Source organism: Zingiber officinale, chromosome 11B (assembly GCF_018446385.1).
Source record: "Zingiber officinale cultivar Zhangliang chromosome 11B, Zo_v1.1, whole genome shotgun sequence".
In the NCBI taxonomy this organism is placed as follows: Eukaryota; Viridiplantae; Streptophyta; class Magnoliopsida; order Zingiberales; family Zingiberaceae; genus Zingiber; species Zingiber officinale.
Window position 1 is genome coordinate 8,341,735 of NC_056007.1, and position 144,179 is coordinate 8,485,913.

At 38.9% G+C, this 144,179-nt stretch overlaps 7 protein-coding genes and 2 non-coding genes across 14 annotated transcripts in view; 4 read left to right on the top strand and 5 right to left on the bottom strand.

Moving 5' to 3' along the window:
• The first annotated feature begins 13,478 nt into the window (after positions 1–13,478).
• Positions 13,479–22,937, top strand: LOC122033756. Its single transcript, XM_042592920.1, has 8 exons — positions 13,479–14,094; positions 18,664–19,926; positions 20,014–20,186; positions 20,350–20,559; positions 20,636–20,789; positions 20,879–21,445; positions 21,787–21,859; positions 21,965–22,937. The coding sequence occupies exons 1-8, from the start codon at positions 13,569–13,571 to the stop codon at positions 22,935–22,937; spliced, it is 3,939 nt and encodes a 1,312-aa protein (XP_042448854.1). The 5' UTR covers positions 13,479–13,568.
• An 821-nt stretch (positions 22,938–23,758) lies between these two features.
• On the bottom strand, positions 23,759–25,666 carry LOC122033757 (malate synthase, glyoxysomal-like). The gene is made up of 4 exons (XM_042592921.1): positions 25,313–25,666; positions 24,891–25,228; positions 24,486–24,816; positions 23,759–24,412 (listed from the first exon to the last, which is right to left on the bottom strand). The coding sequence occupies exons 1-4, from the start codon at positions 25,664–25,666 to the stop codon at positions 23,759–23,761; spliced, it is 1,677 nt and encodes a 558-aa protein (XP_042448855.1).
• A 4,907-nt stretch (positions 25,667–30,573) lies between these two features.
• LOC122033758 lies at positions 30,574–43,988 on the bottom strand. The gene is made up of 7 exons (XM_042592922.1): positions 43,929–43,988; positions 43,749–43,823; positions 43,235–43,408; positions 42,279–42,793; positions 31,234–31,399; positions 31,012–31,134; positions 30,574–30,915 (listed from the first exon to the last, which is right to left on the bottom strand). The coding sequence occupies exons 1-7, from the start codon at positions 43,986–43,988 to the stop codon at positions 30,574–30,576; spliced, it is 1,455 nt and encodes a 484-aa protein (XP_042448856.1).
• A 20,252-nt stretch (positions 43,989–64,240) lies between these two features.
• LOC122035016 (ethylene-responsive transcription factor ERF096-like) lies at positions 64,241–64,855 on the top strand. The gene has a single exon (XM_042594377.1). It carries the CDS (start codon positions 64,396–64,398, stop codon positions 64,747–64,749), a length of 354 nt encoding a protein of 117 aa, XP_042450311.1. The 5' UTR covers positions 64,241–64,395; the 3' UTR covers positions 64,750–64,855.
• Positions 64,856–117,928: 53,073 nt separating this feature from the next.
• On the top strand, positions 117,929–118,570 carry LOC122034976 (ethylene-responsive transcription factor ERF096-like). The gene has a single exon (XM_042594331.1). The coding sequence runs from the start codon at positions 118,022–118,024 to the stop codon at positions 118,370–118,372; it is 351 nt and encodes a 116-aa protein (XP_042450265.1). The 5' UTR covers positions 117,929–118,021; the 3' UTR covers positions 118,373–118,570.
• An 11,671-nt stretch (positions 118,571–130,241) lies between these two features.
• TRNAL-CAA lies at positions 130,242–130,325 on the bottom strand. Its single transcript has one exon. It is a non-coding gene; the product is annotated as a tRNA-Leu (tRNA).
• A 6,148-nt stretch (positions 130,326–136,473) lies between these two features.
• TRNAL-CAA lies at positions 136,474–136,557 on the bottom strand. The gene has a single exon. It is a non-coding gene; the product is annotated as a tRNA-Leu (tRNA).
• A 2,800-nt stretch (positions 136,558–139,357) lies between these two features.
• LOC122034515 (ATG8-interacting protein 1-like) lies at positions 139,358–143,189 on the top strand. 3 transcript variants are annotated; one of them, XR_006126717.1, is made up of 4 exons: positions 139,359–139,607; positions 140,428–141,201; positions 142,695–142,881; positions 142,961–143,189. XR_006126717.1 is itself a non-coding variant. In XM_042593799.1 (3 exons), the coding sequence occupies exons 2-3, from the start codon at positions 140,458–140,460 to the stop codon at positions 142,800–142,802; spliced, it is 852 nt and encodes a 283-aa protein (XP_042449733.1). In that variant the 5' UTR covers positions 139,358–139,607; positions 140,447–140,457; the 3' UTR covers positions 142,803–143,189. The 3 variants fall into 3 exon arrangements, 2 of the variants coding, with proteins under 2 accessions (XP_042449733.1, XP_042449732.1); XM_042593799.1 differs by having other exon boundaries at positions 139,358–139,607; positions 140,447–141,201; positions 142,695–143,189; XM_042593798.1 differs by having other exon boundaries at positions 142,695–143,189.
• Positions 143,190–143,667: 478 nt separating this feature from the next.
• Positions 143,668–144,179, bottom strand: part of LOC122034516 (25.3 kDa vesicle transport protein-like) — an 8,157-nt gene continuing 7,645 nt past the window's right edge. For 3 of the 4 annotated variants that reach the window (XM_042593803.1, XM_042593801.1, XM_042593800.1), the window contains 2 exons: positions 144,155–144,179; positions 143,668–144,049 (listed from right to left, as the gene is read on the bottom strand). The exon at positions 144,155–144,179 is cut by the window's right edge and continues 43 nt beyond it. In XM_042593803.1, coding sequence (XP_042449737.1) covers positions 143,942–144,049; positions 144,155–144,179 — 133 coding nt within the window. In that variant the 3' untranslated portion in view covers positions 143,668–143,941. The other variant, XM_042593802.1, reaches the window with a different exon arrangement.

A 144,179-nucleotide genomic window follows, 5' to 3' on the forward strand; every position in this document is an offset into this window, starting at 1 on the left:
TTATCCTCGTGTTTGCATATCCTTTACTCAACATTCATATGTTCCATTGTACCTAGACCATTCTGGGATATTTCACTAGGATGTCCTGATTAATATGGTTGGTGTGTATAGTTTTTCTTTGATCTGGTTACACTCCTTGAGAAACTTAAGAGGATGTGTTCTTTCTCTTCTTATAACCAGCACTTGATGGCACTTGATGTCAACTGGTGGTAACAAGCACCTTACACTTCTTATTTGGCAGCAAAAGGTGAAACCGTCACCTTGGCAACCCCAACAGGGTGACCCTCCACTATTTGGAAAAGAGGTAAATCACGGCACATGCAAGGAGGGGTTGAGGTAATCAGTGGGGTATTTCACACCCATTAGGAATTGACCTCAAGCCTGTTGGCAACAACACCCTTGCATGAACCAATTGCTTCAACCCGTGGGGGCACCTTACTCTTCTTCTTGATTAGAGAGTAAGTTGCAAGGACTGGAACGAGATTAAAGAAAACATTATGAATGTAACAATGATTTAATTGATTTGAATTTACTAGTGATATAACCTTTTACGTAGCTCAATGAAAGATCAGCTAAGCTAACCCCAATAATTAGGACAAATAAGGCTTGATGATGATGATAACATTGAAGGTTACTTATCATTCTGGTGTCATGCTGGCATGCTCAGTACACATAGTTGACATGTATGAAGTTAAACAGCCAATCCTGCTCTGTCTCTCTTGTTTCTTTGATCATGATCATGTTAAATTATGATTAGGTATTTTTGAAGCAACTTCACTTGGGAGATTTAGAAGAGGTCCTCAAGATTCTCAGCCAGGATCAGAGGGAGAACTCCAAGAAAATATTCAGATGTCTCCACTTCCAAGCTGATGATGTATGCTAATCCTTATTTAATCTGTTATGGGCATTTGTTTTTTTTTTAAAAAAAACATCTATATAGTTAACTCATTCATGTTTTGCCTTGTAAATGATAAGTCTATTTGTTGTAGGATATTTAACATCCTTTATCGTATATCACATATTAATGACAAGACAAGCAATTTCTCAATTTCTGGGTAAAAAATTGCTATTGCTATCCTTAAATAGCAATGTTAAAAACAAATTGGAAAAATGAGTGCTCCTCCACCATTAATGATTTTTCTTGTGTGGTGGAATTTTTTTCAGTAGGAGGATGTAGACACACTTGTGCTTGGGCCTTACACTTTCTCAATGTAATATGCCCAACTGAATAGCTAATCTGTCTTGTTTGCTAGTTAAGTGAGAAGTTCTTTTCCTGATTTCTTTCTTCCCATTTGGAGAAATATCAGAATAGTTCTAGGATGAATTGATATTATGTCTAAGAATACAAGGTACTGTTTGATGTGCCCTTGACACCAATTTGGATAACTATTGGGATAATCGTTGAAAAACCACAATGATGAATGTTGTGTGTTTTGGTCAAAATGGATGTCTCAAAGAAATAAGGTAAATCAGAATGAGTTGTCTTAAACATTCAAATTAATGGCATCATCTATTATGGTCTTGCTGTGATGTATATGGTTGCCTAACGTTGAAAAACCATTTCCCTGTTTCATTAATCTGGTGTTATGGTTAAGAAGTATTTCTTTTCAGTTTAATCTTGTACATTACATCTTAACTGCATTATTCCCTGAAACTCCTGTTTTTACTTACTAGAGGATTGAATGGACCCAAAAGGAAGCTCTAACTTGCTGTTTTGGGTGCTGAACTAAGGAGGCAGCTGCCTTCTTGCCGCATTCCTTGCTGCTGTGGTTGGTAGCAGAAATCACAGAAAATAGGGGGCTTAGTGCAGGATATTCAGGATACCAAGATGGCATCAGAGGTAGTACAATAAATAGTATATCTCTTCATCAGAGGTAGCTTTGTTCTTCTATGCTTCCTTCACTGGATTTGTTGTGTAGTCATATTTCTTTGTTCAACCATTATCATGCCTAGTAAGTTGTTGTATGATGCTGTCGGTTCTTATCAATCTGTACACTTGAATTAGAAGGAGCAAATTATCTATGTTATATTCTAAGCAGCATATACTAAGTGTCATATATGAAAGTTTTAGATTCTATGTTATATTCGTTATCTTCCACAGCAGCCTTTAAAAACTCAGTATTATATTTTATTTGATGCATGTACACATTTGTTTTAGTTATTTGACATATGGTGGATTTATGTGTTTTTACAGTTTACAAATCTCAAGTACTCCAGAGTTGAAATTGATGAAGTGCGGTTCGAGTGGGCTGAATGCATGCTAGATTACATTTGAAGTGCGGTTCTACCTTGATGTGTTAAAAGAATGTTCTAGCTTGATTTTGATATCTATTAGCTAGCTTTTGATGTAAAAAGAATGTTTCACTACAACAAAAACTGCAAACGACAACGGATATTATCCGTTGTCGTAGGGTCAAAAAACCGTTGTAACTGAGGGTGTTGTAGAATGTATTGCCCTACGACAACGGTTTTGAATCCGTTGTCTTTGTAGACATTTGACAACAGTTTTTATCCGTTGTTGTTTATATGCCCAAAATTTGGTTACGAAAGATACGACAACGTTTTAAAACCGTTGTGGTAGCTAATTTCAACAACAGAAATAAACCGTTGTGGTAGACATTTTTTACAACAGATATAAACTGTTGTGGTAGATAATATTTGACACGTTTTGTTTTTTTTTTTACAATAGTTTTAATATATTTTACAACGGATAAAACCGTTGTCTTTTATCACTTTTTACAAAAAATATTCGTTGTGGTTTACCTAGTTTTTACAACATTTTTAACTGTTGTCTTTAATGTTCATTAATACCAAACAACCAATCTTATTTTATTATAAACAAACCACCAATACAAAACTAAATATTTACTAAATTAAATCCAAAATAAACATCCATATATAATTCATCTTGTAGCCACACATATACAAGATGAGTAGTATCAAACCATGCATAAATCACATGTTTTCTAGTACTGTTCTCCATATGACTTTTACACATTAGCAAGGCAATTTACAACCTAACAAAGCTCACTCCTTGCATCAAAAGTCTCAAGCTACACGAATTGACAGAGTTATGTACCTGCAACAAAAAAATTAAACAAAACTTATCAATTCCAAATTTAGATTTATTCATATAAATCTACATAAAAAACAAGCAATATAACCAACTTATGATCTAAGAAATAAAACTTATGCAATACAAGCAATTCCAGGATTTCGCATAGCTCTAATATAAAACAATTCCATGACAACGAGCAATTAATACCAGAATTTCAGAATTCTGATTTAGATTTATTCATATAAATATATATAAAATACAAGCAATATAATCAACTTATAGTCTCAGAATTTAACTTATGCAATACAAACTTATGCAATACAAGCAATTCCAGGATTTCACATAGCTCTAATATAAAGCAATTCAATGACAACGATCAATACCAAAATTCCAGAATTCTGATTTAGATGTATTCATATAAATCTACATAAAATACAAGCAATATAACCAACTTATAGTCTCAGAATTTAACTTATGAAATACAAACTTATGCAATACAAGCAATTCCATGATTTCGCATAGGTCTAATATAAAACAATTCCAGGACAACACTCATTTCCAGAATTCCAGAATTAGATTTATTCATATAAATCTACATAAAATACAAGCAATGTAACCAACTTATAGTCTCAGAATGTAACTTATGCAATACAAACTAATGCAATACAAACTAATACAATACAAACTAATAAAATACAAGCAATTTAACCAACTTAGAGTTATCTTGGTAACTTCCATTGGAAAACTTATGCACATAGATTTAAATTCGCAGAATAAGTTTACTCTGCCTGTGCCTGTCTATTAGATCAATGAATGTCATTGACCTTGCCATTGAGTTTCTAAATAATCAGTCAAAAATATTCTTAAAAGATACTCGTGGCAATAAGAAATTAACTAAACCTGTGAAAAATGCATCTAAACATTGATTTAGGATGCAGACTTGTTGAGTTATAGGCAAGATTGACAAAATGACAAGAAGTTGTCTAGGCAAATGTTGAAAACAGACAAGGAAATTAAAATCAATTAAGTTCACTATCAACATTCAAAATATATATATGCGAACTTTAATACAAATTCTCTGTGTTGTAGAGAAAAAATAGCAATCTATGGAAGGTTCAAGGAAACAAACAATTAAAGAACCCGACTATTATAATTACACAAGGAAACAAGTAATGTTGTCTGTTAGAAGTATTGTTATAACAATTATATCTTCAATTAAGAAACAAAGCAAATGGAAGAGAGACAACTAACTGAGCAAATGGAGGTATTGATTTCCTATGCTCTGGATGTCGATACAACAACCTACAAAGAAAGAAAAACAAGCATCATCAAGAACAATATATCGAAAAAAATCCTTAAAATATTCTATGAGAACAGTTTCTATGCATCTTTATGAAGGTCTTAACCAAAAGACAGTTTGATCAGATTAGTATCACTGAATTATTGAATCTGCAATCTGAGTTATCGATGCTCACCCGCTATTTCAAGCAACAGAATGCGTAGATCTTCATGCCGAATAGAGCACGAATGGTACTGCAAGGCATGTAAACAAAATCAGCTACTAATGCATTGTGTACAGTAAGAAGAGGCATTCACCCTTTGTTGCAGTCCCGATAACTTGCATAGTGAGGTTAGTATCTAAATTAACTTTCTACCTACTCCTGCCTTGATGATTCTTCTAGGTGATACAACTAAAGGAATGGAGCATATCAATTCCTAGAAAATTTTGCCTGCAAGTGATAAATGGACGAAGATGTGCTTGCATAGTGAGGCGTGAATGACTTGGTTTATCACCTGCAAGTGAAAATTTATTAGTGTGTTGCAACTATAGACATCACAAGCTAGGACGCTTCATCCTAAGTTAAGAATTTTGCATACCAGGCACAGTTTCAGAGAGGAGTGAATGGCTTGGTTTATCTCCTGCAAGTTTAGAGAGGAGTGAATGGCTTGGTTTATCTTGTGCATTATGTACTCCTGCCAATTCATCTCCTGCAAGTGAAACTTTTTTAGAGAGGCACGAATGGCTTGGTTTATCTTGTCCATTATGTACTTCTGATGGTTCATCTCCTACAAGTGAAACTTTTTTGGAGAGGGGTGAATGACATGATTTATCTTTTACATTATATACTCCTTGTGGTTTATCACCTGCAAGCGAAATATTTATTAGAGTGTGTTGTAGCTACAGACATCACAAACTAGGACGTTTCATCCTAAGTTGAGAATTTTGCATAATAAGCACATTTTTAGGTGATGGTCTATGTTGAATAATGCTGCCAATAGCAACATCCATCTCTTGAAAAAGGCTCACCATCCTTTCTACGTGAAAAGCATGCCTAGTGTCTGCAAATATTTAGAAGAAAGGCTAACACATGAAATGATTTATAATTTCAGAGCTGTGTAAAAGTTGTTAATTGTAACAAATTTATACCTTCGTATCGAAAAGGGTTTTGACAAGAAAGGCAAACAGAACGTTCACAGGTTAAAGGAGTGATAATACAGTCGCTGAATACGCTCAGAGCAATGACTTTGTATTTAGTATTATCTATCATTAGATTTGGAATAACACAAATGAACACAAATACCTGCAAACTATGTGATTACAAGGTAATAATTTTGGTGTTCTAAGCAAACCATTGCTGCAAGAAAATAAACGATAATAAGACATATTATTTCATTCTAAATAAACTCTCAAATGAAAAGAAAATTATTCTTATCACTGAAGCTAGAGAATTGAAGCCTTAGAATGACTGAATAACACTACCATATGAAGCATTTCAGCTCCTTCTCTAATTTGATGAGATAATTGAGAAATGGACTCCACAATTGGGATATCTCTTCCGCATCAATTATCTTTGTAACACTATTAAAAGAAGGAAAACATTAAAAAGACAAATTCACATGAGTTCTTCCATTTTACATCTACGTAGCCTCCATTGTAGAGTTGAAAGTAAACACAATAGACTTACCTCCTTAATCACGTGGCTTGTAGCTTACAAAAAGGTTGGTCTTTGGGTGCGTTGGCTGAAAACGTAGAGATATTATGACGAAGGGGGAGAAGATGAACAAAATAACAGTATAAGGTAGGAGTCTCTCCTGCTATGATTTCTTTTTTCTAATAAAAGAAGTAGCACTGAGGAAGAAATGCATAGACGTAAATATAAGAACAGAATTTAAGGCTTTGCTGCTGCCTCAAATTCTGATAAATGGACGGAGAGTGGAAAAAAAAGACACATCTTCACCAACAAGATGGAAGTAGGAAATAAAAATTTGTTATCAACAATGAATTTCGAATGTACTTTTGCCACAGTGGTATTATGCTCAAGGAGTCATCAACAAAATATGTAGTTCAACATAGTAAAAATTTAAATGCGATTGTAAAAAAAAAAAATAAATTATAGGATTAGACAAGGAAATTAAACTAGCAAATGAAACAAACACAGGTACAAAATTTAGGACATCCCAACATATATCATATATTCCTTGGACAGTAGAAAAATACTAGGTAAAACGGTAAAGATGTATACATGGAGACTGTGAGATAGGAGGAAAAACAAGATTAAGTCATGACATATAGATGAAAACCATAAGGAGAGTACAAACAAGAAATTTGTAGAGCAACTCATAAGATACAAAAGGTCATCATCTAACAATTCACAAAGAGATAACTTCCACATTGTCAGTCCTTGCATAATTCGAAAACAACTAAATAAGCTACTCACACAACCCAACCATTATTAATTTTGGACCACAAAGAGAGACAATAAATAAAGGAAATGTTAGCTAATTCTGCTCATGGTAGAAATGCAAGAATGAAGTATTGAGCAAAGGAGATAGCTAGCTGTGAACAAACAAATTATTGACAGTAAGGAATCAAAATCAATAAGTCATGGAGTCACAAACAAAGTGTTCAACCATCTTTTGGAGTCTAGTAATTTATACCTAGTAATGAATATAGTCTAGTACGCAATCCGCCCATTTGGATCGCACTTTGTCAATTTCTTCGTTGGAGTAAATTGTTTTCTTGAACTGTTAACAAACCCAGATTAATTTAGTAAAAAAAATCAGTAATGAAGAAGCAATTATTTGATAAAATTGAGAATATGTCAAATATTACCATTGAGCTAAGTGAATCCTTCTCGCCGGTAGCATTTCCTTCAATAATTTCTCTCATAAATTTCATCACATAAAACCCATGTTGTTTAGCATCAGGTTGTCGAGGACCCTATGTTAACAAAAATTATCAACGAATAATGCACAGTTAAATATTTTTAAATTAATCACAAGTAAACATATGTGTGTATATATAATATATAAACCTTTACGACTTCCCACATAAACTTCTTTTTCCTTTTAATTTTCTTTGCTTGTTCATTTCCTCTGTGCATACAAATGTCCTCCTAAACTTCTAGAAGCCCAGTTACCATATAAGATAGCAGGAAATGTGCAGTGGTAACATTTCACAATCTAAGTGCCTTGTGGGTCGATGTAGGTCACTGACACTAATAAACTTCATATAGCATGCATGATTTATTATTAGCGCTTAAATTTTCTGTTATTTGATCATATAACAGCGCTCATTTAGTGGGTCCACACTCCACAGGTCAATTAGTACAAAATTGTATATAACAAATATAATGTGTATATACATCAGCTAGTCAGCATCCTTAGAAATGGAGAATAGTTGCAAATAAATAAGAAATAAACAACATGCCAACAACCAAAAGCCAAAGTATTGAGGAACGTTAATACACCCATTAAGTATAGTAGCCATGAAGATTTTTTCATGTTTTAATCAGCATGCCTAATGGAGTAACTGCTTGACTGTATTGATAAGAAAGGAAACAACAGTGCAGCATCAACACTAACAATAAATCACTATCGCCTTCTTGGTAAGAAGGGAATAACAACCTTGTAAAGAGACATGACAACAAAAGGGTTCATTTAATAACTAGTCCGGTATCGCCTGCTTGATAAGTTAATCACTTTGAACATAGGAAAGAGACATGATGACAAAAGGGGTTATTGATTCATTGATTAACTATTTCTCTATCGTTTGCTTGATAACTTCTACTCCCAATGGTTTTCCATATCAACAATATTTGATAGACCAATGAACTAGCAGTAGACCTTGAAAAAATAGTTGGTGCAACATCGAGCAATCACAACGTAAAACCAGCGGAATCAGTATTTAAAAAAAAAAGTTTGAACTGACAGGATTCACGAGAGCCCGACGCTAAGAAGAATTACATGCATCCTTATGGGACCAAATCCACTCAGTTACTTGCCCGATGATTAATGCAATAACCATCCAGCAAACAACGATTCTTCAGAATCCACTCAGTCATTTGCCCCATCATCAATGCCAAATTAAAAGTTTCCTTTCACACGAAAACCTATCAATAGAATCGCCACACACGACCAATCCACTAGATCTCCAAAATACTGCTCACAAAAAAATTCCAGCCGCTAATACGAATTAAGCCAGCGGACCAGTATCCAAACCACAAAAATAGGAAGCAAAAACCGCGACGATTACCCTAGGGGGAGTCCGCCAATCTGTCGCTTTCCCTGTTCCCCTCGCTCTCCTCCATGCTAGTTCTATTCTCTGCCATTTTTGGCCGCGGAAGTAGACGGTGAGGAGGCGAGGAACGAATCTGATGCTTCGCTGTAAGAAGAGACGGATTTAAGGACCTGCAAGTTGCAATGATCGTTACTGTGCAAGTTTGCAAGAATCGTGACAATGGCTCAAAAGTAGGTTTCGTTACCGTGCAAATCAAAAAGCTAAAAAGAAAGAAAAGAGAATGTTGCGCTAGCAAATACAAGCATAGTGGAATCAAAAGTAGATTTCATTTTTTGAGACAAAATTTATGAACGAAGATAAGACCTAGGTTATGAATCTACCTTGAGTATGACTCTAGCACAAATCCAAAGAAGACAAGACCTAGGTTATGAATCGACGGAGTAGGAGTGCCACCTTTGGCGAAGAAATACACCTTGTCCGATCAAAAGGTTCCACGAGCGAAAAAAACAGCAATGGAAGGTCAAAGGGCTTCGTCGAACTCAGAAACCCGCTCACCAGGAAACGAGAGGAGCGCACTGTTGTGGAGGATGATCTAGGGGAGGCGTGAAGAGATTGTATGAGGAGAGGGAAAGAAAAATGCCTTAGGTTTGGGAGCGTGAAGGAAAAACACAGCGCTGAAAAGAAAACAGCGAGGGAAAGGAAAACAACGAGGGGGAAAATGACCAAATTCAATTACAACGGTTTTTTCAAAACTGTTGTCGTAGCCGCTAAAAACGCGGATAAAGACAACGGTTTATAAAACCGTTGTAAAAAGTGTTGTCGTTTTAAAAAAAATTACTCAATGACAACAGTTTTGCCAAAACCGTTGTCTTTTATATTTAATGGGGAGTTCAAAGACAACGGTTTTGGCAAAAACCGTTGTCTTTGAACAAATACGCAACACTTTCTCTTAAAACCGTTGTCGTAGGGGTGTTGTCGTTTGCAGTTTTTGTTGTAGTGTTTGGGTATTTTATGGATATTGTTGTAAGAAGATTATTTATATAATTTGTGAATATTTGTGTATTTTATGAATATTATTGAATGAAGAATATTTGTATAATTTGTGAATATTTGTGTATTTTTTTTTGTTATTGTCGGTTTTTCATTGTTTCGGAAATCAAATTTGTGCTGTTAAAAAATATACATATTACATCGGTTTTCCACCGCTGCAAAACCGATGTTATTAACTAATATTACATCGGTCATTTATCGCTGTCAAAACTGGTGTTATTACCATACAATATTACATCGGTTTTACACCATTGATGAAACGGTGTCGTTAAGTGATACTACACCGGTTAATAACCGATTCGAAGATCGGTGTCGTTAAATGATACTACATCGGTTTTAACCCGATGTCTAAAATGGCAGACTTTTAACATCGGCTTCATAGACATCGGTCGAAAATGAAATAGACACCGGTGGAAAACCGATGTCTATGAAGGTTTTTGTTGTAGTGTAAATACTAGTTATACCTCTTCCTTGTATGTTAAAAACCTCGAGATCTTCTGCCGTATCCCTCGCCTCCTCTTGGACGTCGTGTGGGAGACGATCCTCCAAGACGAACACCACCCGGAAAGCTTCTCCTCCTTCTCTAGAATTCGGCCACCACCACCACAAAGGAGCAAAAGAGAGCAAAGGGAAGAGAGGGAGAGGGGTCGGCCACTTGATGATCTCCAACAATACAATATCAATTGTTATGTTATTCAAGGCCTCCCCTTCCCCCCTTTTTATATTAGTTTCCCAACAGAAAATTATGGAAAGAGTTTTATAAAAAATTAGACTCATTCCTATTTCTCTTTTTTTTTTCTTTTTCTTTCCTTTTAATTAATCAATCCTAGATTGATTTATTAATTAAACAACTATTTGTTGATGTTTAATTATTTGACTGGCCCCTTGCTTGGGCACCAAGTAAGGTGGCCGGCCACTTATTAAAAGGGAAAGAAAGAAAATTTTTTTATAAAATTTTAAAAGAAGAAAACTTCTAATAAAATTTTACAAACTCTTTTTTTTTTCTAATGTGGATATTAAAAGGAAAGTTTTAAAATTTAAAACCAAGTTTTAAAATTTAAAACATCTCTAATAATATTTCTTTTTAAAAGAAAGTTTTATAAATTTTACAACTATCTTTTAAAACCTTGTGGCCTAATTTAAATTAGGAAAATTTTATAAATTTTTAAAATCTCTCTTTTTACAAATTGTAAATATATGAGGAAATTTAAAAATTCAAAAACAACCTTCCTAATTTAAATATTACGGCCGGCCCCCTTGCCCAAGGCAAGGGCCGGCCATTTCTAGAGAATATGTGGCCGACCATTGCTTGGTCACCAAGTAATGAACCGGCCCCTTCTTGGACACCAAGATAGGCTTTTCTTTGGATAGACTTGATGCTTTATTGAGGCTACAACAGGGACCTAGAGGAGAAATTGGTTTTGACCTTCCGATGAGCTTGAGTATCCCGTGCTCGCCCCGAACACACAACTCAAGTTCATCGATAATAACTCATTCCACTAGAGAGTTATTACCGCACTACCGCACCAATGCCAAATTACATTATAGGCTCCTTCTTATCATGAGTGTGTTAGTCTCCCTGTGTTTAAGATTACGAATGTCCACTAATTAAGTGAGTTACTGACAACTCATTTAATTAATATCTAGCTCCAAGAGTAGTACCACTCAACTTTATTGTCATGTTGGACTAGGTCCACCTGCAGGGTTTAACATGACAATCCTTATGGGCTCCTCTTGGGGACATTCTCAACCTAGATAACTAGGACACAGATTCCTTCTATAATCAACAACACATACTATAAGTAATATCATTTCCCAACTTATCGGACATATTGATTTATCGAGCTAAACCTCACCCTTTGATAAGTCAAAGAAATAAATATTAAATATACATGCTTGTTATTATATTAGGATTAAGAGCACACACTTCCACAATAACTAAGGTCTAGTTCTTTTACTAAGTCAGTACAAAAAGAACTTACCTAAATGATCCTACTCAATACACTTAAAGTGTATCAGTGTAATTTATTAGTCAAGATAAACTAATACTTAATTACACTACGTCTATTCTGATGGTTTGTTCCTTTCCATCTTAGTTATGAGTAACTGTTTATAATTTATAGAGAACCGACAACATGATCTTCTAAGTGTGACTCCACACTCCATGTTATCTACTATATAAATTAATTGAACAATTACATTTAACAAATAAATGTAAGCATTTGACCAATGTGATTCTTTATTTCAAAATAAATATGTACAAAAGCTAAACTTTTAAGTATACACTCCAACACTGCTAACCCAATAACCGCAAGCCCTGACAACAGTTCGACCCTACAGAAGCTAGTTCAACAAGAGCCAATCTGACAGAAACCAATCCGAGAAGAGCTGACCAAATGCACATTTGATCTACTGAAAGTGTTCGATTATGAATACATCGAGGAGTCAGCTCATCCCCTAATTTCAAATCAGATTAATTTATTTTTATGTTGAAAGATGAATAGAATAATAGAGATAGATTATCCCCAGAGAAGAAGTTCAAAGAAAAATAAATTTGATTTGATGGTAAAAATATTAAAATTTTTGATATATTATATATACCATATCAAAATACACCAAATTATATAAAAAAAATATAGTATACTAAAAATTTTAATATGGTATTAGTTTTGATATTAATAGTATGCAATTTAATAGTTCAGTATATAATATCAATTTCAAAATTTGAATGTAAATGATATAAATTTATATCATACTGGAAATATCATTTTTTTTATATATGGAAGTTTTGGTAAAATACACCGTATGAGATTTTGATGATTATATATTATACTGAACAAGCTCTAAATTCATTCGATCATAATCATAGTGCAAATTGCAAAAGGGAATGGAATTTATTCCACTTGATTTTGAATAAATAAAAAACTAAATCAAAAAATAATTTATTGATAAATCAAAAATCTATTATTTTTTATGTCTGAATAGATAAATAAATAATATCTTTTTAACATAATTAAAATTATGCACACAAACACATCGAGCTATTCTAAACCTAATAATATATGTAATTTCATGGGCTCGAGTCCACTTTGGTTCGAATCATGCCTCGCTAACTCAACGCGAAATTAGGTCACACGCACTTTGCAAGTTGAATCTGATTCGACATGTTAAACTAATATTAATTTTAAATATTTTTAATAATTTAATAAAATATTAATTAGTTTTCCTAAAAATAATAGAAATTAAAAGAAATTAGGATCAATTGCATAAGAGTAAAATTATCTCTATACATTCTTAAAAGGGATAATCACTGGAGTATTTATTTTAGTATAATAATTTTTAATATAAAATAAATCATACACTCAATAAGATATTTTTATTTTTATTAAAAATTAATTTCATGAACTATTATAATAATTATTCATACATGTATCCAGTCAATCGATGCATTAAAAAATAATAATAATAATTAATCTAAAACAAAACTAATTCAATTTTAAAAGGGATAATCATAGGAGTATTTATCTTAATATAATAATATTTATTTTAATATAATAATTTTTCATATAAGATAGATCAAATTCAATAAGATATTTTTATTTTTATTAAAAATTAATTCAAAAAATTATTATAGTAATTATTCATACATGTAACCAGCCAACCGATGCACGTAGATAATAATAATAATAATAATAATAATAATTAATCTAAAACAAAGACTAATTCAATTTTTGTGTTTACTTGGTGCTTAAATTTTCCTTCCGTTCACTTTCACCTGGTTTACTGTTTTCCCCCCCTTTTCCTTTTTTATTATATTATTTATTTATCTCTCCTGTTTTCCTCGAAATAAACACGATCCATTAATAGTAATATGCTGCTCCATTCTCGTGAAAACACGATCCGTCGCTCTGATCGGCTCCCTTTCCTTCAGCGGCGATCATGCGCTCCATCGGTGCCCCTTCCGGCAACCATCGACACATGCCGCCCCTCCCTACCCATTCGCCGTCACTGCCGCCGCCGCCGCCACCGGTACCTCCACCGCTTCCGAACTCCTCGAGCTCCTCTACCCTCTCGGCGTGGGCTCCCCCTTTCACCTTTGACCATGTCTTCCCCGCCCCTCCGCCGCCCGCACATCACCCTTCTGTCCCTCCACAGGCTCTCCTCGTCTCAGATCGCCCCTCCTCCTCCCGGTTGCCTTCGCACAACTCCGCAGCAGTCTCGCTCCGATCACAGCCCAGAACCGGCGCCCTCGGCGTCGGTGACCCCTACTACGCCCACTACTATCCTAGCTCGCAGCTGCGGGCTCTCGATGATTCTTTCGGACCCTCTTCGGCCTTCTCTGAACTTGGACCTGGCCCGTGGAACAAGCCGTTCGATGAGGAGGTAGGGCATGCGAAGCTCTCTGATACGGCACCGACATGGAGGGAATCACCTTTTAGCTACACGGCGCCATCTTTCCAGGAAGGTATTTTGGACTTCTCCTTTCTTAGTTTTTCAACGATTTACGATTCTATAGGTATTCGCTCTTTGAACTTGGATCCGAAAGGTGCAGTTTATCCCGTCTATGAATTTGATGGGCTTCGTTACCTTTATAAGGTTCGAGATAAATCTCCATGATACTCGCCACCATGGATGCTCTTACTGTTCTTCACTGAAAACGTTTTCCGTGGTGAGAGTGTCATCTGCGATCGCCTGTGGAGCTAACTGACCATGAATGGATAAACAATATGGCTAAATCAGGCATTTTTCTTTTACTGTTTCACATATGAGCTACAAATCCCATATTGAAACCATATTTTCCACTTAAATAGTTTGCTGATACGAAGATTGCCCCAAAACAGAAATTAACATATCTTATTTTACTTGCTTTTCAATCTAGGGTAGCGAACTTCCTACGACAATGTTCATCTGATGATGGTAGTATCCAACATTTGTCAAATATAAATGGAAATGTTCACACATCTCTAAGTTTCCTTGCTAATTCTGTTCAACTAGAAATGAATATGTAATTCTAGAATTAGATTTTTTTTCTTCCTCATGTGATCATTAAATGTTCTTGATATGCTTGGAAACTATTAGAAATACAAAAAAATAAGACCTTATGAAAATGTGGAGTTGCCTAGAAGGTGCTAGTAAAATTCAACTATTGTTTTTGTCTGGAATGGAGCTATTAGTGGGAGAATGGTAGAGGGAGAAAACTTTGTTTTGAATGATAGAGTGAGTTTTTGACGGCCCTTTTTTTTTGTAGAGTGATGTTCCCATCAGATAAAACAAAAAGATGGGAAATATACTTCCCCAACTCTTGTTAGTTGAAAGTATTGACTTCTTGAGGTGTTAAATTTTCCTCTAGTCACTAAAGGCATGCAATCATTATATAGGTAGAAGAATATTCTATTCTTAATTATGACTTCCAAAAAATAAGGAAAGTAGGAAATCATCCAAAAAATTCAAGACGCGTGGTCACTAAGTATTACTGCCTTATACTTAAGAAATTTTGGTCAAAGAATGATAAATTTCACTCTTACTACCATGAAACAAACTAAATCCAGAGAAGGCGTGTGATTTGATCTACGCTTCTCTGGATTTAGTTTGCTAAACTTATCTCATGCCCCAACTATGGTGCGTAACAAAATGATGCTTACCTACTCAATAAGACGAGCATATACACAAGGTAATCACTGCATAATCATGTTTTTTTACATGTAGGATTTTTATACAAGTCAAAAAGTCACAATGTTAGAATGGCACTCTCTAAACAACAATTGATGAGTTTGGAACACGTATATGATAGTATCAACACTGAGAAATTTTTAGGAGGGTTGTCCATGAGGTATAAAAGTCTCAACTTTAGATTGGCAATCAACAGAGGTGTTGTTTTCAGTCAACAAATCCATCCCTAGAATAATATCGAATTACAACACCTCCCGAACTAATAAATCCACATTGACAAAATGTCTGCCAAATTCAGAAATCAGAAGACAACCCCTGAAGCCTTTTGTCTACCCTGATTATTGCCCAATGATGGCAACACTGCCAGGCTGTAATGAATTAAAGATACTCAGGGATCCGCTGTTAGACAAGTTTCAAATAAAACTTTATCTTTGAGAAGTAAAGTGAGATCTTTTGGCAAAATAGACAAAATGAGGCATTGATATGCATTTCCTTTGTAATTATCCTTAATTATTATATGTATCCACTGGAAAATTTTCCAGTTTGGAATTAACTTATCGTGAATATGATTTAATATTGTAGACTATGTAATATGTTTACTTTAGAGGTTTAGATTACCACTGTAGGATTTTGGTTTGCTTTGGTCATATGTTATCTTGTCTAATGAATTGAGTATAGTATACACCAAATTATTTTAGTACTGCTCTACCTTTTTGTATTTGCAAGCAGATATGTATATTTGGTTTGTATATATATAGTCCGGATGACTGTTGCTTTACCAACTATGCTCTGTTAATCAGACCTTTTGATTTCCCCCTACTCGTGTTGTGACTTTAGTAATAGAATGTTGGATCTTGATGTGTTGAACCTTGATCCATACTTATGTCCGGCACTTGTACCAAGATCAAATAAAATTGTTGCCAATTCCATCTGATAGTCCATCACATTTTCTGGGATACTAATTAGTAGTCTCAGCCTGAATATTTTTTTGCAAGCTGTTGAATCTGTTGCTGAGGAGGATGAAGTTGTGGAAAATATATATGAACATGTGGGTCATGACCATATACATCTTAATATGATCTGCTTCCTAGTAATTATATTAAAATCATGAAGCTTTTGCTTGACAACGCGGTCTTCTTTCACACCTCAGACACCAGTATCTTCAAATCCCAAGCCTTCTGTTAAAATCTACTAAATTATTTTCCACAGAGTATGTCACGAACTGAAAATCCTCTTGCTGAATCACTCTCTAACTTCACCTACTTGTTGTCAAAGACAAGTCACATAGGTTGCTGTCCATGAGCAAAAAATGCAGCAATGCCGGATGAATTGGAGGACTTTTCTCTTCTCAATTCTGATATTCCTGATACTGCACTTATTGGATTTGATAGGTCACAGCAGATACAATTTTTTTAACCAATAAGGCTCAAAGTAGTAAGGAGTGCAATCATTTGTTAGGAAAGGAAAAGGTTCAGGTCCTAATTCAGAAATTAGCATTTCTAAACCTAAATCATCTGCTGTATCAATGGTGAAAACGATGGAGAGTATTATGGAAGTATATTCGAGCAACGCAAACTCACTTGATTTGTTTAAAGATATACATGAGAGAGATCATCTGCTCACATACTGCTGATTATCCACTTGTTACAAATCGTGAAAAACTAAGGCAAAGTCAAGAATATGAAAACTGTGATGATTTTGGCTCAGAAGATGTTGATTTTCGGTAACTTTCAACAAGTAGATTATGGTGCAACTCCAATTTCCCCCAAGTTAAAGCATTCTGCAGGGAATGTAGGAGTGTCATCAGGAGGAAACCCTGGATCATGAAACTCTAATGTCCACTTATCCACTGAAATCCAATGCACTACTTGATATAGAACTCCCAAAGTAGAGGAAATTTCTAAATAACATATTAGCTCAACAATAGATATGGTCGTCATAGAAACTAGGAATAGATTGGATTTTATCAACTTCTGAAGATAGCATATATGTTTCCCTCATTCAGAAAATATTACTGGTCAATAGGTATCTCAGAACTTGTTACTCCATGATAGCATTGTTACCACAAACTGTTGAGCCCAAGGTAGGTTTGTCCTTATGTTCACTTGAAACATTGACTTGACTTCTACATAGGAGAGCTAACGTCGATACCAATTCTTTCCATTCACATTGATATCCTTAAGATACAACCAACAACTGATAACTTCATAATGTTTTTCCAAGTAAACCAACAATTCAACCAAGTCTATTTAAATTGAAGGAACACCACAATTATGTGAATTAACTCTAGACAACAATAAATTGCACATGCAGGAGTGACCAATGCTATAGATTACCAACCCACAAGAAATAAAATATCAAACATTGATACATAATATAACCTAGCAGCTGAAGGACTAGAAACCATTCATACTCAGCCACAAGCAGATAATCCTCTAATCAAGTCTATCAAAAATGAGTTAGGAAGGAAAAAAAATCATTAGAATCATAATAACACAATTTGGAAATCATAACCACCTAGTCTTGACTTCCTCAATTCTATTGCTCATAGATACACATTGACTATATTTTAAGATGATTTCACTATCCATGCAAAATCAAAAATCCAAAAACAACCACGAAAATACAATAAGACAACCCCACGAGCTCAAATCGCCACCCTAACTCTGGTAGCTATGAATATTGCCATGACCCATAGGATGTCGTTCCTATATAGGGGATAGCCAGCAATCATGAAGAAACAAACACAAAGCTAAAGAGAAAAAAACAAGGATGCTAGGTCAGGACTCAAGTATAAATTTTAGGAAAAACAATATGTATATTCTTTGATAAGTTCTGCAAGTGATGAAAAAGAAAAATAAGTGTGACACAATTGATATGTATTTGTTATGGAAGCAACAGAACAGTGTAATAGTTTTTAAGTCTAACTGTTTGACAAAATATCAAATATGTCAAGTTGAATTGATTTAGGTTACAACAACAGCTTAAGCTAGAAGTAACAAGAATAATACAATCCCAAGTTTTTGAACAATTCATGCTAAAAAATATCTGCTTTGCTATTTTCTTCAGGCTTAGGCTCATGTTTTGTACTGAAACCTTTTCAATATTCAGTTTCTGGATGGTACAGGTTCAAATATCAGCGTCTTTTGAAATGCTGATATCTTGTTCCTGTTGGGTGCCATGCCATGACTCAAAAAAAACAAAAACAAAATGTATTCTTTTGGGTTTCAAACAATTGGTGGGGTGACCATAAATGTGTGGACTCAAGATTTGCATTGGCCGTAAATGTTTGATTTCAATATTTCTGAAGTTCAAAATGTTGTGTATCACTTGATCATTGCTTTTTGTTTTTGTCTTCTTGCAGAACTTGTAGCTGATGGCAATGTCTATTCTGACAAGGATTCTTATGGTGTTTGGAATGGAAAATTTGCTGATTCAACGACAGGGAAAAAAAAATACTTTGGATCTCAACATTCTGAATGGCTACAGGATAACCACCCAGAGAACTATGAACAAGACATGGGGTCATCTTATTCCATTTTCAATGCTCCAATCTCAACACCAAGTGCTTTACTCAATGGAATACATCGTTCTGCAACAATTGGCTCAACATCTAGGATAGGATCACATGATATTTCTGTTTCAAACTCTACATACAACCGTTACATGGCACAACTTGATTCATGTTCAGCAGATCCACTGATTTTCCATCCATCTGCAACATCTTCAACTTCAATTGAAGTCCACGGTCTGTCAAACTTAAAAACTAGTACAAACATCAACTCTACTTTGTCACCTGCGAAGGTTCATCATGCAGGTTCCTATAAGATCAAAGGGCCATCTGTTGTAGTTTCTAGCTCGAAGGAAGTTAATCTCAATCAAAACTTGTCAAGCAAAGGGGGATATGATGCAAAGATATGCATTGATCACAGCACAAATTCTTTCATGCCACCTGTAGTTTCAGGAGAATACCCTCCTTCCAGTAATAATCAAGCTACAGAAAGCCTGTTAAATCTTTCTTCCATGTTGAGTTCTGAATCGAGGCTAGGAAATATCGTGATTGCTGATGCTTCATCTAGGAGCAGATCCTTGGAACCAGATAACTCCATCAAGAGTTCTTCAGAAGCAGTCGATCAACATAATCTTGCTGTTGACTCACCATGTTGGAAAGGAGCTCCATCATCACGGCAGTCACCATTTAGTGTTAATGAGATGCTAGCTGCTGAGATCAAGGATTCAAACAAGAACGATCCATGTGTTTATCAAAAAACAATTCTGGAAGGCATCGGAAACTCAAAACAGTCTGCAGAACAAGTTGGAAATTTGAATTTTGGTGAAATTGAGAAAAGTTATTTATCTGAAAGGCCAGACCCAGAAGACTCAGCAGTTGCTTCTTCAAGCATACAACAGAAAACTGAGGGTGCATATAAAAAACTGTCTAATTATATAAAACATCATGAAAATGAGATTTTATCTGACACTGCTTGCGGGCAACAAATAAATGCGACAATTGAAGCTGAGAAAAGAGATGAGGCACAGAATATTTCTGATGCAAAATCAGTTGAAACAGAAAGTAATACTGGACATGAATTCCCACAAGCGAAGGGGATTGTTGATAACATCAAAGGTCTTATTTGTTTAGTAGGTTGTTTCTCGCTTTCTTTATTTGGTTTTCTTAAGAATTGACAAATAGTTTTTTTCCATTCCCTTTCAGATTCATGCTCTGCAAGACAGAAAAGCATCAAGGATCTTGTTAAGTCAATACATAGTTATTCAGTAGAACTATTGTCTACCAACTTTAATGACAGAGAAGAATTGGAAGCTCATGATTGCAGACTTCTCTACTCAGCGATTAGCAATATTAAGCTCCTCCTCAAAGACAAAAAGGTGCATGGTCTTCATTGATCCATTGCCAATAGAAAGGAATAAAAAAAAAGTGCATTTCTAGTTATTTTTCTATAACTAAACACAGGCAACCTTTCTGTGCCAAAATGTTTAATTTATGACAGACACACTGCACTAAATGCCATATAAGTTGATTATTTTGCAGGATCTAGTTGGTTTTAATCATTGTTCATGTCTAGAGCCTGCTGGTTCTTGCAATATTTCTGAAAATACTAGACTAAAGGAGAAGAACCATAATTGCAACATGAAGGGAAAGACAATCTCTGTTGGATGCAATTGTTTGAATGACGAGTTTAACAATTTTGTCATCAAATGCAGTGATGCAGATCTTAAGAAAGTCAATAGCAACACTCAGGTAATATTTATTAGCATTGGAAATACTTTTCTATTTGTCGATCCATTGATTTTGTGCATTCTTTTAAAATCTGCAGATTTTTGAGAATGCATTGTCCGAAACTTTTTGCGAGAGGGAAGAAAATGAAGGGACATTGTTTTACAAAAATCTCTGGATACAAGCAGAAGTTATGACATGTCGACTGAAACAAAAACTTCTACTTGCTCAAATGAAGATGGAATCAGAAAACTGTAAGCGCACTATTCTCAAATTGCCTTTTGACTAGCTATTGATGCCATCTTTACTGCGATTACTATGTCCACTATTTGGATTTTTGCAGCAAAGCCTCCACGATCTGACATATCTTCAAGCCTGCCTTCTCAAACTAACCACGAGGAGCATAATTTGCCCTCGAAACTCAAAGATATGGAAAGCATAAGGAAACGAGAAAGTCTTCCTGGTGGATCGGCAAACTGCCAGTTGAAGCAGGCTGATGATATGGAATCATCTGCCATGGCTCGGTTCAAAATTCTGAAGGATCGGATGCGGAACATCAGCTCTACTTCCAGAAGAATGGAGGAGGATTGCATTCTCGACCTCCAGGAATTTGCAATGCACTCAGGTGCCAATACAAACATTGGCGACTCTCCGGACACTGAAAATGATTCTGATATGTATGATCTTCCCATTAATCTAACTGATCTCGGTTTTATGGAGCCGGTTGCAGAAGCACCTATCAGTTGGTCATTCTTCCGGGCCATACCTCATACTCAGCCTCTTTCCGCAACAACTGACGAAGCAGATGGCACTTCAAATGGAAATGCCAGGCAAATGGCTCCTGGCCCCTTGTATGGTTCACTGATCCAGTCCTACATGACATCCAAGGAAGGGAGTTGGCCAAGTACCAGTATGCAAGAGAATACTCCCTTAGGGTGGGAGCATGTTCCTCACGAAGAAGACTCGATACGGTAGCCATGGCGCAAAGCTGAGGGGCCCTGCTGCTTTTTTGGAGGCCTGCACCTCATGTACATAGTAACAGAGTATTCGGAGAATTGTGGTTTGAAACCTGAGAAAACTCCATATTCGACAATCTGAACACCTTTCATGTTATTTAACACCATTTTCCATGTGTTTTGTTTGCTCCATAGTTCTTTCAAAAGGTAAATGCTCATTTATTAAGGGGTTTTAGCTGTCTTTAAACATGTTTATTTACTTATTAAGTTTATTCTATGGAACTAATATTATTAGGACACGTTTGGTTCGGAATTATCCTTGATAATCTTGGTTATCCATCCAAGGTTATCAAGGATAATCTTGTTTGGTTTGATGATTCCTAAGTCATGATGCATGACTGGCACATCAACAATTTGGGCATATAATCCGGAATCACACAACCTCAGAAAAGTGAGGCTTTCCTTGATTCCAGGGTTAACAAAAATTTTAAGACAAAATTATCCGATGTTGAGGTGTACGAGTTCGTGTTTGCCTTGCCGTCATCGTCGTTGGAGGCCATCGAGAGCGCTTCGATCGAGAGCATCGGACCGGTGGCTGGCGCGTGTGTGGAGGCGCTTGGGGCGTCGCCCTCGGAGTTGAAACGGGCGACGGCGACGGGGATACAGCTCTTGACGAAGCACCGGTCGGACTTCCGTGCGCTGATCGGGGCATCGAGGTTCATTCCGGTGTTGGTGCCTCTGCTGAAGAGCATCGACCCTGCGATGCAGGAGAGCGCGGTGACGGCGCTTCTGAATCTCTTGCTGGAGGAGGAGAACAAGAAGCCCATCATTATCGCGGGGGCTAAGCAGAATGCTGCCTGCGCACTGCTTAACCTATCGATGATCGAGGAGAACCGAGGGACAATCGGTGCCTGCGGGGCGATTCTGTCGCTGGTGTCTCTGCTCGTGAGCGGTTCGAGCCGGGAAAAAAAGGATTCCCTAACCACGCTGTACAAGCTGTGCTTAGTCCGGCTGAACAAGGAAAGGGCTATCAGCGCCGGGGCGGTGCCTCCACTGGTGGGGTTGGTGGGGGAACGCAGTGGTGGCACAGCCGAGAAGGCGCTGGTGGTGCTAGGAAGCCTGGCTACGGTGCCGGAGGGTAAGGATGCAGTGGCGGAAGCGGGAGGGATCCCTGTGCTGGTCGAGGCAATGGAAACCGGACCAACAGCTGGGGGAGAGTTCACCGTGCACGAGCTGCTGCAGCTCGCCGCCGAAAGTCCCCATATCCAAAGGCTTCTCTTGGGCGAAGGCGCAATCCCACCATTGGTTGAGCTTTCGCAGGCGGGCTCATCGCGAGCTAAGCGCAAGGTCTGCCCATGGCTTACTTTTTGTTCTTCTTTTCTCAATTTTCTACTAACCACACAATCATCGGCTTGTTTCTTCATGCAATTCCTTCGTTGGCAGTGATGTTGCTGGGCTATTTACGGGAGCTGCGACACTAGAACAACTCCTCTGCGCCTACTATGGCAGGCTAAAGAATAAATATCAATCGGTAACGTTAATCCCTGTAAAAGCATTAATACCTTTTACATAAAAAATTATATATTTAATTAGAACTATCTAAAAATAAAAAAAACATAAAATAATAAACAAAAAAATCCAATTTTATTTATATATAAATATATATCACTATTAATAATATAATATTATCATTATTAAATCAAGGGTAATATGGTAAAATATCACGTTAGGTTATATACTAAAACCTCCAAACAAATAAGATTTTACTGGATTATTTAAATTGAACCAAACAACCAATAGTTATGTTTCATTCCCTATAATCTTGGTTATGTGGTTACTTGATAATCATATAACTAAGGTTATTGTCACTAGATAATGTTGTCGCCGTGTGTGATATTAGGGCCACGATATTACATATAATAGATTCAATATAATTTAATTATTTTTCAGGAGCTTTTATTATCAAGAGATTTGTGTCCTAGGATGTCTTTGCCACTGACACAGGATTATCAAAACTAGGAGTGTAAATGAATTGAGTGTTTTTCCAAGTGTTTTTAATTCCGTTCGAAAAATATTTGATTTGCTTTTGAAATTATTGAATTCGAACCTAATTTTTTCTAATTAATTTGAATTCATACTATTTTATTTGATTGCTTAGAATTCAAATTGAACTTCAATTATTTTTTACATAATATTGAACTTAAATAGTCCAATTATTTAGATTTTCATATTATTATTATTATTAGGTTTGTTTGCACCATAAGAGGCTAAAACCTAGAAGGTGCCTTGGGGTGATGAACGACGATGTTGTTATAAGCATTCAGTGTGAGGAAGTCAGTCAGCTCCGGCGAGGTGCACTGCCTTGTGAAGATCTTGCAGGCCTCTTCAAATTTTCCGCGCTCGAACTTCTCCTCGCCGACCTCACGTCGGATCCTCCCCATCTCTTCCTCCACCACCCTCCCGAACAGCTCCACCGTCGCCCTCACCTCCGCCGCCTCGCCGTCCAGCACAGCGCCGTACCTCAGCCACTGCCAGTTTTGCACCCTGCAGATCTCCGCCGTCGCCGCGTCCTCCATGAGGTTGTAGAGCGGCACCGCCCCCGCGCCGGCGAGCCACGCGGCCAAGTACTGCACGCCGACGCGGGTGTTCAGCCGAAGCCCTTCGACTGTCCGGACGCCTCGTGGCCGCTGCAGGAGGTCCTCCTCCGTGATGCCGCCGGCGTCCTCTCGCGTCACGGCTATCTGGTTAGGCTTGTCGCCCATGCCGCCGGCGAAGACTTCCATGATCACCGGGATCAGTCCCGGGTGCGCCGCCCACGTGCCGTCGTGCCCCGCTCGCACCTCGCGCAGCTTGTCCTTCCGCACCGATTCCATTGCCGCCTCGTTGGCCGCCGGGTTGCTCCTGATCGGAATCTGAGCAGCCTTCCGGCGAAAACAGAGCAATGAACGTTCAACCAGAGCCCTAGCGAAAACAGAGCATGCAGTAGAACCATACCATTCCTCCCATGGCGTGGACGCCACGGCGGTGGCAGGTCCGGATGAGGAGGTCGGAGTAGCTCCTCATGAAGTGTTGATTCATTCCGACGTGCACCCGGTCGGGGAGGAGGCGGTCCGGGTGGCGGCGGAAGGTCTTGACGTAGCTGAAGATGTAGTCCCACCTCCCGCAGTTGAGCCCGGCGGAGTGATCCCGAAGCTCGTACAGAATCTCGTCCATCTGAAACACCGCCGGCAGCGTTTCGATGAGCACCGTCGCCCTGATGCTCCCTCTCTCGATTCCCGCCGACAACTCCGCCCGGTCGAATACTCTGTTCCACACACTCGCCTCTCTGCAGCAAGCTCACGATTACCTCGCAAGAAAAAATCACCGGCGATGTTCAAGAGGTTAATAAGACTCGATCACCTTGAGTGCTCCATCTTAGGCAGATAGAAGAAGGGGCCGGCGCCGGCGCCGGCGCCGGCGCATCGCGAGCCCTGAAATACGGCGTGGTTGTGGAAGAAGTAGAGTCCGAAGTCGACGAGGCAGGCTGTCGCTGGCTCGCCGTCGATGAGAATGTGGGCCTCCGGCAGATGCCACCCCCGGGGCCGTACGAAGAGCTTGGCGACCTCGTCGTTGAGCTTGTAGACTCTGTTCCGAGCAGGGTCGTGGAATGTGATTGTCCTGTCGACTGCATCTCGCAGGTTGATCTGACCTCTCATCAGATTCTCCCATGTGGGCGACAAAGCATCCTCGAAGTCGGCCTGAAAATTACAGTCGGAAAATTTGAATTTTCATTAAAAAAAAATGAAATTTAACAAAAAAAAGATGTTCTTGGGAGAATCGACCATGAAGACTTTGGCGCCGGAATTGAGTGCGTTAATTATGGTCTTCCGGTCCGCCGGGCCGGTGATCTCGACGGTCCGGTCGGCGATGGCAGGGGGAACCGGCGCGCAGACCCAGTCACCTTCTCTGATGCACCTTGTGGCCGGGTCGAACCCGGGCAGCTCGCCGGAGTTGTACCTCCGCTGCGCCTCGCGGCGGCGCTCCATGGCGTAGCGGATGTGGGAGCGGAACTCCCGGTGCAGCTCCGCCACGAAACGCAGGGCGTCCTCGCTGAGAATGCCGGCGAACTCGGTGTCGTACCTTCCTCTGATATCGACCCCCTCAGGTGCGTCGTAGAATCTCCGATTGGCAGCCATTAATGATTGAAGAGTTGAAGTTGCTTAGCTACTCCTTGAGAGTGTGCATATATAGAAAGAGGATCATGAAGTTTTTTTTTTTTTTTTTTTGAAAAGATGATGCAAGTTAGTTGGGGATGAGGAATGGGTCGATTGTTTTGTAGTTAGAGATAAGGAATTTGTTTGAGCCCTAGCATGGGTCGAGAGGAGTTCGGTTAGATGGACTAAATGAAGTCGTAAAATCGGATGCGTTCGTCCTCAGTGTTCCTGTCATTCTGCCTCAGAATCAACACGGATAGATGGACTAAATGAAGCGAAAGGTGATCAATGATGAGATGTTTGGCGATAAACTTGAGTAGGGATTTAGTAGATGGCTTGGTTAACGAGTTGAAGTGGCAGTACCAAATGAGTTTTGAGTGTCTCTTCTAATGGCCTTCTATCAAACCCTAGTGACTAAGAGGTTGGGGGCATGTTGAGAACAATCAACATCTCTAGTTTTAAGGAAAGTTATCTTGCTAGTTGAGCAAACCACATAAGTCGAAGAGAAGAAGGAAAAGAACCACGCAGTCCTCCTTGGATCAATAATGCTACCTTCTCACTTCGTCAGCTTCCCTTTATGTTTTATTTTTGCAGACTTGTTCTTACTTAAGGCTCTAGGTAATCTTTTTGAATTCATTTGACAATAAAAAAAAATTTTAATTTAGGGATAAAATTTTGGTACTAAAAATATTCGTCCCAAATCTACAAAAATAGAATTCATCGCTAATTGACAATAAATTGACAATGAAATAAAATTGTCACAACGTGGCAACAAATAATATTTTGTTATAGATTTGTTGCTAATCAGCGTTGAAATTTGAAATTCGTTACAATATTTGCAAACTTTGCGATGAAAACAGAGTTCATCACAAAAGCTTGCAACATGATGTAGCCAATGCTGCTACGAAACCCTAGATTCGTCGTAAATTGGCTACGATCCATCGATTCGTCGCAGATTGACACAAAAATAAAAAATAAAAATAAAAATAAATGTGTATGAAATCCAGTATATGGATTTAGAAATCTCGGAATGACACAATATATTGGAAGAAATTCATGTTTGAGGTCATTAATGTCATCAGAAGATTGATATGAATATATTAGTTTCACATAATTATGAGATTTATAGGTCCATCTACCGGATTTAGGACATTTATTTTTATTTTTCAAAAAATACCAATCTGCGATGAATTCCAGGATTCATCACAAATTTATAAAAAATTAAAAACAAAAATAAATGTATCCGAAATCCGACATATGGACTTGAGAATTCGGAATGATATGAAACTAATTTATCTATATTTGTATCGATCTCCTGATGATATAAATGACCTTAAATATCAATTCCACCAAATATATTGAGATTCTTAATTTTTTAAACATGAATGAGTATCAAATATCTAATTCTTATTTTAAAAATCACTCATCTTAAATTTTGGACACATTTAAGATCTATACGAACATAGAGAAATTGGTTTCATATCATTCTGAGTTCTCTAGGTCTATATACTAAAATTTGGACACATTTATTTTTATTTTTAATTTTTTACAAATTCGTGATGAATCCTTGGATTCGTTACAGATTGGTAGTTTTTGAAAAATAAAAATAAATGTGTCCTAAATCCAATAGATTGACTTACAGATTTTGGAATGACATGAAACTAATTTCTATGTGTTTGTACTCCTGATGACATTAATGACCACAAACATGAATTTTATCTAATATATTTAGATCAATGATTGTTCAATATCAAAATAACATTAAGATTTTCAAACAATACTTTTTCACTAAGTCATTGGATTTATAAAGTCCATCTAATTGATTTAACTATAAAAAAATACATTAGGTAAAATTGATATTTGAGATAATTTATATCATCAGGAGATAAATACGAACACATATAAACTTATTTCATGTCATTTTGAGATCTCTAGATCCATCTACTGGATTTCGTACACATTTATTTGTATTTTAAAAAAAAATTATGAATCTCAATATATTAGGTAAAATTGATATTTGAGGCTATTTATATTATTAGGAGATCAATACGAACACATAATTACTTGTTCATGTCATTTTGAGATATCTAGGTCTATCTACCAGATTTCATACATATTTATTTATATTTTTAAAAAATTATAAATTTTACGACGAATCCTTGGATTTGTCACCAATTGGCGACAAATCTAGAGATTTGTCATAGATTGGTAATTTTGTAAAAATACAAATAAATGCATATGGAATATGGGAGATAGACCTACAGATCTCAGAATGGCATGAACCCAGTTCTTATGTGTTCATATCAATCTCTTGATGACATAAATGACCTCATATATGAATTTCACCTAATATATTGAGATAAATAATTTTTTAATATTAAAATAACTTTAAATTTTCAAACAATAACTTTTTTCACTAAGTCATTGATTTATAAAGTCCATATAATTGATTTAACTATGAAAAAAATATATTAGGTGGAATTGATATTTAAGGTTATTTATATCATTAGGAGATCAATACAAATACATAGAAATTAGTTTCATGTCATTCTAAGATCTCTAGGCCCATCTACCGAATTTTGTATGGATTTATTTGTATTTTTAAAAAAATTACCAATCTCCATAGGTTCGTCATAAAATTGTAATTTTAAAAAATAAAAATAAATGCATATGAAATTTGGTAAATTGACTAAGAGATCTAAGAATGACATAAACCTATTTTTATGTGTTTGTATCAATCTCATGATGATATAAATGACCTTAAATATCAATTCCACCCAGTATATTGAGATCCATAATTTTTTTTTAAAAAAAAAAAATTAGATTTTTTAGACTCATGCATGTTAAAAAAAATTATGAATCTCAATAGATTGGATGAAATTGATATTTGAGGTGATTTATATCATCATAAGATTGATACGAACACATAAGTACTTGTTCATATCATTCCGAGCTCTCTAGGTATATTTGTCATATTTAGGATGCGTTTTTTTTTAAAATAAAATTTATGACGAATCAAGGGAATTGGCGAAAAATCCCGGGATTCATCGCCAATTGGTGACAAATCCTAGGATTCATTGCAAATTGGTGATGAATCTTGAGATTCATCACAAATTTGTATTTTTAAAAATACAAATAAATGCATATGAAATCTTTGGAGATAGACCTAGAGACCTGGGAATGATATGAAATCAGTTCCTATATGTTCGTATCGATCTACTAATGACATAAATGACCTCAAAGATGAATTTCACCTAATATATTGAGATCAATAATTGTTCAACATCAAAATGACCTTAACATTTTTAAACAATAACTTTTTTACTAAGTCATTGGATTTATAAAGTCCATCTTATTGATTTAACTATGAAAAAAAAATATACTAGGTGGAATTAATATTTGAGGTCATTTATATCATCAAGAGATCGATATGAACAAATAGAAACTGATTTTATATCATTCCTAGATCTCTAGGTTCATCTACTGAATTTCATACACATTTATTTGTATTTTTTTTAAAAATACCAATCTGTAATGAATCCAGGGGATTCGTCGCTAATTGTCGACAAATCCAAAGATTTGTCGCAAAATTGTAATTTTTAAAAAATAAAAATAAATATGTATGAAATTTGGTAGATATACCTAGAGATCTTGGAATGACATGAAGTCAGTTTTTATGTATTTGTATCGATCTCTTGATGACATAAATGATCTCAAATATCAATTCTACCCAATATATTGAGATCAATGATTTTTGGAACAAGAATTAGATTTTTGGATCTTAATTTATAACTTAAATTCTATTAGTTATGTACCTGCTCTAACTTTATATTCTTGTGTTCCTAAAATATTGTTATTGTAAATTTATTTTAATTTTTTGTGATGAGCTAGAGGTAGCACAGAGAAGTTCAGGTGCTAGTGATAATATTGAGGAATCTGAGGCATATGTTGGTAATAATTTAGATTTATGATTGGAGGTGAGTGGGGGCCAGAAGGGAGAGGAAGGATATTGGGAATGGGTTATTTGTGTAGAACCCATAAAGTTGCTCATATATCTTCTTCTTCCTCACCAGTAGTAAGGACACATATACATAACTTAGCTGAAGAGGTTACCCATTTGAAGGACATAATATTGGAAAGGGATCAAGAAATGAGAGAAATGCATTGACAATAGGACTTCATTATACAACATCTTCAGTTAGGTTCTGCTCTAAGTCAGATTCCTCTCGGTTCTAGTGATTATGGTGACGATGATGGTGATAGTGGTGATAGTTCTTCGTGATTTTCTTTTTATGAACATTTGTTATTTGATTGAGTTTTTTTATATTTTATAATACTATTAATTTGCTTCAAACAGGGTTGGTAAGAAGAAATATAAAGTAAGTCTTTACATATTAAGTTTTATGTTAGGATTTTTTTTTGCATGTCATGTTATAGTTGCTTCTATTTTTTTATTTTATCTTGATACTTACCATGTTATATCATGTTTTGCATATTTTTGACTTGCCTACTACTAATCCATGCAAAGTTAGCTATATAGGTTTCAATACTTTTATTATGTCATAGAATATTTGATACATGTATTTTTTATTACATGACCTATATTTTTTTTTGTTACGTTTAGTTACAAGTTTCATGTATGTATATGTTTCATACAATTAAGGATGAATGACATCTTTTTGCATCTAAGGTCAGAACCTTGATTACAACTAGGGGCGGATCCAGAGATAAATTTTAACGAGGTCTAACAAAATATTTTTTTTTAAACATAATAAATATATTTAATAACAAAAAGTTCAATTTGACATCATAAAAAGATAAAATACTAAATTAATAAATTACAATTAGACTATTATTTATTGAAGTATTGGTTAACACTTGGTGACATATTAGGTGGTCGTTGGATAAGAAAGAGGAGGCAACTGCATCCTGCGGCTTTTCATATTTTGAAAACGCTGCAATATTTGCTCATTTTCAATTGTTGAAAAGATATCTTTCTCGATGTATACGACTAGACTGTCATTCATCCACTCGTCTCCCATTCTGTTATGTAAATCAGTCTTTATCATCTTCATTGCAGAAAATACTCTTTCAACAGAAGCGGTCGCAACTGGTAAAACTAATGTCATCTCAATCAGACGATAAACCAATGGATAAGCTTGATTTTTTAGAGTTTCAACAATTTTCTGAGCAAAACTTCCCAAATCTTCAATTCCAGAAAAATTTGGATCCTGTCATATATTATGAATGAAATTCTGAAGTTGTTGTTCAATAACTATACAATCATTTGTTGAGAAGTCCTCAGGATATAAATCACAAAGCCGAACGAGTTTCTGAACATTGAATTCAGAAAAAGAATTCCTTGGATGAAGACATGCTAAACAACTAAGCAATTCTGTGCTAACTTCTGAAAAACGAGTATTCATCTCTTGTATAACTAAATCAACAACCTGACATTGTAATTTGCAAGAATAATAATTAATAAGTAAAAAAAATCTTATTGATGAATATAATTATAATAAATTTTCTTTTTCTTTTATAAATAATACCTGATAGAAAATCTCCACACGATAATAATATAAATTGGTGATGACTTGCTTTCGACGTCTACTACGACCACCAATCAAACAATTGTCTTTCATCTCCGGCACTGGGATATCATTCAACTCACAAAATGTGTTGACTTTATCTATAATTATATGCCATCCTTCTTCCCTAAATATTTGAAATTGACCTTTCACGCTTTCAATCAAACTTATGGCTTGGACAATATTTTGATCCTTTTGTTGTAACACAAGTGACAACTCATGTGTCATTCCCAATATCATCTTCATCAAGTGCAACATGAAAACAAACTTATAATTCTCCATTTTCTGAATCAAACTTTTGGCAACTCCTCTACTATCAAAAGAACTAGAATCATCACAAATATTCTCCAACACTTGTATCACTGAAGGCCACATAGATAATAGACGACCCAATGTCAAGTAGTGTGATCCCCAACGAGTGTCTCCTGGCCTTACTAAATTAATTTCTTGATTTTTGCCACTGCCCGTACTAATGTCTCCACCCTCCAACATTGCAACAATCCTATCATGTTCAATTTGCCTAAGTTGATCTCTCCTTTACATGATGCTCACGTTGTATTGACAATCATAGTGACATAGTGTAACAACCCAATTTCCCTTATTTCGTGTTCCAAATGTCCATAAAAATATTTGGAAATACTTTTAAAATATTCTAGAGATTTTTAGGAATTTTTAGAGTATTTTTACGTAATTTTTGGAGGTCGTTTGATATTTTTACAAAACGAAAGGAAGTTGACAAAAAATTTGTCAAAACCGAAGCTCGAACCCACGACCTCGGGTTGGACTGACCCAACCGGACACGGCTCAACCAGCTGAGCTATATGGACTTTGTTAACTAAGTATGGGGAGAAATAAATTAAAGCATAGTTGGAATCGGATTAAAACTAGGTTATAAAGGGTTAAGTGTTTTTCCCGTGACCTAAACCAAAACTTTCCTCTCCTTTTCTCTCCCGACGGCGTGATTCTTCTCTCTCGGGCGAAAAGGGGGCGACGGCGCTAGGGATCGTTTCCGACGTCCGACGAGGACTTCTTTCCGGGAGTTGTTCGCGGATTCGTGGTCTCCTCGTCAAGGAGAACACGCGGATAGGAAGGGATCGCCGAAACCTTCACCTCATCCGAACCCTAGATCTCTTTCTCCGGTTGTAAGTCCAAGAACCCATTGTAAGTGCTTCTCACCTGCGGTAGGAGTAGCTCTCAGGTTTTATTTTGTGTTTTGTTGTAAGATGAACAACAGTAGCCTTTTATCATAGTATGTGGTTTCGGATTTTGACCTTGATCTAGCAAATTGGTTTAGGTTTTTGGTTTAAATCTGTTGATGTTTTTAGTGCACGGGCAGAAGTTTTTTTTTGGGGTTTTCCTTGATTACCACAGCATGCTAATTGGATGGATTACCTTACATTTCAAGCATGATTAAGTAGTTAGATTTTTCCTTCAAGTTACAGTATGATTAAGGGTCTGTTAAGATTCAAAATGGGGTAGTTTTTACAACTTGTTGTGGGGAAAACTGTTACTGCCGTGAGCTGATTAAAAGTTGTTCATTATGACCATGTATTCTTCTTTTAGTGGCTGTGGAATTCTGTTGAATTCGGTTTGAACATATCCTGTTACATTTCAGTGATATAGTTGTTTGTTTTTAAAATTATTGTGGAGTTTTTGTTTGAATATGTACTGGTTAATATTTTTATATCAGTGCCATATAGTTTAGAATCTCTTGTATGCTGAATAAATGAGAGAAGTACAAGTAAAGCAATACTAAGTCACAATCTGATCCTAAATTTCAGAATTTAGAATCAAAGCACACTAAGTGCTTAAATGAATGCCAAGGCATTTTATTAGAAGAAGTATTTAAAGAAGGATATAAAGAAAAATATTTTACTTTTAAAGGGCATGTACCGGACACAAAGTCCAAGGGATGGGCTCCAAGTTGCCACTAGACATAAGGTCTAGAAGTGTCTTAATGGTTTTGGGATTAGCTACCTCAATTTTCATTAAGAAAGGCGCGCAAAGTGGTACAATGCCGGGCCCAAGTAAAGTTGAATATTATTTTAAAGTATAAAAGTATTAATTTGGAAACAAACAGAACAAGCTCTTTTATCTCAGTTGCAAATTCTAGCAAGTTAAATGGTTGTTTCCTTTAGAGATGCATGATGTAGTTCTATTTGCTATTTTCATGTTGAGCATGTACTCCCTGTTTTCTGTTATGTTTATGCATTCCTTATCGGATTTTGTGAGTAGAAAGCACTTACTAAGCTTTTAGCTTATAGATACTACCTTCCTCCTACTGCAGACATAGATAAAAGTAAAGGAAAAGCTAAAGTGGTATAGAAGAAGGCGACAAGGAGACGTTGATGATGTGTGTGTGTGGTGGCTGATAATGGAAGCTTGGGACCTTGTTGGAAGATTTTGGAAATGTTACTGCTAGTGTTCTTTTGATTACTGCTAAAAGGGAATTATTTTTCAATGCTAAGGATTTGTTTTAAATTGCTTCATTTATGCGTTAGTATCAATAAATTGGTAAATGCTTATGCTCATTACCTCTTCTTACTCTGTTGGAATGTTAAACTGTTGGAATTTTATATGGGATGATTTGGTTGATACAAGCTCAGTAAATATTTTCATGTGTATGATAGTATCCAATATGAATTTAGCTTGAATGGAAATCTGCCATTATTAATATCCTGTTGGGGAATTTACTTTTGCTATCCAGTATTTATTCTACTGCAGTGAGTAGGAAATATGAATAGCTAGCGAATTTCTATGCTCAGTTTTCCTTTTGTTACTGCTGGAAATTTTAATCGGCGGTGAAATGCTAGAAATTTTTGCCTATGCTCGGTATCACTATTGCTGTCAGTTTATTGCCATGGAATTACATAGCTCGGTCTCCCTTTTATTACATTGCTCGGTATTCATGTGCTACAGCTGGAGTTTTATTCTGCCGTGGGAATTAAATCTGCAGAGTTCTTTTTTTTTTAACTTGATTGCATTGCTTGAACCTGGAAAATGCCTCTTAGTACTGCCGAAATATTTAACTGCAAGCAGAATAATTACTACTTCCCTGTATGTATGCTAGCTGTTGACAAGTAGAGGCATTAATCTCCTATGATTCTTCTTGATAGCAATTGCCATGTATGCTTGCTGTAAAGTGTAGTAAGAACGAAAATAAATGTTGGAGTTTTATGCTCAGATTTCTTCTCCGTAGATTTTAAATATTTCTGATATTAGAGTAAGTAACTCCAGTTAAGTAGAGTTTAAGTAAGTAACAGTCACCCTCAGAGTAGTAGTAGGAAGGGTGGTCGTTACAGTTGGTATCAGAGCAGGTTCATTCTCCAGCAACACACACACATTAGCATCTACCTTGCCGTCTTCAAGTAAGAAAGTATTTAAGTTCTTTCTTTAGTGTTTTCCTATATTATTATTATTTGCAGTATGGATTGATTGTTTATAAGTGATTAAGTAAGATAAGAGTTTTTAGCTATTTCCTTTCTTAATATATAAATGTGTATGTTTAGAAAGGGTAGAGAAATTATTAAATTTTCTTATTTGTTTAACTAGATGTCGAGAAGAGGACGTCCCCGTACTGCTCGTACTGAGGACCAAGTTCAGGAGAAAGAGGGGCCAGACTCAACTGAACCCAATCTTTCTAAAGTTGTTGCCCAACTTCAGAAACAAGTAGCTGAGCAGCAGCAAGTAATTGCTAATCTGATGGCAAATCAACAACCAGTCCCTCCTACTCCTCAAACAGTAACTGTGGAGACTCCAGTGGTAACTGAGGTTCCGCCAGCTGCCCAAGGAGTCATCACAGCACCCCAGAGACAAGAATCCTACCTCGTTCAGTGGCTGAAACTGAAACCAGAGAGTTTCTCAGGCACAACTGAGCCCTGGGATGCCCAGGCTTGGTTCAAAACACTGGAGAGCACCATGGAGCTTCTTGACTGGCCAGAAGTCGAGAAAGTCAAGTGTGCCTCCTTCTGCCTGACTGGAGACGCACGCATGTGGTGGGAGAGAGTAAAGAGCAAGAGGGCAATCAATCAGATGAAATGGATTGATTTTGAGACAGAATTCTACGACGAGTTCTTTCGCCAAAAGATCACCAACAAGCACTACGAGGAGTTTATGGAGTTCGCAGGGGATCGCGGTGGAGGAAGCGGTTAAGAGATTCAAGAGTTAGCTCGTCTGCCCGAACTAGTAAGTCAGAGAAGGAGCGAGTCGGACTAATGCTCGGGATTGAAGCCTGTGATATCACTTAATGTGGCGTGGAACTCATCAACCCCATCGGAGAAGAGTTGGTCGAGAGCCTTAGTAGGCGAGCACTATCCGAACGATGAAGGCCAAAGAGAGCAGCACAAGCCAATCAAGATGGAGACCAAGACCGGGAAATCGAAACCCCAGTTAAATAATCGAGCTGGAAGGCAAGGTACTAAAAGGCGGTGAGATTCGGAGGTAACGAAGGAGGACCAAACCAAAAGACTAAGCTCTTTCCACCCTAAATGTGGGAGAACACATCCAGGAGCCTGCCTCTTGGGTAAGCGGATGTTATTCTTGTGGTCAAGAAGGACACATGGCCAAACAGTGTCCTAACAAGTTCAAAGCACCTCAGCCACAGCCAATACAATATGGAGCCAAGCCTCAACTACATTATATGCCTGCAACTCTGGAAGGACCTCAGATCAGTCAAGGAAGGTTGGAAGCTCCACTAGTTCCAGCCTTTGACAATGCCAGAGTATTCTCCCTTACCAAAGAGGAAGCTGCTAGTGCATCCACGGTCGTAACAGGTCAAGTAGTTATTTTTCAGCATATAGCTACTGCACTATTTGATACTGGGGCGACCCATTCTTTTGTATCCATACCTTTTGCCAAAGAATTACAGGTACCTACAGAAAGCATGAATTTCAAGTTCCTGACAACCCTACCTTCTGGGGAAGTCATGGAATCTAGTCAGTGGCTTCGGTCTGTACCAGTCAGAATTTCAGACCGAGAGCTATGTGTTAATCTGGTAGTCCTCGCTATGCAGGATTTCGATATCATTTTGGGTATGAATTTCCTTAGCAAGTACAGTGCTTCAGTGGACTGCCGCAGAAGAAAAGTGATCTTTAGTCCAGAAGGTGAATCATCCTTTGAATTTACAGGAGTGCCAAAGAGGAAGACTCAGAAATTTCTCTCTTCCCTCACAGCTCACCAGATGCTAGCTAAAGGGTGTGCTGGTTTTCTTGCATGCATTGTGAGTACCAAGGAAGAAGAAAGACCTAAGCAAGAGGAAGTTCGGGTAGTCTGTGAGTATCCAGAGGTATTCCCAGAAGAGCTACCTGGACTACCTCCCAATAGAGAAGTAGAGTTTGAGATTGAACTGGTTCCTGGTACCGGTCCAATTTCAAAAGCTCCATACCGCATGTCCCTAGAGGAGTTGAAAGAGTTACAAGAACAACTTCAGGAGCTGCTTGACAAAGGCTTTATCCGCCCTAGTCATTCACCATGGGGAGCTCCTGTGTTGTTTGTCAAGAAGAAGGATGGATCTATTCGGATGTGCATAGATTATAGGGCTCTGAATCAAGTGACCATCAAGAACAAGTACCCACTGCCCAGGATCGATGATTTATTTGATCAATTGAAAGGTGCAACAGTGTTCTCCAAGATACATCTGCGCTCTGGGTACCATCAGTTGAAAGTGAAGGAGAGTGATATACCCAGAACGGCTTTCAGGACCAGATACGGACACTACGAGTTCGTAGTCATGCCTTTTGGTGTGACTAATGCACCTGCAGTCTTCATGGACTTGATGAATAGAGTGTTCAGTGAATACCTTGACAAATTTGTCATTGTGTTCATCGACGACATTCTAATCTATTCCAGAACCCCAGAAGAGCATGACACGCATTTGAGAATAGTCCTACAGACCCTTCAGCAAAGGAAGCTCTATGCTAAATTCTCAAAGTGCGAGTTCTGGTTGGAGCAGGTGGCATTTCTAGGTCACATTGTTTCAAAAGAAGGCATTCAGGTAGATCCAGCCAAAGTAGAAGCGGTCAGCAACTGGAAGAGACCCAAGAATGCCAGGGAGATCAGAAGCTTCCTTGGTTTAGCTGGGTACTATAGGAAATTTGTGGAAGACTTTTCCAGGATAGCCTCTCCACTTACAGCCCTCACCAGGAAGGACAAGAAGTTTGAATGGTCAGATAAATGTGAGCAGAGTTTTCAAGAACTCAAGAGGAGACTGACCAGTGCTCCTATACTGACTGTTCCAGAGGGTGACAAGAGTTTTGACATCTACAGTGATGCTTCCAAGATGGGCTTAGGAGCTGTACTCATGCAGGAAGGAAAAGTTATAGCTTATGCTTCAAGACAACTCAAAGACTACGAGAAGAACTATCCCACTCATGATCTAGAGCTGGCAGCTGTAGGCTTTGCATTGAAACTCTGGCGACACTACTTGTATGGAGTCCAGTGCAGAATCTTCACAGACCATCAGAGTCTTAAGTACTTCTTCACTCAGAAGGACTTAAACATGAGACAACGCAGGTGGCTAGAGTTGGTCAAAAATTATGACTGTGAAATCCTCTACCACCCAGGTAAAGCTAATAAAGTGGCAGATGCATTAAGCAGAAAGTCCAGTGCATCCTTGATGCCCTTATAATCATTAGCTCTGCCACTACAGAAGGAGTTGTCAGATTTTGGACTTGAAATTATTTATGGGCAACTTTCTGCATTGACCCTAGAGTCAACCCTGCTTGAGGATATACAGAAAAAGCAAAGCGAAGATCCAGATATTCAAAAGATCAAGCAAGGGATACAAGAGGAAGGAAGTTCAGAATTTCGAGTATCAGACAGTGGAATTCTTTATCAGGGGAATCGCCTTTGTGTTCCCAATGATGAAGAGCTGAGAAAGAAAATTTTAGAAGAAGCCCATAGTACACCATACTCCATGCATCCTGGTTCTACCAAGATGTACCAAGACGTGAAACAGAAGTTCTGGTGATCTGGACTCAAAAGAGATGTAGCTAAATATGTCAGTACCTGCCTGACATGTCAGAGAGTCAAAGCAGAACACCAGAGACCAGGAGGAGTTTTACAACCTCTTCCAATACCAGAGTGGAAGTGGGAAGACATATCCATGGACTTCATAACAGGTCTCCCAAGAACTACAAATGGATATGATGCAATATGGGTAATAGTGGATAGATTGACCAAGTCTGCCCATTTTCTAGCCATCAAAGTGTCTCACTCTATAGAGCAGTTAGCACAGCTGTATGTTAAAGAGGTGATCAGACTTCACGGAGTTCCCAAATCTATCATTTCTGATAGAGATGGGCGCTTCACTTCACACTTTTGGGAGTGCGTTCAGAATGCACTAGGCACCAAACTCAAGTTCAGCACAGCCTTCCATCCTCAAACTGATGGACAGACAGAGCGAGTAAACCATATTCTAGAAGATATGCTCAGAGCTTGTGCACTAGATTTCAAGGGAAGTTGGTGCAAGTACCTGTGCTTAGCTGAGTTTGCCTACAACAACAGCTACCAAGCCACCATCAGGATGGCACCATATGAGGCGTTGTATGGCAGAAAGTGCAGATCACCTATATGCTGGCAAGAAGCAGGTGAAAGAAAGGAAATGGAAGTAGAGCTGGGCATTCAGACAAAACTGATAGAAGAAACCACTCAGGCTATTCAGAAAATCAGACAGAGGATTGAGACTGCCCAGAGTAGACAGAAAAGCTATGCTGACACACGTCGTAGGCCACTAGAATTTCAAGTAGGAGATTCAGTTTTTCTTAAAGTTGCTCCTATGAAGGGAGTGATGAGATTTGGCAAGAAGGGCAAATTAAGTCCTCGCTATGTAGGACCTTACCTGATTACGGACAGGATTGGGAAGGTAGCTTACAAGCTAGAATTACCACAAGACATGTCAGCAATACACAATGTGTTTCATGTCTCCATGTTAAAGAAGTGCCTCCATGACCCTAGCCAAGTGATTGAGCCTCAGTCAGTGCAGATCCAAGCGGATCTTAGTTTTGAGAGTAGACCTACACAGATAGTGGACAGAGCAGTCAAGAGACTAAGAAGCAAAGAAGTACCACTAGTGAAGGTCGTCTGGTAGAACCAGGAACACGAGGAAGTCACTTGGGAGCGGGAGGACAGTATGAGACAGAAATATCCGGAACTATTCTAAGTTCGAGGATGAACTTTTTATAAGGTATGGGGAATTGTAACGACCCAATTTTCCTTATTTCGAGTTCCAAATGTCCATAAAAATATTTGGAAATACTTTTAAAATATTCTAGATATTTTTAGGAATTTTTAGAGTATTTTTACGTAATTTTTGGAGGTCGTTTGATATTTTTACAAAACGAAAGGAAGTTGACAAAAAATTTGTCAAAACCGAAGCTCGAACCCACGACCTCGGGTTGGACTGACCCAACCGGACACGGCTCAACCAGCTGAGCTATATGGACTTTGTTAACTAAGTATGGGGAGAAATAAATTAAAGCATAGTTGGAATCGGATTAAAACTAGGTTATAAAGGGTTAAGTGTTTTTCCCGTGACCTAAACCAAAACTTTCCTCTCCTTTTCTCTCCCGACGGCGCGATTCTTCTCTCTCGGGCGAAAAGGGGGCGACGGCGCTAGGGCTCGTTTCCGACGGCCGACGAGGACTTCTTTCCGGGAGTTGTTCGCGGATTCGTGGTCTCCTCGTCAAGGAGAACACGCGGATAGGAAGGGATCGCCGAAACCTTCACCTCATCCGAACCCTAGATCTCTTTCTCCGGTTGTAAGTCCAAGAACCCATTGTAAGTGCTTCTCACCTGCGGTAGGAGTAGCTCTCGGGTTTTATTTTGTGTTTTGTTGTAAGATGAACAACAGTAGCCTTTTATCATAGTATGTGGTTTCGGATTTTGACCTTGATCTAGCAAATTGGTTTAGGTTTTTGGTTTAAATCTGTTGATGTTTTTAGTGCACGGGCAGAAGTTTTTTTTTGGGGTTTTCCTTGATTACCACAGCATGCTAATTGGATGGATTACCTTACATTTCAAGCATGATTAAGTAGTTAGATTTTTCCTTCAAGTTACAGTATGATTAAGGGTCTGTTAAGATTCAAAATGGGGTAGTTTTTACAACTTGTTGTGGGGAAAACTGTTACTGCCGTGAGCTGATTAAAAGTTGTTCCTTATGACCATGTATTCTTCTTTTAGTGGCTGTGGAATTCTGTTGAATTCGGTTTGAACATATCCTGTTACATTTCAGTGCTATAGTTGTTTGTTTTTAAAATTATTGTGGAGTTTTTGTTTGAATATGTACTGGTTAATATTTTTATATCAGTGCCATATAGTTTAGAATCTCTTGTATGCTGAATAAATGAGAGAAGTACAAGTAAAGCAATACTAAGTCACAATCTGATCCTAAATTTCAGAATTTAGAATCAAAGCACACTAAGTGCTTAAATGAATGCCAAGGCATTTTATTAGAAGAAGTATTTAAAGAAGGATATAAAGAAAAGTATTTTACTTTTAAAGGGCATGTACCGGACACAAAGTCCAAGGGATGGGCTCCAAGTTGCCCCTAGACATAAGGTCTAGAAGTGTCTTAATGGTTTTGGGATTAGCTACCTCAATTTTCATTAAGAAAGGCGCGCAAAGTGGTACAATGCCGGGCCCAAGTAAAGTTGAATATTATTTTAAAGTATAAAAGTATTAATTTGGAAACAAACAGAACAAGCTCTTTTATCTCAGTTGCAAATTCTAGCAAGTTAAATGGTTGTTTCCTTTAGAGATGCATGATGTAGTTCTATTTGCTATTTTCATGTTGAGCATGTACTCCCTGTTTTCTGTTATGTTTATGCATTCCTTATCGGATTTTGTGAGTAGAAAGTAATTACTAAGCTTTTAGCTTATAGATACTACCTTCCTCCTACTGCAGACATAGATAAAAGTAAAGGAAAAGCTAAAGTGGTATAGAAGAAGGCGACAAGGAGACGTTGATGATGTGTGTGTGTGGTGGCTGATAATGGAAGCTTGGGACCTTATTGGAAGATTTTGGAAATGTTACTGCTAGTGTTCTTTTGATTACTGCTAAAAGGGAATTATTTTTCAATGCTAAGGATTTGTTTTAAATTGCTTCATTTATGCGTTAGTATCAATAAATTGGTAAATGCTTATGCTCATTACCTCTTCTTACTCTGTTGGAATGTTAAACTGCTGGAATTTTATATGGGATGATTTGGTTGATACAAGCTCAGTAAATATTTTCATGTGTATGATAGTATCCAATATGAATTTAGCTTGAATGGAAATCTGTCATTATTAATATCCTGTTGGGGAATTTACTTTTGCTATCCAGTATTTATTTCTACTACAGTGAGTAGGAAATATGAATAGCTAGCGAATTTCTATGCTCAGTTTTCCTTTTGTTACTGCTGGAAATTTTAATCGGCGGTGAAATGCTAGAAATTTTTGCCTATGCTCGGTATCACTATTGCTGTCAGTTTACTGCCGTGGAATTACATAGCTCGGTCTCCCTTTTATTACATTGCTCGGTATTCATGTGCTACAGCTAGAGTTTTATTCTGCCGTGGGAATTAAATCTGCAGAGTTCTTTTTTTTTTTAACTTGATTGCATTGCTTGAACCTGGAAAATGCCTCTTAGTACTGCCGAAATATTTAACTGCAAGCAGAATAATTACTACTTCCCTATATGTATGCTAGCTGTTGACAAGTAGAGGCATTAATCTCCTATGATTCTTCTTGATAGCAATTGCCATGTATGCTTGCTGTAAAGTGTAGTAAGAACGAAAATAAATGTTGGAGTTTTATGCTCAGATTTCTTCTCCGTAGATTTTAAATATTTCTGATATTAGAGTAAGTAACTCCAGTTAAGTAGAGTTTAAGTAAGTAACAGTCACCCTCAGAGTAGTAGTAGGAAGGGTGGTCGTTACACATAGTTAAAAAAATCACTCGCATTGAGATTACTCTTGGCAACAACAACAATAACTAACTGTAATTGATGAGAAAAACAATGAATATACCTTGCATATGGATTTTCTTGCAAAATGAGAGATTTCAACCCATTGAATTCACCCCGCATATTTGAAGCTCCATCATATCCTTGACCTCTCAGTCTATATAATGATAATCCATGTTTCACAAATAAAGCATCGATAGCATCCTTCAAAGAACGAGAGCTAGTGTCAGATACATGTACAATTGCAAGGAATCGTTCAATCACCTGTCCTCTTTTGTTCACATATCTCAAAATAACTCCCATTTGCTCCTTCACTGAAATGTCTCGAGATTCATCAACCATTAAGGAGAAAACATTGTTTCCAATATCTTTGATTATGGAAAGTGTGATCTCAGAAGCACAAGCATGCGTAAGGTCTTTTTGAATTGTTGGAGGAATCATTTGATTGTTTTCGGGAGCATTTTGATTAACAACCTTTGAAACTTCCTCATTTCGTTGACTGTACCATTGAATCAATTCAAGAAAGTTTCCTCTATTTAAAGAATTACTTGACTCATCATGTCCACGGAAAGACAGTCCCTGCTTCAAAAGAAATCGCGTAACATCCAACATTGCTGTTAAACGGGTGCGATAAGAAACCTCTATATCTCACCCATGTGCTCATAATATATTTGAAACACTATGTCTTTGATCTTGAAAAGATTCAAACTGTACTCTAGCATGATTGTGACAACTATCTACAGCACCATTATGCAAATTAAATCTTTCTAAAGCATTTTTCCAATTAATGAATCCCGTTTTTACAAAGGCATCCTCTTTATATCGACCTCCTTTATTTGATGGTTTAAAAAGATAACACCATAAGCAAAACGCCGCATCTTTTGATATGTTATATTCTAGCCATGTATATATTTTATACCAACTATCTTGGAAACTCCTTTCTTGATTACCAAAAGTCCTTTTTGGATACATATGCCCAATTGGTTGGCAGGGCCCCCTAGTCAAGTACTCTCTTCAGACTTGATCTCGAATAGAAATATCAAACTCTTCAATTGATTTTCGTAATCCAGGATCACTAACAATATCATTTACATTTAATTCCACATGAGATTGAATTTCCACAACTTCACTAATATTAGGATCATTGGAAGAACTCTCACGAAAACGTTTAGGTTTAAAAAACCTCTCCATAATCTACATAAATAAATAATTAAAAATAAAGTCATGCATATGATGTAATTAAATTAATATTCACAAATCACAATTAATTTAAACCCTAAACCCCTAATTTAAATTAACATAAAAAAGTTTAAAAAATAAGAATGGTAAAAAAAAAAAAGGTAGAAATCGCAATTGACTACTAGAAGCTGATGTATACATACAAAGGAACAAAAAAAAAGGGTAGATATCAATCAGACAGATGAAACATAGGATCTGATTTGTTCATCAACAATTTCATATCAAGAGATAGAGGCTCATTCCTAACTCAGCAGGTGAACAACAAAGTAGCATAGAGGAAAAGAAATACACTAACCTCGTACAATGGCCTGTCCCTAGAGGCGGTTTCGTCTTCGACACGTTCGCCTCTTGTCCTCTTCGATTGAATCAACTATAGCGGATCAAAGCACCAAACGTAGGGTTAGCTTTACGAAGATGTGCAGGGAGGATAGGCAAAAGATGAGGGCTTCGATTGAGGGGTTGAGCGAAGAATAACCTGCTCTTCCGATACGAAGTTAACCAGGCGAAGCGGCGCTGCCGCCGACTCGTCCGCCATCGCTGCAAAAAAGCCTATTGGTTATTTGGGCTTGGGCTGCCAAGTGAAGTCTTTAAATTTTATTTAAATTTTTTTTTAAAAAAAAAAGAAAGATGAAAATGTCGCTGCTTCTATTTTCGTCCTGTGGCTGTCGGAACTCGGACGCCGATCACGCCGATCACGCCGAACACGCCGAACACGCCGAAGACCAAACTTCTCATGCCAGACTCCTCTTTACCTCTTTCTCCAACAAATTTTAGCGAGGGCTTCAGCCCCCTCCAACCCTCGCCTAGATCCGCCCCTGATTACAACTCACAAGACACATATATACCCTTAATATGTTATGATAATGAATTAAGTTTTATTTGTTATAAATGTTAGACACAAATATCATTGATATGCTAGACATATTTCTTTATTATAAATGTTACTTAATGTTTATTTGTAATTTGATGCAGGAAAAGAAGAAGAACAAAAGAAGGAGAAGGAAGTGTCTCCTAAGGCAGAAAAGGACAATGATTTTTTTTTTTTTGTATTTTTGTCCTTTTGATGACTTGTTAGATGACTTGTTGTTTGGATATTATGACTTGTTGAACTTTGATATGTTACATAATTATAGTTATATATTGATATGATAAGTATGACTTGTAGTTATGAATATGATAGTTTCAAGTTGAACTTCATTTTGAATGACTTCTTTGAATGTTAATTATAGGATGTGTTGGAAATGTTAATCGTAGGATGTGTTGGATATGTTAATTGTATAGGATGTGCTGGATATGTTACTTGTATGATGTGTTGGATGAGTATGATATGATATGTATATATGATAAATGCACAAATAGAGAGCTTCTATTAAAAAATTTTGAATTTTGCGATGAAAATATTTTCATCGTAAACTTATTATAATATTATAACTTTGTGATGAATCTTGATTTGTCGTAAATGTTGGAGCAATCCCAATGGTCTGTGGGACCATGTGTTTTGGTGTTTGGGCAAATGGTTTAAGTTAGGTTTGCCTTTGTTATTTGATATGTGTATGTAAGTGTGTAGGTATGTAGGATACACATGTGACTCAGGTTGATGGCTTCGGTTCCGGTGAAGGATGGAGCATCCGAGGGACCGTGGATAAGGCAGTGAGGACAAGGGCCGAGGGAAGCGACTTCGAGGCATACGTGAAGGATGACATTGGGGACGAGCCGCGGGCTTGAATGTATCCGAAGGACGAGAGTCAAAGGAAGTAGGCTTGAAAGCAAGATGTCAAGGCTACAAAGAAGTGTCAAGTGAGTCATAAGGATGAGGGTACAAGTGCATGAGAGATTATACTCAGAGTAAAATCCTAGTTTTAGGGTTTTACTGTAGCGTTACTATAGCAGTACTGTAGCTATACTGTAGCAGTCGACTGCATGTTTTACAGTCAACTGGTGCAGTCGACTGGGAGCGAACAGAATGCTTTTATTCGTTCAGTCAGTATGGAGCAGTCGACTGCTAGTTTTGGCAGTCGAACCGTTGGGATGTAACGGCCGAATTTTCACAGAGGGCAGTCGACTGGTAGGCGGGGTTTTCAACTCGCGGGCTATATAACCAAAGCTTGGGAGCTGGGTTAGAGCTGACGAAATTAGTGATGGTAAACCCTAATTAGTAGTCTACTTGTTCTCAAGTGTTTGTGAGTGTTGTGGTGATGTTTCTCAACCCACAAAGAGCTACTTGAGATAGTTGGAGTTTGTCGAGGGCTAATCTACCAACGGATCGGGATCGTCCACCTAAAGGGCACGCCGTGGAGTAGGAGCCCTAATCTCCGAACCACGTTAAACAACGTGTTAGCGGTTTGCGTGCTTCTTTCCTTTAATGTTTAGCTTATTTGTTTTTGTATTATTCCGCTGCGCAAGCTAACAATAGTGTAGGAAGCTATCGATTTGGGGGTGCCGTCTATCCAACCCCCCTTCAAGTCGGCCACCGATCCCCTTACAGTAAATCTGCGTCGAATTAAGATTCGTCGTAAATCTGGGATGACTTATTTTCGTCGCAGATTGGTGACGAATTCTTTTCGTAGATAAAAACATCGCAAATTTACGAAGAAGTCATCCAATTTCATGAGGAAAAAAATTCCCTTTTTCGTTGCAGATTTGCAATGAAAAAGGGATTTTTTTCTCATGAAATTTTGGAACTTCTTCATAAATATATAACATTTTTGGCGATGAAAACTAATTCATTACCAATTTGTGATGAAAATATATTTTCATCGCAGATTGGAGATCATGAAACTTATGACAAATTAGTTTTCATCGCAGATTTGTAATAAATTCTAAGACAAAAAATAAATCTGTCGAAAAATTTGTGATGAGTTTTCATAATTTCATCACAAAATTTGGTGACGATAGATTGGCGACAAAAATATTTTTATCACAAAATTCATCGGTAGTGTGAGTTTTGCTTGGCTCGTTAACATCACCTTTGTACTTTTTTTATTTTCATGTTTTACTTTGGCTCTAAGAGAAGCGAATTGCCTTTTGCCACGTGAAAAGGCGTCACAGGTTCTCAAAAGTCGTATACCTTTCCTTTTCATTAAAGAGTGTGATATCTCCCTAACCGGTGCTCTTGTAGCTGTTAACTGTGTTAATTGTTACGTCACATTCGAGTTCAGAAGCAATTTGAACTCAACTTGGATGTGACTTGGATTGACATGACTAGAGCTCAACTAGAGTTGGTTGACCTGACCTGAACTTGATTAAGTCCATTTAGTTGAACTTGGACTTTGATCCTGTCCGAAAGCTGGGAAGATGGCTAGCTGAAAACTTAGATCTATTATTGACCAAACGAATACTTCAAGCAGTCCTGCATGTCACAAAGAGCGTTAGCTGTAGGGTTAGGGAAGGGGTCCCCGACATTGATCCTCCAACGCTCAAGCCAGTAATCAATTTTGATAGAGGAATAGTGAAATAAACTATAGTAATGAGCGTAATGAGCGTAATGAGCGTGTAGAATTATATAGCCTCAAGTATCTTTGCCTGTGCATGAAGACTCCTTTTATAATGTCATTGTTGTGTCTATAAAGCCCCCACGGGCTTAGCTAAGTTGGTAAGTGGCAGGTTGATTATCACATGAGGTCTTGAGATCGAATCTCGGGATTGGCGGGGCGTAAATCCTTGCAACCCATGTAAACTCACCCCATCTGCCACTTGCCTTGGAGGGTTGACGGGGGCGCTAGGGACAAGTGTATTCGCCTTTTGCCACATTGTTGTATCTATGAATGAATTATGACGCACTACCACAAAAGGTAGGCCCTAACACCTTTTCTAAAATGAGCCAACAAATCTATGTGATTTAACAGGCTAGAAGCTTCGAAAGCACGATTTGCCTATAGAATATTCTTTGTCCTCCGTGACACAAAAGGTCAAAAAAGTGTAATAGTTTGTTTGTCTATGGGGCTCACAATAGACTACTTTGACTAATTGCTTGAATTACTGATATAGTCCGACCGGCTGTGACTCCCGAGGAGTACCCAGTTAATGTTTATGAGTGTAGTCGATGACTTAGCTTTCACTTGGCTACTTTACTTGAATTTCACACAACCAGGTGTCTAGTATGTTCGATCGGACCATACTTCGTTTAGTTGTGAACTAAACTAAGGGTTAATGAGGTAATTTTTAGTTAAGGGATAATGGGTTGGATTTGGGCTTTCTAATCTAATTCATTAAAGAGGATTATATATAGATGTAATTGGGAGAGAATTATATAGGAGTTTCATTATTTGATTGATTGGTTATTAGAAGTCCAATCCTCCTCTCCCTCTCCTCTATCTCACACCGCCAATAAGAGGGTGCTCCCTCTTGTTGTCGTGACCACCACAAGGGAGAAAAACTCTCCCTTGTGTGCTTCTCTTGTTCTTCCTCTTGATCTCTCTTCTTCTTTCGTGGCTAGTAACTTTCGACGGAGAGATTGTACTCAAGGAGTTGTATTGAGGAGCTCGGTGTGGATATGAATAGAGGCGAGGTTGGACAATGTCTCTACGGTTGATACTCTTCTCTTTACAGGTCATCCGTAAGGTATACCTAGTGTAAATTTACTTCTCATAAAATTTTAATTATATCATCATGTTTAGCATGTTGTATTCTTGTATGCATGTGATTTGTGCAATATAATAATCAAGAATTATTATTATTTTATTTTTCGCTGTGTATGTTTACAAAATATGCTCTAGCACGCACCCGCATCGGGCATATCCCAACACTAATGTCACAAGTAAGAATTTCCTCTAACCGGATATCATTGGGAAGGACCCTACGATCTCCATGCCTCATTGGTCGAACGAGCAGGAGACAATTGACATCTTCAATGCTTCCATGGGTCGGTGCGGTATATTCTGATGCCTTTGACATGATAGACAAGTGGCGACCAGCCGAACAGAATCCGCTTGCAAAGTGAGCCAAACATATCCATCCAATAGCATTTTTTGGATAAGTGATCGACCACCTGGATAGCTTCCACATGAACCCTAATATATCCCTTGTAAATCTTGAATGTCATCTGATCCGATATACTTGAGCAGTGACCTTGAAAAATCTCTCTTGTATAGATGATCTTCAATCAACATGAATTGATCGACTCTCTTTTTATTATACGGGCTTCCTCCCGGTCGGCCGACAAGTTTCCTCCTCGAAGGAACTCTATCAATAGCTTCTGCCAATCGCTCTGTATTTCTACTTCAACTGGTTGTTTGATATGATCCACCAATAGTATTTTCTCGATCGGCCTATCCATTGATAAAGAGCTCAAGGTACTAGCCAATTTGGCTAGCTCATCCGCATATTGATTATCCATTTGGAGAATCTTTTATAGTATTACCTCTTGAAATCCCAACTTCAACATTTCAAATGCCTTTGCATATAATTTTAACTACTCATTATTTATTTCAAAATTATCCGAAAGTTGTTGGGCCGCTTATTAGGAATTTGAGTGAATGAAAACCCAAGTCGCTCCCCACATGTTTAGCTGCTTGTAGATCAACTATCAGTGCTTCCTATTCTACTTTATTATTAGTAGCTCGGTAATCTAGCCGAATAAACAATTGCATTTTATTTTCGCTTAGTGATATCAAGAGGATTCTAACTCCACTACCTTGTCGAGTAGGTGATCCATTCACATAGATTTCCAAGTTCCATCTGGCTCAGGATTTTTGTATCTCTGTTATAAAATCGGCTAAGGTCTTAGCCTTGATGGTCATCTAGGACTAATATTGTATACTGTAATCGATCAACTTCATTGTCCACTTGATCAGCCTTCCAGATGCTTTTGGATTGATGAGAACTCAACCCAATGTGATGTTAATTAGAACAATTATAGGGTGAGAAAGAAATAAGGGCACAACCTTCGAGCGGCTAAAACCAGCCAGTATGCCAACTTCTCTAGAGCGGTGTAGCAACATTCAGCGTCTGTCAATAAATGGCTCAAAAATACATTGACTGTTGTTCATTGTCGTCCTGCTGCACCAACACCGACCCAACAACCTGTTAGGACCTTCGAATAGCGGCTAGAGAGGGGGGTGTGAATAGCCGACCCCAATTTTTCGTTTCTTCCTACAATTTAGGTTAGCGCAGCAGAAATAAACGTAGAAACGAAAATGGAAAAGGGCAAACCTCAAACGCAACGATATAACGAGGTTCGGAGATGATACTCCTACTACTCGGCGTGTCCGTAAGGTGGACGAATCCTATCAATCCGTCGGTGGATGAGACCCCGGAAAACCGGCTAATAAGAACTCCTTCTGGGTGGAGAAACCTCGCTACAATCTCTTTTGCAACAGCAATAAAGGAGTACAAGAAATAAAGCAAGAAACAATGGATAATATGAATGTAAATACACTCTACCAAGTTTGCTTGCCTTCTTCTCGTCGACTGGAGTCCGTTGATGAAGCAGCAACTTCACGGATGATGCCAACAGCAGCTGATCAACCAGTCGAGGGAAGCTCACACGAAGCTTCAGCAAAGCTCAAATTGCAGTAAAGAGGAAGAGCAAGAACTCTCTCTGTAGAGGCCCTCGACCTCGATATATATCCTGCACCTGCTGCACCTGTGAAGAAGACAAAGAGCAATACAGAAATCTAGTCGTTGTGTCGCAACGGCTAGGCCTGGACCGATCAGGCTCCAGCCTGATCGGTCTGGGAGCCATCTGATCGGTCTGTGGACCGATCAGACCCTAGGCTGATCGGTCCCCAGACCGGTCAGCCATCTCTGTGAGGGTTGGCTTTAAAGCCTGATCGGTCTGTGGACCGATCAGGCAACGATCAGTAGCTTCCTGATCGTTTTCTGATCGGTCTGTAGACCGATCAGATAACTTACAGCGAACCACTGTTTGGTTACTGATCTGTCACCAGACCGATCCAATGGCTTAGAGCTTCCCAACCCTAAATCCTAAAGCCTTCCCGGTCTAGAGAACGAGCTATCGAGCCATCTCTGACCTAGTCTGGAGAAACGAGCTACCGAGCCCTCTCCGACTTCCATGTCCGGTCCAGAGAACGAGCTACCGAGCCCTCTCTGACCTAGTCCGGAGAACGAGCTACCGAGCCCTCTCCGACTTCCACGTCCAGTCCAGAGAACGAGCTACCGAGCCCTCTCTGACCTAATTTGGAGAACGAGCTACCGAGCCCTCTCCGACTTCATCCGGTCCAGAGAACGAGCTACCGAGCCCTCTCTGACCTAGTCCGGAGAACGAGCTACCGAGCGCTCTCCAACTCTGTCTGGTCCAGAGAACGAGCTCCCGAGCCCTCTCTGACCTAGTCCGGAGAACGAGCTGCCGAGCCCTCTCCGACTTCGTCTGGTCCAGAGAACGAGCTCCCGAGCCCTCTCTGACCTAGTCTGGAGAACGAGCTGTCGAGCCCTCTCCAACTTCCCATGCCAAGCTTCCATACTTGGACTTCTCCCGTGCCAAGCTCCCTGCTTGGACTTTTCCGTGCCAAGTTTCCATACTTGGACTTTTCCCGTGCCAAGTCTCCATACTTGGACTTTACCGAATCAAGTCAACTCAAGTCGGGTCAACCTTGACCGAAGGTTGCACCCACAATCTCCCAAGTTTGTATTCTTGTCAAACATCAAGATACAACTTTTCTATTCTCGTCAAATATCAAAATACAACTCGAGTCAGGTCAGCTCGAGTCGGGTCAACCAAGTCAACCTTGACCTAAGGTTGCACCAACAATCTCCCCCTTTTTGATGTTTGACAAAAACCATAATCAAGTTAGGTTAACCCGATAACCTAACTTAGGTTTTCTAATAGTTCTCCAATCAATGTTCTTCCTTGAACATTCTCCCCAAACTCCAATGTTCTTCCTTGAACATTCTCTAGACATTTCTCCCCCTTTTTGACACACATCAAAAAGAGTGAATCTTGTTTCTTCCTAATGAAAGTCTCATACCTTTCATTGAAACCCTTAATTTCCCCCTTGATACTAAAGACAATAATCAACTTAGTGATAATCCCATATCACTCATCCTTAGAAATCGAGTAAAAACCCCCCTAAAACTCAACTCCCCTTTGACCAATAGGTAAAACTCCCCCTAAAGGTCAACTCCCCCTTGACCATTGCACCAACAATGTCTTGGAGAGTTTCAACCCTTTAGAAATCAAAAACACCAACTTCCAAAGCTGAAATTTCAGACAACAATCGAAAATCAGCATTTTGGCACGCTTTGATCGGTTACCAGACCGATCAGAACCTCACTGGATCGGTCACCAGACCGATCCACACTTCTCTGGATCGGTCTAGTGACCGATCCAGACTTCCCTGGACCGATCAGGATCCCCTCTGATCGGTCCACAAATCTCTGATAGGGATTTCTATTTTTTCTTCCGAAATTCAGAAACCCCTAAAAAATCACAGAAAATTCCAAAAATTATAAAATTTTGAGGATACATTCCTCATAACATATATTATCATAGAAAAATAGTTTTCTATGAAAATAACTTCCATTTTTAAATCTTGATACAAAGTTTGAAAGACTTTGAAATAGCTCAAGGTTAATCCATCTTTGTGTCAATTTGCTCAATGATGAATGCTATCATTAGAAAAGCTTCATCAAGGTTTTTCAAATCAATTTTGAAATGATTTTAAACCATTTAATTTAGGACCACAATCTTAGGGCTAAGTGTACATGACTTGTACGCAAGCTTTCCCTATGATCCTCAATTTCAAATTAGGCTCATCTAGGTACAAGAACTATGCACCTTGATCCTAACTCATAATCGTAATATCTCACACACATCTAAGGTGTATCAAACACATCCAAGTCAATTTTGATGTGAGATATGGGTTTAGGTCATCTTAAGCTAAGTTCTCATGCATTTTCTAAACAACAATTTGATCTCCATATCAAATTGTGTTTTTATCCTTAAATCAATTTAATTGATCATACATGCAAGAGATGATGACATGGCATAAAATAATATCATAAGTGGAAACATGTGCCAATGTCATGATGTCATGGCATAAAGTATGAAACTTAAATAAGGCATGACATATAACTAACCTAAGCATTATCATGACATTTCAAATGATAGTAAATTAGATATGATGTCATGACATGGCATATGGCAAACAATATATGGAAAATAACATATAAAGGTATAGAAAATACCTAATTCTAGCTTTAGTTGTCATTTTTGATAATTTTGATCATTTTGCCATAAATTCTATATTCCTAAGTGTAATAGATCTAAAATCATATACTAAAGATTTTTAGATCACTATGTGCCAATTAGATTGACCCTAGAAAATTCCTCAAGTGTGGTTGGCACATCCTAATCACCTTAGGAATGAGTAAAATTTTAAATTTCATTTTCAAGGCTTGATTACACCTTGAAAATTCCTAAAATACCACCTTTTGCCATGATTAGGTTAACTACCTATCCAATTAAGGTTGACACACCCTAACTCATCTAGCGTGATGGAATCACGCTCCTAGGAACCCAAAACCTATTTGAGCTCATTGGGTTCACTAAATATTCACTAGGGATGACTTCCCTAGCAACCCTCCTAATGACCCTCCTAGGCTTTAAAGCCTTGGTCATTTGAGACTCATCAAGATCAACTCTAGGGGTGACTCCCCTTGTGACCTTGGTGATGGTCTTCCTAGCCCTAGGTCTTGTTCCATAATCGAATGGAACATTATAATAAGTGGGCTTGACCACTTGAGACTTAGGTTTGTGACTCAAACCTCTCATGTCCTTGGGCTTTTGTTTTTGACCCTTAGACCCTAGAGTTGACTTCTCCAAATTCTTAAGGATCTTTTCTAAAGTGTCAAGTCTTGACCTTAAGACTTGATTTTCCTTCTCTAATACCTCAATTTTTAATTTGTCATTTTTCTTTGAGGTATTCCTAGGCATATGTCTAGTTGTTGTGGGATTCCTATCTAGGTTTTCCTTAACCTTAGATGAATTAATTCTAGGGTTGGTACTTCTAGTATTGTCCTTATCTAGACTAACATGTTTGACACCTAAGTACATGTATCAGTTTCTATAGTTATCATGCTTATCATTATTGACAAATGCAATAAAGCTACTAGCATGTGTCTTATTAGAATTGCATGGATATGCCTTAAAGAGTACCTTAGGGTTTGCCTTAGCTCCCCCCATAGATGTGCTTGGTCTCTTGTCCTTGTGAGGTTGCCTCCCCCTCGGACATTGGCTCCTATAATGTCCCCTTTGCTTGCATTGGAAGCACACCACGTGCTCCTTGCCCTTGCGTATCGGGACTCCGGCTTCCTTGACCTTTGGCGTCGGTGGAGTCTTCCTAATCCTCTTTGGACATTTACTCTTGTAATGCCCATATTCCCTACACTCAAAGCACATTATATGTAATTTACTTGAAATTAAGTTGCTTGAGTTACCTAGGGTTGAGGATGGATATAAGCTCTATTCTTCATCCCTTCCGGAGGTAGACACTTCTTCTTCTTACTCCAATCTTGAAGAAGAACTCTTCTCCTCTTCTTCCTTAGATGTTGAGTAGCCCTCAACTTCTAATTCCATACCTCCATGATGTGAGCTACTTGGCTCACTTGACTCCTCTTCATGACTTGAATTGGAGCTCTCCTCATGGAACTTAGCCAAGTTGTTCCACAACTCCTTGGCATCGTTGTATCCACCTATCTTACGCAAGACATCATTAGGTAATGAAAATTCAAATATTTTCGTTACCTCTTCGTTGATCATGGATCGGTGGATTTGTTCCTTCGTCCACTTCTTCTTCTCAAGAGGTTCTCCTTCTTTATCCACCTGAGGAATAAAACCTACTTGTACACAATTCCAATTTACTAGGTTAGTCATAAGAAAATACTTCATTCTTACCTTCCAATACGCGAAGTCGTCGCGATCGTAGAAGGGTGGAATCGTGATGTCTTCTCCAAGTCGATCCATTCTCTAGCTTGTGCTCCCCCGAGTGTTAATCCGTCGAAGAGCAACTTTGCTCTGATACCACTTGTTAGGATCTTCGGATAGCCGCTAGAGAGGGGGCGTGTGAATAGCCGACCCCAAATTTTCGTTTCTTCCTACAATTTAGGTTAGCGCAGCAGAAATAAACGTAGAAACGAAAATGGAAAAGGGCAAACCTCAAACGCAACGATATAACGAGGTTCGGAGATGATACTCCTACTCCTCGGCGTGTCCGTAAGGTGGACGAATCCTATCAATCAATCGGTGGATGAAACCCCGGAAAATCGGCTAATAAGAACTCCTTCTGGGTGGAGAAACCTCACCACAATCTCTTTTGCAACAGCAATAAAGGAGTACAAGAAATAAAGCAAGAAACAATGGATAATATGAATGTAAATACACTCTACCAAGTTTGCTTGCCTTCTTCTCGTCGACTGGAGTCCGTTGATGAAGCAGCAACTTCACGGATGATGCCAACAACAGCTGATCAACCAGTCGAGGGAAGCTCACATGAAGCTTCAGCAAAGCTCAAATCGCAGTAAGGAGGAAGAGCAAGAACTCTCTCTGTAGAGGCCCTCGACCTCGATATATATCCTGCACCTGCTGCACCTGTGAAGAAGACAAAGAGCAAAATAGAAATCTAGCCGTTGTGTCGCAACGGCTAGGCCTGGACCGATCAGGCTCCAGCCTGATCGGTCTGGGAGCCATCTGATCGGTCCCCAGACCGGTCAGCCATCTCTGTGAGGGTTGGCTTTAAAGCCTGATCGGTCTGTGGACCGATCAGGCAACGATCAGTAGCTTCCTGATCGTTTTCTGATCGGTCTGTAGACCGATCAGATAACCTACAGCGAACCACTATTTGGTTACTGATCGGTCACCAGACCGATCCAATGCCTTAGAGCTTCCCAGCCCTAAATCCTAAAGCCTTCCCGGTCTAGAGAACGAGCTACCGAACCCTCTCTGACCAAGTCTGGAGAAATGAGCTACCGAGCCCTCTCCGACTTCCATGTCCGGTCCAGAGAATGAGCTACCGAGCCCTCTCTGACCTAGTCCGGAGAACGAGCTACCGAGCCCTCTCCGACTTCCACGTCCGGTCCAGAGAACTAGCTACCGAGCCCTCTCTGACCTAATTTGGAGAACGAGCTACCGAGCCCTCTCCGACTTCATCCGGTCCAGAGAACGAGCTACCGAGCCCTCTCTGACCTAGTCCGGAGAACGAGCTACCGAGCCCTCTCCAACTCTGTCTGGTCCAGAGAACGAGCTCCCGAGCCCTCTCTGACCTAGTCCGGAGAACGAGCTACCGAGCCCTCTCCGACTTCGTCTGGTCCAGAGAACGAGCTCCCGAGCCCTCTCTGACCTAGTCCGGAGAACGAGCTGCCGAGCCCTCTCCGACTTCCCATGCCAAGCTTCCATACTTGGACTTCTCCCGTGCCAAGCTCCCTGCTTGGACTTTTCCGTTCCAAGTCTCCATACTTAGACTTTTCCCATGCCAAGTCTCCATACTTGGACTTTACCGAATCAAGTCAACTCAAGTCGGGTCAACCAGGTCAACCTTGACCGAAGGTTGCACCCACAATCTCCCAAGTTTGTATTCTTGTCAAACATCAAGATACAACTTTTCTATTCTCGTCAAACATCAAAATACAACTCGAGTCAGGTCAGCTCGAGTCGGGTCAACCAGGTCAACCTTGACCTAAGGTTGCACCAACACAACCCACTCAATGGAAGACAAGTCTATCCATAGTGGCTCGCAGACGATGGGCTTCGCGAGTACAGGTAAAGAAGATAAATAACTTTTAAGCTCCTCTAGCACTTTGTCACACTCGGCGTCCCATTGGAATTTGGTGGTTCGACAAAGTATCTTGAAGAATGGCAGGCTCCGGTCAGATAACTTCGAGATGAATCGAGAGAGGGTCGTGATCTACCTTGTTATGCGCTGCGCTTCTTTCAGGTTACGAGGTGAAGGCATATCTTGGAGGGTCTTCACCTTGTTGGTGTTGGCTTCAATTCCCTGCTCAGTCATGGTATAGCTAAGAAAATGACCACTTCTACCCCTTACAAACAATTGTTAGGGTTCAACTTGACTCCATACTTCCTCAGGGTCTAACATGCTTGCTCAATATCTACACATAAATTAGTAGCTTAGAGAGATTTTATTAGTATATCATCAACATATACCTCTATGATTCTACCGATCTCCTTTCAAAACACCTTATTTATGAGCCACTGGTATGTTTCTCCCGTGTTCTTCAGTTCGAATGACATGACATTATAGTAGTATGTTCCCTTGGCAGTGGTGAAGCTAACCTTCTCCTAAACTTTCTTGGTGAGCGAACTTGGTGATATCCTTGATATGCCTCCAACATGCATATCAATTCACAACCAATAGTAGAATCCATCACTTGATCAATTCGTGGTAGAGGATAGTAATCTTTTGGGCAAGCTTTGTTTAGATCTCTAAAATCCATGCAGACCCGTCACTTATTTCCTAGCTTAGACACTAATATTATGTTTACAAGCCAACTTAGGAATTACACTTCCTGAATATATCCAACTTCAAGTAGTTTATCCACTTCCACTCGAATGATTTGATTTTTCTCCACCCCTAAATCTCTTTTCCTTTCCTTGATCGGTAGAGCATCCAGTCGAATATGTAACTCATGTTGCATTACAATAGGTAAAATACCCAGGAGCACATGGGTAGCCCACGGAAAGATGTCATTATTGTGTCTTAGGTAGGTGATCAACTCTATCTTTTTCTCGAGGCTTAGATCGGCTGCGATGTAAGTAGTAACCTCCAATCAGTTGGAACATATTTGTATTTCCTCCTTTACTTCATAGACTAAAGTTGGAGGAGCTTCTTGGATTTTGTTAACTTTGAGCCTCTGAACTTTTCGAGTGGCTGGAGATTCAGTCTTCACAATCTCCACATAACTTTTGCCTGATATAAGCTGGTCTCCTCTGACTTCGCTGATTGATCCATCTACTGGAAACTTGATTTTCTAGCAGAATGTGGAGACAACGACTTAGAATTTATTTAGAGCCGGTCAGCTAAGTATCACATTATACGTCGAGAGTGCGTCTGCCACTATGAAATTTGTCCGGGGAGTCCTCATGAGTGCCTCCTTCCTAAGAGAGATAGCCAGTCGGACTTACCGATTGATTGTACATTATTTCCCATAAACTGTATAGTGGTGTTGTCATCGATTGGAGCTCATTCTTATCCATTTGAAGCTAATGTAACATCTTTTTGAAAATAATATTGACCGAGCTGCCTGTGTCGATAAAAGTTGAATGAACAATATGGTTACTGTAAGTACCCCGTGGTGGTTTTGATGTGATCAAACAAGTCAAGTTAGGTCTTGTTGTGGTTTAATGCTTTGTGTCTAAGTGTGCAGAAACTTAGGAGCACAAGAAATCGAACAAAAGACGCAGCTAGCAAGAAGGGTGGCATGGAAGAGAGTTGACGGGCTCGGTGCGTCTGAGGGACAAGGCGCTACAGAAGAGTACGTTGGTGGACGAGAAGGAAGCATGCAACATTTTAGAGGGACGAGAAGCCAGAGCGGAAGGTTGCTCGAGAATGCTATAAAATGGAGTCGGGTAAGCCCTATTTCGGATGGTCAAAATCACCCAAGCGAGCGAAGTCGGAGTGTAAGACCCAAACAAAAAGTTAACTCGGTGTTAACTGGCGTCCGAGCACCTGGAGCCATTTCGGGTGCTCTGAGTCCGAGCGCCCGGAGCTACTCTAGCACCCGGACCGATTTGGTCCAACTGAGATGCCTTGGCAAGGCGCCTCTGTGCGAAGGCGGTCTGGGCGCCAGGAACCCTTTCAGGTGCCTGAACTAGAAAATTTTATCCAGATTAAGCTGTTGCGATCTGTTATGCTGTGGATAAAGTTTTATCCACACTTAGGTACCTGGAACCCTTCCAAGCGCCCGGAGCAAGGCTATAAATGCAGTCCTGATCTTAGTAGTCAAAACAACACTTGTAACAACTTCTATGCTTATACTTTTGGTTTTTTTTTTCTTTACTTTTTATGCTTTCAGCATTGTAAGAGGTTATTCCGCCTTTGGAAGAAGGAGATCTTAGTGAGTTTTATTTGTTTTGGATTAGTAATCATCCGAGTACAAACCAAGTAAATCTTTCTTGTCTCTGTCTATATTTTATTCATTTATTTTATATTTTTATACAAGTGTTTGCCTAACTTAGTTTGAAGATCGAGAAAGGGTATTAGATTTATTTTTTTTAGGGTTATTCACCCCCCTCAAACTGGCCACTAGGGGACCATTAATTGATATCAAAGCGAGGATGCTTCAAAAGGACTAATCGTCGACCGTAGCAAAAAAAAAAAAATCAATTGCTGGACCAAGCCACATCCCGCCAAAGTTCAAGGCGGGGTTCGCGCACTGGAAACGTCGAATGAAGGTATTTCTAAAACCTAACTTTGAAATTATTTTAATAATCAAGTATGGTTTTGTAGTTTCCAAAGATCAGCAAGGCATAAAGAAAGAAGAGTACCTTTGGACGAAGAAGAAGCAAAGCGATTTCATAGCCAACAGTAGAGCAGAATATCATTTATTAAGTGCATTACCACCTAAAGAAGTAAATCGCATCGGAAGCTACACATTGGAAAAAGATCTCTAGGAGTTCTTGGAACTCCACGAAGGCATATCCAAAGCAAAGCTTGCACGACGGGACATTCTTCGAAGCAAGCTGACAAACATCCGTCTAGAAAAAGGTGAGAAGGTAACCCAACTACAAGCGAAGATCAAGGAGCTAATCACCGGACTAGTCGACCTTGACAAAATGGTAACCAACTGAGACTCGATACGCAATGCACTCAATGCTTTTCCCAAAACTCTAGAATATACTTTGATCATAGACACCTACTACATCTCGAAGGATCTGGAGGTAAGCACCTTAGAGGAACTTTTTTCAACTTTGGAATTACATGAAACTCGATGTGTAGGTACAACAAAAGAGTCAAGTTAGAATCTGGCACTAAAAGACACCAAGAAGTATGAACCTAAGTCAGACTCAGATATGGAAGGAGACCAAGAAGCTTACATGGTAAGAAAATTTAAATTTTTTTTGAAATCTAACAAATTTAAGAAAATGGAGAATAGAAAAAATCTAAGAAATAGAAGAAAGATTCGATGCTACCAATGTTAAAAAGAAGGGCACATAAAGGAGGACTGCCTAGAACTTAAAAAGAAAAAAGATAAGGGGCCTAGGCAAAACAAGCATAAGAATCTCAATGTCACTTGGAATGAAAGCTCATCATCCGAGTCAGAAATAGAAGCATACGCCAGACTAGCACTGATGGCTCACCATGAAGGACAAAGCACCTCATAAGCCAACATCAATGAAGGAGGAGCGACTTCAAATGAATGTAGCGAAGCAGGGGGAGAATCAAACTTTATATCTGACATGGTAAGTGAGGTATGCCTCTTATAGGATCTTGAAAATTTGAAAACTGAAAATGCCAATTTAGTGGAACAAATAGAAAATTTAATAAATTCTACATGCTCAAATTTAGATATTATCAAGGACTAAATTGATATTATAGACTTCACAAGGGTCAAATAAAAAAAATTAACAAAAACATACATTTCTAGAAAATGCTTGATCAATCCAATAGGAAGATACCTATATTGGATTCGAAAATCATGTTTAGTTTAAATTATGCATATTTTCAATTTTAATTTGATTTTATATTTGCCTCCTAATTACCTAATATGATAAAATAAATTTCTTCATACAATTTCTATTCAAAATTAATTAGGTATTAATTTTCCAAAAAATAAGATTTTATTTCCTATATGTAGAATTTTTTTAAAAAAAATTTTTGATTGATATATTATTTTTAACAAATATTATATTTTTCAATTTAATAATATTTCATATATTTATTTTTATAAAATTTATTTTTTGATAAATACTTATAATATTCTCTATCCAATAAAATATTTTTAAATTTTTTGACCAATATTTAAATTTCTATGAATTATTTATCCAAATACTAATTTTTAATATTAAAATTTCTTGAACACTCAATTTTTAAAAATTTAAATTTTTTTATAAAAATTCTTACTCTAATACAGTCTTAGAAAATTTCTTAAGATTTTTTAACCTCAAAACTATTTTTAATCATTTTTAAGAAAAATTCATCTTTTTTAGTACATTATTCTTGTTACTGCCTAAATTGATTTTATTTATTCATAAAAATTTTGGATATGTCTTCTTAACCTTTATAAAAAAAATTTTAGAATTTTTAAATAAAGAAAATAATTTTTTAAATTATTTATATTTAAATTACTTTTAAAATCACAAAAATCTTTTGAGAATAAACTCTATTTTTTTTTTCTTTTCCTAAATGTTAGTCACTGTCTATGTATTCGTTAGATTTTACTTTCAATTTAATTTTGCAAAACCCCTATTTTTAATGTGATCAAAGAGGGAGTTTGAACTTAAGTTTAAGGGGGAGGTACATTTTTGCATATCTAATGTCTTAAATGCATATTCATTTCATTTAATGTATTGTTTTATTCTAACTTAACTTGGGTTGATCCACATCAAAAAAGGGGAGATTGTAAGTACTCCATGGTAGTTTTGATGTGATCAAACAAGTCAAGTTAGGTTCTATTGTGGTTTGATGCCTTATATCTAAGTGTGCTGGAACTAAGAGCACAGGAAGTCGAGCGAAAGACGCAGCTAGCGAGAAGGACGGCACAGAAGAGACTCGACAGGCTCGGTGCGTCTGAGGGACGAGGTGCTATGGAAGAGTGCGCTGGTGGATGAGAAGGAAGTGCGTGGCGTTTCCAACGGATGAGAAACCGAAGCCGAAGGTTGATCGAGAAGGCTAGAAAATGGGTTCAAGTAAGTCCTATTCCGAATGGCCAAAATTACTCAAGCGAGCAGAGCCGGAGCCGGAGCAGAAGACCCAGACAAAAAGCCAACTCGGTGTTGATTGGAGTCCGACCGCCCGAAGCCATTCCAAGCGCATGAATCAGTTTGGTCCAGCCGAGGCGCCTTGGCGAGGTGCCCCTATGCTAAGGTGGTCCAAGTACTTGGAACTCTTTTAGGCCCTCGGACCAAAAAAAAATTTATCTAGATCGAGTTGTTGTGATCTATTGCATCGTGGATAAAGTTTTATCCATACCCAAGCACCCGGAACCCATCCAAGTGTCTGGAGTAAGGCTATAAATACAATCCTGATCTTAGTAGTCAGAATACCACTTGTAACAACTTTTGTACTTACACTTCTAGTTTTGTTCTTTATTTTTTACGCTTTCAATGTTGTAAAAGGCTACCCTACCTTTGGAAGAAGGAAATCTTAGTGAGCTTTATTTGTCTTAGATTAGCAATCATTTAATTGCAAATTAAGTAAATCTTTCTTGCCTCTGTCTATATTTTATTTATTTATTTTCTATTCTTATACAAGTGTTTGTCTAACTTAGTCCGAAAATAGAGAAAGGGTATTAGATTTTTTTTTCAGGACTTTCGGGAGTTTGCTTTATAATATCTCTTTGGAAAATGGCGTGCTGGCCCGCTTAGGGGAGTCACTTGTCACGAGAGCCTTTCCCTTACGAATATCCTAGGCGAGGGCATTCGTGGAAGATGATCCCTGTGTGTCCTCTCTGTTTGGCCCATGTCCTCTAGGGGCATTTAGCTAGAACAGTGTCCTGTGATATGCAATTGGTGAAAGCGACGCCGGTGGCAAGCTGATCGACGGAATGAGTATTTGAGGAAAAGCTACCGGAGGGGGTTGTGTCGGTTGGAACCTGTTTGGACCCTACACTCAGGTTCCCTGTCCAGCGTGTTGGCCAGTTGCGGATATAGCTTCAGCCACTCGACAAATGACACTCGACTGTTGCTTGTCGTTGTTGCACCATTTTAGACTTCTATCAGCATCTCTAGTTCTTCTTACGTTAAGGTTGTTATAGTGAGTCGTCCAGTTTCATCCATTTTCACGTTTCAGATCAGGCAAAGTTCCCATAGACAACGTCAAATATAATCCTATTCAAAAGCTGGGAAGATGGCTAGATAGAAACTCGGCTCTGCTGTTGACCAAACAAAGAATTAAGCAGTCCTACATGTCACAAAGAGCGTTAGTTACCGGACCAGGGAAGAAGTCCCCGACGTTGGCCCTCCAACGCTCAATTGTCAATAATCAATTTTGAGAGAGGAATAGTGAAAGAAACGGTAGCAATGAGCATGTAGAATTATGTAGCATCATGTATCTTTACCTGTGGATGAAGACCCCTTTTATAATGTTACTGTTATGTCTATGCACGGATTAAAAAGCACTTTAAAAAAAGGGTAGGCTATAAAGTGACTCTGACACATTTCTAAAAATTTGCTTGCTAATCTCTATGATTTGACAGGATAGAAGCTTCAAAAGCATGATTTACCTGAAAAATATCTTCTGTCCTTTGTGACACAAAATGTTAAAAAAGTGTAATAATTTATTGGGTTACAGAACTCACAATAGACTATTTTGACCAACGGCTTGAATTACTGGTATAATTCGACCGACTATGACTCACGAGGAATATCCGATCAATGTTTATGAGTACAATCGATGACTCAATTTTCACTCTTTTCTATTTGAACTGCACACAATCAGACATTTAGTATGCACAATCGGATCATACTTCTGAGCACTCGATCTACGTAATTGATTCTTGGTATCATACTTCATCGTTAATTTGTAAAATTAGACTTTGAGACCAGACCGATCGGAGGACTCAATCTGGCAAGCCCCTAATTTACCACTCTGTCCATGCATAGGATTAGAACTCACGTTCCGAGTGATCTAGAAGTTCGATCAAATGTTCTCTTGTTCTAAATAAAATTAATTACCCTTTGACTCTAACTTTGACCCTACGTTAATCGACCTCCGAGATTTAACCCATCCTAAATGGGTCCGCCTTAAATATCGAATCCGACTTCTACGTGCGAAGTGACGTGAATTTATTGTTGACCGAGTCTTGAATTGACCACGTGGTCTCGGTCTCTCTAACGCTGTGCACTAATTAATTACGCATGTGAGAGAGAAATCTAGAATGCCATCTCTTCTTTGCGACAGGTTGACTTCCTGAAACTGACTAAGTAGAGTTGGATTTTGCGTTGTCTGAATTTGAATTAGCCACGTGGCCACGATTCTGCCATCGTACACTATTTACATAAAAAAATTGTACTGTCACATAACTGTTTTCACGTAAATAAATAAATTATTCCTATGATAATTTAAATTAAAAATATTTTTAAAATAAATATAATTTTTTTTTTATCATAAATTGATACTATAATTTATTTTTATTCATATAATTTGTAAATCGACTAGGAAGAATATTTGGGATAAATATAACAGTATTAGAGAGAAATCATAGAATGTCATTTGTTTTTTGCGACTGTTTGACTTTCTTTTGACTTGGCAATGAAGAGTTGGACTTTGCGTTGACGGAGTTTGGTTTGCCACGTGGCCTCGACCTTGGAGGCCACTAATTAAAATAATGCATCTCTTCTTTGCGACCGGTTGACATTCTTTCGCTTTCGCGATGTTGAGTTGGATTTTGCTTTAACCATAACAACCACAACATTATTCCTCTTCGCCATCTCAGAGTCAAATCGAATGGTCAACTGCTGCCATTGACTGCTAATGAATCTAGAAACAATCATTTTTCAATCAAAATATCTAAAAGTTCCACTTTTTTTTTAATCCAAAAAGTGATTGGATAGCCACCTCTCTGACGCATCCACATGCGTCGAACGCAAATTCAGACGTCCTCCCTGATGATTACACGTGGAATATATATACCTACTTAGATCCTCCATCTGACGCCGACAGCATCCGCTGCAATACTCGGCCTAGATTCTGAATTGGGCTGGTGCAGAAAAATTGGAGGGGATCCGAAGCCGCCGCCGCCGCCGCCGCCGCCGCCTTCCGTGCAGGTTTAAATTTGCCGGGAACGGAGCAGTAGGGTTATCGTATTGTTCGTTGATGGAAGGAGGAAAGGAGGAGGAGGAGAAGAAGGAGATCGCCAAGTACCGGGGAGTCCGCCGCCGGCCGTGGGGGAAGTTCACGGCGGAGATCCGGGACCCGAGCAAGCACGGCGAGCGGGTGTGGCTGGGCACCTTCGCCACCGCCGTGGAGGCCGCGCGCGCCTACGACAAGGCCGCCTACGAGATGCGCGGCGAGCAGGCGGTGCTCAACTTCCCCAACGAGGTCCGCCGCCAGAACCGCCCCGCCGGCGGCGCGAGCTCATCGTCGATGGCGGCGGGGAAGCAGGTGATCGAGCTGGAGTGCTTGGACGACAAGGTGCTGGAGGATCTCCTGCGGGGCGACGATGACTGATGAGATCAGCTCATGCGTTATTATTGCATGGAAAATATATATAGAAATAAAGTAAAATGTGCTCCTGCAAATCTTGTATCCAATAACCGTTAACCGCCATGTCGTTAACCGCCATATCTATAAATAATAATTCTGTCGATCCGGTCTGATTAGCAGGTGATCGATCTGGTTGGGTGGTTGTCGGGCTGTTGGTCGTCGAGTCGAGATCACTTTGGTAAGGTCTCTGATGACGACGATTGAAAGGACTGAAAAAGAGTTAAACGGAGACGTATGTCTCGGCAAGACTCCTCTCGAGACGTACCTCTTTCCTTTTTTGCGAGAAAGAAAGAAAGGACTGAATGTTAGACCAAGTTGTCAATTATCTAGGATCGTAAGAATTTATGGAGAGATTTGTCAGAGTCTAGAAAGAAGGAACAAGGAAGGAATGGATTAGAATGAAGATTGAGAGTGCCCCGACTTGATCACTTGGAGAGATTTGTCAGAGTCTAGAAAGAAGGAACAAGGAAGGAATGGATTAGAATGAAGATTGAGAGTGCCCCGACTTGATCACTTCGACATTAAGTCAGTATACGGTAGAAGAGAATGGAGAAGAATAGTAGTTGTTGTTTAGGTTTAGATAGTTACCTCCGCACCCGCAAGGGTAGGCGACCTTTTATAGGGTGGTTGTTAGACTTGTAATACATCATGTATAAACTAAAGGATATATCTACAATAGGATCTTGCTTCTATCAATCTCTAAAGCATAATAGAAAATGAGACAATAACTCATGAATTGCTGACCTAAATCCATTGTTATGTTATGACCTCTTACTTTTCATTGAAGTATCCCCCGAGCTCAGCGGATGTCTTTCATAGGATTGAGTCAGCGAACCCCACGTTTCTTCTCAAATGGGGAAAAAGAAGGTAAAAGAGGAGAGCAAGATTCAGCATGCCCTAATGAACCTTATCTCTTCCCCTTTATACTTGGCCCAACCTATGGGGACTATCCACCATAAAAGTCCAAGTCTTATTAATAACCCATCAATGTTAATGAACCGGATTATTGGATCTATAAATTAAATCCACATCCAATTTAATCCAAACCCTCTTTATATGCTTGAAGCATTAGATCACTTAATTGGATTTAGTTACTTTAATGACAATTAATTCTGTGTGTGTGTGTTAATCAAGTGTGAGCTCAACCTTATAAAGATTAAGTCCACCCATGTAGACTCAATTGGATCTAGTCCACCCATGTGGACTTAATCCTACAGCGGTAGCCGTAAGCTCTTGTTGTCCATGTGTTCCGAGATTTAGGCTTATGTTACTAACATTTTGTAAGTGTCCCGTAGTAGTTTTGATATGATCTATCAAGTCAAGTTAGGTCCTGCTGTCTTTTAATATCTTGTGTCTAAGTGTGTAGGAACTTAGGAGCACAGGAAGTCGAGCAAAAGACGCAGCTAGCGAGAAGGACGACACAGGAGAGGGATGAGGTACTTCGGAAGAGTACGCTGGTGGACGAGAAGAAAACACACGGCTTTTCTAAGAGACAAGAAGTAGAAGCGGACGGTTGATCGAAAAGGTTGGAAAATGGGTTCAGGTGAGTCCTATTCTGGATGATCGAAATCACCCAAAGGAGCGAACCGGAGCAGAAGACTCGGACAGATGGTCAATCTAAAGTTGTGAAGTTTGTGTCAATATGTGTCATCATAACTATAGTAGCACATTTTGACATGGAATTATATCGGATAGATGTAAAAATGAAAGTTGTGAAATTTGTGTCAATACGTATCATCATAATTGTAGTAGCACATTTTGACATGGAATTACATCAAATAATTGTAAAAATGACTTTCCTTAATGGTAGTCTTAACGAAGAAATCTATATGCCACAGCCAAAAGGTTACATTGCTAAAGGCCAAGAGAATAGAGTATACAAACTTAAGAAATCTATATATGGGCTAAAGCAAGCGTTAAAACAATGGAACATAAGATTTAATGAAGTCATTTTATCTTATGATTTCGAAATAATCAATGAGGATAATTGTGTTTATCTAAAAAGGGGAAAAAAAAAAGGAAAGTTTGTTATCTTATCATTATATATTAATGATATGTTAATAGCTGGAAGTGAAATGAAGTGTACAGAAGAAGAAATTCAAGTAGACAGCTAAATAGTCATTTAGGGTAAGTTTAAGATTAACTTATAATCTCAAGGGTCTCACATAGTAGAGAAGAAGAAATTCATTCTCCTACTACCCTTCTTGTCGCTATAGCACATGTCGTACAAATAACATGATACGATGTTTTTCTTTTTACTAAAAAGAGCACATATTTTTCTCAAAAATTTAAGATCGTACAAATTTCGATCAAGACATACCTAATGTCTAATCTTGAATTCAATATATGAATTCAAATATGACCTTAAGCAGATTCAGTAAATAATGGGTTCATTTACTTCGATCATTACATAAATGATCTCATCTTGACACAATATCAAGTGACCTTAACTTATGTGCACGTCTCTATTCACAGCTACATAAGCTGTCTCATAATTAATGGTCTTACCTCTATTTATACTTAATAAATAGAGATGATTACCCATGTGAGTGAACCAATCTCAATCTACCAATATGCTTATCGAGATTTTATTCAAACGTAACAAAAACATATACACTGAATAGATCATAGCATTTTCATGTATCTAATTATCTTTACAATATGTTACATTCTTTGAAGTCCCAAACACTTCACATGTCTTTGAAATGACTCTTTAGTCAATGACTTAGTAAAAGGATCTGCAAGCATATTACGTGTAGGGATGCACTCAAGAACTATCTTTTTCTTGTCAACAATATCCCTTATAAAATTATATTTAATTTTTATATATTTGCCTTTGCTGTGATATTTAGGATCTTTAGAAAAAGCTATAGTAGCTTGACTATCACAGTACACTGTAATAGGACTCCCACTGTCCTTTTCTTAACCAAACAACCTCTTGCACAACTGTTGCACAAGCTATATACTTATCTTCCATTGTCGACAGCGCTATACAAGCCTGTTTCTTGCTATTTCATGAGATGATGCTACCATTTAGCAAGAAGGAATAGCTAGATGTGCATTTTCTATCATCAAGGTCCCCCGCCCTCTGCATCTATGTAGCCACTTAGGCTCATATTTGATCCTTGAAAACAGAGATAATAATTTACTGTCCCTTTGAGATATCTGAAGATCTTCTTCACCGCTTTCCAGTGTCTCAATCATGGGTTTTACTAAAAATGACTAACTAAGCTAATAACATAGCTTATATCAGGACGAGTACATAACATAGTATATATTAAACTACCAATATCACTAACATATGAATTTTTTTTTTGGCTATTTCTTCAAGAGGCTTGAGATACATACTTTTGGTTAGAACAATACCTTTCATTGTAGGTGTTTGTTCAATGTTGCAATTTGATATATTGAAGTGTTGTAGCATCTTAGTAATATAAGCTTCTTGAGACAAATCCAAAAGTTTTTTTGGTCGATCTCTAATGATCTTCACTCCTAAGATGTACTCATCTTCTCCCATATCTATTATGTCAAATTGTGATTAAAGCCATGATTTAACTTCTATCACACACTTCATATCTACTACTTTAGCATGCTTCCTATTAGCTAGAGGTGATTCAGTCTATGGTGCGTAACTAGGAAAGTGACTGATTAGAATGAATAAATTCTAACTAAAAAGAAAGATTAAGATTTATATATATCGTTGACATTTATTCACTGGTACCAATTATATTTTTATTCAATACATAAAATATAATTGTGAATAATTGTATTGATTGGAGATGTTGAACATGATCTTGACATAATAGTCATTATAAGGGATTAGAGATGTTCATATTGATGTTAATAATTTAATCTATGGTAAAGACAAGATATTGATTTGTTCTATAGAGTAGCTAAGTTAAGTGTAACAACTTTCTTAGCAGTGATTGCTCATTATACTGGCTGTCACACGAACCATTTTCACTGAAGTATGAATTGAATGTTCTTACATGGTCTTTGTGACTTACATAGTCTTTGTGACTATTGGTCTTTATTCTTCATGATCAATGGTCTTTGTGACTATCGGTCTTTATTCTTCATGATCTTTGTGATCATTCGCCTTTATAGTTTAACTTGGACGAGTGGGAGATGTTGGCATTACTGTGCTAGAAACGACGCTCACCGAGCCCCACCGCCAAGAAGTTACTGTTGCGACAGTAACATAAGGCGAGTATTGCCAATAACTGCACGTCGTAACAGTTCAGTATCCAAGTTATAAAAGAAGAAGAAGACAGGAAGAATGAAGGAGAATAAGAGAGTAAAGTTCAATTCGGGATTTGATTTGTGAAGTTGAATGGCTTTTCGGTTCATCCATGATCATTCTTCTAATGGTGAATTCTTCTCCTATCTTCATCTCATAGTATCACTCTGAGTTATTCGTTTTGTACTATTTCTTTTAATGAAGTAACAGTCCTTACTTAGGCTTTAGTTCTTTTTTAATGTATTTGAGTTCTACTTAGCTCTTTAGGTTCACCTTTGTACTTTTTTATTTTCATGTTTTACTACGGATTTAAAATTGTATATCATTTTCATTTCAAGATGCCTCTTGCTATCTTTGACATATGTCCATCGGTAAATTTGAAGCACAATTTATACATTCAAATCCTCATTCTCTTATTTATTCCTCTACTTTACCAGTACTGCCGATAAGGGGCTACCTAAAATCTTTATTGCTTCTATATAAAGATGAACACTGCTAAATATGTCATATATCTACTTAAATTATTTACAATATTTTACTTTAATAGAGTTTGCAATAAAAAAAATCCTGTTATTTTTCAAAGAAGTATCAAGACTAATATCGTCTCTGTTTGTCTACTCTTGTTTCTAGGATGGTAATGGATATAATTTGAGTAGGATTTTCTCTTCCGTATTCATTTCTATTTATTATATTCATACCCATATTTATTTCTATATCTATTAAGTATTTAACTTTTATACTCATCTCTATACCCTCGAAGGATCGGATATCCATATCTTATTCATTATCCTATTATTACCTACCATTCTCTTTTAAAAATAATAATAAAGGATTTCAATGTACTTGTATGTTCTTCTTTGTCTTGTGCTCCTTTGACTGTGTGAGCATTTCTCGTGAAAAAAATGATGAGATATGTATTGGTGACCGGATAAAGAGACAAACTAAGTTTCTTAACCAAGACGTAAAGCGAGATAAAGTTTTTCCTTTTTTAATAAAAAATAAGGCTTATATATATCAGGTGATCTTGTCCGAGAGCGGGTAGACGGGCGCTGGGTAGACGCCGCTCACGTTGACTGGATGTCGACCGAAGATGACGTGAACCTCCAACGAGTTGAGCCTGCAATCACAAGTCATTAGTGTCGAGCCAGGGAGGGGTTCCCGGCGATGACCCTCCGACGCTCAAGTCAATCACCGGCAAGCGAATGAAGAATGAAGTAGAAAGGAGCAACGTAACTGTAGCTACAGTGATCAAAAGCATACCTCCGATGAAGCTTTGGGGCTTCTTATATAGGGCTCTCCGAGAGGCACGTGCACACTTCCCAAGGTATGCACGCTTCTCAAAACATACCTAGAAAGGATGTGTCAGAAAAGCGTGTATGACGTCCTACCTTAACAGCTCGAGCATATCCCTAATGTGACAGTGGAAGCTTCCACCGTACGATTCTCTATCTGACCTTGTCGTCGACCACGCCGCCTGTCAATGACACTGATCCCCAGGAAGATATCACCAGCTGCTTCCTTTATCTGTTATTGGGCCGAGTGGGAGAGCCGCTCGACCAGTCGGTCATCCGGGCGATGCAACGGTCGCGCCGAACACCCGCTCAGCCAGTGATTTGATGTCCCTCTCCGACTTGTCAGGCTGAGGCTCCTTCAATTGGCGGGTCGAGGCCGTGTCCATTGCTCGGGCGAGCGAGGTGGACGTTCAGCCCTTGTCTTTCCCTGCTTGAGTTTCATGAATGTCGGAAGTTCAGTGTTCGACCGAGCTGTCGAAGTGTTTGACCCGCTACTCCTCCTGCCGATCGGGAAGATATCACGCCCGCTCGGACGCCTGCCCAGGACATTGGTCACTTTGACCTCCTGCCGGGCGGGCCCTATCTTATCGCCGGATCACATGCCTCCCCCTCAAATCTAGTCGAAGGAGGCTGCAAGTCTGACTGACTGGACAAGTAGTCTAGTGACCAATTGGCTGATCAGTGAATGAGCCGATTGGATCCCGATCGACCCGTGTAGGACTGGTCTTTCTTGGCCGATCGGCGCTTCGAGCCTTTGCACTTGGACTTTTCCTCATCGCCCCTGGAGGGGCGCGAGCCGGTCGGTCAATGCTGACGCTGTCCAAATCTCCTCGGAATACATGTAAATCACCTCCATTAAGGCGGAGCACGCGTCCACCTCCATTAAGGCGGAGCACGCGTCCACCCCCATTAAATGCTGCCCTATGGGAGGACGCTATGTGTTGCCGGCGCAGGCGCCACACGTCCGAGGTGACAGCTGCTGATGTGACGTTTGACTGTTCGAATTCAACGGCCAAATATGCACTCCGAGTCCAGATCGTGTTGGTGCAACCTTAGGTCAAGGTTGACCTAGTTGACCCGACTCGAGTTGACCTGACTCGAGTTGTATTTTGATGTTTGACGAGAATAGAAAAGTTGTATCTTGATGTTTGACAAGAATACAAACTTAGGAGATTGTGGGTGCAACCTTCGGTCAAGGTTGACCTGGTTGACCCGACTTGAGTTGACTTGATTCGGAAAAGTCCAAGTATGGAGACTTGGCACGGAAAAGTCCAAGTAGGGAGCTTGGCACGGGGAAAAGTCCAAGTATGGAGACTTGGCACGGAAAAGTCCAAGCAGGGAGCTTGGCACGGGAAAAGTCCAAGTATGGAGACTTGGCACGGAAAAGTCCAAGCAGGGAGCTTGGCACGGGAGAAGTCCAAGTATGGAAGCTTGGCATGGGAAGTCGGAGAGGGCTCGGCAGCTCGTTCTCCGGACTAGGTCAGAGAGGGCTCGGGAGCTCGTTCTCTGGACCAGACGAAGTTGGAGAGGGCTCGGTAGCTCGTTCTCCGGACTAGGTCAGAGAGGGCTCGGTAGCTCGTTCTCTGGACCGGACGAAGTCGGAGAGGGCTCGGTAGCTCGTTCTCCGGACTAGGTCAGAGAGGGCTCGGGAGCTCGTTCTCTGGACCGGACGAAGTCGGAGAGGGCTCGGTAGCTCGTTCTCTGGACTAGGTCAGAGAGGGCTCGGGAGCTCGTTCTCTGGACCGGATGAAGTCGGAGAGGGCTCGGTAGCTCGTTCTCCGGACTAAGTCAGAGAGGGCTCGGTAGCTCGTTCTCTGGACCGAACGTGGAAGTCGGAGAGGGCTCGGTAGCTCGTTCTCCGGACTAAGTCAGAGAGGGCTCGGTAGCTCGTTCTCTAGACCGGGAAGGCTTTAGGGTTTAGGGCTGGGAAGCTCTAAGGCATTGGATCGGTCTGATGACCGATCCAGTGATACTCATGGATTGTCGGATCGGTCTGGTGACCAATCAGTAACCAAACAGTGGCTCACTGTAAGGTATCTGATCGGTCACCAGACCGATCAGGAAACGATCAGGAGACAGAAAAAGGTAGGGGATCGGTCTGTGGACCGATCCACCTATAGCCTGATCGGTCCACAGACCGATCAGGCTTCGAAGCCAACTCTCACAGAGAGTTGGTTGATCGGTCTGGGGACCGATCAGCCTAGGGCCTGATCGGTCCACAGACCGATCAGGGTCCTCCTGGACCGATCAGGATGGAGCCTGATCGGTCCAGGCTTAGCCGTTGTGACTCAATGGCTAGATTCTGTCTTCTTTGTCTTCTCCGCAGGTGCAGGATATAAGACCTCTACAGTAGACGAAGGAAAGAAGTTACTCTTTCTCACGAGACTGTGATTTGAGCTTTGCTGAGCTCCCGATTCCTGAAGCTTCGTGTGAGCTTCCCTCGACTGGGTGATCAGCTGCTGTTGACATCGTGAAGTTGCTGCTTCATCGAACTCCAGTCGACGAGAAGGCAAGCAAAGTGTTTTTTACATTTATATTGTTCTTGTTTTCTTTCTCTATTGGTTGTACTCCATTCTTGCTGTTGCAAGAGAGATTGTGGCGAGGTTTCTCCACCCAGAAGGAGTTCACATTAGCCGGTTATCCGGGGTCTCATCCACCGACGGATTGATAGACTTCGTCCACCTTACGGACACGCCGAGGAGTAGGAGTATCATCTCCGAACCTCGTTACATCATCGTGTTTGAGATTTGATCTTCTCCACTTTCGTTTCTACATTGTATTTCCGCTGCGCTAACCTAAATTGTAGGAAGAAACGATAATTTGAGGTCGGCTATTCACACCCCCCCTCTCTAGCCGCTATCCGAAGATCCTAACAAGTGGTATCAGAGTGAGGTCGCTCTTCGTCGGATTAACACCCGGGGGAGCACGAGCTAGAGAATGGATCAACTTGGAGAAGACATCACGATTCCACCCTTCTACGATCGCGACGACTTCGCGTATTGGAAGGTAAGAATGAAGTATTTTCTTATGACTAACCTAGAAAATTAGAATTGTGTACAAGTAGGTTTTATTCCTCCGATGGATAAAGGAGGAGAACCTCTCGAGAAGAAGAAGTGGACGAAGGAACAAATCCACCAATCCATAATCAACGACGAGGTAACGAAAATCTTTGAATTTTCATTACCTAATGATATATTGTGTAAGATAGGTGGATACAACGATGCCAAGGAGTTGTGGAACAACTTGGCTAAGTTCCATGAGGAGAGCTCCAATTCAAGTCATGAAGAGGAGTCAAGTGAGCCAAGTAGCTCACATCATGGAGGTATGGAATTAGAAGTTGAGGGCTACTCAACATCTAAGGAAGAAGTGGAGGAGAGTTCTTCATCAAGATTGGTGCAAGAAGAAGCCTCTACCTCCGGAAGGGATGAAGAAAAGAGTTTATGTTCATCCTCAACCCTAGGTAACTCAAGCAACTTAATTTCAAATAAATTACATATAATGTGCTTTGAGTGTAGGGAATATGGGCATTACAAGAGTAAATGTCCAAAGAGGATTAGGAAGACTCCACCGGCACCAAAAGTCAAGGAAACCGGAGTCCCGATATGCAAGGGCAAGGAGCACGTGGTGTGCTTCCAATGCAAGCGAAGGGGACATTATAGGAGCCAATGTCCGAGGGGGAGGCAACCTCACAAGGACAAGAGAAGAAGCGCATCTAAGGGGGAAGCTAAGGCAAACCCTAAGGTACCCTTTAAGGCACATTATTGCAATTCTAATAAGACACATGCTAGTAGCTTTATTGCAATTGTTAATAATGATAAGCATGATAACTATAGAAACCGATATATGTGCTTAGGTGCAAAACATGTTAGCCTAGATAAGGACTATACTAGAAATGCCAACCCTAGGATTAACTCATCTAAGGTTAAGGAAAACCTAGGTAGGAATCCTAAAAAAACTAGACATATGCCTAGGAATACCTCAAAGAAAAATGATAAATTAAAACTTGAGGTATTAGAGAAGGAAAATCAAGTCTTGAGGTCAAGACTTGACACTTTAGAAAAGACCCTTAAGAATTTGGAGAAGTCAACTCTAGGGTCTAAGGGTCAAAAATCAAAGCCCAAGGACATGAGAGGTTTGGGTCACAAACCTAAGTCTCAAGTGGTCAAGCCCACTTATCATAATGTTCCATTCGATTATGGAACAAGATCTAGGGCTAGGAAGACCATCACCAAGGTCACAAGGGGAGTCACCCCTAGAGTTGATCTTGATGAGTCCCAAATGACCAAGGCTTTAAAGCCTATGAGGGTCATTAGGAGGGTTGCTAGGGAAGTCATCCCTAGTGAATATTTAGTGAACCCAATGAGCTCAAATAGGTATTGGGTTCCTAGGAGCATGATTCCTTCACGCTAGATGGTTTAGGGTGTGTCAACCTTAATTGGATAGGTAGTTAACCTACTCATGGCAAAAGGTGGCATTTTAGGAATATTCAAGGTGTAATCAAGCCTTGAAAATGAAATTAAGAACTATTCCTAAGGTGATTAGGATGTGCCAACCACATTTGAGGAGTTTTCTAAGATCAATCTAATTGGCACATAGTGATCTAAAAGACTTTAGTATATGATTTTAGGTCTATTACACTTAGGAATATAGAATTTATGGCAAAATGATCAAAATTATCAAAAATGGCAACTAAAGCTAGAATTAGGTATTTTCTATACCTTTATATGTTATTTGCCATATATTGTTTGTCATATGTCATGTCATGACATCATATTTATTTTATTATCATTTGAAATGTCATGATAATGCTTAGGTTAGTTATATGTCATGCCTTATTTAAGTTTCATACTTTATGACATGACATCATGACATTGGCACATGTTTTCACTTATGATATTATTTTATGCCATGTCATCATCTCTTGCATTTATGATCAATTAAATTGATTTAAGGATAAAAACACAATTTGATATGGAGATCAAATTGTTGTTTAGAAAATGCATGAGAACTTAGCTTAAGATGACCTAAACTCATATCTCACATCAAAATTGACTTGGATGTGTTTGATACACCTTAGATGTGTGTGAGATATTAGGATTATGAGTTAGGATCAAGGTGCATAGCACTTGTACCTAGATGAGCCTAATTCTAAATTGAGAATCATAGGGAAAGCTTGTGTACAAGTCATGTACATTTAGCCCTAAGATTGTGGTCCTAAATTAAATGGTTTAAAATCATTTCAAAATTGATTTGAAAAACTTTGATGAAGCTTTTCTAGTGATAGCATTCATCATTGAGCAAGTTGATACAAAGATGGATTAACCTTGAGCTATTTCAAAGTTTTTCGAACTTTGTATCAAGATTTGAAAATGGAAGTTATTTTCATGGAAAACTATTTTTCCATGATAATATATGTTATGAGGAATGTATCCTCAAAATTTTATAATTTTTGGAATTTTCTGTAATTTTTTAGGGGTTTCTGAATTTCGGGAGAAAAAAAATTCAGAACTCTTATCAGAGAGTTGTGGACCGATCAGAGAAGAGCCTGATCGGTCCAGAGTAGTGTGGATTGGTCACTGGACCGATCCTGGGAAGTCTGATCGGTCTGGTGACCGATCCAGAGGAGTTCTGATCGGTCTGGTGACCGATCAGAGCGTGCCAAAAATGCTGATTTTCAACTGATTGTCTGATATTTCAGCTGTGGAAGTTGTGTTTTAGATTTCTAAAGGGTTGAAACTCTCCAAGACATTGTTGGTTCAATGGTCAAGGAGGAGTTGACCTTTAGGGGGAGTTTTACCTAATAGTCAAGGGGGAGTTGACTTTTAGGGGGAGTTGTTACTCGATTTCTGAGGATGAGTGATATGGGATTATCACTAAGTTGATTAGTGTCTTTAGTATCAAGGAGGAAATTAAGGGTTTCAATGAAAGGTATGGGACTTTCATTAGGAAGAAACTCTTAACCTTGATTCACTCTTTTTGATGTGTGTCAAAAAGGGGGAGAAATGTCTAGAAAATGGTCAAGGAAGAACATTGGAATTTGGGGAGAATGCTCAAGGAAGAGCATTGGAGAACTATTGGAAAACCTAAGTTAGGTTATCGGGTTAACCTAACTTGATTATGATTTTTGTCAAACATCAAAAAGGGGGAGATTGTTGGTGCAACCTTAGGTCAAGGTTGACCTGGTTGACCCGACTCGAGTTGACCTGACTCGAGTTGTATTTTGATGTTTGACGAGAATAGAAAAGTTGTATCTTGATGTTTGACAAGAATACAAACTTGGGAGATTGTGGGTGCAACCTTCGGTCAAGGTTGACCTGGTTGACCCGACTTGAGTTGACTTGATTCGGAAAAGTCCAAGTATGGAGACTTGGCACGGAAAAGTCCAAGCAGGGAGCTTGGCACGGGAAAAGTCCAAGTATGGAGACTTGGCACGGAAAAGTCCAAGCAGGGAGCTTGGCACGGGAGAAGTCCAAGTATGGAAGCTTGGCATGGGAAGTCGGAGAGGGCTCGGCAGCTCGTTCTCCGGACTAGGTCAGAGAGGGCTCGGGAGCTCGTTCTCTGGACCAGACGAAGTTGGAGAGGGCTCGGTAGCTCGTTCTCTGGACTAGGTCAGAGAGGGCTCGTTAGCTCGTTCTCTGGACCGGACGAAGTTGGAGAGGGCTCGGTAGCTCGTTCTCCGGACTAGGTCAGAGAGGGCTCGGGAGCTCGTTCTCTGGACCGGACGTGGAAGTCGGAGAGGGCTCGGTAGCTCGTTCTCTGGACTAGGTCAGAGAGGGCTCGGGAGCTCGTTCTCTGGACCGGATGAAGTCGGAGAGGGCTTGGTAGCTTGTTCTCCGGACTAAGTCAGAGAGAGCTCGGTAGCTTGTTCTCTGGACCGAACGTGGAAGCCGGAGAGGGCTCGGTAGCTCGTTCTCCGGACTAAGTCAGAGAGGGCTCGGTAGCTCGTTCTCTAGACCGGGAAGGCTTTAGGGTTTAGGGCTGGGAAGCTCTAAGGCATTGGATCGGTCTGATGATCGATCCAGTGATACTCTGATTGTCTGGATCGATCTGGTGACCGATCAGTAACCAAACAGAATGTTTCTGTGGGTTAACTGATCGGTCTGCAGACCGATCAGGAAACGATCAGAGGCAGAAAAAGGTAGGGGGATCGGTCTGTGGACCGATCCACCTATAGCCTGATCGGTCCACAGACCGATCAGGCTTCGAAGCCAACTCTCACAGAGAGTTGGTTGATCGGTCTGGGGACCGATCAGCCTAGGGCCTGATCGGTCCACAGACCGATCAGGGTCCTCCTGGACCGATCAGGATGGAGCCTGATCGGTCCAGGCTTAGCCGTTGTGACTCAATGGCTAGATTCTGTCTTCTTTGTCTTCTCCGCAGGTGCAGGATATAAGACCTCTACAGTAGACGAAGGAAAGAAGTTACTCTTTCTCACGAGACTGTGATTTGAGCTTTGCTGAGCTCCCGATTCCTGAAGCTTCGTGTGAGCTTCCCTCGACTGGGTGATCAGCTGCTGTTGACATCGTGAAGTTGCTGCTTCATCGAACTCCAGTCGACGAGAAGGCAAGCAAAGTGTTTTTTACATTTATATTGTTCTTGTTTTCTTTCTCTATTGGTTGTACTCCATTCTTGCTGTTGCAAGAGAGATTGTGGCGAGGTTTCTCCACCCAGAAGGAGTTCACATTAGCCGGTTATCCGGGGTCTCATCCACCGACGGATTGATAGACTTCGTCCACCTTACGGACACGCCGAGGAGTAGGAGTATCATCTCCGAACCTCGTTACATCATCGTGTTTGAGATTTGATCTTCTCCACTTTCGTTTCTACATTGTATTTCCGCTGCGCTAACCTAAATTGTAGGAAGAAACGATAATTTGAGGTCGGCTATTCACACCCCCCCTCTCTAGCCGCTATCCGAAGGTCCTAACAGATTGGACAACTCCGGTCGACCGCGCCCATCTATATAAAGCCTTAGCGTCACCATTTCTTCCTCTGCGTTGTCTTTCTGCTCTTCGACAGTTTGCTCTGCCGATTTTTCTTGCTTCCAGCGTTCCGGCGACTCTCGGCTTCCTCCAGCGACCTTTTTCTTTGTAAGCCTTTCGACCTTTCCCAATCTCCGTTTGTGCGTAGTTTCCAAAGCTATCTTGTTTCCCGTTTCCGCCTAGTTTTTCTCGATCATCTTTTCCGTCGAACCTTCTGTCTTTTCATTCCTCGGCAATGGCGAGCTCCTCGCAGCCGTCCGACCCCGTTCCCGGTCTCTAGTACACTACCATGGAGACTCGGTTCGACGCCGCGAGTCTCATAAATGTCTACGACATCCCCTCTGACCACGAAATAATTTTAGCCTCCTCGTCAGATCGACCCAATGACCCGCCGATCAGCACAGTTTGTTTCTTTTGGGATCAGTTCGTGGCCGGTCTTCGGTTTCCCATCCACCCCTTCTTAACCGAGGTCTGCAACTACTTCCGCTTCCCGCTCACCCAGCTCGTCCCCAACTCTTTCCGTCTACTGTGCGGTGTGGTAGTGTTGTTCCAAATGCACAACATTCCACTGACCCCTCAGGTCTTCCACTACTTCTACTATCCTAAGCAGTCCGAGCTGAACACATACATTTTCCAATCTCGGAGCGATATAGTCTTTTTCGACAAAATGTCTACCTCCAACAAGCACTGGAAGGAGTACTTCTTCTTCTTGAGACTCCCCGAGCAGCCCTGCTTCCGGACCAAGTGGCAGGTCGGGCTCCCTACTCAACCTGATTTGAAGATATACAAGACCCGGCCGGATTACCTCCACGCTGCTAATATGCTGGACGACCTGAAGTTCGACATTCACAAGTTGTTGCCAGAGGGTGTGATGTACGCGTTCGGGCTAAGTCCGATCCAAACGAAGCTCCCGAGCAGCCTAGGTATGGAATTTCTCAACCTTCTTCCTTTGAATCTAACTGATTCTGTTTTTCTTTTGCAGCCGACATCATGATGCGCGCCCGAGCAGCCGGCATTATGAAGGCCAAGCAGGCCGAGATTGAAGCAGTCGTGGCCAAGGAGATGGAACGGCTTGGCCTGCCTCTTGTCGACTCATAGGAAGGCATAGCTGGGGAAACAGCAACTGCGGGCGACGGGACTGCCGAGCGGACTCCCAGCGCGGGAGGGACGATCGACGCAGGATCGGTCCGAGCAGCGCCACCCGTCATCCCTAGTGAAGGTTCGGGGTCCTCGGGCGATGAAGTGTCACTTTCCCGCAAGAGACGCCGAACGGATGTATCTTCCCGTTCCGCTACCTCGGTCGTCCAAGCCTCTGCAGGGGGAGGCACCCCATCCCCAGCTCCCGTAACAGTGGAGGCTACCTCTTTCGATCGGACTCCGTCTATAGCTGAGTTACCAGAGCCGCTCGCCGTGCAGCCGATCGCTTCCTTGCCACCAGCTAGGCAGAAGATAACCCACTCTGCTATCCTTCCAGTTCCCCCTGCCCACACTTCGGGACTGAGCGCTTCTTCTCACTCGGCACCGAGCGGGCGACGATCCGTCACTGCCACTCTTCGCCTGCCGACGGAGGACTTTCTTATGCCAAGCGACCAGCCCAGCTCTCCCCAGCATCAAGTCTACTTTCATGGTCGTCTCGCTCGCATCTGGGAGGAAGCGAGGGCTCGAACGGCCATGAAACCCCCGGACGCGCTTGCTGATAGCCATCTGAAGATGTCCACCGGGGTTAGTATTTTCAACAATCAATTCATAAGTTACCTCCGCTCGGCGCTAATATTTGCTTGTAGTACTGGGTGGAGAATATTGTCATGTGCCAACGGCTGGCACAAGTTGAGGACGAGTTGAAGAAGCTCAAGATTTCTGCAGGCCGAGCTGGCAAAGGCCCAACAACTCCTTGCGGCGGAACAGGAAAAATCGACCGAGCAAGCCAGTAGGCTGGGCTAGATCGAGGCGCAATTGAAGACCTATGATCACAAACTCGAGCTGGCTATCAAAAGGAAACAACGAGGCATCGCCGACCTGGAGCAGAAAAACCAGGATGCTCGGGAGTTGGCTGAGAAGCTGAAGAAGGTAGAGGACTTCTTGGTTGCCGAGCGGGAGAGCCGCTCGGCCAATGAGGCGGAGCTTCAGGATTGAGTGAAGCGCCTTGAAGAGGATCTGGGGGCCTCCCGGGCGGCATTGACATCCTATCAGGAGGTCGAGCCGGGTCGCTTCGCGGTCCTGAAACAACAATACCTTCGCTCGGACCAATTTCTGGAGAAGGCGACCGATCGGATCGTCCGATCGTTTGAGCTGGCGATCGATGCGACGCTCAGCCAACTGAAGGCGAACGGCCATGTCTCCGAGGCCCTGTCTAATAAACGTAAACCGCGTCCAGCTCCTGGAGTCAATTCCCGACGAGGCCTTCGAATATATCGAGTGAGCGAGTGGTCGGTAGAGAATATTTTTTGTTAAGTTTTGAATGTACTCCTGTCGTTCGGCAGTGACCAATTATCGATGAAATCCTTTTGCACTCTTTCTTCATATGCCATCTGTTTGCTAAGTATTTGACTGTATAGTTCCGATCGGTTGTTATGATTGTACTTTCATTATTGAAATATTCATTAGGCTTGTACCTCCGGGGTTTATAGTCGCCGCTCGACTCTGGGTTTTAACATCTCTGCTAGACGATCTTCTAAGGCAGGAGTTTAAGGTCGCTGCTCGAGGATTTGATGAAAATCAGGGTTTAAGGTCGTCGCTTGATCGTCGATGGAGACATGGGTTTAACGTCACCACTCGACAATTTGATGAAGACCGGGGTTTAAGGTCGCCGCTCGACCGTCGATGGAGACATGGGTTTAAAGTCGTCGCTCGACGATTTGGTGAAGACCAAGGTTTAAGGTCGCCACTCGATAGTCAATGGAGACATGAGTTTAACGTCGTCGCTCAACGATTTGGTGAAGATCGGGGTTTAAGGTTATCGCTCGACCGTCGATGGAGACATGGGTTTAACGTCGCCGCTCGATGATTTGGTGAAGACCGAGGTTTAAGGTTGTCACTCGACCGTCGATGGAGACATGGGTTTAACGTCGCCGCTCGATGATTTGGTGAAGACCGGGGTTTAAGGTAGCCGCTCCGCCGTCGATGGAGACATGGGTTTAACATCGCCACTCGACCGTCGATGGAGACATGGGTTTAACGTCGCCGCTCGACGATTTGGTGAAGACCAGGGTTTAAGGTCGCCGCTCAACCGTCGATGGAGACATGGGTTTAACATCGCCGCTCGACGATTATTTGGGTAACCTTTCATTTTTCATTTCAATCCTGCAATCAAAGGGCACAGGAAGAACGGAAAGTACATCTCAATTACATTGGTGAACTTTTCATCCAGCTTGGTACGGTTGGAGGTGGTTCGCGCTCCAAGGACGTTCTAGTTGTCGTCCGTCTTCATCTTCTAGGTAGTAGGCGCCCGAGCGAAGCTTCTCCATGACTTTGAATGGTCCAGCCCATGGAGCTTCTAATTTAGTGACATCACCGACCGGCTTCACCTTCTTCCACACGAGGTCGCCGACCTGGAATGACCTCGGGATCACTCGTCGATTGTAGTTCTGCCTCATCCTCCGCCTATAAGCCATAGGCTGAACGACTGCTTTGTCACGCGTCTCATCCACGAAGTCCAGCTCCAGAATCCTCTACTCAGCGTTGTCTTCGCCATAGTGTTGTATTCGATTGGACTTGACTCCCACCACGACCGGGGTGACCGCCTCACCGACGTATACGAGGTGGAATAGGGTTACACCCGTGCCTTCCTTAGGGGTCGTTCGGATTACCCATAACACGCCGGGGAGCTCATCCACCCAGCTCCCTCCGATGTGGTCGAGCCGAACTCGTAAAATTCGCAAGATCTCCCGATTGGCGACTTCAGCTTGCCCATTACTCTGAGGGTATGCTACGGAGGTGAAGGCCTGCTGGATGTCATACTCCTCACACCACTCTCTGAGTTTCCGTCTGGTGAACTGTCTACCATTATCGAGACGAGTCGACGCGGAATGCTGAACTGACAGATGATATGCTGCCAGATGAACTTTTGGACCATCTGCTCAGTTATTTTGGTCAGCGGTTCGGCTTCGACCCACTTGGAGAAATAATCCACCGCGACGAGCAAGAACTTTCACTGCCCGGTCGCCACGGGGAAGGTGTTGGATCGTAGAGTTTTGCTAGAGGGGGGGTGAATACTGATTTAAAAAAAATCGAGAGTACGCAGCGGAAAAAACGAAATCAAAACAATGCTAACACAAAAACCTTTTACTTGGTTCGGAGCCTTTGGCGACTCCTACTCCAAGGCCCGCACACAAGGGTGCTTTCGATGGGCAATTCACTAGACATTCGGAAATTATTACAAACTAAGTACAGGAATGCCAATGAAAAAATAAAACAATACCGACAAAGGAAGAAACTAAAAGAGCAGCGCGTTGTCGGAGCTTCGCAGCGTCACAGGAGCACAGGAGAGCGGATTCTGAGTTGTTTTTTTAGCTCCAGCCTTGACCCTCCTTATATAGGAGGTTCGAGGGGTCTGCAGCCCTTCGGAACGCCCTGAAGTGACATAGCCGAGCCAACCAGCGAACTCCACGTGGCGAGGCGACATTGGGATAAGTTTTTGCCTCCGAGCGCCCTGGTACCTCCCGAGCACCCGGACCCCAGTTTTCCAGCAGCTTCCTTCCTACAAGAAAACGTTAGTCCGGAGGCAAATATATATAATACAATGTATATCCTGTAAAATAAAGTGTTAGCACAATTTATAGATAACCAGAAATAGTATTAATTAGATTCCATCTCTTCGAGACCAGAATCTAGTCAAGATCTCGACTTAGAGTTCCGAAATGGTTCTAAGTCGGATCGACGCCTAAGTTCCCTTCCCGAGAACGCGTCCTCACAGTCACTCCCCTCCAGTGACTTACCTTTACTTACTTGTCAGACGTCAGGTAAGCCCTTCGACCCGTCTGGACTTCATGCCAGCTATCCGGTCAGCCCGTCGACCTAGCTAGACTTCGTGCCAAATATCCAGTCAGCCCGTCGACCCGTTTGGACTTCGTGCCAGCTTTACGATCGGCCCGTCGACCTAGCTGGGTTTCGTGCCAGACATCCGGTCAGTCTATCGACCTGTTTGGGCTTCTCCTGCACACTCGGTCAAAGTGTTAGATCAACAACAAAATTAACTTAACATATTTTGTCATTCATCAAAACCTGGGTTAGACCGTTAGTGCTAACCACATCAACAATCTTCCCTTTTTTGATGGAATGACAACTTGGTTAAGTTAGTGTAAAATGCAAGTAAAACAAGCATTAACAGGTTTTTAAGTTAGTTTTTATTTTCAATTTGTTTTAGCTAACTTAACCACCTAACCCTCCCCCTTTGGCATTCATCAAACATAAACATGGATCAAATAATCATAAATACAAAAACATTGCAAAAAAAATGTAAACACAAATCAGATCGACTCAGGGGAGTTAAATAATTAGAAATTTTGCTTTAAAAAGTATCTCTTATCCTTTTCAAAATAGCTAAGTTATAAGAAAGATAACTTAGAATGAGTAATTTTTAATAACTTTTCCAAAATAGCTAAGTTTTGAAAAATGACTAAGTTAGAAAGATAACTAATTTAGCAACATATCTTAGTAGTAAGTTTGCAGATTAATTTTCAAAAGATAATTATTGCAATCATAAATTTATAAAAGCTAATTTTTCAAGTATAAGTTTAAAGTTAACCAAATAAATCCAAACTTCCAAACATAAGTTTATATCTTCCAAAATTTTTCAAAATAAACTTGAACTTGAAACATTTTTCAAACATAAATTCTATAAAGATAATTTTACAAAAGTAAAATTTTCAAAAATCGGGTAAAATTTAATGTTCTAAATCTAATTTTTCAAAGATAAATTTGTGAAATCTAATTTGCAAAACTAAGTTTCTATTTTCTTAAATTAATTTTCAACATTAAGTTTTCAAAACCATAATTTCAAAACTAAGTTTGTAACATTCGATTTTCAAAACCAATTTTCAAATCAAGTTTATAACATACAATTTTCAAAATCAAGTTTAAAAAAAATTTAACATAAAACTTAGTTTTACAAAGGTTAGATTTCATAAACACATTTCTAAAACATTTTTAGAAGAATATTTTCCAAAACCTAATTTCAAAAGTATTTTTAATAAAAAAATTGATGTGAAAATAATTATTGCTCCCCCTGAACCTGATATTATTAAAATAAAGCTTTTGAAAAATATTTGCTAAGAATATTTAATATAAGTTTTTCAAAGTAATTTTTTTTAAATAAATTGAGGTAGAATTTTCTAAAGAGATTTTAAAGAGAAAATTAAAAAAATAATAACACTTAAGGAGATAATTAAAAAAAATAAACCTCCCCCTGAATTTGATATTCCATTAATTTATTACTCTCCCTTAATTTATTAATCCTCCTTATTTTATTACTCCCCCCTAATATAATGCTAAGGTTTGGGTGTGTTAAATTTCAAAGCTCTAACACATTTTTCTACCTAAGTGTTCTAGGGGATTTAGTAACACTTATATTATTTACATAATTATCTCTGTATCCTTTGTATAATTGTTTATTTGAGTTTGATTAATCAATAATTAATTTTAGATTCAATGCTTAACTTCAATTTAAGGTTAAATAAGATAAGATTTTATTAATTCAATAATAGTTAACCATTATCAATAATTTATTGATTAATTTTTACTTGATTTAATAATTTAATACTTAGTAAAATAATTTAAATTTCGTATTAATTGATTGAGTTGGTCAATGAAAGTGTTAGTTAATTTTTTTTATTTACTTCCTTTTAAGTAGAATTAATTTAGTTTGAAGTTAACATGAAGTTAAAGTTATTAAACACAGTTAAGTAAGGTTTAATTCAAGTCAATTTTAGTTCTCAAATAAAATTAGACTTAAACAATTAAGTTCTACTTATCAATTACATAATTAAGTTTAAAGTTTAAGTTAATGGAATTTAAGATTTAAGTAAGGTGTCTAAGTTTTAAAAGAATTTAAAACAATTTTTTTATTATTTTTTTAAGGGATTTCTAATAGGATTTCTAAAACAGTGTTTAAAAGGATTTTAAAATGATTTATAATATGTTTAATGCCAATTAACATACGTTTAATTCAGTTTTGATTTTTAGATTTAAATTAATATTAGTGGTTAATTTAAGTTTAAGTTTAATTTTAAGTTTAAGTTAAAATTTTAAATTTTAATTGTAATTTCAATATTAAGTTTTAATTTAAGTTTTAATTTTCAGTTAAGTAAAATTAAGTTTAAAAATAATTTTAAGGTTAAAATAATGTTTAAGGTTAAAAATAAGTTTAAAGTCTAAATAATAATTCTTAAAGTTAAAATAATCTATAAAAATAATTTAATTTTTTTCAGTTAACAAAATTTTCTTAAAGTGTAAAATAATATTTAAAATAAATTTTCAAAATTTTTTTAAATAATTTTAAAAATAATTTTTAAATAATTTTTAAAAGAGTTTTTAAAATGATTTTTAAAGAGTTTTTAAATAATTTTTAAAAGAATTTTTGAAATGATTTTTAAAAGAGTTTAAAATAATTTTTCAAAGAATTTTTAAAATAATTTTAAAAATTATTTTTAAAAGAGTTTAAAATAGTTTTTAAATGTTTTTTAAATAATTTTTAAATAATTTTAAAAATAATAAATAATTTTTAAAATAATTTTTAAAATAATTTTTTATATAATTTTTAAAAAAACTTTAAAATAATTTTTAAAAGTTTTTAAAATGATTTTTAAAAGAGTTTTTAAATAATTTTTAAAAGAATTTTTTAATAATTTTTTAAAAGTTTTAAAAATGATTTATAAAAGTTTTTAAAATGATTTTTAAAAGATTTTTTAAAATAATTTTTAAAAGAATTTTTAAATAATTTTTAAAAGTTTTTAAATTGATTTTAAAAAGAGTTTTTAAAATAATTTTTAAAAGAATTTTTAAATAATTTTTTAAAGTGTTTAAAATGATTTTTAAAAGAGTTTTTTTTTTATAATTTTTAAAATAATTTTTAAAAGAATTTTTAAATAATTTTTAAAAGTTTTTAAAATGATTTTTAAAAGAATTTAAAATAATTTTTAAAAGAGTTTTTATAATGTTTTTTTTAATAGTTTAAAAATAATTTTAAAAAAATAAATAATTTTTAAAATGATTTTTAAAATTTTTAAAAATAATTTTTAAATAATTTTTAAAAGTTTTTAAAATGATTTTTGAAAGAGTTTTTTAAAAGAGTTTTTTAAATAATATTTAAACGAATTTTTAAATAATTTTTAAAAATTTTAAAAATGATTTTTAAAAGAATTTTTAAAAGTTTTTAAAATGATTTTTAAAAGATTTTTTAAATAATTTTTAAAAGAATTTTTAAATGATTTTTTAAAAGAGGTTAAAATGATTTTTAAAAGAGTTTAAAATAATTTTTAAAAGAGTTTTTTAAATGATATTTTAATAATTTTAAAAATAATTTTTTAATAATTTTTAAAATAATTTTTAGAATGATTTTTATAAGTTTTTAAAATAATTTTTAAAAAAAATTTAAAATAATTATTAAAAGTATTTTTAATATAGTTTTTAAAAGAATTTTTAAAATAATTTTTAATATAGTTTTAAATGGATTTTTAAAAGTATTTTTAAAATTGATTTTTAAATGATTTTTAAAAGAAATTTTAATAAGATTTATAAAATATTTTTTTTATATAATTTTTTTATGTTAAAAAGATTTTTTTAAGTAATTGTTTTTAAAAATAATTTATTTTAAGTGAAAAAGATTTTTAAAATAATTTTTTTATTTTTTTAAGTTAAAAAGATTTATAAAATAATTTTTAGTTAACTTAATTTTAATTTCATTTAATTTAAATTTTAATTTAATCTACTCTAATTTTAATTTAATTTAATTTACTCTAACTTTAATTTAATTTAATTTTAATTTTAATTTAATTTACTCTAATTTTAATTAAATTTTAATTTTAATTTAATTTTAAATCTTTAGTCATATCTAAATTATCAATTAAAGAATCCTATAGTTTTGTGAGATGAATTAGATTCTATTTTAGGATTTGATTTAACTTTGTGTTAGATTCAGGTTTAGTTTTGGGCTCAACAAATAGACATTCTTTGGATAAACTTCTGGGCTATGGTGTGTCACTTGGAAATCATTTGTAACGACCCAAAATTCCTCATTACGAGTCGTAATAGTACGTAAAAATATTTAGAAATGCTTTAGAAAAATTCTAGAGATTTTTAGAAATTTTTAGAGTATTTTTATGTAATTTTTGGAGGTCGTTTGGTATTTTTACTAAACGAAAGAAGTTTTGACAAAAATAATGTCCAGGCCGAGATTCGAACCGGAGACCTCGAATTAAGCAGAACCCTAAGCGAATTCAGCTGACCAGAAGCCCAAGCAGGCGTTGTTGATTAAAGAAGAATGAAATGTATTTATGTAGTAGAAGTTAATAACAGGAAATAATAGGAAGGAAAAGGGTTGCAGTCGAGATTTGAACCCACGAGCCAAGCCTTAACCCATTCGCGGCTGACCAAGTGTTCACACGGCCAATTCTGTTTAGAAAAGGGTAGCAAATTTCTTTAAAGAAGTTAACAGAATATTGAGTTATAAGAGGAGAACTTAGGGCTTGATTATTTTTCCGTGACCTAGCTTTTCCCTCCTCCTTCCTCGCGTGTGACGGCGGCGTTTTTGCTCGGGCGGAAACGAAGCCGAGCTAGGGCTTTGTTTTCCGACGGCCGACCAAGGTTTTCCGAGGGATTTTCTCCACGCCATCACGATTCCTCATCAAGAAGGAGCTGTTGGCATGAAAAAGGGTCGGAGATTTCAAGTTATCCGAACCCTAGAAGCACTAGAAGGTTTCTCCTTCGGCTGTGAGTCAAGGAAACAAAGGTAAGCGCTGCTCACCTGTGGTAAGAGTAGCTTTGGGATTTGATTTCCCCTTTTATCTCAGTTGTAACATGCTTGAAGAATCGTGTTGCTCTTTCCTATCTGCTCTGAAGATTTTGGTCAGATTGTTGGGGTTCTCGGGTTTGATCAAGGATGTTTTTCGTATAGTTTCAGAGTGTTAGTGAGGAATTCAATTTATGTTGTTCAGTAGTTGAGTTTCCATGAATCTGATGTGGATGTAATTCCTTGTAGTTTAGTCTCTACCTATGAGTTTCAAAGAAGTGTTTTACATTAAGTTGCTTTTCGGATCCATTGACAGATTTGGTTTCATAGGTTGATTTCGATGATGCTATTCTTCTGCTCCATGAGGGATTCCGGGTTGTAGTCAGATCGGATGTTTGTGTAGCATATTAGCTTCCCTGTTTCCTTACTACGGTTCTGAACATGAAAAAGGATTTAATTTCCGGCTTGAGTTTTGACACAATCCAGAATGCAGCTTCCCACAAATAGAACACTGGGGGTATTTCGGTTGCTTATTTACTGACCAACTTTTTGCATTGTCCCACTGCTTTCTTTTTCCGGTAGAAGTCCCTTTCCAGCCTGTTTTGGTATTCTGGGGTTTCTGTCCCTCGGCTCGTGTCTGACCTTTATTCTCCTTCATCGCTTTCTGATAATGCTCCGTAATCAGTGCACTGCTGACTAATTCCTCTGTAGTCTGCAGCCTATTAACTCCGCCGGCCACGTTCAGTGCTATCTCGGGTCGAAGCATCTTCAGCATCAGTCTGACCCTTTCTCTCTCTGTACGCACTAATTCAGGACAAAGGCGTGCTAGTCGGTTGAAGCGCTTTACTGCTTCGTTCACTGATAAATCACCTTGCCGGAACTCGGTAAACTCGTCGTAATGCTGGTTCGTCACTTGCGTATGAAAGAATTCTTCGAAGAACTCTGTCTCGAAGTCCGTCCAATTCATCAGATTAATTTGCCTCTTCGCTTTAACTCTTTCCCACCACATTCTCGCATCTCCGGAGAAGCAGAAAGATACACATTTGATCTTCTCTGATTCAGGCCAGTCCAAAAGTTCCACTGTGCTTTCTACGGTCTTGAACCAGGCTTGGGCATCCCACGGCTCGCAAGTACCCGAGAAGTTCTCCGGTTTAAGTCTCAACCACTGAATCAAATAGGTCTCCTGTCGAACCACTGGGGCAGGGGCTACCGGTGGTACTGGTGCAACTAGGGGCACAATGGGCACTGCATTCTGAACTACTGGTGGGGTAGTAGGGGTTCCTTGTTGACCCATCAAAGTCGTGATCATCTGTTGTTGTTCCGTGATCTGGCGTTGAAGGTCGGTGACTACCTGAGTCAGATCTGGTGGAGTTACCGTCTCCTCTGCTCGGGTAGTACGTCTCCTAGCCATGCTTATCTTCATTAAACAACAATAAATTATCGTTATCCCTATTCGCCGTCATAAGGTTATTACTATCCCTATCCTACCATCATGCATACCTATCCTAATTTCAAAGTATAATTAAACATGCAGAATATTAAAGCATCAAAAATAAATTAATTAAATCAAGAGTAAGTAACATGCAAAATATTAAAGCATCAAACATTAAATTAACTAAAACAAAGAATAAGTAAACATGCATAATATTAAAGCATCAAAACTAAATTTTACATTAAGCATATAAAATCTTACTTGGAGCGGCAGGATAGAGGCTTGACATGTGCGTAGTGGAATGGCTAACCTGGCTCTGATACCAAACTGTAACGCCCCGCCCCTCCTGCTAAGGCGACGGGGGTTACTTGACGACACTTGCATACTTAACACAGCGGAAGTCTTACTTAGAGAATTTAAAAACCTTTTTCTTACTTAAAAAAAAATCACAATAGACATAAAAGGTCCACATAGCATACTTATCATATATTTTGGGTCTTAATACCAAACACATACTTAAAGTCATGCAGTCATAAAGTAAAACATCAACATGGCAAATTTCTTATTAAATGAAAGCAAGTCATTTCTTTTAGCCAGTCCACTACTGCACACATCCTTCAAGCCCTCCTGCTACTCCCTTAGTACATCCATTCCTTGCCTTTATCTGTGGTACAAGAAAGTAAGCTATGAGCATTCATGGCTCAGTAAGTTCCTTTCCTACTCACAAAAACTGTCAAGCATATTAAAATCACAAGTCATAAGACATAAAGACAAGTGTATCATGTTAAGAGCATATCATGGCATATTATAACATAACATAAAGTATCATGGCATACCATATCATGATCATCAAACGTATCCTGTCATAGCATAACATCATCATAACTAGCATGGTGTAATCATAAAGTATAATCATGGTACATCCCTAAACATATATCATGCAACATATGCAACATGTCTTTTGAAAACTTATACAATACATACTTAAACATAATCTCAACATGATTTGGGGCCCCGGCTTGTACCACATACATAAATGCGCACGTCCTATGTAGGTCCAAGGTAGCAAGTCTTGAACCCTACAAGGCATACATACTAGGCCCGTTTCTTAGTCCATCGACCTAGGGGCACTTAGGAGCCCATCCCTAACGAGGGACGTTTCTTAGTCCATCGACCCCGGGGCGCTTATGGAGCCCACCCTTGGTACAAGCCATACATAAAGTAAAGTAGCATGACTTAACTTACATATCATAGTTCTTATCATTTCATGCATATCATATTTCTTAACATATCATAAAACATGCATATTTGGGCACACAGCACATGCATGAATCATAACATACATCATGAACATATCACTTATCTTAAAGCATGCATATTTGGGCACACAACACATGCATGAATCATAACATACATCATGAACATATCACTTATCTTAAAGCATGCATATTTGGGCACACAGCACATGCATGAATCATAGGCTTGCATAACGAACGTATCATTTTATTATGTCATAAAGTAAGCATGTTTGAGCACATAGTACATACATACATGGGTTACATGGGTCATAATCATACATGAAGAGCATAACACATATCCTATAAAGACATAATCATTCATGGAATCATTAAATATCATCCCTTCATAGCATGTGAGGTATATCTAGTCACTAAACCCATATGGCCGAAAGTCATGAAAGGACCACATGATCTCTAGACAACATAAAATTTTTCATGATATCTTCACATACTAACATAAGAAAGATCATAAGCATGTTAACCTAAATTTTTAAGCCCTCCTAGGTTTCCAATTATTTCATGGCCGAAACCTTTCATGAAGAGGAATCAAGTTCTAAGCAACATGTAAACATGTAAACCCTATACTCATATCATATTATATTTCATAGGGAACTATTTAAGCACATCTAGTTTGGGTTCTAAGTTCCCTAAGCTCCTAATCATATCATGGCCGAACCCTAGCTTATCTCATCCTTGGTTACAAGTAGCATAGAGGTGTTGAACCTTAAGCCAACATGTTATACATTTTCATGAGGAACAACATAAGCATGTTTGTTTAAAATTTCAAACTTCCAAGACCCCTTAATTCAAGGTGGCCGAACCTAACAATCATGGAATTAGGTTTTTAGTGGCATAAGAGTATGAAACCACAACTACATTCCATAGCATACATCACAAGAACATCATAAGCATATATAAGTTGGGTTCTAATTTCTCTAAGCCTTTAAACTTGTAGGGGCCGAAACATGTAAATCATGGAACTAGATTTTTAGTGACATGAGAGCATGGGAACCACAACTACATTTCATAGCATATATTTCAAGGACATCATAAGCATGTATAAGTTGGATTCAAATTTCTCTAGACCCTTTAAACTTGTAGTGGCCGAAACTTAACAAGCATGAAACTAAGTTTCTAGTGGCACAAGAGCATGGAAACCCTACACAATTTTCATGGCTTCATAACAAGGAACAACATGAGTAAACTTAGTTAAAAAAAAAAAACCTACACATACTAGCTTTAAAACCTAATGTGGGCCGAAAGTTACATGTATTCAAAATTTTATATAACAAGCAACCATAAAACATCAACTAGTTTCATATTATATTATCAAGAAGGTCATGAGCCTCTTAGCCTTGGTTTCAACTTTCCTAGACTTCAACTCTCATCATAACCGAACCCTCATAAGCATGAAATAAAATTCATAACTAACATACAATCATGGCATAACATTTTAGCTTCATGTCTTGTCTTAGGAAAAATCTTAGCATGCTTGGTCTTAGGTTTAAAACTCTCCTAGGCCTTTACTCCTTACTTGGCCGAATATTCATGATCATGTAAATGGAGTTTCAAACAACATACAAGTAAGAGGAAAGTTACAACCTCATTATCATATGGTACATAACAAAAAAAATAAGAAAACATGCTTAGTTTGAGTCTTGAACTTACCTAGTCTTCTTGTTCATGCTTGGCCGAAACATGTAAATCATGAAACTAATTTTTCATTAATTATTCTAGCATGGAAACCTTAGATTAACTTTTTACATAAAATACATATCACAAGAAAGATAGTAAGCGTATCTAATTACAACTTTCTTAAACTCTTCTTCTTCTTTTGGCAGAATTTTCTTAAGGCAAGTCCTAGGTTTTTAAGCGATCTAACTCCATGAAAAACCATACAAAATATTGTACCACAGGTGAGGGGAAGCTTACCTAATGTTCACTTGTTAATCCTTAAGAAATGGTACCCTTGGTGAAGAGGAAGTAGGGAGCTTCTTCTTCTAGCACTCCTTTCGATTTCTCTTGCTTGGAAAGGTACACCTTGAAGGCTCCTTCTTGTAGTTTAGTTTTCTCTTAGGGAGAAACCTAAACTTGGCTTGTGGAGATGAGGGAGGAGGATGTTAGTCTCGGCAAAGGGTGAGGGAGAAGGGGGGAAAAAAATGAAATCCTTTAGTTCCTTTCCTTTTTATGCTAAGTGAGTGGAAGTTACAAAGATGAACTTTGCTTCCCTTCCTCCTTAATGCATACATGTATATTTTTTTTTTTAATGAAAAGATGTCCTCATTCCTTTCCCCTTAACTCTTCTCTTCACTATCCTCTTTAAACTCCACGAAAATAGAGAGGAAAAGGGAGGAAGACAACTTGTCTTTTGCTACTCTTTTTCTTAACCAAGAGGTAAACAAGAGGAAGAAAGCTCATTGGTTTTTCTCTTGTTCCCTTACTAAATTATATCTTTACTTTTAACTACAATTTCTATCATTTCCCTTTCACATATTATTCACTATCCTAGTGGTTAACATACATAATTTTATTTCTATCCTTGGTGGGAGGTTCAAGGTTCAAACCTTCACCTCTTCTTTTTATTTCTCTTATTTCTTTTTCTTTGATTCTTCTTCTTTTATGTTCTAAAGCAAATAACACCCATATACGGTCTTCCGCTCGGATGATTTATATACGCCGGCTCGTCTCTCGATATTTAACGTCGGAGCTCGACGGTCTTCCGCTCAGATGATTTATAGACGTCGGCTCGTCTCTCGATATTTAACATCGGAGCTCGACGGTCTTCCGCTCGGATGATTTATAGACGCCGACTCGTCTCTCGATATTTAACGTCGGAGCTCGACGGTCTTCCGCTCAGATGATTTATAGACGTCGGCTCGTCTCTCGATATTTAACGTCGGAGCTGGACGGTCTTCCGCTCGGATGATTTATAGACGCCGGCTCGTCTCTCGATATTTAACGTCGGAGCTCGACGGTCTTTCGCTCGGATGATTTATAGACGCCGGCTCGTCTCTCGATATTTAACGTCGGAGCTCGATGGTCTTCCGCTCGGATGATTTATAGGCGACGGCTCGTCTCTCGATATTTAACGTCGGAGCTCGACGGTCTTCCGCTCGGATGATTTATGGACGCCGGCTCGTCTCTCGATATTTAACGTCGGAGCTCGACGGTCTTCCGCTCGGATGATTTATAGACGTCGGCTCGTCTCTCGATATATAACGTCGGAGCTCGACGGTCTTCCGCTCGGATGATTTATAGACGCCGGCTCGTCTCTCGATATTTAACGTCGGAGCTCGACGGCCTTCAAGACTAATTTCAACACGGTCCGAGCGGCACGTGGTCTTCGTGTAGTCGGTCGTTCGGCCAATAATTTCAAAATGCATTTTATCACTTTGCCGCCTGCATTAAAAGGACATAGGCGACCAAGACACATAAAATGAATTACATCGGCGCACCTTTCACCCAGCTCGGTACGGCTGGAGGTGGTTCGCTCGGCCATCCTCTTTCCCCTTGAATGCCGATCGGATCGTTATCTCGGCCCCTTGGTGAGATGTTCTCCGGTCGAAACTCGGCTTCTGCTCGGCCTCCTGATTCTGACGTCGCTTGTTGCTCCATCCGCTCGGCTTGCGCCTTCTGTTTCTGTTGCTCCACAAGCTTAACCGCTCTTGCCTCGATCAGAGCGTCGAGCTCCTCCGTGGAGAGCATCACTGTATGCGGTCGTCCAGCTTCGTCCATTGCTTCCGTTCGGATGCAGGTGCGTTCCCACAGACGGCGCCAAATTGATCCTGTCCGAATCACTGAATCAATGGACGCTGGGCACGGGGCGCTCTCCTTGTCGCTGGCGTAGATCTTCGGCCGGTCGGACGGCGCTCCGGCGAACCTGCAAAGAAGTCGGGCCGGGAAGGGGTTCCCGGCGACGACCCTCCGACGCTCAAGTCAGGCAAGTGGGCAACAAAGATGTGGCTTCGAATATCTAAGAATGCATACCTCCGGCGAAGTATGAAGGCTCTTATATAGAGTTGTGGGGAAGCTCGGGCACACCTACCGAGGCGTACACGTGTCCTGGTACCATACCTTAGCATGGGCTTGTTAGAGGAACATGCCTGACACCATACTATACAGTCTGATCACCTCTTTGATGGGACAGCAGGTCCTTCCGTCGTACGATTTTATGTATGGCCTGGTCGTCGAACATATCTGCTGTCAGAAAATGATGTTCCCTAATGTCCCCTTGCCTTTGTCTCCTTTTTCCTGACGCCAAGCATTCATCCGCTCGGCAGGCATAGGTCCGACCGGGCGTAAGTATCGGTCCGACCGGGTGCTCAGCTGAGAGTGTTCCACAGCAACGATGCTTTATGCTTCGGCCGAGCGGGCTATCCGCTCGGCCCGGTGACTCTTTTCATTATGAGCGTCGGAAACCTGCCCATGGTCGGGTTGCCTTCTGTCCGGCCCGGGAAGCTCCTGGCCGAATGTCAGGTCGGCCCGGCATGCTTCCGTTCGGCCCGGCATCCTTCCGTTCGGCCCAGCATCCTTCCGTTCGGCCCGGCATGCTTCCATTCGGCGCGAACTTGGGGTTGACCTCCACGTGTCTTTGACCCTCCGCCCATGAGGGTCCCCCGTCCTTACCACCGGATCAAGTCCTATCCACTGAACTTAATACAAAACCTTGGTCTAACTAGTTAGGATCCGTAAAGGGTAGTTTCGGTTAGTTCCAATTAGCCAAATGCACTAGGTCGAAGCTATATCTTCCTAGACATGCATAGACTAAGCTTCCCTAACATACTATCATCCAAAAATTCACCAGTACCGTAGATCAAGTTAAACCTTTTTCCTTTTTAAACTAGTCCTAATTACCCTGCCGAATAGGTTACTCTTGGTTACCCTGACAGGTAGATTATTTTTGAAGGTGCCAGCTATTCTGGAGCCTTCCCCTGAATTATAGGCTTTCCTTTTAAGATTTTTGTATAATTGAAGTTAGTTTCAGTTAAGATTTAATGTTTAATTTGTAATTTAAATTTAAGTTTTTAATTTTAAATTAATTAAATTGGTCAAATTATTTTTCTTTAAAAGTGTATATTTAATATTTAAATTTTCTTTCAATTTTAATTTTATTAAGTTAATTGAATTATCTTTCTTTAATAGATTATTGTTAATGTTTAAGTTTTTATTAATTTTTAAATTTGAATTAATTAAGTTATTTGAATTATATTTCCTTAAAGGTTTATCTTTTATCCTTTCATTAATTATTAATTTTGAATTTTCCATATTATCTTTGTTTAATATGTTATCTTTAACATTTAGTTTTAAGTCTATTAAATTTAGCTTTGATTTTATCAAAATGTTTAATTTTATCCTTATATTTTCTTTGCCTTTTAAGTTGATATTGTTGGTGCAGCGGAGGCCGACAAGAGGGGGGTGAATTGCCTGTACGAATTAAAACTACACTCCTCGGATCTTTCAACTCGAAAGTGCAATAGTAATAATAATAAAATAACTAAAACAATAAAGCAAAAACGGAAGGACAAAGAAGTGTTGGTTAGTCCTAGGAAAATCGTACCGGTTCCACTGTACAAAAATTTTGTACAAGTGTCGAACCTTTCCTTAAATAACCTATTGTGTTCTTCAGAAGTTAAATTAGGAATCACAGACGGAACTTAACATCATTGATTCCAAATTTAACTTATCTATTCTTAATGGTTTAGATTTGAATCGCAAGCGGAACTTAACACTATTAATCCAAATCCGCCTATGTTATTAATTCCATTAAATATTAATTTCCAAAATTGGCTTCCAAGACTGCATGGTGAGGCACATGGCCTTCTTGGATATGGGAGCAACCACCACCGCCTAGACAAAGCCTTTTAAGGAAAGCTAATATTTAATTTCCTTAAATAACTCTAGGTTTAACCAAAAAGAATAATCGAATCACAAATTCGAAAAATACAACAAAAGAAACACAAATTCGAAACAAATCCGAAAACTCTAGAATCATATGCCTCTTGTGTTTGGTATTTCCAAAAATAACTATACAAAGAAAACTAGTATGATGACGAAAATAATTACTAGTTATACCTTTTTTTGTAAGCAAATAACCTCTTGATCTTCTACTGTATTCCTCTTCTAACCTCAGACATTGTGTGGGCAATGATCTTCCGAGATGAGAACCACCAAGCACCTTCTTCTTCTTTCTAGGTTTCGGCCACCAAAATTCCTTCTTGATGGATAGGTTCGGCCGCCACCAATGCTCCAAGGGATGCTAGAGACTAGGCTTCCTTTCTCTCCTTCTTCTCCTTGCTTGATCCGGCCACCAAGAGAACTTCACCAATGAAGAAGTTTTGGCCACAATAAGGAGAGGAGAGAAAAAGAGGGGGCCGGCCACACCACCAAGGAAGAGAGGGAGGAAGAAAAAGAATAGAGTTGTTCTCAATGAAGGCACCTCTACCCCCTCTTTTATATTCCTTGGTCTTGGCAAATAAGGAAATTTTAATAAAAACTTCCTTAATTCCTTTGCCATGAAAAAGAAAATTTATTTAATTAAAAATAATTTCCTTTTCTTAATTATAATGACCTGCCACTTTTAATCCCCAATCAAGGAAAGTTTAATTCACACAAGAATTAAAACTTCCTAATTTATTTCCAGAAATTTACAAAAATTACTCTAATGATTTTTTCCTTCATGGTGGTTTGTAAAAAGGAAATTTTATAAATTAAAATCTTTCTTTTAAACATGTGGATAATTTCCAAAAAGGAAAGTTATCTCTAAAAATTAAAATCTCCTTTCAATCTACAAATAAGGAAAGATATCAAATCTTTTCTTAATCTTTTGTAGAAACTAATAAAAAAGAATATTTAATTTTTAAACTCTCTTTTAAATCATAAACATGGTTAAAAAAGGAAAATTTTCTCAAAATTAAAATCTACCTTTCAATCTACAAATAAGGAAAGATTTCAAATCTTTTCTTAATCTTTTGAAGAAAGATATAAAAGATTTAAATTTTAAACTCTCTTTTAAAACCATGGAATCCACATAAGAAAAATTTAAAAATAAAATTCCTTTTAATTTTAATAGGGCCGGCCACCTAAGCTTGGGTTCAAGCTAGGGCCGACCACCTCATGAAACCATGAACCATGCCTTTGGCCGACCCTAGCTTGGACTCCAAGCTAGCTTGGTCGGCCCCTATAGGATGGGTAAGAAGGTGGATATAGGCGGGTATAATACTCTTTAATTAAGAGGCTACGATAGGGACCGAGAGGAGGATTGGTTTTGGTCTCTCGATGAAATTAAGCATCCTGTGTTCGCCCTGAACACATAACTTAATTTCATCAATAATAATTCATTCCACTAAAGAACTATCATTGAACTACTGCACCAATCCCAAATTACATTTTGGGCTCCTTCTTATTATGAGTGTGTTAGTCTCCCTGTGTTTAAGATAATGAATGTCCACTAATTAAATGAGTTACTAACAACTCACTTAATTAATATCTTAGTCCAAGAGTAGTACCACTCAACCTTATCGTCATGTCGGACTAAGTCCACCTGCAGGGTTTAATATGACAATCCTTATAAGCTCCTCTTGGGGTCATTCTCAACCTAGATTACTAGGACACAGTTTCCTTCTATAATCAACAACACACACTATAAGTAATATCATTTCCCAACTTATCGAGCTTATTGATTTATCGAGCTAAATCTCACCCATTGATAAATCAAAGAAATAAATACTAAATATATGTGTTTGTTATTATATTAGGATTAAGAGCACACACTTCCATAATAACTAAGGTCTAGTTCTTTTATAAAGTCAGTACAAAAAGAACTTACCTAAAATGGTCCTACTCAATACACTTGGAGTGTATCAGTGTAATTTATTAGTTAAGATAAACTAATACTTAATTACACTACAACTACTTCAACGGTTTGTTCCTTTACATTTTAGTCATGAGCAACTGTTTATAATTTATAAAGAACCGACAACATGATCTTCTGTGTGTGACACCACACACCATGTTGTCTACTATATAAATTAATTGAACAAATTATATTTAACAAATAAATACAGATATTTGACCATTGTGATTCTTTATTTCTAAATAAATATTAATACAAAAGCTAGGCTTTTAGTATACACTCTAATAAAAAGACGGGGAGTTAACCTGGTTACAACCAAGAAGGTTGTTAATCCAGGGCAATGAAAAGCGCGCAGTGGAAAAATCTCCTTCTCTGAAGGCGGAGAAGCTTTTTACACTCTTACAACTCAGAACTATTGCTAGGAATTGATTACAGAGTTGATGGAACAGTTGATTTCTAATTCCTAGTTCCAGAGGCCTTTATATATACTCTGGAAATCCTATCTCGGATGTCCAAGGCGCCACCAATAGGGGTCCAAGGCCCCTCCATTGAGAGAGTGGATAAAACTTTATCCAAAAGTTCAACGTTCAATTCTGCCAGGTCCGAGGCGTCTTCAACAGGGGTTGAAGGCGCCCTCAAGCTGGAGGCGCCTCCAAGCCTGATGGAGGTGCCTCCAAGCTGGCTGGCACTTTTCCTGCTTGCTTGCTTCTTTGCTTCGTCTTCCGAAGTCTCGTTCTTTTGGGTGATTCCGGCCAACCGAAATAGGACTCACCCGAACCCAATTTCCGGCCTTCTTCTCGAGTAGTCTTCCTCCCGTCTTAACGTCCCTCGAACGCCGCGCACGTTCTTCTCGCCCACCGGTGTACTCTTCCGCAGCTCTCTCGTCCTTCGGACGCACCAAGCCCGTCGGCTCCCATCCCGTGCCATCCTTCTCGCTAGCTGCATCTTCCGCTCGACTTCCTGCGCTCCTAAGCTCCTGCACACTCAGACACAGGGATCAAACATAAAACAGGATCTAACCAACTTGATTGATCACATCAAAACACCCACGGGGTCCAACAGATATGATTAGTTGAATTTATTAGATAAGTCTTATCTTTAAAACTTAATTTTTTGTTAATTAAATTATCTTGGGTTTGAATAGGATTTTCCATATTGATATTGTCTAGATTATTAAATAATTTATTAATTTTATCTAGATCAATATTGACCTTATCATTATTATTTAAATTTTCAGATTTGTTTAGGTTTAAATTTGAATTTTTAGGGTTATTAATTATTTTCAAATTTTCTAAATTAATTAGATTTTTTTTATCAGAAAATATCCTAAGGGTATTTTTACAAGTATTGTCAGCTACACTATTTTCACAGATATTTTCAGAAATATCCAAATTAACATGTATATTCTTTAAACTACTATTAGCAGGGGTATTTTGGTAAATATTACTAACCTTGAGCGCAACCCCTAATTCAGTAGGCTTTTCTGTTGGATCTGACTCAAGTTTGGATTCGATTTCAACTTGATCGTCCAACTCCAACTGCTCATCGTGAAGTTTGATTAACTGTGTCCAAAGCTCATATGCATTCTTGTACTTTTCTAGTCTGCATAAAATATTGTTAGGTAAAATATCACAAATAATTTTACTTACATTTTTGTTCAGTTCCGAGTCCTGAGAAGGTTTTCTCAATATTAGCACATTATCGAAATCTAGGCTTCCTAAGAAACATTCAATTGATCGCTTCCAGTGGTTGAAATCTTCTTGATCGTATGATGGTTCCGTCCTTCTTGAAGAGACATTGGAATTGTACATAATAAATCAACGACAAACAAAGTCCCAAGACTTGGTCTTGGATTAGTAGTGCGGGAAGAATTAAGAATAATAAAAAGACCTAATTGGTGTTGCACCAATTTAGATTTAATTGCAACGAAAATTTTTTTCAAAAAGGTGATAATACCAGTTTGGAATTATGCGAAAAATTGAAAGTTGAAAACGAATAAAAGGAAAGTTTCATTCCCTTGTCTGATTGGTGGTTGCACCAAATCAGAGCGGTACCTGCTCTGATACCACTTGTTGGATCATAGAGTTTCGCTAGAGGGGGGTGAATAATGATTTAAAAAAAATCGAGAGTATGCAGCGGAAAAAATGAAATCAAAACAATGCTAACACAAGAACCTTTTACTTGGTTCGGAGCCTTTGGCGACTCCTACTCCAAGGCCCGCACACAAGGGTGCTTTCGATGGACAATTCACTAGCAATTCAGAAATTATTACAAACTAAGTACAGGAATGCCAATGAAAAAATAAAACAATACCGACAAAGGAAGAAACTAAAAGAGCAGCGCGTTGTCGGAGCTTCGCAGCGTCGCAGGAGCACAGGAGAGCGGGTTCTGAGTTGTTTTTTTAGCTCCAGCCTTGACCCTCCTTATATAGGAGGTTCGAGGGGCCCGCAGCCCTTCGGGGCGCCCTGAAGTGATGTAGTCGAGCCAATCAGCGAACTCCACGTGGCGAGGCGACGTTGGGATAAGTTTTCGCCTCCGAGCGCCCGGGTTCCTCCCGAGCACCCTGGTACCTCCCGAGCGCCCGGACCCCAGTTTTCCAGCAGCTTCCTTCCTACAAGAAAACGTTAGTCCGGAGGTAAATATATATAATACAATGTATATCCTGCAAAACAAAGTGTTAGCACAATTTATAGATAACCAAAAATAGTATTAATTAGATTTCATCTCTCCGAGACCAGAATCTAGTCAAGATCTCTACTTAGAGTTTCGAAATAGTTCTAAGTCAGATCAGCGCCTAAGTTCCCTTCCCGGTAATGCGTCCTCACAGTCACTCCCCTCCAGTGGCTTACCTTTACTTACCTACCAAACGTCAGGTCAGCTCTTCGACCTGTCTGGACTTCGTTGATAGGATCTTTCGTACGGCTAGAGAGGGGGGTGTGAATAGCCGCCCCAAATCGCTCTCGTTTCTTCCTACAATTAGGTTAGTCGCAGCGGAAAATACAAAGAAACGAAAGAGAAGAAAACCAAACCTTAACACGAGGATGTAACGAGGTTCGGAGATTAGGGCTCCTACTCCTCGGCGTGTCCGTAAGGTGGACGAGTCCGGTCAATCCGTCGGTGGATGAGTCCCCGGAGAACCGGCTAATACAATATACTCCTTGTGGGTGGAGAAACCTCGCCACAAACGTTTGCAACAGCAAACAAAGAGTACAAGAGCAGTAAGAAAAGCAATACAATATGAATACAATCGCACTCTACCAATTGCTTGCTTTCTTGTCGACTGGAGGTGAAGCAGCAACTTCACGCGACGCCTACAACAGCAGGAACCCAGCCGGAAGCTCACGCGAAGCTTTGGAGGAGCTCAACAAAGCTCAAGCACAGCAGCACTTAGAACAGCAAGAAGGAAGAAGAAGATTATTTCGCACAGAAGATGCCTCGATCCTTTATACCTGCGAAGAAGAAACAGCGAAGAAACTAACCGTTGTCGCGGCTAGAACCCCGACGGTCTGGGCCGATCGGCCCTAAGCGCATGAGGCTTGTTTGTCACCGATCGGTCCCGGACCGATCGGTGTCGCGATCAAGCCCGATCGGCCTGCGTGGACCGATCGAGGAACTCTCGATCGGTCCATAGACCGATCGAGCCTCCTCACGCCATCGATCTATTCGATCGATCGGTCCGCACCGATCGGGTGGATCGGGGACCGATCCACGGTTTCTCTCGCGAGGTTCTGATCGGTCTCCGGACCGATCGGATTGCAATCGATGAGCCACCGATCGATTACGATCGGTCACCGATCGATCGTGGCAAACGCAGATATCCGGATCGGCCACGCACCGATCCAACTCCTCGGTTTAGAGTGCCCTCTAACCTAGTTCGGAGAACGAGCTACCGAGCCCTCTCCGACTCCATATGCCAAGCTTCACTCACTTGGACTTCTCAACACCGGATGTCCGATCACCCTTGATCCATCTGGATTTTCCCTTGCCCTTCACCAGGACTTTCCACCCGCTTCACTCACCAGATTTCACACTGCCTAACATCCCAGTTAGGACTTTCTCATTCACCTAGCTTCACTCACTAGGATTTTCACCGCCTCACTCACAGGATTTCCAACTCCTGGCTTCACTCACCGGGACTTTTCCGTCTGCTCGGCTTCACTCACCGGACTTTCCTTCCTGGCTTCACTCACGGGACTTCCACCGCCTAACACCACTTAGGACTTTCCATCGCCTCGGCTTCACTCACCAGACTTTCCAACCGCCTAACATCCCGTTAGGACTTTCCACCGCCCGGCTTCACTCACGGGACTTCTCCGTGCCAAGTCTTCATACTTGGACTTTTCCGTGCAAGTCTCCATACTTGGACTTTTCCGCCAAGTCTCCATACTTGGACTTTTCGCGCCAAGCTCCCTGCTTGGACTTTTCGATGCCAAGTCTCCATACTTGGACTTTTCGCCAAGCTCCTGCTTGGACTTTTCCGCTGCCAAGTCTCCATACTTGGACTTTTTTCCGAATCAGTCAACCAGTCAACCTTGACCTACGGTTGCACCAATAATCTCCCAAACATCTATTCTTGTCCCATATCAAGAATAGAACTCTCTCACAGTGTCAAACATCAACATGCAACACAACTAGGTCAACCTTGACCTAAGGTTGCACCGACAATCTTCCCAAGTCAAACATCAAAATACAACTCGAGTCAAGTCAACTCGAGTCGGGTCAACCAGTCAACCTTGACCTAAGGTTGCACCAACAATCTCCCCCTTTTGATGTTTGACAAAACCATAATCAAGTTAGGTTAACCCGATAACCTAACTTAGGTTTTCAACCATCTTCCAATGTCAATGTTCTTTCCTTGAACATTCTCTAGACATTCTCCCTTAGGTTAACTCGATAACCTAACTTGGGTTCTCTAATAATTCTCCCCTTTTGACACACATCAAAAGTATTCCAATGTTCTTCCTCGAACATTCCTTGACAATCTTCCCTAGCTTAGGTTAAACCGATAACCCAACTTGGGTTCTCAATAATTCTCCAATGAACACTCTCCCTTTTGACACACATCAAAAGAATAAGGAGGGTATCAAGGTCAAGAGTTTCTTCCTAATGAAAGTCCCATACCTTTCATTGAAACTCTTATTTTCCCTTGATACTAAGCTCAACAATCCACTTAGTGATAATCCCATATCACTAATCCTCAAGGAGTAAAACTCCCCTAAAAGTCAACTCCCTTGACTAATAGTTAAAACTCCCCTAAAGGCCAACTCCCCTTGACCATTGCACCAACAATGTCTTGGAGAGTTTCAAACCTTTAGAAATCTAAAACCAACTTTCAGCCGAAATTTCAGACATGCAGTCGAATTTCAGCACATTGGCACGCTATCAGACTCGGTCACCGGACCGATCCACAGCCTCTGGATCGGTCCAGTGACCGATCCAGCCCTCCCTGGATCGGTCCAGCGACCGATCCAGACACTGATCACAGGGATTTCTGATTTTTCCTCTCCCGAAATTCAGAAACCCCTAATAAATTCCAGAAAATTCGAAAAATTGTGAAATTTTGAGAATACATTCCTCATATCATACACTACCATGGAAAAATGATTTTCTATGAAAATAGTTTCCATTTTCAAATCTTGATACAAAGTTCAAAAACTTTGAAATAGTTCAAGTTTTAACTCAACTTTGTATCACAATGTTCAATGATGAATGCTATCACTAGGAAAGCTTCATCAAGGTTTTTCAAATCAATTTTAAAATGCTTTTAAAACCATTTGAATTTAGGACCATAATCTTAGGGCTAAATGTACATGACTTGTACATAAGCTTTCCCTATGATCCTCCATTTCTTGAATTAGGGTCATCTAGGTACAAGAATTATGCACCTTGATCCTAACTCATGATCCTAATATCTCACACACATCTAAAGTGTATCAAACCACATTCAAGTCAATTTGATGTGAGATATGGGTTAAGGTCAACTTAGGCTAAGTTCTCATGCATTTTCTAAACATCAATTTGATCTCAATATCAAAATGTGTTTTTCCTTAAATCAATTACATTGATTATAATGCAAGAGATGATGACATGGCATATAATGATATCATAAGTAAAAACATGTGCCAATGTCATGATGTCATGGCATAAAGTTTGAAAACTTAAATAAAGCATGACATATAAACTAGCCTAGCACTATCATGACATTTCAAATGATGATAAAACTAAACATGATGTCATGACATGTCATATGGCAAACAACCATGGTAAGTTAACACAAATAAAATACCTAGATTACCTATCTAAGTATCCTTAATCTCTTAGTTAACTTAAATTCTAATCCTAGATTGCCCATATATCCCTAAGAGAAAACCAAAATCCCAATTACGGTTTTTCTCTAGGTTTCCTTAAATTGTGCCAAATAAGATTAAAATATTCTCACTTTGGCACACTTTACTCTTCCAAGGAGTGAATGATAAAGATTATCCCCTTTCATTTTCAAAGGTTCCCAAAAACCTTGAAAATGCTCCTTGAGTGTCAATTTCCTCAAAGTTGGGTTAACTACCCTTCTTATTGGAGTTGACACTCTCTAACCCATCTATGGGGTAGAAAATGCTCCTAGGAACCCAATACCTACTTGAGCTCATTGGGTTCACTAAAAATTCACTAGGGATGACTTCCCTAGCAACCCTCCTAATGACCCTCTTAGGCTTTAAAGCCTTGGTCATTTGGGTCTCATCAAGATCAACTCTAGGGGTGACTCCCCTTGTGACCTTGGTGGTGATCTTCCTAGCCCTAGGTTTTATTCCATAATCGAATGGAACATTGTGGTAAGTGGGCTTGACCACTTGGGACTTAGGTTTGTGACCCAAACCTTTCTTGTCCTTGGGCTTTGGTTTTTGACCCTTAAACCCTAGAGATGACTTCTCCAAGTTCTTAAGAGCCTTTTCAAGTATCAAGTCTTGACCTCAAGACTTGATTCTCCTTCTCTAATACCTCAATTTTTGATTTGTCATTTTTCTTTGAGGTATTCCTAGGCATGTGTCTAGTTGTTTTGGGGTTTCTACCTAGGTTCTCCTTAGCCTTAGATGAGTTAATTCTAGGGTTAGCATTTCTAGAATTGTTCTTATCTAGGCTAACATGTTTGGCACCTAAGCATGTGTATCGATTTCTAATGTTATCATGCTTATCATTATTGACTAGTGCAATAAAATTTCTAGCATGCATCTTACTAGTATTGCACGAATGAGACTTAAATGATACCTTAGGGTTTGCCTTAGCTCCCCCTATAGAAGTGCTCGGTCTCTTGCCCTTGTGAGGTTGCCTCCCCCTCGGACAATGGCTCCTATAGTGTCCCCTTTGCTTGCATTGGAAGCACACGATGTGCTCCTTGCCCTTGCGTTTCGGGACTCCGGCTTCCTTGACCTTTGGCGCCGGTGGAGTCTTTCTTACCCTCTTTGGACACTTACTCTTGTAGTGCCCAAATTCCCTACACTCAAAACACATTATATGCAATTTACTTGAACTTAAAGTGTTTGAGTTACCTAGGATTGAGGATGAATGGATGTTCTCTTCTTCATCCCTCCCGGAGGTAGAAGCTTCTTCTTCGTGCTCCGAACTTGAGCAAGAGGAACTCTCCTCCTCTTCTTCCTTGGATGTTGAGTAGCCCTCAACTCCCAATTTGCTCCCTCCATGATGTGAGCTACTTGGCTCACTAGGCTCCTCTTCATGGCTTGAAGTGGAGCTCTCCTCATGGTACTTGGCCAAGTTATCCCACAATTCCTTGGCATTGTTGTATTTACCTATCTTACACAAAATATTAGTAGGTAATGAAAATTCAATTGTTTTAGTTACCTCATTGTTGATCGTGGATTGGTGGACTTGTTCCTTCGTCCACTTGTTCTTCTCTAGAGGCTCTCCTTCTTTATCCATTGGAGGAGAAAACCCTTCTTGTACACAAAACCAGTTCAACATATTAGTCCTAAGAAAATACATCATCCTTACCTTCCAATATGTGAAGTTGTCGTTGTAGAAGGGTGGAATCGTGATGTCTTCTCCGAATTGATCCATCTCTAGCTTTGCTCCCACGGGTGTTGATCCGACGAAGAGCGTCCTCGCTCTGATACCACTTGATAGGATCTTTCGTACGGCTAGAGAGGGGTGTGAATAGCCGCCCCAAATCGCTCGTTTCTTCCTACAATTAGGTTAGTCGCAGTGGAAAATACAAAGAAACGAAAGAGAAGAAACCAAACCTTAAACGAGGATGTAACGAGGTTCGGAGATTAGGGCTCCTACTCCTCGGCGTGTCCGTAAGGTGGACGAGTCCGGTCAATCCGTCGGTGGATGAGTCCCCGGAGAACCGGCTAATACAATATACTCCTTGTGGGTGGAGAAACCTCGCCACAAACGTTTGCAACAGCAAACAAAGAGTACAAGAGCAGTAAGAAAAGCAATACAATATGAATACAATCGCACTCTACCAATTGCTTGCTTTCTTGTCGACCGGAGGTGAAGCAGCAACTTCACGACGCAGCTGGTCGACGACTGGAAGCTCACGCGAAGCTTTGGAGGAGCTCAACAAAGCTCAAGCACAGCAGCACTTAGAACGGCAAGAAGGAAGAAGGAGATTTTTTCGCACGGAAGATGCCTCGATCCTTTATACTGCGAAGAAGAAGACAATGAAGAAACTAACCGCTGTGTCGCAACGGCTAGAACCCCGATCGGTCTACGCACCGATCAGCCTAAGCGCATGAGGCTTGTTTGTCACCGATCGTCCCGGACCGTCGGTGTCGCGATCAAGCCACGATCGGTGCGTGGACCGATCAGAACCTCTGATCGGTCCATAGACCGATCAGGCTCACGCCATCGAGTTGGTCAACTCTCTGTGTGGATCGGTCGGCAGACCGATCCACGGTTTCTTCTCGCGAGGTTCCGATCGGTCTCACCGATCGATTGCAATCGATGAGCCACCGATCGATTACGACGGTCACCGATCGAGGCAAACGCAGATCATCCGGATCGGTCACGGACCGATCCAACTCCTCGGCTTAGAGTGCCCTCTAACCTAGTTCGAGAACGAGCCACCGAGCCCTCTCGACTCCATATGCCAAGCTTCACTCACTTGGACTTCTCAACACGGATGTCCGATCACCCTTGATCCATCTGGATTTTCCCTTGCCCGGCTTCACTCACGGGACTTTCAACCGGCTTCACTCACCAGATTTCACACCGCCTAACATCCCAGTTAGGACTTTCTCATTCACCTAGCTTCACTCACTAGGATTTTCACGGCTTCACTCACCAGTTTCCCGGCTTCACTCACCGGGACTTTTCCCTCGCCTGGCTTCACTCACCAGACTTTCCTTGCCCGGCTTCACTCACCGGACTTCCCAACCGCCTAACATCCCAGTTAGGACTTTTCCACCGCCCGGCTTCACTCACCGGGACTTTCCAACCGCCTAACATCCCAGTTAGGACTTTCCACCGCCTGGCTTCACTGGGACTTCTCCGTGCCAAGTCTTCATACTTGGACTTTTCCCGTGCCAAGTCTCCATACTTGGACTTTTCCAGTGCCAAGTCTCCATACTTTTCGCGTGCCAAGCTCCCTGCTTGGACTTTTCCAGTGCCAAGTCTCCATACTTGGACTTTTCCAGTGCCAAGCTCCCTGCTTGGACTTTTCCGTTGCCAAGTCTCCATACTTGGACTTTTTCCCGAATCAGGTCAACCAGGTCAACCTTGACCTACGGTTGCACCAATAATCTCCCAAACATCTATTCTTGTCCCATATCAAGAATAGAACTCTCTCACGAGTGTCAAACATCAACATGCAACACAACTAGGTCAACCTTGACCTAAGGTTGCACCGACAATCTTCCCAAGTCAAACATCAAAATACAACTCGAGTCAAGTCAACTCGAGTCGGGTCAACCAGGTCAACCTTGACCTAAGGTTGCACCAACATTCGTGCCATCTATCCGGTCAGTCCGTCGACCTAGCTGAACTTCGTGTCAAACGTCCAGTCAGCTCGTCGACCTGTTTGGACTTCGTGCCAACTTTTCGGTCAGCTCATCGACCTAGCTAGGCTTCGTTCCAGACATCCGGTCAACCCGTCGACCTATCTGGGCTTCTCCTGCACACTCGGTCAGAGTGTTAAATCAACAACAAAACTAACTTAACCTATTTTTCATTCATCAAAACCTAGGTTAGACCGTTAGTGCTAACCGCACCAACAGAAGGTTCCCATAATATCCATGCCCCATTGGTCGAACGGGCACGACATAGTGGAGGCCTTCATCTCTTCGGTCAGCCGGTGGGAAAGGGGGTGATCTTCTGGAAGGATAGACAGTTGGCTACTGTTCGAGCGGCATCTTCTTGTAGAGTCGGCCAGAAGTACCCGGCCAGCAAGATCTTCCTTGCTAGCGACCAACCGCCCGGATGCCCTCTATAGGAGCCTTGTTGTACTTCTTGTAGTATATAGTTGGCATCCTCTGATTCGACCCATTTAAGCAATGGCCTAGAGAAGACCTTCTTGTAGAGCTGATCCCCGACTAAGGTGAAATGACCGGCCCTTCTTCTCAGTAAGCGAGCTTCCTCCCGATCGGAAGGCGTAGCTCCCGATCATAGAAACTCTATTATGGTTGTTCTCCAATTACTGGGGAAAGTGAGCCCCTCCATCCGATCGACGTGCACCACCAAGGATACTTGCTCGATCGGTTAAGTAATGACGATCGACGAGAGTGAGCTCGCTAATTTGGCCAGCTCGTCCGCTGCATGTTTCTCCGGTCAGGGGATCTTCTGGATGATTACCTCCTAAAAGCTTGCCTTCGGCTGTTCGAAGGCTTCGGCGTACAACTTGAGTCGCGTGTTACTGATCTCGAATGCTCCGACCAGCTGCTGAGCGGCTAATTAAGAATCATAGTGGATAAGAACTCTACCCGCGTCGACATGCCGAGCGGCTTGTAAGTCGGCTATAAGAGCCTCGTACTCGGCTTCATTGTTAGTTCCCCAGTACTCTAGCCGAACTGACAACTGCACCCGCTCTTCTTGTGGGGAGATAAGCAGTATGTCAATCCCACTACCTTGCCGTATGGGTGACCCATCCACATATATTTTCCATACTGAGTCGGGCTCAGGGTTTTGTGCCTCCGTGACAAAGTCGGCTAAGGCCTGCGCTTTGATGGTCGTTCAGGGATGATGTTGGATATCAAACTCACTGAGTTTCGTTGTCCATTTGATCAGTCGACCGGATGCCTCTAGGTTAAGCAGGACTCTTCCCAGAGGGTTGTTGGTCATCACCACGATAGTGTGAGCGAGGAAATAAGGATGAAGCCTCTGAGCGACGAGTACCAATGTAAATGCTAACTTCTCAAGACCGGTGTAGCGAGATTCAACATCCTTTAATATATGACTCAAGAAGTACACTGTTGTTCTTCACCGTTCTGTCGAACCAACGCTGAGCCGACAGCGTGCTCGGTTGAAGACAAATAAATCCGGAGCGGTTCATCGGCAGTAGGCTTAGCTAGTATAGGTAGTGAGTTCAGATATACTTTGAGTTCCTCGAAAGTCCGGTCACACTCCTCGTCCCACTGAAACTTGGTGGCTCGGCGCAGAATTTTGAAGAAGGGAAGACTCCGGTCGGACGACTTGGAGATGAATCGTGACAATGCTGTTATCCGCCTGGTAAGGCATTGCGATTCCTTCAAGTTTCTTGGTGGTGGCATATCTTGGAGTGATTTTACCTTGCTGGGGTTTGCCTCAATGCCCCGTTCGATGATGATATACCCCAGGAAGCGCCCGCTTTTAGCGCCGAACAGACACTTCTGAGGATTTAACTTTATTTCGTACGTCCGAAGGGTCTGGCAGGTCTCCTTGATGTCTGCACAGAGATCGACGACTCGGAAGGATTTAATTAATATGTCATCGACATATACCTCCATGTTGCGGTTGATCTGCCGCCGGAAGATTTTGTTCATCAGTCGCTAGTAGGTGGCTCCCGCATTCTTTAAGCCGAACGGCATTACGTTGTAGCAGTACGTGTCATCGGCGGTGATGAAACTGACTTTCTCTTGGTCTTCACGGGCGAGCGACACTTGATGATACTCCTGATAGGTGTCCAGCATGCATATCAGCTCGCACTCGCCCGTGGAGTCTACCATCTGATCGATCCTGGGCAAGGGATAGAAGTCCTTCGGGCACGCCTTGTTAAGATCCCGAAAGTCGATGCAGACCCTCCACTTGTTGCCCGGCTTGGAGACCAGCACCACATTGTGAGCCAGCTCGAAAACTGGACCTCGCGTATATGGTCAGCCTTCAACAATTTCTCAATCTCCGCCCGGATGATCAGTTTTTGCTCGGCGCTGAAGTCCCTCTTCCTTTCCTTCACCGGCCGAGCATCCGGTCGGACATGGAGCTCATGTTGTGCGACGTTCGGGGAAATGTCGGGCAGCTCTTGGGTAGACCAGGCGAACACGTCATGATTCTGCTGAAGGCATCTGACCAGCTCGACCTTCTGTTCGACCTCCAAGTCAGACGCTATGAAAGTCGTCGCCTCCGCTCGGCTCGGATGTATCTGTACTTCCTCCTTTTCTTCATAAATTAAAGTAGGGGCTTCTCGGTTATGGTGTTTACCTCCATCCGGGGTGTCTTCCGAGCGGTCTTGGCCTCGGTCTTGACCATCTCGACATAGCATCCTCGAGCAGCCAGCTGATCCCCCTTTACTTCTCCAACTCGATCTTCTACCGGGAACTTAATCTTCTGGCAGAAAGTTGAAACAACTACTCGGAATTCATTGAGGGTCGGATGGCCCAAAATGACATTGTAGGCTGAGGGGGCCTCTACTACGATGAAGTTGGTGGCTCTTGTCCTCCGGAGTGGTTCCTCCACGAGCGAGATAGCCATCTTGATCTGGTCGATCGGCAAGACTTCATTGCCGGTGAACCCGTATAGAGGGGTCGTCATTGGCAACAATTCGCCTATGTCAATTTGGAGCTGGTCGAACGCCTTCTTGAAAATGATGTTGACCGAGCTACCTGTGTCAACGAATATACGATGAATAGTATAATTGACGATTACTGCTCGAATAATGAGTGTGTCATCATGCGGTACTTCTACTCCCTCGAGATCACAGGGACCGAAGCTGATCTCGGGTCCGCTGGCCTGCTCCCGACTGCAGCCCACCACATATATTTCTAACTGTCAGGCGTGTGACTTCCGGGGCCGGTTGGAATCCCCGCCGGTCGACCCGCTAGCTATGATGTTGATCTCGCCTCGAGCAACATTGCTCCGATTTTCCTCCTCCCGAGCGGACAGCTTACTTCGCTCGCGCCCGGCTCTTGTCGGCCCCGCGCTTCTCCGATGAGGTCGCCTTGGTGATCGCCTTGCTTCTTCTCGTCGATCGGCCCGATGATGCTCGTGTCGCCGGTCGAGAGAAGGGGATCAGCACCGATAACTCCTAGGCGTCGGTTGGGCGACCGGATCGAACCCACGACAGTCGCGGGTGTTGTGAGATGCAGACTGATGGAATGAGCAGAACAAAGAGGTTCATACCTTCCCCTTGGGCTTCGGTCGTTCTGCGGCAACATGCTGGATGACATGTGGCATTGCTTCTTGGTGTGGACGTACTCCCTCGGCTCGGGACCCTCTTGGAGGTTGATGGCTGGACGGCGACCGTTGCTCGGTCAGCGCTGATGGTTTGGATGGAGCCTCCTTCCTCCGGGCCGCCTGGGCTTCTTCCACGTTTATGTACTGTAACGCCCGAAAATTCTCAAAACTGTTTTAGAAATATAGCATGATTTTTCTGGAATTTTTAGATATTTTTCCGGAATTTTCCGAGTAGCGGAAGTAGCAAAAATAATTAGAACCGCAAATAGCTTAGGCGGGAATCAAACCCGAGACCTATGGTTTAAGGGATAATGTTAGTAACCAGTTGAACCCAGCAGGGCCATGCTGAAAGAGAAGGGAAACATTTATATTTATATTTGAGTTGGGCCTAGTATCCACTTAATATAAATTAAATAACTTAAGTTGGGTTGGTTTAAGTTTTGGTTCGGCACCTCCTCACCTCACGCCACTTTTCTCTTCCAAAAAACCTCACCGCCGCCTCTCCCTCCTTCTCCTCTTCCTCACGCACGGCACACCAAGGCAAGGGTCCATAGGTTCATCTTCCGGCGACGACTCCAACACGAAAGAGGTTCTTCTTCGCGAGAGGAACGCGAAGACGTGATCGGATCGTCGAGAGGATCATCTCCACCGGAACTCTAGCGAATAGAATCGTAAGAAATTACGATCAAGAGGTAAGAAACCCCTCACCTGCGGTATAATAGCTCCGTTTGGTTTCCTACGCATTCGTTTTAGCTATATGCAGTTTTTTTCGGCACATAGGGTGTGTTTAAACCCTCCTCGAGGATTAGGGATCTAGTTGAGCACCTCTAAACGGGCCGGACACGTTGTTCTCCTTTAGTTGGAGATTCTAGACGTTGTCGGGTGCCTAGAGGTGATCCCTATTAGAGGAGAGAGTTGGAGCACACCAAGTGTTCGGTAAAATGTTAGTGTAGCTAAATACCACCTCAGTTATGTTTAATAGCTCAATTAAATGCGTTAGAAGCGTTTAAAACAGCACATTAGTTTAGTTCAGTTTTATGGGACTACAGTCCAATGGGTGGGCTCCCACAGTCGCCTCTAGGTTCAGATAACCTAGCTCTAGGTTCAGATAACCAAACAGCAAGTTAAAACAGTTAGCTATATTCAGTATTTTATTTTCAGTGGCACTGTACTGGATCAGATATCCATTGGGTTGGACTCCCACAGTCGTCCCTAGGTTTAGATAACCTAGTTAACCCTACTAAGTTCGGGATTTGCAAACCCGGGTCTAGTTAGGGATGCGCGCACAGCAAGTACAGTGGCCGGGCCCAAACAGCATGATTATGTATTTTCACTTACTATGTATTAGTTTTCAAAACTCATAAAAAATCAGATATGTTAGTTGAGTTTGAATTCAGTACCAGTTTAGCTTCAGTTTAGCTCTTCCTTGCTTACACATATGATAGCTCATGTTCAGTTCTTGATTGCTATGCTTGTATGATCATATGCCATGTTTATATGTTTAGCTTAGTCAGATTATTTCAAATAGCATGCTTTAAAAATCATATTGCATCGTCGCATGTTTTTGTGAGGTAGATGGTTTCTTACTAAGCTTGTTAGCTTACAGATACTACTTTTCTTATACTGCAGATAAAGGTAAAGGAAAAGTGGACTAGCAGTGGAGGCTGGAGGTCAATGCAGATGAGGATGTGTGTGTATGGAACTGGAATCAAAGGTCCTTAGGGGACGTAGCAAATTGAGCATTTGACTCTTTAGCATTTACTTTAGCATTTTATTTATTGGTTTCGGTTTCCATGTTCTAGGCACTTTTAGTTGTGTGTTGCCATGAATTCCTAAACTATGCCCTATGTTAAGTTAGATTTCTAGTTATGTCGTTAGAATGTTATTACATGTTGTTAGAATAGTTTATGATGCATTAGTTAGATGTTATGTGGGGTTTTGGCACGCCAAAGTGCTGAAATCAGAGTTCCCCGGGTGAAATCAGACTCTGATCGGTCTCCCGACCGATCAGGGCCTGGCTGTGTCACTAGATCGGTCAGCCGACCGATCCAGTCAGATACAGTATGCTACTGTATCCTCCTGGATCGGTCAGCCGACCGATCCAGATGATACAGTAGCCTCCGGTATTCCCTGGATCGGTCAGCCGACCGATCCAGCATCGAACAGAAGGCATTCAGCGTTTCCAGGTGCCTGGATCGGTCTGCAGACCGATCCAGCAGGGAACAGAATCGCGACAGGTTTGATCGATCCGTGGATCGATCAGCAGCTAGCTGGGAAGTTAGTTCTGAGTTCCTAGCTCAGATGGGAGGTCAAGTATCCTCCTTAGCACATGTACACCAACTGGAAAGGGTCTTGAATCCTTCCTTATAACAGCATGGGTGTATCAGTTGTCAGATTAAACGAGTCAGTTAGTGAAATTTTTATTTTACCCAGTTTCCGTACAGTAGCTCCAGTAGTTAATGTAGCGATCCGGCTCACAGATTAGTACCCAGGAGTTGGGTCGTTACATGTACTCATTGGCCTTCTTTAGCATGTGGTCGTAGTCGCGAAGCGGCTTCCTGACGAGCGATCAAAAGAAGTCCCCGTCCACGAGCCCTTGCGTGAACGCGTTCATCATAGTCTCGGACGAGACCGACGGGATGTCCATCGCCACCTGGTTGAAGCGCTGGATGTAGGCTCGTAGAGTTTCCCTTTGGCCTTGCTTCATGGAAAACAGGCTGACGCTTATTTTCTGATAGCGCCTGCTGCTCGCAAAGTGATGAAGGAAAGTCGTTCGGAAGTCTTTGAAGCTTCGGATAGACCCGTCCGGCAACCTCCGAAACCACCGTTGAGCCGAGCCAAAGAGAGTGGTGAGGAACACTCGACACTTGACTCCATCTGTATACTGATGAAGAGCAGCGGCATTATCAAACTTACCAAGGTGGTCATCTGGGTCAGTCGACCCGTTATACTCCCCGATCGCCAAGGGAGCATACTGCCTGGGCAGCAGATCTTGCAAAATGGCTTCAGAGAACTGTCGGTTGATTCACTCGGGCGATGAATCAGCTCGGCGCGCTTTGCCTTTTCTTTCGTCCCGAGCAGGGGCCTCATATGAGGAACCCCTATCCTGGTTGGCCTGAGCAATCTCTGAGGGCATCTGAAATAATACCTAGTGAAATGGAATGGGCAATGGCGGAACTTCTCCAGGAGTGTCGGTCGACATCTTGTTCTGTCCCCATATGGAGAGTTGCTCTAGCCGGTCTTCATGCGTCGCTCGGCCTCCCGAGGGCGATGTTGCTTGTTGTGCTAGCCGATCGGCCAGCGCCTTTTGTTGCTGTTGTTCGACTAATTTCGCCGCTTGTACTTAAATGAGCGCGTCGAGCTCTTCTGGAGTGAGCGTCACGGTGTGAAGACGTCCAACTTCCTCCATCTTCTCCCTTGGATTCAGGTGCGTTTCCACAGACGATGCCAAATTTGATCATGTCCGAGAACGGGTAGACGGATGTTGGGTAGACGGCGCTCACGTTGACTGGATGTCGACCGAAGATGACGTGAACCTCCGACGAGTTGAGCCTGCAACCATAAGTCGTTAGTGCCGAGCCAGGGAGGGGTTCCCCGGCGATGACCCTCCGATGCTCAAGTCAATCACCGACAAGCGAATGAAGAATGAAGTAGAAAGGAGCAGCGTAACTATAGCCACAGTGATCAAAAGCATACCTCCGATGAAGCTTTGGGGCTTCTTATATAAGGTTCTCCGAGAGGCGCGTGCATGCTTCCCAAGGCATGCACGCTTCTCAAAGCATACCTGGAAAGGATGTGTCAGAAAAGCGTGTCTGACGCCATACCTTAACAGCCCGGGCATATCCCTGACGTGACAGTGGAAGCTTCCACCGTACGATTCTCTATCTGACCCTGCCGCCGACCACGCCGCCTGTCAATGACACTGATCCCCAGGAAGATATCACCAGCTGCTCCCTTTATCTGTTATTGGGCCGAGTGGGAGAGCTGCTCAGCCAGTCGGTCGTTCGGGCAATGCAACGGTCGGGCCGAACGCCTGCTCGGCCAGTGATTTGATGTCCGGCTCCGCCTTGTCAGGCTGAGGCTCCTTCGACTACCGAGCCGAGGCTGCATCCACTGCTCGGGCGAGCGGGGTGGACGTTCGGCCCTTGTCTTTCCCTGCTTGAGTTTCATGAGCGTTGGAAGCTTGGTGTCCGATCAAGCTGTAGAAGTGTCGGACCCGCTACTCCTCCCGCCGATCGAGAAGATATCTCGCCCGCTTGGATGCCTGCCCAGGACGTTGACTACTTTGACCTCTTGTCGGGCGGACCCTATCTTATCGCCGGATCATCGGGTATCAGGTAGAATATGGATAGGATTTTACCACATCCGTCTCTATACCTATTCCCGAAAATACCCATATCCAATTACTCGATTATTATAATCGGATCTAAAATTTCTTTCTATATCCTTCTCCATTGGAGTCGGATGTAAGATTCCCTATGAGATTTAGAAAAAATTATCATTCTTAGTTCCCACACGTTAGCATACTTGATATATACGATATATTGGGGGTAACTGTAACATATTTTGAGATCAATTCTCAAGGATAAAGAACGTAAATTGGATGAAGGAGAGCAGATCCTCTAGTCCATAAATTACAGATTAGGAAATGATCCATTATATGAGGACCCTTGATTTGGATGGACCACATCTTTAAATAAGTGGGGTCCATCCAAATCAAGAGTCCACATCAATGGACCATCTATTAATCCGTAATTTACGGATCAAAGGATCCCCACTAGGGAGGGAGCTCTTTGGTTTTAATGAAAGAGAAAAGGCGGCTTATTTTTCAATTTCTATTTTTAAAAATAAAAATAATAATATATTTAAAAAAATTATTGTGAAACTCGTATGAAAAAATTGTTAATAGATTTTTTTTTATATAATAGAGAGATATATAATAAATATGATAACAAAAAAGTTCGCTATGAAGGCTCTATTTCCTTTCAAAATGTACAGGTCCCCTAAAGAGACTGCTGACGACTTGGAATGTTTGTCTACTCCCACAATCACCTATTCTTCTAGATTGCATATCACTTGACCCTGTCCCCTAATTAATAATGCACGTGAGTGAGAAAATCCGAGAATACCTTCTCTTCTTTCTGACCGGTTGACTTCTTTTTGACCTCGCAGGGTAGAATTGAATTTTTGCGTTGACCAGAGCGTTCATTTGACCGATCTCAACCACAACATTATTCCCCTTATAGCCACCTCAGAGTCGAATCGACTTGTACAATGAAACTAGAAACAATCATTTTTCAATCAAAACATCTAAAAATTCCACCTTTTTTTTGTTAATCCAAAAGTGAATCGATAGCCACCTCTCTGACCCATCCACATTCATCGAACGCAAATTTAATCGCCCCCCCCTGCTGATTACACGTGGAATGTTACCTACTTAGATCCTCCATCCGACGCCGACAGGATCCGCTGCAACCCCCGACCTAGACCCTGAATTGGGCACGTGCGGAAAACTTGGAGAAGATCCCAAGCCGCCGCCGCTTTTCGTGCAGGTTTAAATAAGCCGGGAACGGAGCAGTAGAGTTATCGTATCGATCGTTGATGGAAGGAGGAAAGGAGAAGGAGAAGAAGGAGATCGCCAAGTACCGGGGAGTCCGCCGCCGGCCGTGGGGGAAGTTCGCGGCGGAGATCCGGGACTCGAGCAAGCACGGCGAGCGGGTGTGGCTGGGCACCTTCGCCACCGCCGTGGAGGCCGCGCGCGCCTACGACAAGGCCGCCTACGAGATGCGCGGCGAGCAGGCGGTGCTCAACTTCCCCGACGAGGTCCGCCGCAAGAACCGCCCCGCCAGCGGCGCGAGCTCGTCGTCGATGGCGGCGGGGAAGCAGGTGATCGAGCTGGAGTGCTTGGACGACAAGGTGCTGGAGGATCTCCTGCGCGGCGACGATGACTGATGAGATCAGCTCGTGCATTATTATTGCATGGAAAATATATATATATATATATATAAATAAAATAAAATGTGCTCCTGCAGATCTTCTATCCAACAACGGTTAACTGCCATATCGTTAACCGCCATATCTATAAATAATAATAATTTTGCCGATCCGATCCGAGATCATCGGATGGATTGACTCCTAAATATACCTGCGGCTGAGATCTTTATGTAGATCCGATGAGTTAATTCTTCTCGAGTTGGCTTAGGTGGGATCGACTTTTATTTAGACATGAGAATTTAGTTAAATCGATTAATTTGATATTAATTTTGTATAATTTTTTTATTATTATTTTAAATAAATTTAATTAATTAATTGAAATAACTGATTCAATTAATTTGGAACACTCATCTTATTTTTTGTAGGTGTTGAGCTAACAATGTAAGGACTTCGGTGAAGGTTTCTAGCAGCGGCGACCGAAAATATTGAAAAATTAAAGAGTTAGAACGAAGACCAAAACATTTCTTGGTTAGACTCTTCCAACGATAGTGAAGAAGAGAAGATAACAATGAAGTAAAAAATATTAATATCAATATCAGAGTGTACCTCTCAATGCTACCACCATTACTTTATATAAGGAAGGAAGAGGTGGCCAACATATCCAAGAGACGTACCACTTTCTTCTTCACCAAAGGCGTGACCTTTTTGTAACGGGTGATATTGTGACTATCATGTTGCGTATGAAGTATAGCTAGTTGGACCTAACTTTTTTTGAAAGATAAATATATATATCATCAAGATGGGATATAAGAGAACATATTTCTAAAGATAACTATTTCTGATGAAGTATTACATCCGAGTAATTATTTAACATATATACTTTCGTAGGTACCAACCTCAAAATAAATCACTTTCCAACACATAATCACAAATACCATATCCATACAACTAACGGTCTGACATGTCAAGAATATCATCCAGCCATGAACAGGGGCATAGTTAGGTGGAGTTTTAGGGGTGCGATCACCATATCCATACAACTAACGGTCTGACATGTCAAGAATATCATCCAGCCATGAGCAGGGGCGTAGCTAGGTGGAGCTTTGGGGGTGCGATCGCACCCCCTGAAATTTGAGAAAAAAAATTGTACATTGGGAAAAAAAATAAAAAAACTTAATTATAAATTTTAAAATTCTATGGACTTTTATATTAAAAAAATCTAATGAAAAACTAACCATGTTTTATTTTTTTCTCTCCCCTGATTTCTTTTTCGCCTCTCTCTCCCATTTTTTTATTTGTCTTCAATATCGTGTTTTTATTTTTTCCTTGTGTTTTCCCCTCTGCCACTACCGCCCACATTATTGTCACCACACGATATTATTGCCAGCGCTGCCATTGTTTGCTACGAGTTTCGTCATCGTTGCTACACCAATTCTCCACAGCAAATACGTTTTGATTATGGTAAAATTTTCTTGTTTGATCTTTTTCGTTATAGATTTAAGTGCTAAAAAAAATATATAGTGTCAAATTTTCATATTCATGTTTTTATTTGCTAGTCAAGTATGTTATTTGTTTACTATCAATTTTATTATTATTTTTGAATGGTTGGAAAAAAGATAGTCATTAAATTAAGTAATTATGTGTTTAAAATATTATTCTAACGATAAATTAGGTGAAATATGAATGTCGAGGTATTTTAAGAAAATATGAGATATACCTACTTCAAATAGGTCATCTTCCCCTCTATTACATCCTTCTCCTCTGTCTTTTCCACCTAAATGATTCTTTTACTTTGAGTCATAGATGAGGTCTGAGGATTGACAAATCATTGTTTTTGTTGGGATTGCAAGGTTGCAAACATAGTCCCACATTGAAAACACATGGGAAAGATCATGGGTTTAAAAGGATGCATGATATCTCCATTGGAATGAGGCCTTTTGGGGTGAGCCCAAGAGCAAATCCATGAGGGTCTAGGCCCAAAGTGGACAATATCATGTCATTGTGAAGATATCTAAATTCTTTTCGATCCAACAATTGGTATCAGAGCCCGGACTGCCAGAAGGGCTAACCGCCGACTGTGTATAAGAGTCATGGTCCAATCGAACCATGTGGGTGGAATGTTGATCTCGAACGAAGAAGTGGGGGCTCCCATGTCCGGATCAAGAGAACCAGACACTAGGCAGGAAGTCCTAGTTGTGACTAGGCAAGGAAGTCCTAGTAGGTCGGATGGACCGAGGGGCAGGAAGTCCTAGTGGGTAGATCATGGGTTTAAAAGGATGCATGATATCTCCATTGGAATGAGGCCTTTTGGGGTGAGCCCAAGAGCAAAGTCATGAGGGCCTAGGCCCAAAGTGGACAATATTATGTCATTGTGGAGATATCTAAATTCTTTTTGATCGAACAGTTTTAACTAAAATCAAGGACTAAACTAAAAAAATTTTAAATTTGAGTTCATGTTTAACTTATTGAATTCGAAATTTAAACTATTAGAGAGTGAAAATTGATCTATACTAATATTTAGAATTTTAAAAATCGCCCCTTCTGGTCTAAAATCCTGGCTACGCCACTGGCCATGAGCAGTGACACCCCTGGAGCTCTTGATATCCAACCATAGGCAATGACGACCTTGGAGCCTTCGATCAATCCGTAGTACAACTCCTAGAGCATCTGAGTCAACCAATATCAACAATACACTCCCAGACCAATCTATGCACTAAGCCCAAAATGATAATGAAATAGGTTGTTGAATATAGTTAGTGATATATGTTTAGTCTCACATTGGAAAGAATAAAGATGTTTGATAGGTTTATTAAAGGATGTGCATCAATGTCCTTTCTGTCGATTTCGGCACCGACATCTTGTATTGTTGATTTCGACATCGACGCCCTATGCTGCTGATTTCTGCATCGACATGCTTTTATGCCTTGGGTTCTTCGTGTGACCATGGGACATCCTGACACTAATTTTCGCAGATCATACGAATGTGTATCGGTGCAGTTTAGTTATTCTGAGCATTATTCATTCTGTCATCATGCTTGGTCCTACAAATGCTTTATAGAAATCTGATCAATATATGTTAGAGCAGTTTCAACAATTCTTTATTTCACAACCCTCTACCATATCAGCTTCCTCTCATATAGGTTTCTCATCGTCTAGTATTTCATATATATTTTCATCCTTGTGGATTTTAAATTCTGGTGTCTTCAATCATATATTATCTAATTTATCATCTTTTATTTTTTTTTCTCCCAGTTTATTTATATCTATTGTGACTGCTGATGGTACTCCTATGCCATTAATATGTGTTAGTTCAATTGTTACATCTTGTTTGTCTCTTACCAATATTTATTATATTCCAACTTACTTTAAATCTTGTTTATATTAGTTAATTATGTGAGTCCGAATACTTAGTCTTTTTTTCTTCATCCGATTATTATGTTCAGAATCTGCGATCTCAGAGATTGATTAGGACAAGCCTTAGGCAAGGAGGACTCTATATTTTAAATCAACTCAAAGTTCCAGAAGTTGTAACTTAGAGTGTGGATTTATCATCTTTTCGTCGGAGTCGTTCATCTTTTAATTTTTATTTGTGGTACTTTCGTTTAGGTCATATTTCAGCATCTCATTTGTAGTTTTTAGCTTCTACGAGAGTATTAGGACCTTTAAAAAGTTCTGATATTTCTAATTATAGTGGTTATAAATTGACTAAATTTTTTCCCTTATCACTTTCTAAAAGTCTTTCTTTTTTTTCTTCTACTTCATTTGATCTTATTCATTCTAATATGTGGAGACCCTCTCCTATTTCTATAAAAGGGGGGGGTCAAAATATTATATTTTATTTATTGATTATTGCACTCGTTATTGTTAGGTCTATCTTATGAAACACAAGTCTGATTATCTTATCATTTTCAACAACTGTAGAGCTCTTGTAAAAACTCAACATTCTAATATTATAAAATATTTTTATTATGATTTAGGGGGTGAATACACTTCGAATCATTTTTCAAATTTACTTACTTCTAATGGTACTATTCGTCAAACCTCGTATACAAATACTCTTGAACCGAATGGTGTGGTTGAATAGAAACATAGACATCTTATTGAAATAACTCATTCATTTTTATTATCTATCAGTATTCCTAATATTTTTTTGGGGGAAGCAATCCTTACTGTTGCTCATGTGATTAATAGAATTACAATCTCACACAATTCAGGCTTGTCACCTTTTGAAAAATTATATAGGCATGCTCCTTGTTGGTGCGGGAAGTATCCGACGATCGAATCTAAGTTTTGATAATGGCAAAGGGTTCAAAATTAAGGTTATTTATGGTTTAACGTGTTTGAATAAGTTTGCAGGAAAGTCCTAAGTGTTGGATCGTATAATTCGATAGAAGGAGGGTGAATATTGATCGGAAAGTTGTAGAGTAAGCAGTGGAAAAAATCAAGAACGAAAAAGTACAATACTAATACGAACCTTTTTACTTTGTTCGGAGCCTTGGTCGACTCTTACTCCAAGGTCCATACTCGTTGAGTGCTTTCGTTGGGCAATCCACTAGCAATTTGAATAATTATTTTACAAATAGAAAGTGCAGTTGCTTTAAAGAAATAATACCGACAACAAAGAGAAATAAAAACGAGGCGCGTTGTCGGAGGAGCTTTCGCAGGGTCGAAGGAGCATAGCACGACAGAGCAAACGTTGGAAGATCTTATTGTTCGTTGTACTTTGTTCTAGGGTGCATCCTCCTTATATAGGAGGCTCGGGGCGTCCGAATGCCTTCCAGGCGCCTAGAATGTGGCGTAGCCCGTCCACACATGAAACTCCACATGGCGACGTGGTTGGGGATAATTTTTGCACTCCGGGCGTCTGAACCCCTTTCGGGGGCCCGAACCACTTTTTCTCCAGGAAGTCCTTCTCCAGCAAGAAATGGTTAGTCCGAGACAAAGTGCAATTTATATTACCCTGCAAAACAAAGTGTTAGCATAGTTATAATTAACAAGCAGAATATTAAATTAGATTTCGTCTCCTCGAGACCGGAATCTAGTCACGATCTCAACTTAGATTTCCGAAATGGATCTAAGTTGGATCGACGCCTATTGTTCCCTTCCCGGGAACGCGTCCTCACAGTCACTCTCCTCCAGTGACTTACCTCAAGTTACCTGTCAGATGTCCGGTCTGCCCTTCAACCCGTCTGGACTTCGTGCCAGCTATCAGGTCAGCCCATCGACCTAGCTGGACTTTGTGCTAGACGTCAGGTCAGCTCGTCGACCCGTCTGAGCTTCGTGCGAGCTATCCGGTCGGCCCGTCGACCTAGTTGGACTTCGTGTCAGACGTCAGGTCAGTCCATCAACCCGTCTGGGCTTCGTGCCAGCTATCAGGTCAGCCCATCAACCTAGCTGGACTTCGTGTCAGACGTCAGGTCAGCCTGTCGACTTGTATGGGCTTCTCCTGTACACTTCGTAGAAGTATTAGATCAATATGAAACTAACTTAACGTACTTTGTCATTCATCAAAACTTGAGTTAGACCGTTAGTGCTAACCGCACCAATACTAAGTGTACTTAGGCAAAAGCCCTAGCTGCGATTAAACAAGTGGAAAACCTTAGGGGATGGTAACCCTAGGTCCTAGGGGGTGGCAACCCTAGATGAAAAGTCTTGGCGGGTCGAAGGCTTCGGGCAAAAATCCTAGAGTAGGGGACTCTAGGTTGAAATCCTAGTGTCGCGAAACAGGTGGAAGATTAGACGGGCCATGGAGCGAATGTCCAACAGAAAATCCTGGAGCCTCGGGTGCTAAGCAAAAGTCCAGCCGATCTGGAGGACCGGTCTGGCAACAGGTAAACTCTCTTGAGTGGAGTAGGTAAGGGGGCATTCCCCGGTAAGGGAACAGTAGGCGTCGGTTCGACCTAGGGTTTCCGGATGGAAATCCGAAGTCAAAACCGGACAGTCAAAGGCTGTCATAATTTCATATTATATGTATATTATTTTTGCCTAAACTAACTTTGTTTTGCAGAAAATAAGGAGCTGGAGAAAGGTGGTCCGAGCGCCCGGAACAGGCCCGGGCGGCCCGAGCTGGTCCGGGTGCCCGGAGTTGATCCAGGTGCCTGGAACCCAAAAGTTATCGAGAAGTTGATGTGGCGCGTGTGGAGTGGCCGAGCCATGTGTTCCAAGCGCCCGGAGGGGTTCCGGACGACCTAAATAGCCTATAAAGGTAGCCTCAACCAGAAGCTTCAATACAACGCAATGAACTACTTCTGCTTCTACGAGCTTCTTAGAAATCACTTCCATGACGCCCGAAAGCTCCGACGACGATTCTTCTAGAAGATTTCCTCTTACAAATTTGTCGGTATTGCTTTCATTTAAAAGTTCCTTGTACTACAATTGTAATCCTTCTGTACTCTTTCAAATTGCTTAGTGATTGCCCATCAAAAGCACTCTTACGTGCAAGCCTTGGAGTAGGAGTCGCCACAGGCTCCGAACCAAGTAAAAAACTTGGTGTTTGCATTATGTGTTTTATTTTTCGCTGTGTGTTTTACTTTGAGTTTTCCAAAATGAACGAATTAGCCACGAACGCTATTCACTCCCCACCCCCCCCCCTAGCGCTTTCGATCCAACACTCTTTTCTATTCCTCTTTGCATGTTTTTGGTTATACTTGCTTTATCCTTCATCCACATGTCGAGCGTAATAAGTTAACCCCTCGGGTTGCTCTTTGTGTCTTTTTGGATTATGGTGTTAGTCAAAAAGGATGTCATTATTTTGATCTCATTAGTCAAAAATTATATGTCTCTCATTATGTTATGTTTCTTAAGCATATTTCATTTTTTTCTATTCTGGTTAGTTTGTATAATATGACAAAGTCAGATCTGTTTTGCATTGATCTTTTTAATACCGACACTGAAGAAGTTTCACTCGCAGCTCTTACTAGTAACTCAAATTAAATATGATATTTTGGTTTCTCAGATATCTGCTCCATATGCTCCTTCTTCTCCCACTACTCAATCATCTCCTGAGGTTTCAGATGATCCTTCTCTCCACTGTCGTCAGTCCACTCATATTCGTAAGTCTACTAAATTACCAGATTTTACTTACTCTTATTATTCTCATTCTTTTATTTCATTTGTTGCATCTATTCATTATCTTTCTGAGCATGTATCCTATATAGAAAAGTTGTTCATAACCCACTTTGGTAAATGTTTTGGCTGAGGAATTAACTGCTCTGCATCAAACTCATACATGGGATTTGGTACTGTTGCCACTTGGAAAATATACTATTAGTTCTCGTTGGGTATATAAGATCAAAACTAAATCTGATGAATCTATCGAATGATACAAAATTTATTTTGTTACTAAAGGTTATTCTAAGGAGTATGATATGGATTATGAGAAAATATTTACTTCTATTGCAAAAATTAGCACTGTTCGTACTCTGATTGTTGTTGCTTTCGTTTGTCGATGGAGAATATCTCAAATGAATGTCAATAATGTATTTCTAAATGGTGATTTTCATGAAGAAGTTTATATAACACCTCCCCCTGGTATTTCACACTAACTTAGTGAAGTTTGCAGACTTCGTAAAACATTTTATGGTCTCAAACAAGCACCTCGTACTTGGTTTGAGAAGTTCTCTACAGGCATTACTTCGTTTGATTTTCATCATAAAAATCATGATTCAACATTATTTGTCAGATGTACTAGTGCAAGTCGTATTCTTTTATCATAATATGTTGATGACATGATTATTACTGGTGATGATTCTTATGGAATTGCTTCCTTGAAGTCTGAGTTGGCTCATTATTTTATTATGAAAGACTTGTGTATACTACACTACTTTCTAAGCATTAAGGTCGCATATTACCCAAAAGGTTATCTTTTATTCAGTCAAAGTCTATATCTGAACTGTTTGAGTATTCACGTCGTACTGATAATAGAGTCGTTGAAACTCCTATTGAGACTAATGTTCAATATTCTCTATTGGATGACTCACCTTTGTCGGATCCTAGTTTGTACCAAACTTTTGTTGGAAGTTTGATTTATCTCACTGTGACTCATCCCAATATTGCGTATGTTGTTCATGTGGTTAATCAATTTATCGATGCACCAACTACAGTTCACTGGGCTGTTGTTTTTCGTATTCTCAAGTATCTTCGAGACACGACTCAATTTCAAAGTCTTTTATTTCCTTCTACTTCATCTCTGGAACTGTGCATACTCTGATGTTGATTGGGTTGGTGATCCTATGGATCATAAATCTACCACTGGCTTATGCATTTTTCTTAGTGATTCCCTCATTTTTGGAAAGAGTAAGAAATAAGATGTTATTTCTAAATCTGCCAAAGAAGCTGAATACCATGTCATGACTTCAACTATTTGTGAGATAGTTTGATTAAGTTAGTTGCTTGTAGATATGAGTATCTCTCTTCATCAATCTACTCCATTATATTGTGATAATTAGAGTGTTATTCAAATTACGCATGATTCAGTTTTTCATGAGCGGACAAAATATATTAAAATTGATTGTCACATTACTCATCATCATCTTTAGATTGATATCATCACATTGTCTTTCGTTCCTTCAAATCTATAAACTGTTGATATGTTTACCAAAACACATTACGTTCCATATTTTCATTTTTTTTTGTTTGATAAATTCTCAATGTTTCTAGTTGTAGTGTTATGAGTTTGAGAGGATGTCAGATTATATATATTTATTTTTTTATAGTTTTTAGGACATTTTTTTTCTTTTATATTTAGGATTTAGAGTTTATATAAGATTTTATTCTATATATTTCCAATATGTACTAACTTTTGCCGATTTTTAATTTCTACACCAATAACAATCTTAAACTTAAACCTCATGTCCATAAGGATTTTAGCATATTTTTTTTTATGTTACAAACCTCTTTAAAATTGTACATTAGAAATGCCCTACTAACACGATCTTTTCTCCAAGGTGATCATCAAAATATTAATTTTATTTAAAATTTAAATTTGATCCTTTTTATTATTTCTTTAAGTGATTTACAATTATATCAGAAACGGAAGGAAATTTATCATTTTTTAAAAAACTTGACTGCCTTATTAATGTGAACTAAGATTTGTAAATTTGAATTTGTCAGTGTTTGACTTTATAATAATAGGGATCTTCTAATCCACAAATTATAAATTAAGATATGGACATTGATGTGAACCTTTGATGTAGATGAACCCCATTTATTTAAATATGGGGTCTATCCAAATCAAGGACCCTCATGTAATGGATCATCCTCTGGTCCGTAATTTACGGACCAGAGGATCTGCTCTCATTTTATAAGACATCGTTTCCGATCGATGTTTTTCGTCTTATTTTTTTTTTTTTATTTTGTACCGCACATGCCTGCATCAACAGGCAACAACCAAACAAGAGTACGGATCATCTGATCCACAAAATGTGGAAAGAATGTGTCACTCCTCATCATTAATGAAGAGTGATAATCCTTATTTATTTTATATATGGAGTCATCATTCTTCACTAATGGTGGAAAATAACTCATCTTTTAATTCACAGTTTGCAGATGAGAAGATTTGAACTGACCAAATATATTATCGGACAGTCTAGTGCAATTATTGATACAGAAATATCAAAAATAAGAAAATAATGCTACTGTAAAAAAAACCTCAAAAACATCTTTTAAAATTATTTATATAAACTTTAAACCCCTAAAACATTAAAAAAACATATAGAACCTAATTACTAAGATACAATGGGGAAAAAAAAATCATAATAGTAAAAAAAATTACCCATAATTCTAAAATACCAAACTCAAAATTTAAAAACTTAACAAGATAAAAATTATCAAAATACCTAAAATTTAAAAATTATTTAAAAAATAATAATATTAATAACAAAAATCCAACGAATGCATCATGTATATAGTTTTATCTTATTTTACAATAAGTTATTTTTTAGACTTAAATTCTTGACCTCTAGATTATATATAGTAATTTTATCGTTGTAAGATAAATCATATGTAATTAATTAATCAAGAAAATTGAAATAATTAATCCATTTGATATTTTTAGAAAGAATGTTACTACCCGATATACGGTGTAAGGGTAAGGTATTTGGTGGATACTCATATTTGGTGGATACTCATAGTACTATTATTTGATTCTCGGTTGAAGCATGAACATATGAAGTAAGATTATTCATGTGGAATGACTGAGCGACCCCCACCTAGCAGAACAAGTGACGGATCTAGATAAAAGAAGAAGAGGGTGTTTAAAAAAGGGAGCTGGAGTTTGTCTTCCTTCTCGATGCCCCTCGGACTACAATATACAGATGGAATTTTTTAAGAGCAAAGAGGTACTTAAATATACCTCCGCTCCTCTAGATCCGCCATTGAGAACGACCATGTTTACGATCCACAGTTATAATATCGGAGTGGAGTATATCATGGGTATTTGATTGTGATTTATTTTAATAACCGATAAGAAATCTTTTCAGGGTCAGATCGGTTACTTTTGGTATCAGTGGTTCGAACAATTGAAATTGGATTATGAATAAAAATAGAAAGAATGTTACTTTAATTAATTTAATTTTAGTCCAATGAACACTGACATTTTAATCGAAGTTTCATGTTCGAATGTTTTGAGACTTTGACTACTTTACTTTGAGCGGCTCTAATTAGAGTTCTAGATGGTCAAACTTAGACCGACTTTTGACTTTTTGAATGAGTCAAAGAACCGCACGTGCGCAGCCTTTCGTAAAGGAAAAAAAAAAATCCAAAGTAGCGCTTCGATTTTTTAAAACGACCACTCGGATCCCCCTTCTTACCCCATTAAAATATATTTTTAGTAAATTTTTCTAATAATTTATAGATCTTAATTTTTTATTAATATTATTATCATTTTACAAATTTAGATAGTTAGAAGAATAAAATATGACTTGGTAATAATTTAAATTGATTCCATAAGTAGCATAATGCCAATGATTAACTTGTTGACGTAAAAAGATGTTCCACATTTGAAAAGAGTAAATTATGGGAATATTTACTCTAACAGATCTATAGATACCAACTAATGAGACGAGAAAATAATTAACTTAGGCTCTAGCCAGAAATATTTATATAGGGGTGTAAATAAGTTAAGTTGTTCATGTGCTTGTTAGATCTATATATAGATACCAACTAATGAGACGAGAAAATAATTAACTTAGGCTTTAGCCAAGGATGTTTATATAGGGGTGTAAATAAGTCAAGTTGTTCATGAGCTATTTGAACCTCGATTCGATAAAAGTTCGTTTGAATTTATTTAATGAGACTCGTTAAGATAAATAAATCAAGCTCAAGTTTTATAATATTTTACTCGTTAATTTGTAAACATATTCATTAAGTTTGTGAATTAACTTTTAAATAAAAAATAGTAGTTTTAATATTAAATTTATAGATTTTATATAATCTATTTATGAAAGATATAGATAAATATATTAAATTTTTTTATTATAATAAAATTATAAATTTTAATAAAAATATTATATTTTTTTAATATATAATTTAATTTTTAATGAATATTTAAAATTATAATTTATATTTATTAAATTAGTTTAGACTCAATAAAAATTTGAATAAATTCGTGAGTCATGAATATATTTGTTAAATAAAATTCGAATTTAACTCGATTATAAATGAATTAAACTCAAATATTCAAAAGTTGGAATTATAGTTCTATGTTTATAATGACTTAATTATTACAATGATGTATGGCAATGAGTAATTAAACGAGTTGGGAAAATAAAATATATAAATCTGCATTTATACATTTTTTATGAAAATAAAATATTTCCAGTGGAATTTGCTGTATTTTCCTTCTTTTTTACTTCAAATTTAAATTATTTTTTGTTAAAACAAAACAAAATGTCAGAAGTGGGATTTGAACCCACGCCCTCGATAGAGGACCAGAACTTGAGTCTGGCGCCTTAGACCACTCGGCCATCCTGACATCTTGTCATCATTTGTTCCTAAATGTAATATAATTATGAAAACAATTTATAACTAACATTTATTTTATCCATATGATAAAAAAATCTTTTAAAATTTTATCATACCTTACCTTTTATTTCGTACCTAGCGTCTAGTTCTTTGTCCCATAAAAATTGTCCATTGACTAACATGATAAATTTGAAAAGTGAGAAGTGTGTATGGATTCTTATGAATGACCTAACATCATAAATAATTCAAGCACCACAGACGTATGATATGTCAGGCAGGAATTTTGAATCCTAGTTTTATGGAAAGTCCATCCCACTTGTTACTATCGCATCGTGTTCGAAGACTTTTGCATTGTCTTTAGCTACCATTATGTATTTAACCCCTTCAACCGACTAATTCTGGAGATGATCAATTTGATCTTACAAAAATTTATCATCGTCTATTAGGATAAATTTAGAAGTGCTCATATCAGACAACCCAACAGCCCAACAATTTAACATTTTAGGTTTATCATTTTATTAAAAAAAAATATCCTATAATATATCATAGTTAAAAATCAAACTATAAATATTTTAGAGTTCATAAAAGTACTTTACAATTGCACGGTATACGGTAGCCGGGGTTAATATACATTGATTTTGAATTAATTGTCATTTTTTTTTGTGTTGCCAGTGGTATTTTATACTCATTTAAATCACTCTTTGCGCGTTAAAATTTAGAAAAATAATATGTATAAAAGAATCTTAGGAAAATATTTAAAGATAAATACATAATATGATTGGATCCATAAAAAATAAAATGATGGATCATGAATTTATCTATCCCTAATTTTTTTTTTTTGAAATTTTTTCATATGCATATGATTGCTCTAAATTTTAAATGAGATGAATACATAAATATACGTTGATTAAAAAGCGAAGTTAGAAGAAAAAGAAATTAAAAATGGAAATAAACGTTAAGAAAAGTAATAGGAAAGGATAAGATTAATTTTCTTAATATTTTATTGATAACCAAATAATTTATTTATAAACTAATATATAATTCATACTCATTAACTTTACTAATTCCCTAATATTACCTAGGGCTATACATCAGCTAAATGTACTCAAACTTTAGGATATGTAAATTTATTTAGTAAGATAATCAAGTAAGTAAAGCTCAAGTTAAAATGAACCAAATCGTTAATAATTGAATAACCAAATCGTTAATAATTATTCAAGTTTAACTTAATTTTTTTAAGTTAAAATAAATCAAATGGTTAAATAATTATTTAAGTTTAACTTAGTTTCTTTAACTGAGCTTGGAAGCTTGACTTGGCTTGAGTTCTGTTCAAGTTTAGCTTAAGTTTTGTTCGTTTAGATGCTATCAAATTTTTAATTCAAGTTTTTTTTAATTATTTAAATATTTTTACATTTTGAACTTCTTTCGCCGTTTATTAAGTTTGATAATAAAAATTTATTTATTTATTTTAAAATTTTCATTATTTATTTAATATATTGATAAGAGTATTATTAATAAACATCATTTATAAATTTTTAATTTTATTCATGAACATGTCTGTGAATATTATTCATAAATAAATTCATGAACATATTCGTGAACATTATTTATAATATTAACGAACTAAATGTTGGACCAGGTAAGTCGGTTAGAGAGGGTTGGGTTGCCTGAAACACAAAAATAAAACACCTTCTCGATCTTTCGACTCGAATTAGTATTGCGATTACAAAAAAACAACAACTTAAAGAAAAACAGTAAAAGACACCAGAGTTTACTTGGTTACAACCTAGATAGTTGTTAATCCAAGGCAAATGAACGCTCACTAATAATCTCCTTTACTGAAGGCGGAGAATCCTTTTACACTCGTTAATAGCTCAAAAAAGACTAGGAAACTAAATATCAAAGTTGTTGTTGATTTCCTAGATCCAGGGGTCTTTTTATAGTCCTCGGGAAATCTCATCCAAAGCTTGAAGGCGCCTCCCAAGGGTTTGGAGGACTCCTCCAGCGAGGCATCAAGGGATAAAACTTTTTCCTTGGTAAGGTAGTCTCAAGATTCCCCGAGGCCCTAGGCAATAATAATAATAATAATAATAAAAGCCCTTTAATATATTTTTAAATTTTTTTCATTTGAATTTGGGAATAAAAATGACCGGTTTAAAAAAAATATTTTTTTAAAAAAAATAAAATATTATTTTTATATAAAATTTAGACTTCTCACTAACATTTAGATATTCAATCTTTTTGAGACATTATTGAACGTAAATAAAATTTTATTAATTTTAATTTTAATTTTTTGTTTTCTGATGAAGCATTTTACTTTACGTTATCTGGATAAAAAAAAATCTCTGATTTATATTATTATCGAGGAAGAAAAAGAAAGAGTGAGAAAGAAATATTATCGGCGAAGGAAGAGAAGAGCGTTCTCTGAGAGTATCACCGGCGAGAGAGCATAAACTTACAGAATTATTGATGAGAAAAGAAAAAAGATACTAACGAGAGCATAAACATACAAAATTAATGACCAGAAAAGAAATAAACATGAATCACTGGTTAAATAATTATTTAAGTTTAGGATATGTAAATTTATTTAGTAAAATAATCAAGTTAGTCAAGCTCAAGTTAATGGTTAAATAATTATTTAAGTTTAACTTAGTTTTTTTAAGTTAAAATAAACCAAATGGTTACATAATTATTTAAGTTTAATTTAGTTTCTTTAACAGCTTGGAAGCTTGACTTGGCTTGAGTTCTATTCAAGTTTAGCTTAAGTTTTGTTCATTTAGATGCTATCAAGTTTTTTTTATTATTTAAATTGTTTATATTTTGAGCTTCTTTGGTCGTTTATTAAGCTTGATAATAAAATTTTATTTATTTATTTTAAAATTTTATTTATTTATTTAATATATTGATAAGAGTTTTATTAATGAACACCATTTATGAATTTTTAATTTTATTCATGAACATGTCTGTGAATATTATTCATAAACAAATTCATGAACATATTCGTGAACATTATTTATAATATTAACGAACTAAATGTTGGACTAGGTAAGTCGGCTGGAGAGGGTCGGGTTGCCTGAAACACAAAAATAAAATACCTTCTCGATCTTTCGACTCGGATTAGTATTGCGATTATAAAAAAAAAGAACAACTTAAAGAAAAATAGTAAAAGACACTAGAGTTTACTTGGTTACAACCTAGATAATTGTTAATCTAAATCAAATGAACGCTCACAAATAATCTCCTTTACCGAAGGCGGAGAATTCTTTTACACTCGTTAATAGCTCAAAAAAGACTAGGAAACTGAATACCAAAGTTGTTATTGATTTTCTAGGTCCAGAGATCTTTTTTATAGTCCCAGGGATCTTTTCATCCAAAGCTTGAAGGCGCCTCCCAAGGGTTTGGAGGGCGCCTCCAGGAGGCATCAAGGGATAAAGCTTTATCCCTTGGCAAGGTCGTCTCAAGATTCCCCGAGGTCCTAGGCAATAATAATAATAATAATAATAATAATAAAAGCCCTTTAATATATTTTTAAATTTTTTTCACAAGTTTTTTTCATTTGAATTTGGGAATAAGAATGACTGGTTTAAAAAAAATTATTTTTTTTAAAAAATAAAATATTATTTTTATATAAAATTTAGACTTCTCGCTAATATTTAGATAATTTTTTTTAATATTGTTAAATTATATTCAATCTTTTAGAGACATTGTTGAACGTAAATAAAACTTTATTAATTTTAATTTTTAATTTTTTTTTTCTGATGAAGCATTTTACTTTACATTGTCTGCATAAAAAAAATCTTTGATTTATAATATTATCGAGGAAGAAAAAGAAAGAGTGAAAAAGAAATATTATCGGCGAGGGAAGAGAAGAGCGTTCTCTGAAAGTATCACCGGCGAGAGAGTATAAACTTACAAAATTATTGATGAGAAAAGAAAAAAGATATTAACTAGAGCACAAACGTACAAAATTAATGACCATAAAAGAAATATGCATGAAACACTGGTGAGAGAATAATTAGGATTTTTTAGAGATATTAAGAAGAAAGAGTTTATTAGTTTTATAAGATATATAATTAAATAGAATAAAATCTTGGCTAAGTGCAATTATGAGTAAATAAGATTAAATAAAATAAAATCTTAGCTAATAGTAATGATAAGAAAATAAGGATACGTGTAAGGTATAAATAGTAATAATGAATTAATTGATAAGATGTAATTAATGAGTTAGCATGATATTTGTTAATGTGTATGTTATCATTAATTAATATTAATGACTAAATTTAATTTTTTTAATGTCTATTTAATTATTTAATCAATGGGCCCTAGTAATATTGGGGCCCTAGGCATATGCCTTAATGACCTATGTTTTGAGTCGGGCTTGTCCCTTGGCAACGGTCAAGTTGACTGGCCGAATGCGCCGTCTATGGCCTTGGAAGGCGCCTTCACACTGTTCATCGAAAGCGCGGAGGCGCTTTCAGCTCCACTTAGCTCCTTTGTTGTTGCGATCTCCTGGGTGATTTCGGCCACTGGAATAGGGCTCACCCAAACCTAATTTCCGGCCTTCTCCTCGAGCAGGTTTCTGCTCCGACTTCTCGTCCCTCGAACATCGTGCACGTCCTTCTCATCCATCGGCGTACTCTTCCGCAGCGTCTCGTCCCTCGGACGCAGCGTCTCGTCCCTCGGACGCAGCGTCTCGTCCCTCGGACGCATTGAGCCCATCGACTCTCTCTCTTGTCGTCCTTCTAGCTAGCCGTGTCTTCCACTCGACTTCCTGTGCTGCTAAGCTCTTGCACACTTAGACATAGGGATCAGAAAATAATATGACCTAACCTAACTTGGTTGATCACACCAAAAACAACCTTGGAGTTCCAACAATCTCCCCCTTTTTTGATGTAAGCAACCCAAGTTAAGTTAGGGTTAAATAAAAAAAATAATAATTTCAATATTAAATTTATAAATTTTACACTCTACTTAGGAAATATATAGATAAATATATTAAATTTCTTTATTAGAATAAAATTATAGATAAATATATTAAATTTCTTTATTAGAATAAAATTATAAATTTTAATAAGAATAGTATAATTTTTTCTAAATATATAATTTAATTTTTAATAAATATTTAAATTTGTAATTATTGAATTCGTTTAGACTAATAAAAGTTTGAATAAGCTCCATGAATATATTTGTTAAATAAAATTCGAACTCGGCTCAATTATAAATAAGCTAAACTTAAATATTCAAGAGTTCGGCTCAACGTGATTACGGTCCTATGCTTATAAATAGGGTTGTAAATGAACCAAACGTCCATGAACAAGTTTGGAGTTTGGTGTTCGACTTGATAAGAGCTTGTTTATGTTCATTCAATATACATAAGGTTAATTAAACAAACAAGGTTGAACAGTTCGTTAAACTAAACAAACAAACTTGAACACATATGTGTTCAGCTCGTTAACGTTCGTGAACAACGTTCATGAATAATTTTACAAACCATATTTATTAATAAAACTCTTTTCAATATGCTAAATAAACAATAAAATAAAATAAATAAATAAATTTAAATTATCAAACTCAATAACTATTCAAACAACTAAAAATTTCAAACAATCAAATAAGTTTGAATTGAGAGTTTGATAATATCTAAACGAACCAAGCTCGAACCAAGCTCAAGTCAAGTTTGAATTGAGAGCTTAGCTTGATCCTCCATATCCGTGGGGCCGACACTAGGGGCCGCTAAGGTAGCGGATCTACCTTTGAATTGAGAGATTGATAACATCTAAACGAACCAAGCTTCAACCAAGTTTCAAACAAGTTCAAGCTCATAAAAAATAAACCAAGTCAAGCTTGAATATTCATTTCAAAAGCTTGGTTTATTTTAAGCTCGGCTCGACTCAGCTCGATTTGATTATCTTATCAAATAAGTTTAAACACCCCAAAGCTCGCTCGACATGTTTACAACCCTACTTATAAATGACTTAATTATTACAATGACGTATGGCAATAAGTAATTAAACGAGTTGGCAAAATAAAATATATAAATCTGCATTTATACATTTTTATAAAAATAAAATATTTCCAGTGGAATTTGCTGTATTTTCCTTCTTTTTTACTTCAAATATAAATTATTTTTTTAATAATAAAAAATAATAAAACAAAATTGTCAGAAGTGGGATTTGAACCCACGCCCTCGTTAGAGGACCAGAACTTGAGTCTGGCGCCTTAGACCACTCGGCCATCCTGACATCTTGCCATTATATGTTCCTAAATCAAATATAATTGTGAAAAAATTTATAACTAACATTTATTTTATCCATATGATAAAAAAAATTCTTTAAAATTTTATCAAACGTATACCTTACCTTTTATTTCGTACCTAGCTCTAGTTCTTTGTCCCATAAAAATTGTCCATCGACTAAATAATTTGAGAAGTACAGATGGATAATCCAGTAATTTGAGCACGATAGGCATATGATGTGTTAGGCAAGAGTTTTAAATTCTGGTTGTATGGAAAGCCCATCCCACCTGTTATTATGGCATCGTGCTTGGAGACTTTTTCATTTTCTTTACCTACCACTATGTATCTAATCCTCGACTAATTCTGGGGATGACTAGTTTGATCTTACAAAAAATTTTCACTGACTATTATGATAAATTTAAAAGTGCTTATATCAGACAACCCAACCGCCCAATAATCTAACATCTTAGATTTATCATTCTGTTAGAGAAAAACATTTTATAATATGTCAAAGTTAAAAATCAAACTATAAATATTTTAGAAACCATAGAAGTACTTTACTCTTACACCGTAGTCGGGGCTAATATACATTGATTATGAATTAATTGTCTTTTTTTTTGTTGGATTTTAGAAAAATGATATATATGGGAAGAATCTCAAGAAAATATTTAAGAATAAATACATATGATTGAGTCCATAAAAAATGAAATGATGGATCATAAATTTATCTATCCTTAAATTTTTTGTTTTTGAAATTTTTTTCTAAATTTTAAATGAGATAAACACATAAATATAAGTTGATTAAAAAGTGAAGTTAGAAGAAAAAGAAATTAACAATGTTAAGAAAAGTAATAGATGAAAGGATAAGATTAATTTTCTTAATATTTTATTGATAAACAAATAATTTATTTATAAACTAACATATAATTCATACTCATTAACTTTACTAATTCCCTAACATTACCTAGGGCTATACATCAACTAAATGTACTCAAACTTTAGGATATTTAGTTAAGTCAAGCTGAACCAAATCGTTAAATAATTATTTAAGTTTAACTTAGTTTCTTTAAGTTAAAATGAACCAAATCGTTAAATAATTATTTAAGTTTAACTTAGTTTCTTTAATTGAGCTTGTAAGCTTGACTTGACTTGAGTTCGGTTCAAGTTTGACTTAAGTTTTATATTTTTTTGATGTTATCGAGTTTTCAATTCAATTTTTTTTATTATTTGAATTTTTTATATTTTGAGCTTCTTTGGTCATTTATTAAGCTTAATAATAAAAATTTATTTATTTATTTAATATGTTGATAAGAATTTTGTTAATGAACATGATTTATGAATTTTTAATTTTATTCATGAACATGTTTATGAATATTAGTCATAAATAAATTCATGAACATGTTTGTGAACATTATTAATAATATTAACAAACTAAATACATATGTATTCAATCTTATTTGTTTAATTTAATGAGTTCTTCAAGTTTATTCATTTAATTAATTTTATGTATATTGAATGAACATAAATAACCTTTTATCAAACATAACACCAACCTTAATCACAAATATTTAATTCATTTATACCCCTAACATTATCCACTAACTCCTCAACATTAGCCGCTAACTCCGGAATACAACCCCTACCTTATCATTTATCATCCACTGACTCAACTACATATTCAAAACTTGCTACTTTTGAATCGTAAATCATCATATGAAAATAAGAATCAAATCCTGAAGAACAATTTTTTATAAAACAAAATTCCAACCATCTAAATTAGAGATGACAATAGAATTTGAATTAATTTCAAATTCTTCATATCAAATGTACATTTTTTATACCTTTACCCATTAAAAGATCAATTATTTTATACTAATAATTTTTTTTCTTTCTATCCAACTATCAACATTCAATAAAAATATATTAAAATTAACATATTATATATATATATACTCAGCTTATAAACCAAACAATAACATTAGATTGATTAAATCCATTTTCATTCAAATCTACTATCAAAATATTCTCATTTCTTATTTGCGGCTTAAATCAAACGCCACTTCAACATCAACAAAAGTATATCATAGATTTTGAGAAAAAAAAAATTCTTTAAGATATATATATTATTTAATTAATTATTCAGATCAAAATTATCAATAATTCTTTTATATCCTCCTCTAGAGTCGTCAATTTGGATTGGGCCCGTCGGATTGGCCCACCTCGTCAAACAATTTAAGCGAGTTGGGTTGAAATTTTATCAACCAAAGTCCGCCATAGGCCGACCCGCCTAGGCCCGCGACTCGCGCGGGTCGGCTCGCTCGGGCTTGGGTTGACCCGCGGGTTGAAAAACAAATATAAGCTAAGTTTTAGACTACTTTATTATCTTTCTTTGTTATAATTTTGAAATAAAATAGTACTTTTCATCCAACATAAGTACTCGTTTGTGTTCATTACATGTTTATGTATATATTTAATTGTAGAATTTTTTTTTGAAATAAAATGTTGAACATATGAAATATTTTTTAATTTTTTTAAAAATTGTTGATGGACCCGCGGATTGGTTCGCTAAACCCGTAACCCGCCTTAGAATGGGTTATGTTGAAAATTTCCCAATCCGCCAACTTGACGGGTTGTCCGTCCCACCCTGCCAAATGATTAACCCGTCATGAATCGACCCACCCCGCTACGAGTTGACCCGTCTCACAATTCTATCCTCCTCGTTTTCAATGAAATTCGAAGGAAATTATACCAAACTTAATTTATTTTTATTTTCTATTGTAAGTAAGAACAAGTCGCCATCCCTGTTTTTATTTATTGTTAAAATAGAAATGATGGTTGCTCTTTCTTCCGTGGAAGCTTTACTGAGTTTAGATCTCGATCTCATCGCCAAAGCTACGTGTGAAATTGAAACCGCGACGATTCCTTGCCTATTTTCGTAAAAAGGCAAAACCGCTCCGATCGACAAGTTTTCTTGGGCACGCAGATCGCTCGATGGCTTCTTTCAATTCGGATCGCCTCTGCCTCCGCTAGCGCCTGCCCAAAGTCGCCACCTCCGAGGTACTTTTCTTGCTCTGATTCTGCGTTCATCGATGAAACTTGAGGTTCTCTGGCGACAAGTTGCGATTTTTATGCTTTTCCCGATGAGCTTGTTTTCCTTGATTTCTTTTGAAGAGTCCTTTCGCCCTGGATTCGTTCTTCCCTCTTGGGCGGTGAGCAAGGGGCGATTTTTTTTTTTTTTTTATGATTTCTTGCTTCTCGTGCTTTGTTTCCTGCTTTTGGTAGGATCTTAGTGCCCCCGCACGCTACGCGATTAGGGTTTCGAAGACTAGTGGTTGTTCAAGTTCCCCTTTTTGTTCAGTACCTTCATTTGTGGCATTCACAATGGCATGATTTCGTTTCTTGGTCTTCCTTTTTTTGAGTAAAGATGACTCATGCCTTTGTGTTTATGGATGCTGTTTTCACAGTTAATGCTTAGTCTAAAAAGGTTTGGTTCAGATGAGCAGTTTGAGATTCTAATTTAGGCATTATAATTTTAGTTTATATGCTTTGCTTGTCTACTCTGTATTCTTAACAGTAATAATGTTTTCAGATAAAGTTTAGAGTTATCTCTGGTTTGTTAGCCTAACTATTGAATTTACCTAACTTATTCCTTTCTCTCTGTTTCCAATCGATATTGAATTAACAACAACAAGAAGAAGAACCGAGCCTTTCCAATCAGCTTATTTTGAGTAATTTGTTTAGTTTTTGTGGATTTTGTCCTTAACTGAAAAAACACATCTAGAACTTTGCCTGATTGTGGTCATTCGGTTTATTATATTTAGCTTCTTTAATTATGAAGCCATTTGTCTAATTATTATTTCTATGTATTATCTCAAAGCGTCCGTCGTACGTATTAGATTCTTCAGAAATGGCTGATGAAGAGAAAGGATCCCAAGGGACTTGTTCTGATGCAGTCGATTGGGAGGTTGTTTCTATGACAGCGTCCATTTATGCCGCTGCACCTGGGCCTGCTGATTTTGCTCCACCGTACGAGAGTAAAGATAAGGAAAAGGATTCTTCTGCTCCATTATTCATGTCAAGTCACTTTGTCTTTCCACCGATGGAGCATGAAGGTCTTGAATCGAAGGATAAGAATGAACTTGAAAATAAATTCAAAGAGACCGATGCTGAACCTGATAAGACTCTCAAAGAAAGCCTTATTTCCGAGCTAGAAAGCTTGCGCGGAATTCAGTTTTATGAGAAAGATAATGATCTTTCAGTTGGAAATATCGATAGTAATGAAGGGAAGGTTCTACGAGAAATGAGCCTGGCTTTGGATGAACAAGTGCTGCCGGCTTCTGAAGGTTTTCATGATTTTCATGCTGAAACTGGTATAAGTGGGGATTCCCATTGCAGTTCGCAAGCTGATAAACTGAAACCCTCTTATTCACCCGAACAAGAGGAAAATACAAGTGAAAGACATGGCATTCCATGTGGAACATGGTGGAAGAGGCATGCAGTAACTTTATATAATCATGCAAAGGAAGCAAACACATTTTGGTCTGTTCTTGTCGCTGCTGCTTTAGTGGGCTTTGCAATTTTAGGGCAACGGAAACAAGCAGCGAAACCTGAGCTCCAGCAACTCAAATTACATTTTGGCCCTAATGATCAGGTGCGAATAGTTTGATGCTAAGTTACAATGAATAATATTATCTTTTCTTTTATCTTTGCATTTCTTCCTTCGTAAGTTATCATGTGGACGTTTAGTTTCAGTTTATTTTACCTGTAAGCTTTGAGACGATTCTTTTGGTGCCTGAATTTTTGTTAAATAGAAGTTCGACACAGTGTGAAGTCTTTGTAATTTGACAATCAGATGAGAAATTCTGTAAATGTTTCTAAACTATATTTATTTAATTTATGTAGAAGCTAGTCAAATAAATCAACCTACCCTATCTACTACTATTAGAAGTCTATGTGAGAGCCTCATTTATGCAGTTTGAAAAATAGTGAAAAACTAAACTGGATCAAAATGACCCCTATTCTATTACTCGTAAGAATTCTGTAAGACTTGCTATGTATGGCTGCCCAACGTCTTGTTCTTCTTATTTCTTTCAGTATGATGAAATCATACGGTTGAATTGAAATTTTCCGCAAGAATGAGTTGACTGTTTTCCTATATATTATTCCATGCCTTGTGAATGTCCTTTGTTTTTATTGCAGTTTATTTCCTTGAATTTGAAATGATAGAAAATGATATCTAATCAGACAAACTTTTAATGAAGTGGCAGAATAGACATCCTCATCAGCATATCGAGGATGAGTTGCTTTCATAAGGTTCCTATATGTGCTCTCTAAAAATTAACATCCGCGTGCCTTCTGCTATATCAGCACAAGGATAAAAATTGTGTTTGATTTCATTCATGTGGTTATAAAGCATGGAATCAACGGCCATGAGTGAAAGTCGTGTGTTTTTTTCCCTGTTCGTAAGTCTAATCTTGAATCTGAAACAAGGTAATATATATGATTATCGATGTATGCCTCACTTCAAGCTTCTTCTAACTTTTTCATTATAAACAATTGAGTGATAAAATGCCAGTTTCTCAATTTGAAGCTATGATGGAGGAACCTAACTATATGTCTGTAACTCAATATTAGCATTTCACCTCTTTTTTCAGTAATTCAAGTGCTTAGCCGTCTTATTACAGATCAGAATGTGCCGGTGTTGGAGTTTAATTGAACATTATGTAGCACATGATGACTAGGAAGAACAGTAGGACACACCTTGTGTACTAATTAGTCATACCGAGAAACACTTTGTAGCCGACTATGAATAGGAAATTGGTAAAACCATGAAAGCATTTAGGTAAAAATATGCTCACGATCTTTATAATTACTACGAGATCACCACTAATTTACTTCCCGAGAGAACAAGGATTGGGGTAAGCCAATATCCAACCCTGTCTGGATTAGTGTTGACGAACACCTTGTGCATGCCTAACTCCACATTTGTTCATGACATTATTGTGACATGGATGTTTCTTCTGATCCTCTTTACCATTACAAGTTAATGATACTGCTACGACATCGGTGGTTACTACTCATGTTGATTTTAGATTCTATATTTAATGCACTTAGTAAACCTTTGTTATCTTCTCTCGATCGCAGCCTGTGAATCTGACACTGGGACCAATGAATCAGATTAAGTGTATTTTTACTAGTGATCATCAGCAAAGTTCTCCGCTCGGAGCTGCTGCTGTTGCTGCATACAACTAGTGGTGCTTTCTGATGCTGGTGGAGATGGCGACAAAAGTTACTGATGTCTATATGCATGTAAATAATGACAAGATTTTCGGTATGTTTGTCCTAGCTATTTCATAATCTGGTGTCGAACTTAGTCAATGATTTCAGACTGCAAATAGTTCTTTATGCAGAAAATTAAAGTGTTTATTGATGGTGGTTTGATGACTTTTCTTCGAAATGAGATCCGGGATGCTAAGCGAAATGAAGTGTTTGCTTGAGTTTCTTAGACCTCAATGCACTTATACCATCCCTTGGTGTTCTCTTGAAGTGTATAGTCACTTTTCTTAAGGCTTCCATTTATTGTATCATCTTATAGTACTTTCTTTGGAGCTCCGTCATTTATGTATATCTTTTGTGTTAGTTTTCGTCTCCCTCTTGTACCTTTCATTCAAGCAAAATGATTGTGTAGCACTCGTTGATTCTTCGATAATTGTTTGTAGTGGTCTCGCAAACTAGGCCCTAATGGTTTTCCTCCATTAAAAGCTTATGTAAAAGAAAGGAGTTTGGTATAACGGTGAAATTGGTATCATATGACTTAAAAGTCACATGTTTGAGTTGCAGAAGCAACTTTTTATAAAGTAAGATAACACTATGTACAATAGACGTTTCTTTGAGATCATTAAATGATCGAATAGCGCTTATTGATTCTTTGATACTTGTTTGTAGTGCTCTGGCAAACTAGGCCCTAATGTCTGCCTCCATTAGAAGCTTATGTAAGGCCAATGCCCAATGCACAAGATCTTGACCACATTCTTTTAATAAATATAGTTTCTTAAGTCTGTTAGATAAATTTAATTAGCCACTAATTCTCCCAAACAATCACCAAACCAAGAATCAATTCAGTCTCCAAACAAAATCACATCAACTCAATTTAATGAAATTGCAGAATCCAAATTCTCTCAGGAAATATTAACAATCATGTTGAATAACATCAATTCTCTCAATGGTTATTTTAGCTGACAAGCAAGTTAACCATTACAGTAAAGTGATGACTTGCTTTGTTGAGGAAGAGGGGTTCTTCATGAACCAGAGCATTTCCATTCTCCACTCTTCTTCTCCATGAATCCCTTGGAGGATCTTTGAGTCATCACAGGATGGATATATACCTCAAATCACCATGCTGTTAACATATCGTACTCGTTCAGGACAATACGCGTCCAAACGAGTATTGCAATTACGGCCACAATAATTGTTATTGGTGTCCATTTCAGGGCAATCACCTGTTTGTATACACAAATGAAGACATTCTTTTGTTTCTCTTAGTACTTCTTGTTACTGAACAAATATTCTGTAGCCTATTAGTCTCCCTTCCGTGTCATACTGACCTCAAGAACTTGTGAGCTCCAAATT

Coding starts and splice junctions, on each gene's coding strand:
- LOC122033757 (XM_042592921.1), bottom strand. CDS start 25,666: ATGGCTGCCAATCGGAGATTCTACGACGCACCTGAGGGGGTCGATATC. Junction 24,817..24,890: donor CCTAAGATGGAGCACTCAAG/GTGATCGAGTCT, acceptor AGCTTGCTGCAG/AGAGGCGAGTGTGTGGAACA. Junction 24,413..24,485: donor TCCACGCCATGGGAGGAATG/GTATGGTTCTAC, acceptor TTTCGCCGGAAG/GCTGCTCAGATTCCGATCAG.
- LOC122035016 (XM_042594377.1), top strand. CDS start 64,396: ATGGAAGGAGGAAAGGAGGAGGAGGAGAAGAAGGAGATCGCCAAGTAC.
- LOC122034515 (XM_042593799.1), top strand. CDS start 140,458: ATGGCTGATGAAGAGAAAGGATCCCAAGGGACTTGTTCTGATGCAGTC. Junction 141,202..142,694: donor ATTTTGGCCCTAATGATCAG/GTGCGAATAGTT, acceptor TCTCGATCGCAG/CCTGTGAATCTGACACTGGG.
- LOC122034976 (XM_042594331.1), top strand. CDS start 118,022: ATGGAAGGAGGAAAGGAGAAGGAGAAGAAGGAGATCGCCAAGTACCGG.
- LOC122033758 (XM_042592922.1), bottom strand. CDS start 43,988: ATGGCGGACGAGTCGGCGGCAGCGCCGCTTCGCCTGGTTAACTTCGTA. Junction 43,824..43,928: donor ACTTCGTATCGGAAGAGCAG/GTTATTCTTCGC, acceptor GATCCGCTATAG/TTGATTCAATCGAAGAGGAC. Junction 30,916..31,011: donor AATTCAATGTTCAGAAACTC/GTTCGGCTTTGT, acceptor AATATATGACAG/GATCCAAATTTTTCTGGAAT.
- LOC122033756 (XM_042592920.1), top strand. CDS start 13,569: ATGCGCTCCATCGGTGCCCCTTCCGGCAACCATCGACACATGCCGCCC. Junction 14,095..18,663: donor GGCGCCATCTTTCCAGGAAG/GTATTTTGGACT, acceptor GTCTTCTTGCAG/AACTTGTAGCTGATGGCAAT. Junction 20,187..20,349: donor TCCTCCTCAAAGACAAAAAG/GTGCATGGTCTT, acceptor ATTATTTTGCAG/GATCTAGTTGGTTTTAATCA.